General features: G+C 37.9%; 1 protein-coding gene and 2 long non-coding RNA genes across 3 annotated transcripts; 1 reads left to right on the top strand and 2 right to left on the bottom strand.

Annotated features, from left to right (window-relative positions):
- Positions 1–30,431: 30,431 nt before the first annotated feature.
- LOC107401537 (uncharacterized) lies at positions 30,432–36,937 on the bottom strand. Its single transcript, XR_001578391.3, has 2 exons — positions 36,801–36,937; positions 30,432–35,857 (listed from the first exon to the last, which is right to left on the bottom strand). It is a non-coding gene; the product is annotated as an uncharacterized LOC107401537 (long non-coding RNA).
- Positions 36,938–36,973: 36 nt separating this feature from the next.
- Vegfc (vascular endothelial growth factor C) lies at positions 36,974–140,564 on the top strand. Its single transcript, XM_006970908.3, has 7 exons — positions 36,974–37,120; positions 109,900–110,101; positions 112,439–112,629; positions 123,334–123,485; positions 134,663–134,769; positions 135,047–135,380; positions 140,055–140,564. The coding sequence occupies exons 1-7, from the start codon at positions 36,974–36,976 to the stop codon at positions 140,167–140,169; spliced, it is 1,248 nt and encodes a 415-aa protein (XP_006970970.1). The 3' UTR covers positions 140,170–140,564.
- LOC121823379 (uncharacterized) lies at positions 95,219–97,737 on the bottom strand. Its single transcript, XR_006064803.2, has 2 exons — positions 97,524–97,737; positions 95,219–95,358 (listed from the first exon to the last, which is right to left on the bottom strand). It is a non-coding gene; the product is annotated as an uncharacterized LOC121823379 (long non-coding RNA).
- Positions 140,565–144,179: the final 3,615 nt, after the last annotated feature.

The following is a 144,179-nucleotide window of genomic DNA, read 5'->3' as shown; positions in this document are numbered from 1 at the left end:
CGATTGTTATAAATGACTAACCAGTAATCTATGTTTCCTGATTATCCTATGTAGCTTATAATAATAGCTTTAAAAAACTAGAACTTCACCCTACATTTCCAAATGAACTGCATAGGCACAATACCTCAAACAAAAATAGAAACATACGTACAATGTGTTATAACAAAAAAAAACCTTAAATTTTTATCAATATACAAAAATCCTTTAAACAAAATTAGAAACATATATTCAGTTTAACAGAAACAATTTGCATCACTATTCTATATCCCTCTAAATTGTAACAGACATCCATAACCCACCAAATAACCAAAACTACCCCCACACCCCAACTTTTGGGAATGTAGGCATAGTTTTCTCTAAACTGGTTTCTGCTGGCTGTGGGCAAAGGCATCTTTAGGAGTCCCTGAGAAAACTTTGAGATAATGAGCAAGTCCTGAGGAGACCAGCAATAACCTTTGTTGATAGATATCACCTGTCAAGGTTCTGAGGCCTTCCCTGATCAAACCTGATCCACATTATTCCTGAAGGAATCTACAGCCTCTAGTTTCCTGTGGAAACAAAACTCCAAAGCAGTTTTTACTTCCATTTGACAAATATATTTTTTGGCTTTTTTAAAACTGAAAGCATTCCTAAAGTATATAGGCTGGTTTATTTCATCAGTCTCTCTTTCAATCCTGTATCTCCCAGAAGCTGCCTCTTGCCCACCAGCCATCCAACAACTCAAAATCAACACAATGCTATACTGGATCCAGACTCTGTGTGTTTTACATCTTAAGTGGCTTTTTCCTTTTATATTACTTTTACCCTCTCTTTAAAGACTTTATTTTCAATCTGTTTCTTTCTTTCTATGACTGTCTATACCCATATTCTTTCTTCTTTTTAAGCCTCCACACACTGTAAAATACACAGGAACCTGTTTAGAGAATTTTTGTTTTCCATCTGGACCTCTTTTACTGTGTATCTTTTAGCCTATTTTTACCGTGTGAGCAAACCTTTAAACTGATAACCTACACCTGGATCCTCTGTGTAGCTGGCTCTCTTGGCTGGCTCCACCCACTTCTCAGGTCATGAAAGAGAAGCCTATAAAGCATGTGGCCAGGTTGGAGGTTCATGACCAGACGAGATCGGGCGCGTTCAGGGTGGTATGGCCGTAGACTTTTTTTTTTTTTTTTAAGATTTATTTATTTATTATGTATACAATATTCTGTCTGCATATATTCCTACACCCCAGAAGAGGGCGCCAGATCTCATTACAGATGGTTGTGAGCCACCATGTGGTTGCTGGGAATTGAACTCAGGACCTCTGGAAGAGCTGCCACTGTTCTTAACCTCTGAGCCATCTCTCCCGCCCTAAATTCAACCTTCTTAGAGTTCTGTGGCAGGCAATTTTTACTTAGTTTTTTTTTCCTACTTAATGTGCTGGCTACTCAAGGGCTTGCCCTAATGCAGAGACTCTTAAAGGAGATGTATTCTCTCTCTCTCTCTCTCTCTCTCTCTCTCTCTCTCTCTCTCTCTCTCTCTCTCTCTCTCTCTCTAGCTTTCTCAGGTACTATGTAAATTTGAGTACCATCTTGGTATGCCAAAATAAGATTGACAATTTCATTTTTACTGAGCATAACTTAAAGAACATACAATGGGGGTTTAGAGTGATGGCTCGGTGTAAAGAATACTGGCTGTTCTCTCAGAGCACCCTATCCCATCCTTAGGACACATATGGCTGCTCACAAACCTCTGCAACTCCAGTCCCAAGGGATACTCCCTCTTCTGGCCTCAAAGGGAACTGCAAGCAGGTGGTGCCCCACCCATACCCAGGAAAAACACTCATACATACATTTACTAATAACTTTTTAAATTAAATATGTAATGGTAAATATTTATTGTAAATCCAATAACGTAAAACTAATTTGTGATTTATCATAGTAAAAAGCAGTCATTGTGATATTGATTCAGTTTACAGATATATCTCTGCGGATATGAATTTGTGAAGAAAAAATATCGACTTTGAGAATGCTGCAGGCCCATGCCATATATATTTGAGGTCAGTGTTTCAACAGAAGTATAAAAATTAGTAGGTTTCTGCCACTAACCTAGTACAATTGGTCAGGTGCTTTCTTTAGTAACTCTGAGCTTCTATGGAGTTTTGAGGTACCAGTGGAGCAAGATCTGAAACTGTTTCACAACAAAGGCTTTAGTTCTCTTTGGACATCATATGAAGAGCAATCAAAGCTAATAGAAGGAAACTATAGAAAAAGAAAACATGAATGTGTGGCTGTATAAAAGCAATGGTGGAGAGAGAAGTGCCCTCCCCAAATGACTGAATTATTTTATGAACAGTTCTTTTTAGGACCTAAAATCCCAATCTCTGCAGGTGGTATTCCCAAAATTCATATAATCTTCATATCTCATATCGCACAACACCTTTTCACTACAGGAAGCAACCAAATAATGTAGATGGAATGAAGTTTCCCCTAGGAAAATAAAACTCATGAGTACTTCCTAAAAGAGGCATGTATGAGTAGCGCAGGAGTCACTGGTAAGACTGAATTTCCAGGAGCATCAGGGTTGCAACTGAAGAATCAGTTTTGGGTAATGGTGGGAATGAATGGACAATGGAGAAAAATGTACAGCATGCTTAGAGAGAATAAAACCATGTACTTGAAATGAGAGTGCCATTGCACTTAGAAATAAATAATAGCAGATAAAAAGTCCATGTCTTCTCAAGCAAGTGAAGACCCTGGAGAACAAATATGTGGATCATTAGAGTTTAATGAGAAGCTATAGAAAAACAAACAGCCCTTGTCATTTGCTTACTATTAGACACTTAATTTAAGTGAAAATTACCTTTTGGATAAAAATGTTTTCCAAGAACAAAAAAAGAAAAAAGAAAAAAACCTCAGTGAGGCAGACCCTTGGAAAATTTTTCAATAATAAACACTGTGATTCAAAAGTTAGTAGATGATTTTTTTTCCAAGTGAAAGGACCTAGAGAGCTATAGAAGCTATTTCAAACTGTCTACAGGAAAAGCCACAAGATTAAAAGGCTATAAACTATTAGACACCTTATAACGGAAGAGAAGAAAAGAAGGACAGCCTGACTGATCCCCAGGAGAGATAACAAGACCAGAAAAGGATTCCCAGCAGGAAAGCAAAATTGGGGTCAGGAGTGGGGAGAGGCAGTAATAAGAGTGCCTGGGAAATGGGGAGGGGAGAGAGCTAAATATGTGTGAAAAAAAAATCTCCCTACTTTTGTCCATTCTTACCAAAGCCTAAGTTGATGTATCCAAGGAAGTTTTACACCTAATTAGACTTATATTTTAGCTTGATATATAACATCAACTCTAAGCTTTGCTTACAGCATATTCCCAAATGCTATCTTTTCAGTCAACCCAGAGAGTTGTATTTCTAAAGATTAGCTCGGCATTTTCCTTGGAGACACGTTTCCAGACAGCCTGTTTCTCATTAGCTGGAATAAACAGGAGTGTGTTTATAGCGCAGTGCCAGACTTGAAAGAACCTTTCCCGGGGAAACTGTTCAGGGAATTAGCAGGGTTGGAACGTAAAGAGGAGAGTTTCAGTGCCCAGCTGTGACATAAGGCAGAGTCCAGCTTCGTTAACACAGACTTGACAAACCAAACTCCTCCCTGAGACACAGTTTTGTTTGGAGTGCAGTTTTGAGCAGTTCTAATATGTGAAAATCTATTAGCATCAAGCAGATAGATTAGTTACAGAGTTATAACTTCTGTTCCACAAATATTGACTATATACTTTCAGTGATAATAAGAATAAAAAACAGGTAAGACATTCTTAAACAGTTGAAAGTCTAGTGGTTAGTTCAACTTATCCTAATACTTCACTCTTCAGTAGTAGAAAGTAATTAAAGATATTTATAAATAATTTTAGCACAATATTTGCACATTTGACTATTATAAAATACAATTCAAATATATTAGCTAGAAAAAATGAATAACCAAAAGCAAAGGAAATATTCAATCACATGTGTATAACCATATTGTATTATTTGATTTATCTTCTCTTTATGGGATAATTTTGCTGTCATAGTGACCTCAGCTTATCAAGACAATAAAGTAAAATGTAAGTAATGAGATTATATAGAATGTTCAGGTAAGTAATTGCGAGTATAGTATTCAATTAGAAGCCAGTGGGACATTATTCACTAATACATCTAGATGTGTTTGGGTTTATACGTAATAGCTTACCGTTGTATTCCTATGATCACAACTGTAAGGATAGAACATTGGAAATGTGTATGGAACACTACAGGACAGTGTGTTGGCTAATGCTCAAAGGCCCCCGTGTATGAAATGCAGCTTTTGAGTCCAGCCACTAGAGGATGACAAGATCCCACTGTCATTCCAGGGAAGAAGGTGTTCCTGGAGAATGCACAGGCGTGCTCACTTTGGGGTTGTTGTCAAGTGGAGTGCTTTGATCAGAAATTGGAGAAGGAGGGCTATGTGGATCGTTCACCAGGAGAAAGAAACCTTGAGGAAATTGTAGTATATAATAGCCAGTCTGGCAACCTTCACAAGAGCAGCTTAAATGGATTCAAATTTAGCAGATCATCATTTTCTGTGCACTTGACCAATAAAGTTCTACAATAACATATTTAGTTTAGTTCTGCTTCACTAAATACCTCAAATTGATTAAAACAAACTAAAAAACTTTGACCTCCATAGTTTTAAATAAAGACTTTTGGAAAGTAAATCTGCTTTCAAAAGTTGTTACAAGGAAAGTGCTATTGAGGAAAGAACTGAGGGGACCAAGGTTGTAGATGCCAAGATCTTTCTTCTACGCAGAATTCTGCTTAGAATATCTATCTATCTATCTATTATCTATCTATCTATCTATCTATCTATCTATCTATCTATCTATCTATCTATCTATCTATAGATATAGATACACACACATATGTGTATATATAGAATTATATATAGAATATATAATGTATATCAATATGTACATTGTATATATGTGTATATACATATATGTATATAAAAATATTTAACTTTTATTGATTCTTTGTGTATTTCACATCATTCCTTCCAATCCCACTTATCTCCCCATCCCCTGGCATCCACCCTCTCTGCCTTTTCAAACCCTCCCCCACAAACAAAGTAATTTAAAAGAAAAAAAACAAAACAAAACCAAGAAACAAAACAAAATACAAGCAGAGAGAGAGAGAGAGAGAGAGAGAGAGAGAGAGAGAGAGAGAGAGAGAGAGAGAGAGAGAGAGAGAAGAATCTTGTCATGGAAGCTGCAGTGTGGCCTGTTTGCTGAGTCAGTTTAGGCTGTTTATCTTCAGTCCATTCATCTTTACTTGCAAATGTTCACTGCCATTGGTTTGGTCTGGCTCAGGCTTCTGTTATGCTCCACCACCAATAATGGGCTCTCCCTGGGGCTTCTCTTGGATAGCCTGTTATTGTCCTGTGTTGGTGGTGGTGTCTAGTGCGCTGCCCAGGCAGGGTGCAAGGCCCACTCTCCTGTGTGCGGCAGCTGGTGAGAGGCCGGTCTAGTTCTCTCACTCTTGTGACCCTACGGTCAGCCAGCTCTCCTGACTGCTGCAGACAGCAAGGGGCAAAAGGGGGAGGGCATCTTTCCCTCACCCATGCCACCCCTTGGTAGACAAGGGTTGGGGGTCAGCTCTCCTGCTCTCTTACTCAGGGATAGGACACCTATGTCCCAGACAATCGGGTCAGCTCTAGTGTGCTGCCCAGGGAGCAGAATCTTCTCTCTTGTGCGCAGAATATACTTTAATGGAGATAAACTCATATAACCTAGACTAGAAAGATGGCTCAGATGATAAAAAAAAAAATGTTTGCAACTGAGTCTGATAAGCTGAGACTGATCCCAGAGAGCTCCATATGGTGAAAGGAGAGAGCCAACTCTTACAAGTTGTCCTCTGGCTTCCACAAGCACTCTATGATGTGCTTGCATGGGTGCGCGGGCCTGCGCGCGTGCGCACGCATGCGCGCGCGCGCACACACACACACACACACACACACACACACACTATAAATAAATGATAAATAAATAAATGTGATTTTAAGAACTCATACAACCTAAATGAGCACTTCAACAAAATGGTGTAATAAAGAATACCATTTCAGCGTAATTATAGTATAGTCAAAATATAGTACAGTCCACCAAACCATCATTCTCCATTACTCCTTCTCTTAGGTCGAGAATTATTTTGGGCTTTCTTACAGATTTTCTGGACTTGTCTGTTTTAAATAGGTCCTGTAAACAAAATTATACGCTACTCAAATGATCTTTTGTCTTCTTTTTCATGTACCACAAATAAAAGTTTTCAGTGTTCATCTATGTTACTCTAAATATTTCTGTATCGTTTAAGAAATTCCATTGCCATTTGTTGAGTATTTGGTTAGTTCTACCTATTAGTTATTATGAATTGTGCTCCACTGAATGTTCATATAAAGCATCTGTTTGAACACCTGCTTCTAGTTCTCTTGGATATATATCAAGGAGCAGTGTTGCTAGATTGAATAGTAACTCTATATTTGAGTTTTTAAAAAGCTGTCAAACTGTTTCCCACAGTGCTTGCCCTAGTTTATATTATGCTCCCACCCACAATGGATGGGGGTGTCAACTTCTCCACATCTTCAGCAATGCCTTTATTTCCTGCCAATAGTTTCGTTTGTGAAGTGGTAGCTAGTTAGAGTTTTTCTCTCATTGCAAACATAACCATTTTATGTTCTTAAATATGTCCTTGGTTAGACAAAGGTTATTAATTTGATGAGGTCTCATTTGTTTGTTTTTCATTCTGGCTCTTTGTACTTTTGGTGTCATATTAATGAAGCCTTTGCCCAACTCACACTAATCCAATGGCATAAAGATTCAGATTATTTTTTCTTTCAGTATTTTTTTGTTTTAAACTCTTAAATGTATATTTTAATCAGTTTTGGCTAGCTTTTGCATATGATGTGAGGTGGGGGTCATAATTTATTCTTTGACACAAGATTCCCTATTGTCCCAGTACAATTTCTTAAGAACTCTGTTCTTTCTTTCTTTCTTTCTTCCTTTCTTTCTTTCTTTCTTTCTTTCTTTCTTTCTTTCTTTCTTTCTTCCTTCCTTCCTTTCTTTCTTTCTTTTTGTTTTTTTTTTTTCAAGACAGGGTTTCGCTGTGTTGTTTTGTTGCCTGTCCTGGTAGCACTGTCAGTATTATTACCTGGTAGACCACTGTAAATATGAGGGCGTCTTCTGTATTGTCAACTCTATTGTATTATCGTTATATCTATCCTTATGCTAGCTATTAATGTAGATTTATTATTATTAAACTAGGGAGTATGAGTTTTCCTGCCTTATTCCTTATAAATATTTCATTGGCTTTTAGAGTATTTTTGAATTTATCATGAATTTTAAGACCAATTTGTGCATTTCTACTTAAACTTTATTGAAATTTTAATAGAGATTGACTTTAATCTTGAATCTGAAGGGGTTTGATCTTTTAATAACTTTTAGCCATCAATCTATCAACACAAGGCTTCTATTAAGTCTTGTAAGTTTCTCTCAACTGTTTTATAATTTGTGTCTAGAAAGCTGAAATGCTTCTATAAGCAAGCATTTTATTATTGGGGTACTACTGAAAATAATTGAAGATAGTACTTTCAATCTGTTAACTACTATCATGTAGAAATGCATTAAAATGTGTACGATCAATTCACATCATGCTAATTTGTTGAACTTGTATCTTTAGGTGTGTGAGTATGCGTGTGTGTGTGTGTGTGTGTGTGTGTGTGTGTGTGTGTGTGTGTGTTTTCTTCAGGCTATTCTGTATATATCAAGTGCAATTTAATTTCATTTCTCAGTTATACTGGTTAAAATTTTTAGCACTATGAAATGGCAAATGCGGACATTTTTGTTGGGTGTCTGTCTGCTCGTAGGGTAGATTTTCCAGTGTCAACACTGAATATTCTCTTCATAAACCTGTCATAGATCTGTTGCAGGACCCAGATACCCTTTTTCAAATTGAGGATATTTTCTCTCTTTTCAGTTTCCTGGGTATGCTTTTGTATAAGAGGTCAATGGATTTTTTAGCTACTCTTTTGTGTGTGAATATTTGGGTATCTACAGAGGTGAGTATGTATTTCTCTTTTGTTCAGGAATATTTTTCTTATGCCAAACCACATTTTTATTCATGAAGTAAATTTCACTTTTTCTTGATCTACATATAATTCTTTTAATATGCTGCTAGACTAAATTTACTAATATTTTGATGAGGAAAGGTTGCCAATTATTTGTATAGTATATAAGTCTTCCATGTTCCTTTCATCTTGTCTAATTTTGATATCTTTCCAGGGTTGTCTTTTTCTCTTTTCTCATTAAGTGTATGTAAAACTTTGTTGATCATTTTAAAAACTAATTCTTGTTTTGTTGATTTTTTTCTGTCATTTTTCTCTTCTCCATTTTGTGTCTTCACTATAATCTTCTTAAATTATCTTATTTTTGTTGGCATTGAATTTAGTTTATCCCTCCCTTTCTAATTTCACAAAACAGAAACAAATGAAATTCTTGACCTAAAGTCTTTATTCTTTTAAAACATAGTGGGCTATAGCTGTGGCTTTTCAGTTGAGCATAACTACTATGGTTTGTATATGGTTAATCTCCATCAAAACTCAGTTGATCCTTGGTTTCCCCAATGTAATAACGTTGAGAGGTAATGAGGTCGTTAGCAGGTATTTGATATCATGAAAAAAATGTCCTCATAAAGAGATTAATATAGTTTTCCATGGCTGAGCTGGGTTTTGTGGTGGGGGGGTTGCTATAAAGTAAGGTGTATTGATCTTCATTGTGAAATACAATACACAGTAGAACAACAATAGTAATAGTAAAAAGCTAAGTTTCTTGCACCATCTAGAGAACAACTATCCCATTCTCTATGACTCTAGCTTTTCTGTATATTTAAACCACCATTTGCTGTTGCTGCTAGTATTAGTTTTATATTTTTCTTCTAATGTATTTGGAGCAATCTGATCATAACCGATACAGGGAAAGCAACAGGAGTACATTTGTGTTGAATTAATAGAGAAGCACATGTAGGGGACAGAGAGCTTCAATGACTGTGTAGCACTTTGCTGTGTCAATCATTCTACCTATTTTCTAGTTTTTACCTTAGTTTTAGAGTCTCCCACAAAAAAAAATCATATTTAACAAAAGATAGTTATAGAAAACCATTAATATACATCTTTTAGAGTGAATTAATTTCTGTGGGAGCTCAGAGACTTTTAATTGGGTGGGACTGTGTAGGAGAAATTTGGCTGCTCTCTGTCTCCATTTGGAGAAGGCCTATAAGTCCTTGGACTTTCTCAGACAATTAGTGTGTCCTTGTTGTATGTAGTTTGGCCCTCTGATTTTGGATAACTACTCATGCTACTAAAGTGACACCATCAAGCATGTAATTAGATGGACAAAATACTTTGTTCTCTCTCTCTCTCTCTCTCTCTCTCTCTCTCTCTCTCTCTCTCTCTCTCTCACACACACACACACACACACACACACACACACACACACACACGCTCTCACTCTTTCTTTCATTTTTTGGGTCACAACATTTCATGTAACCCAGGCTGGAAATGAACTTACTTTGTAGCCAAGAATGACCTTGGATTCTGGATTCTACTTACATTTACCTCCAAGTGTTGGGGTTGTATCTATGCATTGCTGCATCCATACAAGGTACAGGTTTTATTCTAGGTGAAATCAGCCTAGTCTCCATGAAGGGGAGGAGGCTGGAGAATGAAGAACAAGTCTATTGCATTCACCAACTGTGCCTGTGCAATGGAGCCCCTACAAAATGATGGCACTGGGAATAAGTTGAGCTTCAGTGATTGCTGATATTGTGAGTACTACCACATATTAGGATAATAATATCTACAAATTCACAGAGTCCACAAGTTTTCAGACAATGGGAATTTTCACATTTGGGCCTCTCTTAGACCTTACCCTGTGAAATTTTCCATTTGGATGGTTCTGATTTCCTGTAGTCATAATAAAGCATAACCGTCAGTATAGCACTTTCTTAAGTTTTGGTGAGTCAGTCTAGCAAATCAAATTTGAAGTAGCAATGGGAACTCCCAAATTTGAAGCCAGCTGGCAAGGATAATGGTGGTTTGGAGAACCCAAACTAGCAGCCAGTGCATGGGGTGAAAGTTTTCTTGCAGAAGAGTGTATCCTTGAATTGTGAAGTTTGGTTCAATTCCAGGTAGCTGGTGTCAGAAGTCATTGAGAGGGCACGGGAAATGTAATTGTTCCTCTCTTCAATCCTTCCATGACATCAACTATGGGAGGCAGGGATTTTACACTGGGCTTGGATGTTAATTGCATCCTGTGGTTCAAACGGCCTAGCCATACCTGCACATTTATCTCTTCATCTCCTTGGCATCATGGAGTGAAACTGAAATTGAGAACTATAGAAAGTATCATAATTTTGAATTTTTGAGACTAAATAGGAAACACAGTAGTGGCTTAATTTGATTTGTGAATGTATTAGTTTTGTAACCAATGAAGGAAACAAACTTATTTTAAAGAGCAAACATCTAAAATAACAATGTGAAAGATCTTAAATTCAGACAAAATTATTCATTTTAAAATGTTACTTTTAATTTTTCAACATAATTCCTTACTCTCAAGAGTGGAATCTTAAATTACTTTGGAACAACATGACTACAGAATAAAATTTATAAAGAAGTAAGCTTTTATTTTTGGAGTAAATACATTTATGAATTACAAAGACTTCTCAGTTACTTTTGTGGATGCTTATTTTAATTACTTATAATTCCTTTATACATTTATGTACTTTTTCCTGAGATACATTCCCATGAGAACATTCTATAACTCTCAGAAAAATCAATGATTTATACAGTAGCTTGAAACATATTTATTAAATGAAGTACCCACTGAGTTTCCCAGCATATTTCTGTTCTATTTTGGGTATTCTCCCACTGGAAATTTTATTTGATTTTCAAGTATTTTCAAACATAATTATTATAAAATTCATTGGTCTGACAGAACCCTGGCAAATGTTAATATAGCTGTGTATTGACAAATTCCTTGTAGTTGGGGAATTAGTGTTGAGAGACAGACAAGGTCCATGTCCCTAATCTCAGGAATTTGAGGATTCTTTTCAAATTTTATCTTATACCATGGGTCATTGCCATGATTAGAGGTTAGAGGGTCCCTGATCTAACTAAGCTGCAGGAGGGGATGAGAAGCCTGAGCTGGTGAACTGTGTGTCAGGCCACAGCAGTTTCCATGGTAGCTGCTATAGAACTATGATGAAATTCTGCCTGCTATTATCCCAGACACAGACCTGGCCAATGGTAACCATGCAGTTTTGTGGATTCTTACACACTTCTCCTCACTATATATCAGTAACATTTCTGGGGCTGTGATGAGACACCCTGACAGCACAACTTAAGGAAAATAGGGTTTATTTTGGTTCAAATTACAGTAGAGAAGCCAAGGCTATAGGGGCTTAAAGCAAGTGGTCTTATTGCATTCTCAGCAATGAATGCTGGTGCTCAGCTCCACTTTCTTCTTTTCATATAGCCCAGAATACCAGTTTAGATGAATGTATCACCCCGTATAGACAGGTCTTCTCCCTCAATTAATCTAACAAGATAATGCTCCACAGACATTCCCAAAGGACCCTCTCCCAGGTGACTCTACACTTCATGGAGTTGACAGTTGAGATTAACCATCACAATTGTTTTTAACATAGTGTCACTTTGAATCTTACCCTAACCTAAATGTCTCACTGATCTGTTCATATATCACATATTGCTGACCCAGAACACTCTGCCCCACATTCAGAGCTCAGGACAACTGCTGTAGGATGTTCTGTATGCTGTGAACATGTTGCTCTGATTGGTTGATAAATAAAATGCTGATTGGCCAGTAGCCAGGCAGAAAGTATAGGCAGGATAAACAGACAAGGAGAATTCTGGGAAGTGGAAGGCTGAGTCAGTAGATGCCAGCCCACAGTCCAAGGAGCAGCATGTAACAGCACACAGGTGAAGCCACAAAACACGTGACAACATATAGATTAAAAGAAATGGGCTGAGTTTAAATGTAAGAGCTAGCAAGTGGTAGGCCTGAGCTAATAGCCAAACAGTTTTAATTAATATAAGCTTCTGAGTGATTATTTTATAAGCAGCTGCAGGGTTCATGGGGCTGGGCAGGACCAGAAAAAACTTTCAGCTACAGACAACCCATTCTAAACACTAATCTGATCTTAACCACTGGAAGTAATGTAGAATTAAATCTAAGTGGAATAATTGATATGCAAATCTACTCCTGGCATAATTTGTATATGTAATAATTTCTTATTTAACCCTTACAGAGCTCATTGTCCCAGGCACTACATTAAACATTCTACAATATTAATATGAAACAATCAAATTTAGTTCTATGACAATAATTTAGGTAGAAAACAATTGAAGTGCAAAAAAAAAAAAAGAAAGAAAACAGTTGAGGAACATATCCTTCCTTTGTCTAAGGCAACTGAGAGGCAAAATTTAACATCCAGCAGCTGACCCCAGATTGTTTAATTGGTTTGTTCTGTCCTATAATCACCCCATATCTTAATGTTTGATGGCCTCACTTTCTAAAGAGAAGAAACAATTCCATCTGTAGGAAACTGAGCTCTCATTCAGCTTGGGGGGTGTTTAATCCAAGCTACTGACCCTTGAAAGGGGATTTAATAGTCTCTTAAATCAGTCGCTGATTCTACTTTTGTCATTAAACTTTGCGAAGGCATTCATCAACAGGTGGATAGACACTTTCTCATAATTCCAGTACTTGGGAGATTGTGGTAAGAGGTGCAAGACTTGAATGAGCTAAACAATGAGGCCCATCTCAGAACAAAGAGACAAACAACAAGATAATCTCTATCTTTTGAGTTCACACGGAAAATGTTGCTAATTCATATTGTATAGAAAAATGCACAACTCTGAAGGAAGAACAATGGCCTTTCCTTTGCTCAATGAAGCATAAACTCTGTGTTATCTTGATGACTTTAAGGATGTCTGGTAGAACAGCCTTACCACTGGGAACCATGGCCAATAACTGAGGATCTAGAAACCCACCAGTCAGTAATGAGATTTATATCTCACAAAACCAATGAACAAAATTGAGCCAAGACTCAACTGTCCTGGGATATAGATAATAACATTAAATATTAAGACAACACAGTGTTTCTTATTATTATTCTGGATATATGCTTTTTCTCATATTTCCAATTACTGTTGCTGTGTTTTGATAGTACCTGTAAATAAATTGTGGGGAATTGGACACCAAAGTGTCCTTCCTTATGACTGTTAATGCCACATGGAAGAAAAGCCATTAGCTTTACAGTATTCCCCTTTTCTGAACAGCTAAGGCAATTATTGTGAGATAGGTACATTGTGGACCATTGTATTTTACCATTAAAGAGTCACTTTATACTATCATATCCCTTTTTAAAGAAACTCTCAAGCAAAACACAGAGGATAAAAGAGAGTTAAAGGTCTAAACGCAAGATTAGCCTGCCTTACTTGATCTTGGCTAAACAGAATTGAGCAGAGCATTCCATTTTTCTTTTTCCCTTGCAATCTCCAAGAACAAAGGCAACAGGGATTTGATTCTTTCTCTGCTTCCATTGTACTGCTACCCATGTGGGAAGTGACCTAGCCCGAGTGTGACTAACACAGATTGATCATGGCTCAGTAGAGAATGCCCTAGATTCCTTCCTAGAGCTACTGGATGACACATATGCTTGTAACCAGCTGCAGGTAACATTTTATACTTTTCCTCTGGGAACAGGGAAGTAAAATAGAGCAGCCATTTCAAAGGCAGGAATATTGCTCCTGTATTTGGCTGCTTAGCTGTATCGCACATAATGGGTCCTGAGGGCAGACATATGGTCTTTTTTGCTACAAGGACAATTAAGGGACAATATTAAAATTATATATGCATGAGAAGTACAGTGATTTTGTTTAAAGATGAGACAATTGATTCTGTAAAAGAGTCATTTTTATCAAGATAAGACTATCTTGTTTTAGAATATTTACTAAATAAATATACAAAAGTCTAAGTATTTTTTTCCTATTTCTTATGTTTTAACTCTGCAAACTACTTTTTTTGTAGTAATGGTGGATTAAGCTTAGGATCTTGCATGTTATAGACAAATGTTCTACCTATAATCTACATCCCTAGTCCTCAATGTAAAATTTAATATCCAATCTTTTTAATAGAAAAACATGCTTGTTTGTGTGTGTGTGTGTGTGTGTGTGTGTGTGTGTGTGTGTGTGTGTGTATAAACTAGTTTCTAAGCACATGATGAAAAAAATTAATCAGTTACATGTTAAGTAATATTGATAGCTGGCCTAGCATTCTGAAATTTTTATATCAGAAATTTTTCTAATTACAGATGTATTTATTCTTAAACTTGGTACAATTATTTTATTAAGTTGTATTTCTCAGTTGAAGTACTCAGATAGATTTAATTTGTTCAGGTAAGGGAGAAAGTATATCTAGCTACTTCTTCAGCATGTTCTGTGGAGGTAAAGCATGTTTTGCTTTTTAGAGTAGTCTGTAATAAACAGAAAGATCCTATACAATGATGAATCCTCTATGGAAACATGCATAGCCCTATGTGCTGCTCCATCCACTTAAGAAACCAAAATAATACATTTCTTTGGTTTTGATTCTCTGTATGTATTTGGTTTTGTTTTGACAATGGCTCTCATGTAGCCCAGGATAGACTTGCTATGTAGCTGAGGATGATCTTGAATTCATGATTCTTTCTTCTACCTCCCAAGTGTTGGTATAACAGTGTGTACCACCACATTAGCTAGTCTCTGCTCAGATACTCTCATTTACCTAGTGGTATTAAACACAGAGTGTGGATTTTATTGTTTTTGTATTAGAGGCATCATTACCATTAAAGGGTTCCAACTTGCTGGTGGACAATACCAATACTGCCTAGAGATTTTCTTTGGTTACTCTTGAGCAAGTGTCACCAAGCTGAAACATTTAGATGATCAGTGGGAAGTCTAGAACTATGGACACTACAAAAAGCACCAGAGAACTATCTTGAAGACAAGACTGTTAACAAATGCTGAGCCGGATGGCAATGGTGCATGCCTTTAATCCCAGATCTCGGGAGGCAGAGTCAGGTGGATCTCTGTGACTTCCAGGTCAGCCTGGTCTACAGAGCAAGGTCAGGACAGGCACCAAAACTACACAGAGAAACCCTGTCTTGAAAAACAAACAAATAAACAAACATACAAAAAATGCTATGAGTAGCACAACACTTGTTGCACAGACCTCAGAGAAGCTCATATGATCAAGAATCACCGCAGCATGGGAAGAGAGTAGATCTGATGCCTGTTCAGTTCTGTACAACCTGTCACTACTAATCTAGCAAAAGCTTTTAAAGGAAACTCTGAGAAGAGAAATATAAGTGGAGTTCCTGGCTCTTCCATTTCCACAGTTATAGTCAGAAATGCTTTCTCCATAGTTTTAGACACCCAGCTATCACTTTTATAATATGGGTACAAAGCACAAGTTAGGTCTTAAAATTGGACAAGCAGATCAGGGATTAAACAGAAGTGTTTGACTTCCATGTTGAGTCCTTCTCCACAGCAAGCTGGTCCCTGGCATTGTGTCTGGCTACTAGTGTCAATTCCTTCTTTTGCAGGATGACACAACCCCTGCCATGAGAAACTTGTAACCTTTGTTGCCTACTAATCTCTGTTGGTATTTCCTCAAAAGAGGAAACGGGATCCTGATTACTTCTTTCACAGGCAGTTTTTTTTTTGTTCGTTGTAAAATTTCCCAGCACTTTCATGGCACATCTTGAGTTTTTCTGTATCCTATGAAGGTGCAGGAGTCAGGCCGTCAACATCCTTTGTTAACTGCTAAATTTTGCTCCTTTGCACTAACTGATAAGAGTTACCAAAACAATAACTTTTCAGTTAGGAGTTTTTAACATTCAAGAGGAAATACTCAGTGGAAAATTCTCTTATTCAGAAAGTCTGCACTGTTTACACATCAATTTTTTTCAAGAACTTTACATGAGAAAAGAAATTTTTCTTTAAACAAATCTTTCATTTATATATTTTTCATTTTCTTAGATGTAATGGAAACGGTTAGCCAAGAGGAATTAACTGCATTGAGAAAATTAGTCCAAATTTTCAATACAATATAAATGTTGAAAAATTCAACCTTTATCATCTTACATCAAATGTATCTTCTTTATTTTTAGCTGCAACTTTCATTATTCATTGTTTCTCTCTCTTTTTTTTTGTTTGTGGAAAATGAGTTCTTCTAAATTCAATGTCTATTTTCACAATTGTTGAAGCCGTGTTTATAGTTCAGTCAGCAAGACAAAAGTCAACTCTTTCAGGAAAAAGAGCTTGGAAGATTGCGCTGACAGATATAATCACACTAACTTTTTTTTTTTTTTTATAAATCTGTGACTTGCCTTCTCTCCAGAAATTTGGAACAGCTGTTTATGAAAGTATTTTGAAAGAATAGCAGAATTTGAAAAAAAATCTCACATTATAAGAAGAGAAAATAATTTGTTTACCAAGAAAGAGAACTGAGAACTGAAAATAAGCAAGTTTACTATCACAGAAATAGGGTTCACAGTTCTTAATAGAAAAGCTGAAGGCAGAGTCAAGATTTCTCTGGCATCTGTACATCAGGGTAAAGAATATGCAGCTCTCTCTAATTCCAAGCCATTCACTCAGCAGCCATATTTTTTTCTCTTCTAAACCACAGATCATAGAATTCATAAAATATGCATTATTATTCAGAAAAACAGGCACATGCACCCTGCACTCAACTTATCAAATGTAGCCCCTTTCATTGGTCTAGGTTCCTATCTCTGACTTCTGTAGGAAGCATTTCCAAAAAATTTTTTTCTCCATAATAATGCATGGGGAAAATTCTAGTACAGGCAGAGAAGAGCTGAGAATATGTTACAAGAATCATTGTTATCTTAATAGTCTTCAAAGGAGGAAAGTAGTGAAAGATAAGTCATTTGCAATATAGACCCAGCATTGCCAAAACTGATGCTAATCTAAATGCCAGATGCTAAAGTGAACCATAATGAGCAGAAAGAACAAAGAAAGAATTCAAGAGCAATTTCTGCAGAAGAATGACTAGATTTTAATGACTAATTAAACAAGTGGTCTGGGGATGGACTAAAGGCTCCGTGGTTAAAGGGGCATACTGCTCTTGCAGATGGAAGCAGTGTTGGATTCCCAGCACTCATGTCAGATAGTTCACCACTAGCTATAACTTCAGTTCCAGGGGATCTGTTGCCTTCTTCTGTCCTCCATAGGCACTGCACTCACGTGACTATAGCCATACTAACACACACATACACATATACTCACAGTTTGTAAAAAATTAAATTAAGTTAAATAATAACTATGGACAAATGGAGGGATAGCATTGTTAGAAGAGGGCCCCGATTTTGTATTTGCTGAGTGTGATAGTACAGAAATTAATGTCATTCAATAGAATGGGAAAGGCAATAACAGCTAGAGAAAACAAATGAGGATAAGGAATGTGTGAGCTAAAGAGAAAGGAAATGACTGGAAATGTCAGTATTGGGGCTGACACTGTACCTTATCTAACATCATGGAAGTCGGTGAAACCCCTTGGGGGATGTGTACACAGGCACATGTGAATGTTGAAGTTTGAAACTAGCTGGACCTATTCCTATCATGCAGAATATCTTTGAAGTAGAACAGGTGAAGCACAAATATATTTCTGGAGAAACCAAAGAGAACGCTACACAACATGCCTTCTACAGGAGTGGCCTCGTGCCAGAGGCAATTTTAGTTCTGCGTGACTCTGGTGTCTTGGAGCATCTTCAGGCCTACCTCTACAAACCTTAGCCATCTGTTTTCAGTAAATAGATGAGGTTGGAAAAATTAAAGTGTCTTAAAAGAGATCCTAGTTTGCTTCAAGATAGCTGTGATGAAACACTAACTAATACAATCTAATGCAGAGTAGTCAGCCTTGAAACCATGTACACAGCAACAACAAAACATGAGCTCAGCAGGCTGTATTTGTATATTGTATATTCCAGATAAATACATATTTGTGTGTACACATACATTTATATTTGTAACAATAATAATCAAATAAAAAAGAGGCCATATTGGGTGGTGGTGGTACATGCCTTTAATTCAAGTTCTCAGAAGGCAGAGGCAGGCAGATTTCTGTGAGTTCGAGGCAAGCAAGTTCTACAAAGCAAGTTTCAAGACAGTCAGAACTATTACACAGAGAAACCCTGTCTCGAAAAACCAAAAGAGGAAAGAAAAAGAGGTCATCAATTTGAGAGAACTGGGTGAGAGACATGGGAAATATTAGAGGGAGGGTAGCTGGGATATAATTCTATCTCAATAACATATTAAAACAACAACTTGGGAATGAAAGGTTTTGCGTGACTTACAGGTTACAGCCCATCATCTAGGGAAGCCAAGACATGAACTCAAGATAAGAACTTGAGGCAGAAACCGAGGACAAACTGGATTACTGGCTTGTTTTTCATGGCTTGCACAGCTTGCTCTTTTATTCAACCCAGGATCATCTATCCACAGTGGGCTAGGGCCTCCCACATCAATCATTAAGCAAGAAAATGTCTCACATGTCCAGGGGACAAAATGACATGGGCAATTTCTCTGCTGAGGTTCCCTCTTCCCAAATTACTTTACTTTGTGTCAAGTTGACAAAAATTAACCAACAGACCTGAAGAAGCGTGAGTCTCAATTTGGCCAAAGAACAGAGGTCTAGGTAGGCCCTTTCTATCTCTCTCTGTCTTTTTCTTTCTTTCTTTCTTTCTTTCTTTCTTTCTTTCTTTCTTTCTTTCTTTCTTTCTTTCTTTCTTTCTTTCTTTCTTTCCTCTCTCTCTCTCTTTCTCTTTCTTTCTCTTCCTTCCTTCCTTCCTTCCTTCCTTTTTTTTTGAAATAAAAAACTATATTCTGAGTGAACCACTGGAGATATAATTTACACGTGAATATGAAGTCCATGGTATATTTCTAACAGAGAAGGGCTGAAAGCAGAGGCAAAATTCATTTGATTGGAGTAGATCAAAGTACTAAGAATCAAGAAGTGAACTGCTGATCTACCTAAACACTGGAATCAGGGACCTAATTCAGAATTGCAATGAAAGATACCGTGGCTATAAAAAGCTATCGGGTAACAGGGAATTCATTAAGAAGCCACATCTATCAGTCAGGAGAAAATTAACTATGGGTGGATAGTGTGGAGGGCACGTCTTAGGCAGAAAAATTATTGTCTAGAACTGTATTGTCTATGGTAGACATTTGGTTGTAATGGCTATCAAATACTTGAAATGTGGTGAATCTAAATTGAAATATTCTGTAACAGTAAAATATACCAGATATCAAAGAGTTAGCATAATATAAACGATTATAAAATATATTTAGCTAATAATCTTATCTTTATTTTGGGTTAAAGTGGAAATACTTTCAGATATATTGGGATACTTAATACATACATATATATGTATATATATATATGTAAAATTAAAATTATTTTCATGGATTTCTTTTATTTTTCATATATATAATTAAAAATATTTTCATGGATTTCTTTTATTTTTCATTGATAGCTACGATCATATTTAAAATTTAAAACTGCCTCATGACCTGCAGTTGTGGTTTGTATTTCTGTGAACAAGGTGGTAAAAAAATTGAATGATATCAGTTAATCTTTTTTTTTCTTCCTTTCATACGCTGAAGAAAAACTTTCATGGTTTTGAAAGAGAGCCTTACAATTTAAAAATAAAAATAAAATTCTTTACAGTAAAGGATTATAGGCTGGCATAAAATATTTGGAATAAATTAACCCCATGTCTTCCCAGATTATGGATTTGGAATGGAGTGAAATCACAACATTTTTTACTTAAACAATAACTTACATTATTCTGCTAACCTCAGTTCTAACCCCCAACCTCCTGAAACAATTTCTTATACCTTGCCCTGACCAGAAGTTAGCCTCAGGTGGTTAAAGACTCAAATATACAACATAAAATCATAAAATCCCTAGAGAAATAAAAACAGGGTAAAAGTTGCTTGATGTACACCTTGGCAATGATTATTCAGATATGGCACACAAACACAGGCAACAGGAAAAAATGGACAAAGGTGAATGCATTGACCTAAAATCTTAGGCACATCAAACTCTTAATTTAGTTGAAGAAATATTAAGTAATATAGGCCAAAATAACAAGCAAAAGTTAAAGCAAAGCATAGGAAAACTTCACAAAATAAGGATACATTTAAAGTGTAATTGATAAAAAGATTTATTTTGCTATAGTTTTTTGAGAGACAGTCTCACAAAGTCAAGCTAGCTTTAAGACCAAATCTTGAATTTCTGACCCTCTTGCTGCCATCTTTAAGTGCTGGGTTTATAAGCATAAGTCACCACACCTGCTTTAAAAAGTGCTGCATGTAATCTATGTGCTGAAAAGAGCTGGTAAAGCACTGGCTGAAAATGAAGACCCCATCAAGCTCTTGTTTTCTACAGAGAGCAGCACAAGATGAAATTTATATTGGACATTAGAAGGTTAGTTTAGACCAGTGGTTCTCAACCTTGCTGATGTTGCAACCCTTTAATACAGTTCCTTATCTTGTGGTGACCCCCAACCATAAAATTATGTTTATTGCTACTTCATAACAGTAATATTACTACTGTTATGAATCATAATGTAAATAACTGATATGCAGGAAGGTCTTCGGAGATACTTTGAAAGGTTCATTCAACTCCCTGAAAGGAATCACGACCCACAGTTTGAGAGCCCCTGCTATATATATATATATATGAAATACTTCTTTTCTGAACACTGGTGTTTAAAGCTTGGGGTTGCTTTCTGAGAAAAAATATTTGTAAGTCTTAATTCTAGAATGGCATTAATATCGACATTCTAAGAATCTGTACATACAACATCTATCTTTTTCTATATGGTTTGATGTTTGTCATAGCTAAGTGAATTTAGCATGTCATCACATTGGAAAAAGAACAGAGAAAGTCTATGTTAAAAACACAAATGCAAAGTTATGAAATTCATGAATAATTTAAAAATGTTAATATTAAGGAAATTTTCTTAACCAACTTATCTTTTACATAAATTATTCTAACAAAAAAATCAGAATTTTTAGTGCCTTCTTGTACATGACCATCATTTTGAAATACTATAATACTATGAATTTCCCTGAAAATAAATATTATTTTTACTAAACAGTGGATTGCCATAAGAATATAAGATAACTTGAATTATTCATTCATATTGTCAACTATAAATGACCTGTCCGTCATAAATAGCAAGTAATATTATCTATGATGTTTTATCTATGATATTGTATACAATGTTCTTTCTGTAAAAGAGGTACTTCCTATTATTTCTTTCAGTTTATCTGCATCCAAAACACAACAACTATTTATAAATTATTCTAGTTTTTAATCATAATTTATATGTATGCTATTTTGCTATAATAAAATTTCCATTAGAACTTTATTATAATACCCCCCAAATAACCATTTTTTAAAGGATTAAATGTATTCTGTCATGAACTTACAGTTGTATACATTGGGGAAGAGTTGAGGAAAGAGATAAATATATTCAAACCATGTATAAAACTCAAAGAACTGATAACAAATGAAAATAGTAGGAAAACATAAATGAGGAAGAGAGGGGGAAAAGTCCCATTAGCATTTGGGGATAATGAAACTTTGCAGGGTAGTTTTTGAGAAGAAAACAAAGCCAACACAAAACAATGACAAAGACCTGGGTTAGAGCAGAATGTTTTGCTGTTTTCTTATGTATCCTCATGCTGTTCAGAATTAGACTGCTCTCAGGCTCAAACATTTCTTCTGATTCCCTGTTTTCTCTTGTTGCAATCTCCTATATAATGTGTTATGAAAACATGACAATCTTTAGAAATGAACATAAGAATTTTCAAGGGTGTAAATTCAAATTTTGGCATTTTTTGCCCCATCTCCTCATGCATAAATAAAGAGCAACAATTACCACCCCCACCATCAGACAGCTGAGATGAACTAAGGTGATACACGTCAAAATTCTATCTCATACAGATTCAATAACTTAAAGCTATTCATTAGCATATTAGTTTAATGTAAGTTAAAACTTACATAATCAGTCTACAATCTTGCCACTTGTCTCCCAGATCGCATTAGGATAATTTTATTCTATTTCTTTACTTTTAATATTTTGTTTTGTTTTTTTTTTCCATCTCTTAACATGCCTCTATTTTTGAACTTTATCATGCTAAAATTCAACCTCCAGGGTATATGGGTTACTCTTCTCATTGTTGAGCCCAAATGTACCTGACATATATGTCACTTAAAGGAAGAAGGGCCATTTTTCAGCTCAGAGTGAGAGGAGATACCACTCCAATGGTGGTCACATTGCACCTAATGTCAGGAAGCAGAGGGAGAGAAATGATGTTGCTGGTTACGTGCTCTCTTTTTATCTGGACTGGGATTCCAGTCTATTGAAAGATGCCCTGCCCCCATTTCAGCCTTCTTCTTCCCACCTCAGTTAGCCAATCCAGAAGCTTTCTAAGAGAAATCTCCTACATAATTCGTAGGTGATTTTATATCCTGTCAAGCAACAGTATTAGCCATCACACACACACACACACACACACACACACACACACACACACACACACACACACACACCACATATTCTTTAATTGTCCCTTTGATGTTGAAACTAAATTGACTCTCAATCCTAAGTGTCTTTTCATTTTTGGCTATCTCTAACATCATCCTTTTACTCCAAAATGCCATCTTATGTTCCCCTACTTACATCTCTGTATTTTTACCCAGATCCACCATATTTAATTCCTTCCTTGTGTCTTCTCTCACTAACTCCATCATTTCAATATGTTTCTCTAGAATGCATAGAAGATTCTTTTCCCATGTCTTGCTTTTCCAATTTTCTGCTGCCTCTCCAAAGCTTCTTTATTGGTCTCTGTGATTATTTCCTTCTTGATTTCCTTTCATCTTGGTTAATTCCTGCAGAATCACTAGCTTTTAGTAAGTCATTGATCATTTAGTAATTTTTATACAGGTTAATAGTAATGAGTTTTTTATATGACAAAAATTTTACATACATTATTTTCTCAAAAGTTTATTAATAAAAAGTATGTACTATTTATAAAAGAAGATTCTAAGATGTAAGAATGCAAAAATATCACCCTCTATTCTACCTTCAAGAAATAAACTACCAATAATTTTGTTTTGTTTTTTATATAGTAAGTTGCTCAATTTAGGCGTGTGGAGTTCATTTGTGTCACTTGACCACAAGAAAACTTTTAAATAATAAACACATGCTTGTTTCAAATGGCTTGTTCACTTTAAATTGTGTGTATGTGTGTGCTATATGTACATGTGTGCGAGTATGTATTCATGTTCATGCATACATACACAAGTACATAGACGGCTAGAGATCAATGTCAGGTATGTCTCTTTAATACTTTGCATCTTTTATTGGGAACAGGCTCTCTCAGGTTTCTGTGTTAGCTAAGTCAGCTGACCAGGGCACTCCCAGGGTCTACCTGTCTTTGCCCCATAGCACTGGAGTAATAATAATGCATGCACTACTGCCTCCATCATTTGTGTGGGAGCTGGGGACCCAAACTTGAGTTCTCATGCTTGGGCAGCAAGCAATTTATCCATTAAGCTATCTCCCCAGCCCCACCTCTAATTACATTAATAAATTACTATGCTGCACTCTGTGAGGATGATATTGATGAGTAAAATCCAATCTCTGTACAATCACCTCTTTCATGTTAATCACAAAGATGAAGAGGATCGACATAAATATTTTGATCAGATTTTCACTTGTGGAGGGGAATGGAGGGAAAGGAACAAACCATAGAGTCTTCGCTGTTCAAACATTTGCAAAGCGCTACGCTTTGGATAGGTCTTAAGGATGTCCTTCATGGCTTCTTGCACTGAAATTCCATTCCTACTGTGAGCTCTTTTAAGAGTGGAAATTGAATCTACGATGTTTATTGAAAAGGCCTTTGGGAGGTGATTAAGCCTGGGTAAGGGCATTAAGGTGGAGCCTCCATGATTAATCGATCCTTAGCCTAAAGGTTTTATAAATAAATAATAAAAAGGCGGAGATACACAAAACAAACACGTGAATTACTTGCCTCTGGCTGTACCCTGTATAATATCAGGCTGGGACTGTGTCAGCATGAAGGTCATCACGAGCTGTGCTTCTCAGCCTTGGATCTCCAGAGTGCGGAGCCAAAATTAACATCTTTTCTTAAAAAAATAATCCAATCTGTAGTTTGTGCCATTGACAGCACCCCCGATGCCCTGAAAAATAGCCTGAATGGCATGTAATAGCTATTAATTCATAATTAGTATTAACACTTCACAAAAAGTTTACTGGGAGACTAGTAAATCCTAAGTAATTTTCGAGATGTTTACCAGGATTAGCTAATGTATTATTTGCATGACTCACATGTGGCCAATAGGGGTTCGCCAAAGGTCACACAGGAGAGAGCTGAGAGACAGTCAGTTACCACCATAGTAAGCTGCCTTTGTAAAGTTTGGAAATGTGAGGCAGGCAGGTCCCAAATTCAAACCATCTGTTTCTTGTTCCCTTTTCTCCATGAAAGTTTGTTTACAGATGTTATCTCTGACAGAGGGTCCTTGAGCTGCTTTCACTGGAGCCAGAAACTTTTTTTATAGGGGTTTTGATTTTTGGTTACCTGTCCTGTATGTCCTCTTGTTGAGAGAGAGAGAGAGAGAGAGAGAGAGAGAGAGAGAGAGAGAGAGAGAGAGAGAGAGAGAGAGAGAGAGAGAGAGGCAGACAGACAGAGACAGGGAGACAGAGACAGAGACACACAGAGAGACAGTGACAATGATTTAAAACAATTATAAATAAAGCTGACTATTTTACTACTGGAATGAGTATTTTACTATAGGAACTGGCTGGTAGCACTTGCAGAAAAAAAAACTTGCACAAATCAGAGCTTGGATGTGCATGCTGGTCAGAGCATGCACAGGCCTCGCAGTGTTTGAGTCAAGCAATGACTATAAATACAGAAAGCAACGCTAAAGACAGAGACATAGAACTTGTGCTGGCTGAAAAATGTCAATCACTGGCTAGCTACCCAGAACCTTTGAGTCTGTAGCAATAATGTATCTTAAGAGAGAAAGGAGAGCATGGGAGAGGAAAGAAGGAAGAGAAGAATGAGGAAAGAATGCCCACATTCCAGAATGGCCAACAGGCCGCAGTCTTTTGGGTACTACTAGTCCTTTGAGTGGTGTAGAGAAGGATCCCTGTCAAGCAGGGTCCCTCTAGAAACAGCATTGTGGTCGAGGCTTTCTCCTTCTGAAGACTGTTTGCTTCTGGAGAACTGTCAAGAATTCCAAACTTTAAATCTGCTCCTACGACCACAATCCTGTTGCCAGTAGGTAAAAATCTTATGCTTTATAGCTGGGAAATCTTAGTCCCAGTGTTTATAGGCTTGAGTTTTACTACAGTTCTAGTCAAAATTTCCTTCTCCTTCTTTCCAGTGTTGTTCCAGGGACTTTTCTATGCACTCTTGTTCTCAAGGACAAAGACTTTTTAATAAACGTCTTTGGAGGCAACTTGAGAGAATACAGAGGAAATGAAACTCATAACTGTTGATAAGACGAACCGTGCATGAGTATCTTGCAGTGCTCTGTCACAGCTATGCAAAGTAAGAAGGACCCCTCCCCCATTATAATATTAATGGCTGTACTAGAAGAGGAAGAGAGACTTGAGTCAGGCAGCTTTCTCTATCTATTCACGTGTTGCTCTCTGCCTTTTATGGTCTTGAGGACGTACCTTAAAAAAATGGGTGTACCATGCTCCTGGACTTGCCAGCCTCCAAAACCATAAGATAAATAAACCACTTTTCTTTATAAATTAACCAATCTGTGGTCTTCAGTTACAGCAATAGAAAATAAACTAAGACAGATCTTTAAATTTGAGGGGGAGAGAATATTCTGTTTGAGAGAGACCATGGTTTGGTGTTGTGGTTAGAGTACGTGAGTGATGATCTGAGGGATGTTGCTATGTGTTGTGCTCATGAATATGTGAGTGTGTGTGTGTGTGTGTGTGTGTGTGTGTGTGTGTGTGTGTGTGTGTGTGTGTGTGTAGGCCCAAAGTTGACATTAGGTCTTTCCCTTTATTGTTCTCTGGTTAATTTATTGAGGTAGAGTTTCCCATTGATCCTGGAGCTTGCCAATTACAGTGAGTTCAGGTAGCCAGCTCACACAGGAATCACCTGTCTTTGCTACTCAAATGGAGAAAATACATGTGACCACCATATCTACCCATCATTCTATGAGTTCTTGGCATCCTAACTCTCTGGTCCTCACATTTGTTTAAAAAAAAAGTGCTTTATCCATTGAACCATTTCCTCAGTCCCTGATTTTAGTTTTAATGTAATAATTTCTATACTTTTGCAGAAGATTGGGGGGGAGCAATAGCATATTGGAATTGCTAAGGTCTCAAATAATTGAGTCAATGCTGGGGACACAAGCTGGAAATCTCCATGTCAAGAGTTCAAAATCGTGAGACAGTTGATTGGCTTGATCAGTTTGGGAGGCATCTAGGCAGTGGGACCAAGTCCTGTGCTCATTCCATGAGTTGGCTGTTTGAAACCAGGAACTTATGCAGGGACACTTGGCTCAGTCTGGGAGGAAAGGACTGGACCTCCCTGGACTGAGTCTACCAAGTCGATCACAGTCCTCGGGGGAGGACTTGTCCTGGAGGAGGTGGGAATGGAGGGTGGGCTGGGGGTAAGGGGAGGGCGTGGGAGGGGGGAGAATAGGGGAACCCATGGCTGATATGTAGAACTGAATGGTATTGTAAAATAAAAAATATATATCACAAAAAAAATTAGCCTTTTTAATGGAAGGCAATGGGGTTCATGAGCCCCCACCCCCACTGAGGCACTATAGGCAGTTGATGGCTTCTGGGGGAGAGGCATTTGTTTCTTTAGAGTATGGCCCCTGGTGGTGTACCATGCACAAGTCTATGATCCCACACCTGGGAGTATATGAACAGCACAAATTGGACTAGATGAGTTATTTTTTTAAAAGGACACAAAATTGGGGGATGGGAGGTGGACTGGGAGGAGTTAGGGGCAGGGGTAGGAGTGCATATGATTAAAACACATTAAATTCTCAGAATTAATAAAAATATTTTAATTAAAAAGTTTCCTAATAACAACTGGATGAGAAATAAATTCAAATGTTAATCTCAAAAAAAAAAAAAAAAAAGAGTTCAAAATCAGGGAAGCTTTAATCTTGTTTGTCAGAATCACAATACTCTAGCAAACAAAAACTGTCATTCTACTTTGGTAACATGGCCTATAGATTTAAAATTTTCTGCAAAGAATCTCTAAGTCAAGCTCATGGCAAATGTACAAAATTCTCTCACATATGGGCTCCTGGTTCATGATTTACCTTTGTAGTTTACCACAAGCAGACTAATGCAGATGGGGCATGCCGTGGCAGACGTTCCCATAAACCGTATTAAAACTTACCGCCATGGGGAGTCAGCAGAGCCTGGCACACTGAGATGGGGATGTGGGGTGGCTAGGGAAGGAGAGCTGGAATGTAGGAGGAGGGAGGAGGGGGGAATCTGTGGGTGGTATGTAGAGTGAGTAGAAAATTTCTTAATAAGGAAAAATGAAAGAAATAAAAAGCAAAGCAAAGTTATAACAATTTGTTTCAGGGCCAATGGAATGGCTCAGCAGGTGCTTGCTACATAAGCCTGGGACCTAAGTTCAGTCCTCAGAATTGACAGTTTGGAGGGGAGAACCATCTCCACAAAACTGTCTTCTAATCACCACACACACACACACACACACACACACACACACACACACACACACACACACACACACATGATGTGGCCTCTGTGCCCTCCCCACAGTGTTAATAAGTGAATTTTTTAATAATACGTTTTCATGATTAAAAAAAAAACTTAACGCCACTCTTGGTTAAAGTAGAGGGATTATTTTGTTCTCTTTTGGTGGATCATGTCGTCTAAAATGTTTTTGCAAGGTTAAAGCTGAGGGGCTCTCGTGGTAGGTAGAAAACAGCCCTTGTGTAAACACCACTGTTGTTGTTGTTGTTACAATTACTGAGAAACTTGTACAGTGACACAAAAAAAGATTCCCTACCAAGGGTCTGAAGAGGGCAAGTCCAGGATGAAGGGGACAGCAGATGGACTACTGGGAGAAGAGTCATTCTCTGGAAGGAGTGACAGTGTTGAGGATTTGGGCTGATTTTCAGCGCCAGTATTGACAAAAACTTATCAGGCATTCTTTCAATATTCTGAGAGTCTCCATGGGAGTTCAAGGGGAAAAGGAAAATTGTTTTAACTCACCTGAAGCAGCGACACTGATCTTTTCACTTAGCTGTTTTTCCACTAGTCCATTCACCAAGAATTCTCAGAGGTCTGCAATTAGGGCTATTTCAATTATAGTTTTCAGTCATTTTTTTTTAGTTGATTAATTTTGTTCTTTAATAACTAACATGTATGTATTCATATTTTCTCTTTCTTCCCCATCACTCTCCCTTGTCTCTTTCTTTTTCCTATCGCCCTCACCCTGCATCCCTACCAGTGAATTCTAGTTTTCCTTTGAATTTTAAATCTGCTGTTTCTCTGAGTTACAAGCTATTGAGGTAACAGGAGGTGAGAGTCAAGTGATTTTTCCAAGTCTACAGCTGAATGCTTCTAGAGACGTGAGAGAGCCTCTTCCAGGTCTCCAGATGGCCTTCCTTTTGTTTGCTTTGGTTCACGAATTCCAAAATTTTTATCTTAAATTTCATACAATTTTTAATTCTTCTAGTTTTGCTATGAAGGTTGGATGTCTTTTGTTGTTACCTTTAAAAAAATTATAAACACACTTGAGACTAAAAAGAATTGTGTATTCATACCATTTTGTTGCAATTATTGGTAAAAAAAAAAAATGTTTTTGATAACCTTATGCCCTGGGCTCTCCAACAAATGACTACAGAATCCAAGGGCAAAACCAGTGAACCCATAGCTCTGAGAAGTGGAAAAAGCCTGGTGAGAAACAGTCAAATATCAGCATCTCATAGGCAAGACAATACTTCTGAAAGTCTTGTCAACTTTTGATAAAGCCTTTGACAAAGTCTGACCAATAAATGTCAGTCTGAGACAATGTCTGCACGTCAGATCCCCACGGCTGGTTTGGGGGAATTGATTTAACAAGGTTTACACTTAATCTCTTTCTCATGAACTTCCTGTTATTCACTCCCAAAGGAAAACAACAAAGAGAGCTGTGGTGTCAGAGACAATGTTGTTAAAAATGCAGCAGATTTCTACAAGGGATAAGTGTGATAAATACAAACAAATAATCAAAGCTTCCCTGAAAGGGACTCTTAGGAGACCAAGTCACTATGCATTTGGTAGCCTGGTAAAAAGTAATTGCTACTGAAATCTAGAGGGAGCTAGAAAAATCTCCAAGCAAGAACATTCAAGGCTATCAGGGGGTTGATGTATTTCTGAATTGGGGATTTTGGTTTGAGCAATGAAGGAGATATTATGAACTCAGTAGGATCTCCTGGCTATTGAGTTCCCCAAATAACAGCAGGCGCTGTCGCAGTAAACAAAAGTTGCATTTCTATAGGATTTACTGTCATGATGGAGAACCATAGGAAAAGAAGGAAGGGCCTCAGAGTCAGACCTCAAGAAGTTTTGAGATAGATCTTTAGAAGTGAGGAATTGAGGAGGATTGGGCAGACACCTAATTATACAATTCTTTAGGATTGGCTGGCACCAGAAAAGTTTTAGAAGTATCAACTGTTATTGATAAGCAGGCTGCCTGTCAGAATGAGGATATTATTTCCTTTAATATGTTAATTTGTTGGCAATGGTAAATTTGAAGCCAATGACAAATTTAAATTGTTTGCCTGCAATCTTGCCTTTATCAGACTAGAGTTTTCTGGAAAGATTAGTAAATCATGTTGACATGGTTACAATTTTATTCTTTCATAATTAACCTGGTGTTAATTTCTCCAAGCCTATGACTTTAAATGGTATTTCAAACTGAAGATTATATAATAGTAACAAAATAATAAAATCTACAGTCTGATATAGAAATAAAGACCAGTATAATTGAAGAGTTCTAAAATTTGTCCCCAATGTATGATTTTAACATTACTGAAGAAGCTCAAAATTCATTTCTAACAAATACAGCACACATACAATTAGCTGTGATAATCAATCTTTTAGGTATAAAGAAAATACTACTATATACATTATTTATAGTGTAACTACCTAGAGCAGAATTATAAAATAATAAAAATTCAACTTGCAAACTATAAAACACAAATCAGTTTTTATTTGAAGACAAATATAAAAAAATAATTTAAGCTACTGTGATGGTTAATTTTGCTTGTCAACTTGACTGTATCTAGAGTCAACTAAAACAGAAATTGTTGTACACTCCTGTGAGGGATTTTCTTGACCAGATTATGAAACAAGAAGGCCCACCCTAAGTGTGGGCAGTACTTTCTGGTGGAGGCCAGATAAAAAGACATGGAGGGAGAAAACTTTGCTCTATTAATTCTTAACCCTCACTTTCCTTGGCAAGTTCATCTCATCTCGCTTGCAGCTAGGAGTCCTGGGACACTCCTTCACAGATATTAGAACCAACTTCTTCACGAGTTCAGCATAGACTGAAGACCCGCAGCTCCCCGGGGCTCTTCCAGGCCTTCAGAATTGGGTTTTGTGAACTGAGCAGCTTGTGGCCTCTCCAGTGTGGGACAGCTACAGACTCTTCAGACCATATCCTGTAAGCCAATCTAATAAATCCCAACTATAATATATATGCGTGTGTGTGTGTGTGTGTGTGTGTGTGTGTGTGTGTGTGTGTGTGTGTGTATTTATTCTGTTAGTTTTGGTCCTTTACAGAACCCTTACTAATACAGATTTTGGAAACAAGAGTGGAGTAACTACTGTGCTGGATTCAACCATGTTGTTCTTTTTTGGAAGACTGTGAAATAATTTTGGGGCTTGGGGCTAGAGAAGGGCTATGAATGTGCAGAGCTTACTGAACTATTATAGGAGCTTGGAAGATAGGGACATTAAGAAACATGTCAACAATGGAGGGATGGATTGCAAAGTTTTTGAGGGGTGGAAATTCTCTCTTAGAGCCATTTGTCTGATATTTTAGATTTAGGATCTTTGGAAGCAAAACCTTTGCTTTACTGGACAATGGATGCTAGTTAGCTGGGGCTGAAGAATCAGCTGTGATTAATAAGAGCCCAGCATTATTGAGGTGATATCTTTGGGGGAGTGTTTCCTCAGAGTCAGCACACAGGAGCTGTGATCCAGAGGGAGCCAGGGCTTCATCTCAAGCTGGCAGCTGAAGTTGGTAATGTTGTCTACATGGTGCTGACATTAGAAACATGAAGAATGTGTGAGTGAATGGGTCATGAATTCTTCCTCCTTGGTTCCAGAGAGCCACTGAGGCCAGGCAGCACGTGGCAAAAGACTCCAGGTATGAAGGGGACCCTTAGAGGTCATTATGCAAAATTACAAAAATGAATCCTGGGTTTTCAGACCCAAAGATGTTATAAACACCAGATCCTTGAGACATCTGCATACAGGAGTGGAACCAGACCAAGAGAGATGCTTGTTGCATGTAGTAAAGCTGGAGGGGTGGAGCCACCTAACCCTTGTTGACACTGGACATGGTATGGCAAGATTTGAAGTCTGCCCTGCTAGGGTTTAGTTCTGCTCTGATCCAGGTTTCCCTCACTATTGCTTTATTACTCCCTGTTGGAATGGTATTGGATACTCTGTGCCTTTGTATGATGGAAGTATGTAACTCACAGGGTGCTACAGGAAAGAGACTGCATTGAGTCTCAGTAGGCACTTTGAACTTTTAAACTGTGTCACAACTATTAAAATTATGGGACTTCTGAGGTAAGATTAATGTAATTTGAATTATTAAGTGACCATGAGCCTTTGTGGGCAGGGGTGGACTGAGGTGGTTTGAATGACATTGTTTTCCATAGACTCAGGTATGGAAGCTTGTTTCCCTGTTGGTGGTGCTGTTGGGGAGGCTTGGGTGGAGCAGCCTTTCTGGAAGAAATGTGTCACCATGGTGAAGGGTAGGCTTTGAGAGTTCAGTGCCTTTTTCTACTTCCAGCTTGCTCTCTCTTCTTCATGCTTCTGTTAAAGATGTGATCTCACAGCTTCTGGTTACTGCAGCCATGATAAGCTCTTATTCCTCTCAAGTCGTAAGCCAAAATAAGTTCTTCCTTCTGTAAGTGGCCTTGGTCAAGGGGTTTTACATCACAGCAACAGAAAGGGTAACTATACTACAAAAGTACTTAAGCAAACTCAGAGATCCCCCTGCCTTTGCTTCCTGAGTGCTGCAATTAAAGATGTGCGCCATCATCACCCGGGCAAAAGCTATATTTTGAAGTTGTGTTCCTTAGAGACTAGAGCTATGAGAACCAAATGATTTGTCCAGTCAATCAGAAAAGTTCAAATTACAACCACAAAACAAAATGAAGGAAGCAAGAAAGTAACTGAAATGAGATACAGGTTAAACTAAAGGAAATGGGCAGAATCTGACATTTATTTGAGTATGCACGGTGTATCTAAGACACATAAAGGCTGCATTTGCTGAAAGCACCGTTTGGGCCTGAAGTTGTCTCTTCTGCTTGGGTCATATTCCTGCTGAAGTACTGTATAGAGAAGTGTTAAGTTCTTAAGACGTGCCAGTCTGAGCCGGGCGGTGGAGTTGCACGCCTTTAATCCCAGCACTCAGGAGGCAGAGGCAGGCGGATCTCTGTGAGTTCGAGGCCAGCCTGGGCTACAGAGTGAGTTCCAGGACAGGCACCAAAGCTACACAGAAAAATGTGCCAGTCTAAAAACTGGCAATGATATTGACCAGTCTTAAATATATCTAACCTCTCATCCCTTTTCAAGCATTAAAATACCAATACTTTCAAGATCCCCAAACAGTGAATCTTACAGTCCAGTTTGCTCAGTGCTCAGGGATGGGGGACAAACACTGACCCCACATGGGAACCATTACCCCACAGAGGAAATCAGGGGACCCCCAGCCTTAAGTAGACAGGAACCAGTGCAAACTGAAGTGGCTTCTCAAGCAGTAACGATTTTCACCTTGTCAGCAGACCCTCCAAGCGGAAATCAACCAAATGATAAGGAGCACACACCAGCTTGATTAAAAATTGCTCGACTGGACTTCTTGTGCCAGGCTTTGCTTCGTCTCCTGTGTAGGCTTGGAAATTCTTGTCCATTCCCCAGAACAGGGCCTACAGTCTTCCCAGTGTCGCCACACCGACAATTCCTTTCTTACATCACTACCACTTGACTCTGATGGACTCTCAAGGTGGCAGGTGACAGAACCTGGCCCCGAGGAGGCTAGCAAACTCTGATAAGATGCAGACATAGACATATTGTTATTTGCTATCAAACACGATCCGGAAAAAAAAAAAAAAAGGATTGGAAACCCAATAGCTCCACCAAACTGAAGGTGTTATCCAACTGCTGCCCAGTTCTCTCATCTCACTTTCTACTAACAAAGTAGTACTTTCTGGAAAACAAAACAAATAGTGAAATGTCCCCCCCACTCCTCCCCACACCTTCCTTTGGAAGCACATTTAAAATAACAGTCGCAGGATCTTAAAAGACCTTGGAGGAAGTCACTGATAGAAAAAGAAAATTCAAAACAAGAAAAAAGTAAAAAAAAGATCTTTTAAACTTCAAAATATGGGAAGGATTCATAAAATTTTTTAGGTGTTCAGTTGGGAAACTTTTGTTTCACTTTCTAAAACTTAGGTATTCTTTAAAAAATGGATGCTGTTAAATAATATTACTACTGCTGCTGTTGCTGCTGCTTTTAATCCCTAGGCTTCATGCATGATGGGTAAACATTCTAACATTGGGCTCTACTGCCAGCCCTACTGTATTTATTGTTTTTAAAGACTACCAATATTTCTTTTATTTAAACACCTTTGCTAGAATTTTATTTGCATCAAACCGAGATAGCAGTAGGAAGATAACTATATTTAAGTGGAAAAAGTATGTGCTAAGGATTTAAAAAAAAATCCTGTCACTAATACATTTTGATACATGTTGAGTTTGTCGATGTTATGGTATTCATACCATGCTACACCCTGAGGCTGTTGGAAATGTGTGAAGCTCTCAATGCGGGTTGCCTCTTGGAGGCATTCTGACATCCAAGCCTTTTCCCAGAATTTGGCAAATTCTGGTGGTGTGCCAAGCATCTGTTTTTACAGCCACCCTTTGTGATTCCAAGTGCAATAAAAGTTGAGGATCACTGCACTGGGACAAGATTACAAGGACACTCCATTTCTACTTGAGTCACAATCCAGCCTGTCCTTAGCTTTTCTCTTCCTATAACTTTATTAAGATGTGAAGATAAACATGACAAATTCTTTAAATACACGTACACCAGGACCGCAGGAAGAGGGGGAATACATATCGACAATGTCAAGATCCCAAGTTATCTCAACACATTGTAATGGGCTGACTGTGGCAAGGTAGAGCTTCCTCATGTTAAATAACAAAGCCCAAATTAGGGGCGCAGGAGGGCAACCCTCCCCCACATGCAGAGCACAGACGTGACCAAATGGCAGTATGCATGCAGATTTCTTGAGAAATCTGGTCAACTTTAAGTGTCCGTTGCCTCAAGAGTTGGTTTTGGCTGCCAGAAAATAAACTTGGTCCAAGGCTATGTCAACAAATGCTTTCTCTCCGGACAAGGAAGACCCTTTTCTTGCACGCTTCACTGGAGTATGTTAAGTATGGAGCCATGTTCTGAACAGCGTACTTTATGAACATAAACTTAGCATGAAGGATGAGGGTAATTGGAGCTGTCGGGTTTTGAAATCTTTCACTGGTAGGAAAAGTTAGCCCTGGGAGAATGTAACAGAAATTTCCAAAATATTCGAGGATCGCACATGTGGAACTTAGGTGAGATGAAGTGTGCAAAATGCCAAAGTCAAAAGCAATGGATAGACGGGAGGAAATGACAACAATGTTCAATAAAGGGGAGTGTTCCCTGTTTGCAAGGCTATTTAAGTGTTTGTCTAAATGTCGGGTAAGGAGACCTCCATATCCTAGGATTCGAATCACAAGGGAACGTCTTTCCTCCATCTATAATTTTATGAATTTTGTACATTATTAATGTACGTAATACAGTTTTTTTAAATAAATACGATCCTTCATGTTTTGCACACTGTTGAAACTGCTTAACTGCAACTTCTGCAATCTGTCCACCCGCCCCAAGGAGGAGAGCTGCTGATGTCTCTCCTAACACAGCAAAGTCCCTAGGTGTTTTTCCAAAGGCAAACTGCATCACAGCAGATCGCTCTTTCAGCATATAAACTGCCCATCCTTGCTGTCTTTCTCTTGTAAACCGAAGGTAGGTCTTGCAGAAACTTTTGGGGTGTGTCTCTTTCAGTGTCCTTGAAGATTCTGGGGCTCATCTCTCCATCTGCTGGAAGTGTAGAACTTCCTGAAGAGCACTAACCTAGCATCTATCTCAACAGACTGCCCTGTGTTCTGAGATGTCCCACACTCTTACTTCAAGAGATATGACAAAGAAAGCGGTGGAGGTGGTGGGTGGAGAGGAGGACACTTCTTATCCGATGGCCCCAAAGGTCTCTGCCATAAAGATAACTTTCTCTCCAAGGATGTTTTGAACTCTCAGGCTGATTCCAAACTTCATGAGGGCTCTAAGGACAAAGAATGCACGGAGTTAAGACTTGACCTTAAGGGACTGCCAGGGTCAAAGCATGCCTCTCCTCCTACCCACTGTACTGTCCTCCCCCTACCCCAACCCTCCCTCCCCTCAAAAAAAAAAAAAAATCCCTCCTTTTGAGCAGTTGAGGCCAATTATGTGGCCTCTGAAACTGGTCCTGAGGATAGAGCTCCAGTCCCCAGACTTAACTTGAGCCTCTGGTCGCCCCCCTCCCCTCACCCCCTCCCAGCCGAGTCCAGGGAGAAGGGGCGAGAAAGGGAAAGCAAAGGAGAGGATGGAGGTGGGTGGAGGAAAGCGTGGGGCTGGAGGGAGCGAGCGAGCTTCCGAGGGAGAGGGGAGGGAGGGCAGACGGGGCTCGGCACGCTCCCTCCCTCGGCCGCTTTCTCTCACATAAGCGCAGGCAGAGGGCGCATCAGTCATGCCCTGCCCCTGCGCCGGCCGCCGCCGCCACCACCACCACCACCAGCACCGCCACCGCCGCCGCTCGGCCCCGCGCGCGCAGGACGCTCGAGCGCCCGGGAGCTCGCCGGCCTCGCCGCCGCCGGGCGCCCCGCCGCCCTCCTCCCGCCCCCCGGCTCCGCCGCCGCCGCCGCCGCCACCGCCTCTCCCGCGGCTCCCGCGGCCCGGCTCCTTTCACTTCGGGCGAGGGGAGGGAGGAGGGGGACGAGGGACCCGCGGGCTCCTCGGGACGGAGTGGAACATCTCGGGGTGACTGCGCTCCACCAACCCTCCCAATCCACCACCACCACCAGCAGCAGCACCAGCAGCACCAGCAGCAACCCCCCTCCCTCCCCTTCTTTGCAAAACGCCAAAACAAAACCCGCGATCGGCGGAGCCGGCCCCCCGGCGCCCTCGCTTCACCTCGCGGGCCGCCACCGAGGGCAGCTCGGATGTCCGGTTTCCTGTGAGGCTCGTACCTGACACCCGGAGCCTCAACCCCGGCTCGGGGCTGCCATATCCGAGGGCCAAAGTTGGGGGGGGTCTCCCCGAAGGAAACCGCGGGACTGGGACGAGGACGGGAGCTCAGGCTCGCGCCCTCCAGCCTGCGCCTGCCACCGGACCGGCTTCCCCTGCTCCCGGTCCTTCCACCATGCACTTGCTGGGCTTCTTGTCTCTGGCGTGTTCCCTGCTCGCCGCTGCGCTGATCCCGGGTCCCCGCGAGGCGCCCGCCACCGCCGCCGCCTTCGAGTCGGGACTGGGCTTCTCGGAAGCGGAGCCCGACGGGGGCGAGGTCAAGGTAGGTGCGCGGACCCCGGCGGGGCTGGGCCGAGGATCCCCCGCAGCGCCCAGCCCTAGACTGTGGAGCTTGCCTTTGCTGGGTGTACAGAGAACCTGCACTGGAGAGTGTGCATAATTATTTATTTAACCTTTGGATCCAAAGTTAGAGATTGGTGCATGCCTCCTTGGAGCAAAGTTTCTCTTCTTTTTTTTCCCAGTGGAAAGCTGTTACTAGAAAGGAAAGCAACTTAGAGGAGAGAAGGGCCCAAAGAGGTGTCCGGTAGCACAGATGGAGCATTCTCCTTCAGAGTGGTCTCCTAGTGCCAACAGGGGAGCTTGCACCCTGCCCTGGTGGCGTGGCTCCAGAGAGAATTTCATTGCTGTAGGGAAATGTTCTTTTCTTTCCCTGGCTGGCTCTTTGAACTCCAAAGAGCTTCTGGGGTGTGCGACGAGACAACTTAGGTTTCTGCTCTTGGAGTGTTTAGAGCAGGAGCCCCGAGGCTCTGGGAACTAGTTTGGAAAAAGTGGAAGTAAATTTAGTGACTGGGCTTGAGGGTTTTAGATTTTTAGGATTAACTTGAACTTGCTCAAATCTCGGATATAACAGAGACTGGAAGCTTTTAAATCGTAGTCACGAGAGTCTTTTTTCCCAACTTTATCAACTGCGTTTCTGAACCCTGGCTGTGAGATAGCAAAAACTGAAGAGTGAATGTGTTTGTTTTATTTTGTTTGTAAGTTAAAACAAACAAACAAACATGTTAAGGTGCTTTTGAAGACATTCGGATTCTCAAAAGAAGCCATCTATCTTGTTCCTGTGTACTTCTCACTGGAACCTTCTAAAGGATATTTATAAATCTTTGGAACTCCTGAAAAAGTTTTGTATTTACCGCACTGAAGGCCCCCTGGCTGGAACCAGGCTGAAGTGGTTTACTCTATCTGCCTGCTAGTGGGGGAAAAAAGCAAGGGGTGTGTTCCTCTCAACTTTCGGTTGACTCTATTGGGGAACAAAAACTAAATGTACAGAGATTAAATCACCTTCCCTGGGTTTTGTCTGAGATACACTTTAACACGGACAAGACTACCCTCTCAAATACCAAACTACCAGTGTGTTCTCATTTGGGAAAAATAAAGACACCAGAATTTGTAGTTCACTATGAGAATTGTAACTTTCAGCGTAAACATGTCAACTCTAGGGAGAAAAATCATTGTCCCCTAAATGCCACAAAAATAAAGCTCTGAACCCAGTAATACTTCTTGTAACTGGAGCCCTTCAGGTTTGCCAGACCTGGTCCCTTTCTGACTCTTCAAATTCAAAGTGACATAGGTATGACTTACTCGGACACCATTCCCATTGCCTAGAACTGACTCTGATTTACTGTAGGAAAGTGTGAAGCATTGGGTAAAACAAGAAACATTCCCTGATAAGCCAATAGCTTACACAACAGTCAGTTACCACAGAGTCAGTCCTGAATCACTGTGCTGGAGCGTGAGTGTGCGTGCGTGCGTGCGTGCGTGCGTGCCTGTCTGTCTGTCTGTCGGAGCACTCAGGTGTGTATTGCAGCAGGGTAGAGACTTGCAGGATAAAAAAGTTCCTTCCTATTCAATTTTCAAGGCTATTGTCATTAAGTGTCTCCTTTTCTCTGGAAATCTACATATTTTGTTTGCAAAAGTCTCTTTTCATGGCTAACCATCTTTTAAATTCTGTATGTTGAACAAGAACTGATACTTGGCATGTGATAGGATTTTTTTTTTTTTTTAATCTGTAGGAGGAAACTTTATTTGTATCTCTGAGTTTCATGGGCAGTGTGCTTTGGCAGTACTCAGCTGTTCCCTGGTGGGTGAAGAGGACCTTGACAGCCTGTTTTACTGATGCCTCCAGTGAAACTGCTGTGTCCTTGCTCAGTGGCCCCAAACACTGGTGTGAAGACTCCATGTCTCTCCCTAGTGGCCTTTCAAAGCAGCTCAGTTCCCTTCAAGCAAAGGAGAACCAGAGGGAAACTAGTTATAAGTTTCCTAAAACCTCAAGAAGGCATTTCACAAGATACAAACAAGATGTCCATTATGCATAGCAGTAACTCATACAAAGTTTTATTAATCAATAGATACCCATGTCACTTTTTTAAATTCACAAATATAGAAGAGCCAATAAGCTATGAGAAAACTTGCCATCCAGTCTTCCCTGTGGAACCCAAGGCCATGCAGATAGTTGGAAGTGAATTTAGTAGGTTCCCCTTTCTGTTTTTTTTTTTCATGATTGTATGATTTAATGAAAAGTTCTAAAATATTTTCTGAAGGGTGTTAATGCAAACAGGCCACTGTCAGAAAGCTAAAGCAGCTGGATACTGTGGACATAAAAAGAAACATTCCAAACTTGCTATCAAACTAATGAATATTGCTGAGCTCAGAAAAGCACCTGATTGCTGTAGCTAATAATTTGCAGTCTGAGTCTGGGTAGAACACAATCTGGTGAGTTGGAATTGAAAAATTTAGTTTTAAGAAAGACATTGGTTGACTACAAAAAATAAATCAGAAGAAAGACTTACCTCATACAAATTATCGGTATCAAACTTTTTCCCTTTTATGAAAAGTATATTCTTTTCTCACCATAATATATCCAGATTACATCCCCCAACCCCAATTCCTGCCACTTCCATTTTCTGTCTCATTAAAAAAACAAAAAGACTTCTATGGGGGAGCCGGGTGGTGGTGGCAAATGCCTTTAATCCCAGCACTTGGGAGGCAGAGGCAGGTGGATCTCTGTGAGTTCGAGGCCAGCCTGGACTACCAAGTGAGTGCCAGGAAAAGGCACAAAGCTACACAGAGAAACCCTGTCTCGAAAAACCAAAAAAAAAAAAAAAAAAAAAAAAAAAAAAAAAAAGACCTCTATGGGATGATAGTAAAATGAAATATAATGAGATAAAACAAAAACGAACTCATCAGGAATTGGAAAAAAAAGAAACAGAAAGAGCCCAAGAGAAGGCACAAGAAACAGATAAAAATCAAAAAGAAAGGAAAAGAGAAAGGCCTGACAGGACATTATGAAACAAGGAGCCTCCAAAGATGCTGTTGAGTTCACTTTCTGTTAGCCATGTACTGCTGGGCATGCAGCCGCCCACCCTCGACTGTGGTTTGTTCCTTCTGGGTTAGGGATGGGGCCATGTGTCCATTTCTTCTTTCAGCTCTAGGCCCCCATCTAGTGCAGGCCCAGCAGACCCCGCCATGCTGCCTCAGCCTTTGAGCTCATGTATGTTTTGATCATGTTGATGTAGAGGGCCTTGCTTCCTTGGTGTCCTCCATTCCCTCTGGCTCTGATACTCTTTCTGCCTCTTCTGCAGGGTTCCCTGAACCCCGAGGGGAGGGATTGGATGGAGACATCCCATCGATGGCCAAGTGTTCGAAGGTTTCTCACTCTCTGCATAATATGTCTGGCTGTAGGTCTTTGTATCTCCTCCTGCAGAAAGAAGGTTCTCTGATAGTAGCTGATCAAGTCACTGATCATACTTCTAAATACTTTTTTAAACTCTTTAAATACAATATTTTAATTTTTCTTTGAGAATTTTATTTATGTATACAATGTATTTTGCTCATATCCACCATCCATTCTGCCCTTCCAACTCCTTCCAGAGCCCCCCATCTCCCAAATCTCATGTTTTCTCAATTTTCTCTTGAAAAAAGGTATGCAAATATGCAAGTCTTTACATAGTTTGGTTTACCATAGGCCAGATTTTCTTTATCCATTTTTTAATAAGTCTGTATTCTTCTGTGTGTTTTAGTTTGTTATTTATGCTGTCAACTAACTCCATGGCAGTGTTCTTCAAATTGCCATATGTTTGCCTGCACCAGAAGTCCCTAGAGGTCATTGTTTTCTCTTTTAACCTGATAGCAAGTAAATCTCTGGGCTTTGGTTGGGTGTATACATTTGAAATAATATCCCAAGTCATTTCTATTCACAATAAAAGTATTACTTGCTGCATATGAATGACTAAGTTCATTAGTTTTTATCATGGTCATCGTGTAGAATTGTTTAGTTTGTGAAATAATATGTCAGGCAGAGGTCATCTTGAAATACATGGCAGGTTTTTTAAGTAGTTTACCATAGAGTTGAAAAAGTCAAGATACATTTTTATCTTTCATTATGAAATTGAAATTATGAAATTTTTATCTATTATGAAATTTATCTATTATTATGAAATTAACATTGTGTATATTCTGATATTTGAGAGAGACTCATCCATGTGGCTGTTTGATCTGGGAATCTTTGATCTCTGAGAGGAGCTTTGGTTGTAATGGGGATGTGCATTTTTAATAGACGAATTCATCAACACCAGAACTATACTTACTGTCCAGGATAGCATGGGGATATGAGAAGGCATATAGAGCAGTTTGGAGCTGGGGTGTTATATAGGTAACAGTGAGTTCTCCTAAGTACCAATATGTTTAGATAGTTAGATTTCTGCTGGTTATTTCACCAGCCAGCTGTGGGTCATGGGGGAAGGATTAGTTATGATCTTAGCAAATAATAAGCAGAATATTGACATCAATAATAATATAAAGACTTTTACTTAGGGGTGGTTTAATTAACAAGTAAAAGAAATAATTTAGAGAGAGATTCATGTACAGCTTCAGCAGGGCAGAGACAGACATGATGAAGGAGCTGTCCCAGAGGATGGACCCATAAGTCTGGGGATTGATCATGGCGAAAGTTGGAGGAGAGGGAAAAGTTAACCCTGGCCTCAATGATTTAGTCACAGGACAATATTGTTTTCCACTTGTAGAATTAGGCTATTTCGTAAAAGAGGACGGGTAGCAGTATAATTCCATAGATCACTTAAGATACTAGTAGGAAGAAGACATATTTGGAAAAGCAAAATAAACCTCAAAACCCTTACACTAGTGGTTCTCAACTTTCCTAATGCTGTGACCCTTTAGTACAGTTCCTCCTGTTGTGAAGACCCCAACCATAAAAGTATTTCCTTGCTACTTCGTAACTGCAATTTTGCTACTGTTTTCAAGATATCTGATATGTGACCCCCAAAGGCATCGCACCCACCAGTTGGGAACCTCTGCCTTTATGGGAAGTAACTGTCTAGGTCTAGTAGGATTTAAGGCATGTAATAAACTTGTGACAGTTGTTACTACTATCTCTATGAAAAATTAAAAATATGGTATGCTAACCAGTATTCAACATATAAAAGTGTAATTTTATTTAAGTTAGATAGACAGTAAATATAGCAGCAATATGTCATCATTTAGTTGGAGCCTTGTCTGTGTTTCTGTGTTCTCCTATCTATGCCTCTTGGTAGGAAGCTCCCCCATTTCCACAACACCAGAATTCCGAGATTAGGAGTAAGATACTCTTACACTCTCCGGACTTCATCCCACATCAATTTCTGTTAGTGCCTGGCTTAGAGTTTGACTTCCCAAGAGCCTCCTCTGAGGAGGGCAGAGGTTTGTCTAAGGGAAGAATTGGGTTGTTGCCCCCCTTTCCTGAATTAGCTGCTATTAAGGACAGACATACAGTGCTACAGCTTGGTTTTTCTCCAAGTATAATATTGTGTTTTTCTCATTCTTCTCTCCAGTTTTTGCCATTAGTCTGTATGATGCTCTGTTTACTGCTGTGAAGATGGGGGTACCTGGGAGGATGGGACCAATGAGGCCGAATAAAGTCTCATGCAATAGACAACTTTATTCAGACAATTCATACTCTGAGGTTTAAGAGGAGGCACAAGAGTGGACAATTACCAGGGCAAGCCGTGCATGACAAAAACCAAGGTTTTCCACGCAGGCATTTAAACAAATAACAGCAGGCACTTGTAAGGAATAATCAGAAGTACACCCACTCCTATCCACTACACCTGGGAGGAGCAGGAGAACACATTCCAAGAAAAAAAATTATGTTTTTGATGCCACCGAGGTCACAAGACTCTTGTTTTCTCACAAGCACTCAGAAATCTCATATGACCCCATTCTTGGACTGTGTTCTGACAAAAAATAGATACATATGGATTTGTGTTCAAAAGGCCCAATTCACCTTTCTTTGGGTTCCACTTTTTTTTTTTTATTTCTTCTCAACTATGATTTCCCGACTGATAACCATTTGTCATGTCACACCATGAAAGCTGATTTAGGAAGCAGTCAATTACTGACTGTAGTGCTTCTTTGGGTCTGTAGTCTTTTTCCTGGTCCACTGATTTGAGAAAGCTTGGGATGGTAGATTTGGAGGCTATAGCTCTGGAGAGGGGCGTACAGTCACCTTGTTTACAGCCCGGATGTGTGGTTCACCTGTAACCAGGTACCTGAAGACGTGGGGGCCGGCATGTGGGGAACGCCAGCTCCTTGCAGTGCCAGAGCTGGTCATGCCTTCGCTGCTCCAAATGTACATCACCCTCTAGATATCAGCGATTCCTTAAGCATTGTGAGTAAAAGGGAATAATAATGGTCCTCGCCACCCTGAGAAACTTGTGTATCCTTTGCCTTGCTCTCCTCTCATAATCTGATGTCATTTTGATTTCACTTCATCTCCATAGATGGCTGCCATGTTATATCAAGGATGGTAAATATAAGACACAAAACACTGAACCAGCAATAAAAGCCATCTTTAGTCTTGGGGTATAGGGTGTTGTTGGTGTTGTATATATGTGTGCATGTGGGGGTGCAGGTGTATTTGCCTGTGTGTGCCCATACCCGTGGAGGCCAGAGGTCCGTCCACCTTGGCATCCTTTTGACTCAGTCTCTACTATTTTTTTGAAATGATGTTTCTCACTGAATTCAGAGCTGATCCGTTTGGCTAGGGTGTTTGTCTCAGTGTCCGGACCCCTCGCACCCGGGTTATAAGTGAACTCTGCTGTGCCTGGGTTAGTATGTGGGTCCTCTGGTTCAAAACCAGGTCCTTATGCCTTTACCACAGGTACTTTTATGAAAGCCATCTCCCCTCTTAAGAATAGCCTTTTGTTGTTGTTTTGTTTTTCCTTTTTTTTATATATATATAAAAAGGGAAACTTAGAAACATTCATCTAAAATAATGGTTTCACAAAGCTTTTAGGTTTGTGGAAGGCTCACGCTCTTATCTCTTTTGAGAATCTCTAACTCTTTTGCTCATTGTGTCAGTGTGCAAGAAGGCAGAGGAAAACATTACAGCCATTAGAGCCAACTAGTCACATTTACTTATGAATGAGCGGGAACCTTCTCTGGCCTTTACCATTGGCCACACTGTTGACTAAAACTAGATCCTAGATGGCCAATATTCATCTGTCTGCCTGCCTTTCTGTCTGTTGTCTGTCTGCTTGCCTGTCTGTCTGTCTGGCTCTCTGGGTCAGGGTTTCATGTAGCCTAGGTTGTTCAGGAACTCTCCGCATTCTGAGGTGATGATGAACTCTCTTTTACCTCTTGAGTGATGGAATTACAGGATTTTGCCACGATGCCTGGTACATAAATGCCCCTGGCTTACAGAAATATTGAAAGAACAACTGCTTAGCCAGGGCCCTTGCAAGAGTTTCTAATAGATTTTCTAAGTTTGCAATGTGATTTTGGGGTGGGGTGGGGGTGGGGGTGGCTTTTCATGATTTGAGAAGCCTTCACAAATCAGAGGGTTCAGGAAGAACAAATCAAATGGTGCCTGACAAGAGGCGCACCCCTTCTCCAACCACTGGTCAGGTGCTCTGTCATCTTTCAAAGATTGCATTACTGCTGGAGGATACACATTCCTGTTATTAGCTGAACTGACCTTTTGCCACGCAGCTGCAGGTTCATATTTATGTAAATTGAGAGTTAAGGTATTATTGATTTTTTTCAATTGAGAAAAACATTGGATGCAGCAAAAAGACTGAATAACAAGGGATGCTAATGAGTTTGGTCTATATTTAAGTTCTAAAGTTTACAACAAACACTTTAGGCTTGTAATGGTTTCTTCTGCGATGTAAATGTTCAGTTCCTATGGCTCATTCAGGATTTGTTTCAGAGTTTGTAGTTTATGAAAACACAGACTATGTCGAATTAGTTGGTTTTACTGAGTATTAATGGGCAAGTGTGTCTTAGAATATTTTTTTGTATGATGAAGTCTCACTGTTTCCTTGTACTGACACTGCCCTGGTAGCTTCGAAAGATGGAGTTTGTGTCTTCTACAGGTTTTAAGTAGGCTTTGTATTTGGTATTTATTTTACCTTATATCTTGATTTCCAATTGGCCTTTTTCCTTTCACATAAAGTATATGGTCTTAAGTGGTGAAGGCTGGATCCATGCTTGCTTTTCCTCCGCCTGCAGAACCCTTGTGCCTTGCTTTGAACTTCCAAGAACAGTGCCTAGAAGTCATCATCATTGTTCACAGCTTGTTGCAGGCACATGACAGCCCAGAGCAGAATCACTTGGACAAAGATTTAAGCAACAGAGAGGGATGTGGGCTCTGTGATACTTCCTGAATCCTTATTCTGGCTTTCCACGTTTACACCCCGCCAGTGCCTTGTACTCTCTGTAGGACAGCACAGGTTAGCTTCTTCACAAGAAAGGTGGAGGTAACAACACGATGTCACACTATATCACTGAGGCTTAAAGAGTAGATAGGTAAGTAATGGATGATAGAGGGATGGATTAACACTATGACAGGCATGTGGTTAGCTTTCTATAATGTAATGGTTTGGCTTCATGACTAAGGGGAAAAAAAATCAAAGCAGAGATTTTGTCATGGGCATATGGTGTAACTCTGATTATCCAGGACATTAAAAACAAATTTATTGCATATAATGTATTATAAATTATCCTAATTTCTAAGCGGTTATGTATGTAGAGAGTTAATTGTTCAGACTAAAGCCACACATGAAGTACTCATAACATGTTTTCATCTGTTGCTGAGTGCCTGGTTTTTGGAAGTGACAGCCCTGGCCTTTCAGGAAAATAGTTAAACATTTTAATATACTTTATTATTTTTTAATTATTCAATCCCCATGTATTTGTTTACTAGTTGTTTTGTTCATTCTTCTCTCATATTTTACATCTTGACCACAGTGTCCCCTTCCCCATCTCCTCCCCACCCCCCTCCCTCTCCCCCAGGTCCACTCCTTCTCCAGCTCCCTTCAGAAAAGAGCAGGCCTCCCAGGGATATCAACTAAATCTGGCATATCAAGTTACAATAAGACTAGGCACATCCCCGCATATCAAGGCTGAATGAGGCAACCCTGTAGGAGGAAAAGGGTCCCAAAACGAGACAAAAGAGTCAGAGACAGCTCCTGCTCCCACTGATAGGATTCCCACAAGAACACCATGATACATAACCATAACATAGATGCAGTGGACCACGGTCAGACCATGACCCTTCAGAACAAAACAAACCTAAAAAACACTCTTTAATACAATATGCTAATTATAAATATGCTAATATGGCATTTCAATGTGTAAACCTCTAAAATCTCAACAAAATTATCATGTATGGTGATAAATGGGTAAATCTAAAACTAAGTTAGTGTGTAATGCCTAAAATAGTAAAATGCATTTTCACTGAAGAAAGTATGAAGAAAACGCAATGAAAGTTGCACACAGCAGCTAAACCTCTGTGGATTTGCTAAGAAGAGTGAGTTTTCATTGCTCTTTTGGGATTGTCTTTCTGAATGGCAACTGGTACAGGGTGTCCCTTGCTTGCTGTCCATTAGATGAGTCATGAAATCGACACTTCTTAGAGGAGTCTCATTTGCCTGGGTGCATTAAATGTCCTCAATCTCCCATAGCTGGTTTCACTTGATCGTTCTATTAGGGCATCAGTCAATACTATGAACTGTACGATTCCCTTGCGTCCAATACGGTATGTTGCTGGGCACTGAGTGGTCAGGAAAAAGGAATTAAAAACAAAAGACATCAACTGGTTATCTCATGCCAAATGATCAGCCATGAAAACATATGCATGCAAGTAACATACAGACTAAGCAGGTCATATTTATTTATTTAGAAATATGTATGTAGATATACACACATATGTATGTAACAACAATTAAAGAAAAGGAGGCCATAAAAATAAGGGGAATACACAATTCTACACTTTAAATATTTTCTAGAACCTAGTCATTTTCTTAGGACCCCAGTACTGATGTTCATTGGAGTATTTTAGGACTTTAAATTAGATATCGGTTGTACTTCTAAACAGAAAATAGTAGCCACTCAGCATATAAATGAATACACACATAGACAATACGTTGTACATACATGTGTCTACATGCATACTGGTATCATCTTTTTAAAAATCTTATTTTAAATTTTGATTTAAAGATTAGAATTTCATCTAAGCACACAAATAAGCACTTATGTGTAAGTTTCACAGCATTCAGATTTAGATTTTTACATTAAATAATTTCTTGTACTGACTTCATTCATTTATACAGTGTTTTTCTTTCCTTAAATGCGGCTTCACTTTTATTTATTTGCATTTATTTTGGTTTTTTGATCAAATCATGATTGAAATGACTGCTGAATTAATATTCTGTTACATGCAGAGAACATTTTCATGCAATCGATAATATTTTTGAGTCTAGCTTGCGAAAATACTAGAAAAGGTAGAAAACAAAACAAAGTAATAGAGAGCAAAAATGTGCATGTGTGTGTGCCATGCAGGGACCAACAGCACATCTCCCTCATGGGAACTGAGGCATACAGGAACCTACTTCTTTGCTTCCTCAAACAAGCTGTGTGAAATGTTTACAACTTTTTCAGAAATGGCAAACATAGTTACCTTACTTTCAAAGGTGTGTGTGGGGCAGCCTGATCTGTAGCCTTTCATCAAGAAAATGGCTCCTTTTCTCATTTGTCTGTTTATGCATCAGTCAGGTCCATCCCCACCTCATGTCTCCCTCTGACCAAAACAAGAGTAGACACATTTGGCAAATTAAATCAGATTGGAATCTTAAATAAAATGTCTTGATTTTCTTTTAACTTGAGTGGCCGCACAGCTGCCTTTTGTCCTGTAATTGAATTCCTATAATCTGTAAAATGCATTGCTATTTCCGCTCACTCAAAAAGTTTCTTGCAAGTAGCCAGTTACTATCAAGGACCAGATGTGGGTCTGTTTGAAACCACCATGGTTTACTTTATTTACTACAGTATCATTGGCTAGATGGAATATTCTTAATTCTTTTTCTTTATTTGTGTCTGTTGTGCATATTTTGTGACTTTATTCTTTTGAAAGCCCTCTTCCAAGTTTCTGTTTTGAAAATGGAACACTTACTTAGATTCATGTTTGCTTATGGGTCATGACATTAATGACATCCTAGGAAAACAAACTAATCCTTTTGTCTTGGAGCCAAATTTTAGTTTTGAAAGGAGAGTGATTCATTGTTTGTTATCCTTGAGTCTCCTGACTTTCTTTAATTTTTTTTTATGTTTATCCACGCCAAATTCGAATATTGGGCCAAAATTATTAGTAAGTCATGACAATCACACTTGAAACTGGGGTGATTAAGTGAATAACCAAGTCATAGATTTTAATGTAAGATTTTTTTTCCGTCTCAACATTGCTACTAATGATATCTGATGTGGTGGAGATGAATTCTAATTTAGAAAAATACAGCTTTGAGATGTACCTCCATGAGTAGAGCATCACTACGTTACTGATTTATGGTGAAATGTGACAGTGAACTAGTAACAAGAAATTTACTGACGTATGACTGCCCGATTCCAAGCCCATATGACTGTTCAAGCTCTTAATTACTTTTCTGTTGCTATGATAAGCTCCATGACCAAGGCAACTTATAAAAGAAAGCATTTAATTTGGCTTATCATTTCAAAGATTAGAATCCATGATGACTGATGGAGTGAAGGAATGATTGAGACCTCACATCTTGATCCACAACCGCTGGGCAGAGAAGAGACACGGAGAATGGCAGGAGTCTTTTGAATCCTGAAAGCCTACCCTACTAGCACACCACCTCCAACAAGGCCATACCTCATAATTCTTCCCAAAGAGTTCCACCAACCAGGGACCAAATATTCAAATATACGAACCAATGAAGGCCATTCAAACCACCAAAACAGTCATAATGAAGTAGTGATGCTTCTGTGGCTGCCAATTTTTACACTGAAGTGACTTTGTTTTGATCTGTGTGCCCTTCTTCCTTCTTTCCTTCCATCATTTCTACCTCTATTCTTCCGAGTTTGTTTGCCAGCCTGTAGTGGATGCTGTTGGGAAGTGGTGAAACCTTCAGGATTTGGGGGTCTAATGAAAATGAATTAAGTTAGGTGAATGAGGCCATTCCCTTGGAGAGGTTAGAATCACCGCCCCCACCCTGCCTCTGTCTTCTAGCTCTCCATGAGGTTAGGACTCTATACTACCCACCGTGATATTCTATTTTTACCACATGCCAAAATGACAGAGCCAAGTGATCATGTACTGAAACCTGAAAGCCATGAGTCCAAATAAATCTTTTATGTATGAAGTGTTGAGTACATTGTCAGTGTGCAGAAAGCAGACTCACACAAGGCATGCTTCAAAAGCTCTTCAGTCCTACTTTAGCTGACAACCTCTGAAATTCAAGTTTGGTTCTCTTGTCCCATTTTTATCATTATTGAAGCTACTCTTGGTAGAGATTTTACTACGCCACTGTGAAATGTGTGCACTCTGCTGAGTATATGCCCAACGTGCCTCAGTTAATAGCTATACTTCTTGTGGGCTTGGACAGCTTCCTCTTTATAGAATCGTTTCAGACCAATACAAATTTAAATTGAGCAAATAAATAATTTAATTTCCAATGTGAGTTGAAATACCTTACCAGCTAAAGTTTTTTATGCACTCAAGTTAAATTTTTGATATTGAGATGAACTATACGTTTTATTGGATCTGTTATGTATTGTGTATAAAAAAGTAGATTTTTTTGCTTAGTGAATGGAATAGGTGAGTTTTAACAGCACAGTAAAATGCCAAGTGTCCAGTTGTCATTTGTCTCAGTTTTAATGAGTTCCACATAAAGGTGTACATGCTTAAAAATCTTTAATTCTTTAATAAAAGGTCATCAAGATTTCTTAAGTGTGGATTTTAATATAGTGACTATTGATTTCACTCCAAATCAATGGCTTACCTGTGACTGAATAGTCTTAACTTAGAACATTGAAGTTCTGTTTTCTGTAAAAGTTTAAGTTCAGTCTTTATAGAAGTGTTTGTCTGAGTCTAAGACACTATCACACACACATATTATATATTCTTTCTATCTATCTATCTATCTATCTATCTATATATATATATATATATATATTTGAGACCAGGTTTCTCTATGTAATAGCCTTAGTTGTTCTGGAACTCACCAGGCTGGCCTTGAACTCACAGAGATCCACCTGCTTCTGCCTCTCAAGAGTGCTGGGACTAAAGGCGTGTGCCACTACACCCAACATCTACTATCATTTTAATTGATTCCCCCCCCCCCCGATGTGGACTTTGTTACACTCTAGGTCCTATTATAATGCCAGGATAATTGTATGAAGGTTAAAACGAGTTTTACTTTAGGGCATATTGTTTGACCATGAAGTAAAGCATCCCATTGGACAATATGCTCTTTGATACTCACCAATGATATAGTAACTGTTTTCAATCAAAAGATTAGGCACATGGTAGGAAGTTTTCTTGTAGTACATTCTAACACTGCTTTTTCCATTATATTTAATTCTAGCATACTGTTTTTCAGTTAAATATTTAAGTAGGTTTCAAATTACTTTAAGAAAATCGAACGAGGGAGGGGGGTAGTGCAGGTGTACATATACCACAGCTTATGTGTGGAGGTTAGAGGACAATTCTTGGGAGTCAGTTCTCGGCTCCCAGCCTTGCTGAGGCAGTCTTTAGTCTACTGTTCAGTATGCTACAGACTAGCAGGGTGGTGAGCTTCAAGCCAGTTCTCCCGTGGTGTCTACCTTCCAGTTCTGGAGTTATAGATGCAAGCCACCCCATTACCCTATCAAGTGGTCTTGTTTGGTTGGTTTGGTTTTTAGTATGGCTTCTTGGAATTCTACTCAGTCATGAGGTTTCTTTACAGTGTGGTGGTCTGAATGAGAATGGCTCCCACCGGCCAGCTCACATATTTGAGTGCGTAGTCTTTAGTGTGAGGAACTGTTTAAGAAGGACTAGGAGGTGTGACCTTGTTGGAGGAGGTGTGTTACTATTCTTTGAGGTGTCAAAAGCCCATGCCGTTCCTAGTTAGTGTTCCTCCCTTTCTCTGCTTCCTGCTGTGGATCAGATGTAAGCCCTTTGCTCTAGCTCTGCTCTTGCCTGCCTGCTAACACCTGCCATGATGGTTACAGACTCACCCTCTGAAACTGTAAGCAAGGGCACAGTGAGCTGTCTTCTGTAAGTTGATTTGCTCATGAAGTCTCTTTACAGCAAATGAAAAGTAACTAAAACACAGTGTAAGTGCTCTTACCTGCCAGCTGTTTTCCTGTCCCCAAATGGCTTTTTCTCATTACAGAATAACTGTGTCCATCACTGCCAGGAATTTTTTTATTGCTTATGCACCTTCATATTACAATATATGTGTATCTTCATAAAATACATGGAAGTATATATTGAGTTTTTTTTTTATCAATTTGAGTTTGAACTTAAATTCTTTTAGAAGATGGGGCTTTTTATTATATTTTCATCACTAATTATACATCTTCCTATTATTTTGGCTTATAGTTGATACCATTTTTGAGGGTGGATTTGATTTTATTGTAATGTTAGCTGGTCTTATGACTTGAAATGTTTATTACATGTATAGTAACTATCAGTGTAGGACTATGTCTGTATAAAGTATGCACAAATAATATAAAGAAGCAGACATTTTCAACTCTGTGACATACTGTGGAGAAAGGCAGTCAGTCTATGATTGAATTTTGCCAATTTGAATTTCTGGCTGGTTATTGGAAAAATAGTTTATTTAGGACATGTTAAGGATCACTTTGTTTCAAATAGCATTCTTTTCTAGAGGAGGGTTCTACTTCCTTATTTGTTCTTTTCCTAAATGTGTTTTTTAAATTTATTTCTATTTTATTTTAGTTTCTCTGTATGTGTGTATCTCATATTTAATTTTGCTTCCTACAGAGGCCAAAAGAGTGTTCAAATTCCCTGGGGCTGGGATTTCAGACAACTGGGAGCTCCCACGTGGGCCCTCTGCAATAGCAGCCAGTCCCTGAGCCAGCCCTAGAAATATGTTTTTTCTTTCCCTTTGGCAAATAGCAATATAAATTCACTGAAACACAGTCGAGTCATAGAAGCTTCCAAACAATGCCAACTACAAGGACTCTGTACTTGTTACAGCTAGACCATCAGCATGCAAGTCACACTGTCCTCTGTTCTGTGTGTTACTATTTTATACTTATATTTGTTTTGATTAAGATACAATGTATTTGTGACTGTAATTGTGAGTAAAATAAAGCTTTATTTAAAAGTTATCCTAAGTTCTTAGATTTTAGGCCTTTAAAAAAAAGCAATTCAATATCAGTTCAAGTAAACAAAGGAACCAGATACTTAAGTACACAGGGCCTGTGAAGTAGATACCACCCATCCATACAAGAACAGCCTTGTATTTCTGTCAGTCACTTAATAACATCTGTCAGTGGATTCAGCATGTGGTTATTGCCCTTTTTGTTCTAGTGTTTAAGACTTAAAATCTGGAGGAACCATGCGATAAGATCCAAGAAAGCAAACTATTTCATGTATTAAAGAGTTTTAAGAGTTGAAACTTCCCATCTGCACATGTCAAATAATAAGCATCAAAGTAAGAAATACTAGACTAAGACTAACAAGGCTATCCATAACATAAAACACTGATGAAGAACATACACTTTAATAAATGTAAGTATTAAGACTAGGATGATATTTACTCTTGATATAGGTGAGTTGTTCATTCTGATATAAACAAGACACTGAAAACAAAAAACCCTAAAACTTGTGTAATACATTTTCCATTTTCTCCCAAATTCTTGGGCTACAACATCATCATAGAAAACTGCTCTTGAGCTCAGGTCTAGCCTTGGAGTGGGGAGGAGCCAGGGAGTGATGAGTCTTCTCTGTCCTTTCTGGTTCTCATTTTCCATTTTGCTTCAGCTCTCTTGTTAGGTTCCTCTGGGAAGCTTTGGCAACACCTTTGAAATATCTGAGGACATGAATATGTTGGGTTTTTATCTCCTCACAAATTTGATAAGTTGTGTCATAGGCCATTGCTCTGTCGGCTCTGATTCAATTTGTTTGTACAAGTCAATGAAATAATTGGAACTACTCATAGCTGAACTCAACTAACTAATTGAGGTCATGGAACTCAGCGTAACTTGTAGCTAGTACTGCCATAGGTTAGTTCTGGTTGATAAAATGTAGTAGGCGTTTATCCACTTTTTTTTTTTAAATCACTTTTCTGTTAAAGGAACTATTTTTCTTGTTTCCTTATTTTATTCCCTGAAAAACAGAGACTGTTTTATAATTTCAAATTGTAGTTCTGTGTGTCAAAAGATAATTTTTACATTTATGTGGACCAAGACTTTCATAGTTACTGCATAAGCCCTTGATGAAAGATTGCCTTTCTAAATTTACACTGTGGTGACCTGAATGTACTGACACTTAAAGCTACAATAATTTGTATCTTTTTAATTCAACTTCTATAGTCAGCTGATGGATCCTTTAAAAATATTATATTTCTGTTTTGTGTATGTTTTAAGATGACTTACTCAATAGTAGCTTTCAAATAAATAAAGGTATGTATTGGTAAGGCCATACTCTGCTCATTCTAACTGTTAAAAGTGTTCATAAAGAGAAGTTTCCTTGATGAGGAGAGAGGATTACATTTATCTATGTGTGTAAGGCTAAATGTTTAGCTTGTTAAGGATTATGCTGGTTAAGTAAGTTAGTGGTTGTAGATTCTCCTCCATTATTGTTACTTCACTAGTAATAAGTAATTAGGTAGGTTTCCAGTACCAGACATGATTTCCCTCTTGCTGAGCAAGTCTTAAGTCCAATTAGAGAGTTGTTGATTATCAAAAAGGTGAACATGCCACTACTACTGCACTCTTAGGCTTATTGTGCCATGCTGGTCATTGATATTATGACTCAGGAGTCATCACTGGGTAGGATTGTTGGTTGCCTCCATTCTTTGGAAGATTGCGTGGTCAAGAAATTTTCTCTTGCAGCAGATAGAGACTGCTACAGAAAACCATAGCCAAATATAATGCAGAGTTGTGGAGCCCAGTCCCAATGGATACATCTACAAAACATTCCCACACCTAAGATATGAGGGACATTGTGGAGAATGGATAGAAAGATTGCAAGAGCCAAGAGATTGTGGAATTTGTTGTGAAACAGTGTCTCCTAGTAATGCCAGAAGCTACACCCATAAAGTATCACTAACATAACTACCCCCAAAATGAGCTGAACAAGGACCATGCCAATAGACATGCCAAACTAGACAGGGACAAGCCCAGAGGCCTCAACCCTATACAAAGAACTTCAGGCCACTAAGGAAAGCTGAGAGTGGAGAAATCATCTTCCCCAGGGAAGAGCACACCACTTGGTTACCCAATACCACATGGTCAGTCCTGAAAACATGCCTAAGTAACATTATACTGATTAAGTAGCTTATATTTAGGAATATATATGTGTGTGAGTATAACATGCAATAAAAATTAATGCAAAAAAGACCACATATTTGAAAGAGAACAAGGAAGGATATCTGGTAGGGTTTGGATGAGGAAAGCAAAGGAGAAATGTAATTATATTATGATTTAAAAAATAATTGTAAAAGAAGCGTTTTTAGCCTGAAGATGAACCTCTGGCTAGCCCTAATTGTTTGGAAAACTAGACAGGATAGAGAGAGAAATTCTTGAAGGTTTTTTCAATTCTTCTTGAAGGGAAGAAATTCTTGAGAAAAAAATTGCTTCAGAAGTCTTGAAACTGACAAGGAACGAAGTTGAAGAAAATATTTTCTAAAATTTCCTTCAGATCAATGAATAATTAAAACACCTGGGCTCTTCAGAACTCTGATTGATTATGGGCCTTGGGAACCCTGGGTGTGTCATCTCTGTCATCAGATGGGATCTTAGGAAAGAATGCTCAGTGAAATGTAAAGCAGCTGGGAACACAGTTTATGACTTACAAGCTTATCACATCTGTCAACAACAGCCTGCAGATGTCACGTGAACTATTTTAACTGCAGTTCTGAAACTCAAAGAATGTCTAGAGGTGATAAAAAAGCATGTCTGGGTGACTTGCAGAGTCCTTTTCTTTGGAAGGGCTCTGTCCAACATACTTCCAAATGTGTACAAACTGTTCTACACTGATTGTTTCAGGTTAACATTATTTTTATGTAGAAAAAAATCAAACAATAAATAAAATATTATATATGTTAATATAATTTTTCTAATAGTTTACTTATAGACTTGGTACATTCCTTTCAATTAAATTCTTTTCTAAGTCATAAACTGGAGCTGGAGAACACAGACCAGGCAGCAATACATCTAAAATAATTCAAGATTTGAATCTTGATAAGCCTTCTCCCTCCAACTTACTCATTTCTCTTTGGGGCTAAGGATTTGTTCATTTGAACTCCTGGGCATGTTTCTAAAATCACTTCTGCCCAAACATGTCCCATTTGGTTGCCTGTTGGACTTCCTCTAAGGTGGCAGTATTTGTGCAGCATATTTCCTATGTTAGGGCACTTTGACTGTATCAGTTATTTAAATCAGATCAATTGCCCCATCGCTTGTCCTGGTCTGAAGCAGGAGCAATTGATTCTGAGGATATTCTTACTTAGCAGTCTACAGGATACAAATCAAGTCAGTTGTAGGAAGCAATGTTAGTTAAAACCTGTTCTGGTGTTTCCCTTTAAGACATAATCTAGATCACCAAATGACATTTCTACTGAGCTTTTATAGGGAAAGCAATCTTTTTTTTCTTTTCAAAAAAACTTCGAGACAGCATCTTCTGATATATCTCTGGCTCTCCTGGAACTTGCTCTATAGACCAGGCTGGCCTCAAATTCAGAGATCTACCTACCTCTGCCTCTACCTCCCAAGTGTTGGTATTCAAGGTGTGTGCCACCATGCTTGGCAAAATCTATCATTTTATTCTGATTCTTGATTGTTTGGTAAAGTTTTAGTTTCGCGTTCTTTTATTTTACATGGTGTTTGCTGTGAACATTTGACAAACTCCATTAATATGGACTAATTGCCCTAACCGTACACAGTTGCTGAAGGGCTGACAGGATGTCTTTTTCTCCTTTGGTGTCTAGGCTTCTGCAGTTATTAGCTACACCACACATTCCTTTTGATATTACTTAAAAACTGATGTATAAAATTAAAATTTAAAACTATTCTTGAGTTTCATAAGATAAAACATTCACCAGAACTTTAATTTTGTATTCACCCTATTGAAATCATTTGCAGTGATGTAAATTAGGTAGTTCTAGAGTGTTCATTATTTAAGAAGTACATAATATGTGTGGCATAAATCCACTTTATGATATGTATCATTGATGATTATGGTTTCTACTTTTTCTCCCCTAGAAATCTACTGAGGACATGTAAGTTTCACAAGCATGGAATATTAAATTGCCATTTATTTTTGTCTGAAATGAAGTTGTCTTTATAAGTGTATATCTGAGTTTCTGAAAATTAGCATTTTAAATGAATATTTATTGAGCATAACCCCATCTGAACGAATCAGCTGAAATCACAGAATCATTGCTGTTTTTCATTGATCAAGTGCTATCCTTCTCACGTTCCTCCTTGCCTTTATACAGTTTAACAGTTTGCTTTTAGTTTTCTTACTTAACTCTTCTTTCCCAGGCTTTCTTCTATATGCCTGTTCTTTGATACTAGAAAGAACTTTTAATAGTTACAGCAAAACCATGAAATAATTTTATTTCAGTCTCAAACGATTTAACCAAAAATTTTAGATGATCAGTTAAATTGAGATTTGGGTGTACGTAACAAAAGTTGCATTTCAGTCGTTAAAGAAAATGGGAGTTTATTTCTATACAATAACCAAACAACCTCAGTGGGTGGCTAAGATACGGTACAGCATAGATGGCCTCTCTGTCATATCTCATCAATGCTCTAGGGTTCAGTCTCTTTTTCACTTGTTCATTTTAGCATGAGTGTGGTTTTCTTTACTGTTTCCCCTTTCATGGTTGCAGGGACTCTTATGCCTCTGTAACAGTATAGCTGATTGCAAGGAAGGATTAAGGAAGCGGGGATGGGATGGGGGTGGGGGGTAGTACCCCAACCAAAAGACAAAAGCTTCTCGGTATTGATCAAAACTGTCTTTTTGTCATCATTAACATCAAGATAGGCTGAGAAGCAAAGGATGAGTGATTTCAAAGATGTTCAAATTTTCCTTGTCAGGAAGAAATGGAATGTAACAGGATATGGATAACATTTGTCGCATTTTGTTGCTCATTTCTAGATATTTCCCCCTTTTGTGGCTTATAATCTTGAAGCATTCTTTTTAGAATAACAGACAAGGTTAATGTTTTCGAAACACTGAGTTTTGAGTAAGATTAATATGACTATTCATGTGCAAAAGATTTCAGACCTAATTTGCAGAGAACATTTTTGCATGAAATATTCATACAGATGAGGATGTGAACTCACTAATTTTAATGTGTCAAAACTAGATGAGCAATAGAGAAAGGAAAATCTTGGGAAGGCGATTGTTCTCAAAAAGTACTGAAACAATGTAGGTTTCAGTCAAATAAAATCAAATTAGGTTATTGTTACATTATTTTCTGTAACAAAGAATATTCCACATTCTTTCACTTTCTTATTTTCTATGTACAAAGTTGAAAGCAGAAAACTTTCCAATATTAATTATGCCTATGGATTTCCTTCCATTGCCTACTGTATGAACCATGACTTAGCATGCTTCAGTCGGAATGCTCAGTTTTTACATGCTTTTGTATGAAAAGTACTGTGATTATGGCAAAAAAAGCCAAGTAATCAAGTTGGGTGTATGATTATATTTTTGACTGTGACACTCCAGGTACACATGCAATGCAGTCTCTAAGGAGGAAAGTAATGCTTCCTTTTCTCAAGTGGATTCTTTTTTTTTTTTTTTTTTTTTTTTTTTTGGTTTTTCGAGACAGGGTTTCTCTGTGTAGCTTTGCGCCTTTCCTGGAGCTCACTTGGTAGCCCAGGCTGGCCTCGAACTCACAGAGATCCGCCTGCCTCTGCCTCCCGAGTGCTGGGATTAAAGGCGTGCGCCACCACCGCCCGGCCTCTCAAGTGGATTCTTATACTGTTGGTTCCACTGGGGAACTCTGGAATTCTTCATGTGTTTTCAACAGTATGTACGTGTGTCCCTCTTGAACTCTATGATTTACCCACTAACAAAGGATATTAAGAAAGCCAGAAGCTCAAAAATGTATTTAGTGCATTTGTGATGTTAATGAAACATTGGAACACATTTCTCTATTTCCTTAGTATCCTTGATATTTAACTCTATTTATTTTATTATTCTAATTCTTAAAAAGTAGGTTTATTTATTTTTATGTGTATAAGTGTTTTTGTCCGCATGCATTACATATGTCTACCACACATCTGCCTGGTACCCACTGAGGTCAGAAGAAGATATCAGATCCCCTGGAACTAGAGTTTATATAGTTGCAAGCCACCATGTGGGTGCTGAAAACTGAACCCAGATACTCTTCAAGAATAAGTGCTCCTAACTATTGAGGCACCATCTCCCCAGCTTCTATTATTCTAATTCTTAGTCATCCATATGTAAAACACATTTTCACTAAGTGGACCACGTATCAAGGATAATGGGACTTGGACATGGAAAGCACTTAAACAACAGATGAAAACATCTATTTTTTCAAGAACGTTTCCAAATGGAACATTTTCCCACTTCATTTCCTTTCTAGGATTTGACTCGTTTACATTATTTGAATTTCATCTGCAATTGGATTATGTGACCTTAATGTTCTGAACTGTTTTACATAGTATGACTGTCAAAATGGACTGTTGGTGTCCACATTAGAATTTACATTTACTATTGATTCCTGTTTTAAAAGATGTTTAAATGATTGCTATAAGAGAGGCAATGTTTGCATAGTTATCACTTATTACTGCTGCGGGCCGCAGGAATATCATAAGAACTCAGCTGGTTATGGCAAAGTCACTACCTGGAGGAATCAGGGAATTCCTCCAGAGGAAGCCAAATCCCAAGGAGTTTTTGGTGTTACTTGGCTTGTTATATATCAGCTGTATTCTGTTATGAAAATCATGTGTGCCTTCATAGTTTTCCCAATTGATTTTTCCCTAAGAAGGGCTAACAATGTGGACTGACTAAAGGAGACATCACCCAGGTGGTCACCCAATTTCCGAGGATTAACAGTGATAACAACCCACAGGCGAGTCTCCTGACTTAAGGTAAATTCCACAAGGGGACACCGCCTAGGTCAGGTAGACATTAAGTAATAGCTTTACACAATTTAGCTCAGACCCCTCCTTTCTTGCAGCCTTGCTAACTTTATGGACCTCTAGCTACTTACCTGACCACTTCTGGGAATGTTTAGATAACCTTCTGTGCTGGCAGCTATGCTCAGCCAGAACTCCCAGTTCAAGCCTCCCTGTAATTATCATTATTGGTAGCATCCGGCCAGGTCCATCACCAGATGGAGGAAAGTACCTTATCAGAGATACCTCTGTACTCTCTGGGAACAGACTTAGGCATCCAGGTTACCTGTTTGAGAAGGCCTGGCGGATGTGGCAATTAAGCCTATTCTTATCACCCCTCCATTTGACCCTGGAAGCCTGGCTTTGCACTGCTAAGGAAATACTGCTTGTAAGTGTATATATACCAGAACTCCCAGGGCAGGAAAAGAAGAGAAGAGAGAAGAGAATGGAAGAACTAGATGGGTAAGAACTTGAGAGGAACAAACTGAGATGGGAGGGAAGTAGATTGAAGGGCTACAGCAGAGTACTAGAGGAACGAGATGGAAGATGAGGAAGAGCCAGATGAGAGAGAAGGAGACGGGAGAGGAAATGATATGGGAAGGAACAAGATGGATGAGAACCTAGAAGGGGCAGAACTAGACAAAGGAATTAAGATAGAACATAGAGGGGACAGTAGATAAATATAGAGAGAAATCAGGCAAGAAAGGAGCTAGACATGAGAACAGAACTGAAGCTGTGTATAAAGGATGTTATGCCAGAGGAATTAAAGCAAGTGGACTATAGAACTCGGTGTGCTGAGATTCAATTTACAGAAAATAGTCCTCGCCGTCAGTAGTTCTCTCTCCTGAGCCCCTGGGATGTATAATATTGAGGCTGGTCCCTCTATTATTATACAAGATATTACTACTTTTCATGTAGTGTGAAGTAAGAGGATGTTGTATGGTTCTCATGAGAACTTGTGAAGTCCAGTGAGAATGGCCACTCTGTGCACAAAAAGGTGCTCATCACACACACGTGACAAACCTCACTGTTCACCAGCCACAGTGCAGTTCTACAATTTTTATTAAACCTTAAACTGTAATCTTTTAGAATCACTGAACAGTGTGTTGGTTTCTAAAATAGTTCAGTTATTCTTTTTAGAGACAGGGCCCCAGAAGTAGATAATATCAAAGTTGAAACATGTTATGTGCTATTTTTATTTCCTGTCTGAGATGTCTACCTTGGGGCTTTATTTTGTTCTGTTGTCTTGGGGTAGTGCCCTTTGTGGTCACTGGAAATACCAGGTCACATTGTAAAAGAGACTTCATAGGCAGCCAAACAAACCTGCTAAATATATTTTAAATAATCATTGTGATGACTAATATCTTAAACTGGTTCCATAACAACAGTTTTAGTAATACTAGAATTTACTGTTTTTCATCCAAAATGACTTGCCAAATTCGAAATGAAAGTCTCTAAGTAGCCAAATATAATTGCCAGATATATTGTAAAATACTTTTTTTAAATAACAAAAGGTCTTTTTTAAAAGCACAGATTCCTATTTTTAAGCAATAATATTTACTGAGGCTACTCAGTTGCTTCAGAGAGAAGTGGACCTGGTTTTTGCTTGTATAACTCTTTTAGGTATTTTGAGGTCATTGCAATAAAAGGTATAGCAGCCAACTAACATCCAAGAGACTGAACATTTCCTCTATTTTAATTTTCATAATTGCTGTTTTATAGTCCTATTTAGTTGCCTGATACTTTGAAAATTGCCTGAAGACTTATTTTAATGAATAAGGATTTCTTCCCAAGCATTGTAAGAATATACTTTACTGAATTTATTTACTATGGGTTAGTAGGTAAATAATAATTTTATTAAGTACAGGGTCCTCGATTTGACTCCCAAATAATTCAAGTGTATTATCTTTAATCATTATATTTTGAACTATTAGTAGAGCACATAAGGTAGTTGAAATCACATGGACTTTGGAGTCAGATCTAGGTTTGAATTGAGCATCTTAGGAAATTTATGTTTTTCTGCCCATTAAGTCTGGGCTTCCTTGACTATAACCTGGAGAAACTATACAACTTTTTGTTTGTGGGAAAGCAAGACAATGCATGTTTTTCTCATTGTTGTCACAAAGTATCTGATGCAAACAGTGTAGGGGAGGAAAGGCCTACTTTTAGCTCATGATTTAATAGAAATCCCATGTTTCTGGACCCTTGGTGAAGAAGAGCATCCTGGCAGTGGAAACGTGGCAGGTTCTATTATACTTAACCTCATGGCAAATAGGAAGCAGAGACAAAGAGGGACAGAAAGTCTAGGCTCAAGATATCCCAATGACATTCCCTCAGTGACCAGCTGCCTCCATATAGGGCCTACCTCCTAAAGTTTACAAAACCTCCCAAAATAGTTCTACCATCTGGGGTGCATGTGGGGCATTTTATTCAAACTATTGCTCCTTAGCACTTTGCAAGGAAGTCCATTTAAAACAGTGGTTTAGGTTTGTGTTCAGTTCCAATAAAGCATTGGTTCCTTCTCCAATGCCTGCCAAATTGTTAAGTCCATAAGTATGAGTTACACTTCCGTCGTGGCTCACAGGAAAAAATGAAGCTCATCCCAGCACCTGTTTATTAATGCTGTCTGTGTTTGTTAACTTCACACTTAGGACCCATAGATAAAAATAACTCTTTTATAGGTATCAATGACCTTCATGGCACCAAGTCCAAAAAAAGGCATCAGGCTCTGTTTTTGTTACATCATTGTCAGTCACATAAGGACACAGAAATTGTTCCTTTCAGAAAAAGGAACAATTCAAGTGTTCTATGCTAATATATCTCAGACAGTGGTTCTCAAACTGTGGGTAGAAACCCCATTGGGGTAGAACAACCCTTTCACAAGGGTCCCATATCAGATATCCTGCATCTCAGATACTGACATTATGATTCATGACAGTAGCAAAATCACAGTTATGAAGTAGCAATGAAAATACTTTTATGGTTAGGGGTCATCGCCATATGAGGAACTATATTAAAGGGTTGCAGCATAAGGCAAGTTCAGAACCACTGGTCTAAGAGGAAGGATGGAGTGTATTCTATCCATACACGGTAACAGGATGTCTTACTCTGTTCAAGCCCCTGTAACAAAATACCTTAGGACTGAGACCTGGGTACAGCAGAAATTTATTATTCACAGTTCTAGTGGTCCAGGGTGGTCTAAGAAAGCAGTGTGAACAAGTCAAGAAGAGCAAACCAGTAAGCAGTACTCTTCCATGGGCCATTGTGGGTGGTTCAGGGGGTCTAAGAAAGGAGATTGAGCAAGACATGAGACCATGTCTCCAGTAAGAAGCATCTTCATCGGTTCCTGTCTGGTTCGTGCCCTTACTTCTCCTCATAATGGACTGTAATCTCAAAGCTGGAAAAACAAAACAAAACAAAACAAAAAAACAACCTTCCTTCCCAAGATGCTTTTGGTCATGATGTTTTATGACAGCCGTAGAAACCTTGATCAAGACCTGTATTTACCTAATACATGAGACTTCACCCTCAAGATCTAGTTAACTTCCAAAGTCCCTGAAGACCACTACTCTGAGGATTAGATTTCAATGTGAGTTTTATTTAAAAAAAAAAAAAAAAAAAAAACAAACAAACAAAAAAACCCAACTAGTTTTGTTAATTCCTAGACTGAAGAAAATGCTAAGAAAAGTTTTGTTCAGGTGCCAGAGATCAGGAGGGAAGGGAGAGTGAAGTCCACAGTCTTTATTGGCATTTCTATGGAAAAGGCAAGAGTAGGAGATTTAAATTGTTCGGGATTGACTAGTTCGAATAGTTTCAGTAGACCCTAGAGCTTAAGGTTGGCCATTGTTGATCAGCAGCTTTCAAAAGCAAGGTAGAGAAATACTGCTTCCTAGACAATTGGAGCAGGATAGAGGAGTTATGGCTCCAGGGAGAGATGAGTTAAGACTCTGTAACAACCCTCCCACTTTGTTTAATAACTTCTACAGATAATTGATTCTTCTTGTGCAGCTTTTGTATTTAGTGATAGTGTTTTATCTCACTAATCGCCTTTTCTCATTTTCCCTGCTGGCTCTCCCTGCATACATTCAAACAATTTTTTAGTTTTATTTTGTTGTTGCTTGTTTTATTTGCTGATTTTCTTTCTTTTGACATCTATTAGTGTGTGCATGTGCATGTGCGTGTGTGAATGCACACTATTGTGAAATCCAGAGATTAGTGTTCCATGCCTTCTTCAATCATTTTCACCTGTCTTTAGAGACAAAGTCTTTCACTGAACTTGAAGTTGGACAGTTTTCTAGGATAGGTGACTAGCAAGCCCTAGGTATCCTTTTGTGTCTTCCTTCCCAGCACTGAGGTGGAGTGTATATACCACCATGCCACATCTTTATCTGGGTACTGGGGATTGAACTCATCTCTTCACACTCGTGTGTCAAGCATCTCACTGGCTCAGTCATCTACCCACCCCCTTCACCTTATTAATATGGAAATATCTGTATTATATCCACTTTTATTATTAACTTGATTAGTTTGCTTAAATCTCTATTCGTTGTCAGTGATTTCTCTTGTTCTCACTTTACAAATTTTCCTGAATTCTCCATTGTTGTCTGAATCTACCTTCTTAACTTTATAATATCATCAGTTCTTTATTATATATTATCACTCTAACATGTTTAACACCTTCAGAAACAAGTTAATGGACTCCTCACTTCTTGGTCAAATTTGCTCTACACACAGCTTTCTCCAGCTCATTCAATTTCGGGAAATTAAATTGTTTTCAGTAGAACTCCATGTAGTTTTTCTTTATTTCATTTTTATTCTATGTTCAAACCATCAGATAATCTAGTCCTCTTGACTCAGTCTTGAAGGTATTTCCCAGGTGTTGCCACTTTCTCCCAAGTACTGGAGTCTCTGATCTGAGCCTCCAGGATCTGTTCAATGTCTAAAGGGGCCCGTGCTTTCCATCTCTAGAGAATATTCATCTCAAAACAGGAATAATGATCATTTTAGAATAAATAGAAATACAATATAATTTATTGTATTTCTAGTGTATTCTATGTGAGGCACTAGGTTTGTTCCCTGCTTAAAACAAGATGTTTAACGAATGTTGGCAATGAAGTTAAGAGCCAGAGTCTCTTAATTTTAATAGTTTTTTTCTTGTTTCCTTTGACTTTATGCCTTGCATTTATAAAAACAATCTGTGTGTGCCCAGTGTCCTGAAAACAGTTTTCTAGATGCCCGATTACTTTTCCTCTCACATTCATATTTATAGCTTCCCTATAGCATTTGTGTAGGGCAAAGGGAAGGGACTGAGATTAGTTTTTTTCATTTGCATATTCGGTGACATCAGCATCCCATCTCCTCACTGTCCACACTGTCACTCAAGTCATAAATTACACCTCCTTATAGCTTCCATTTGGGCTGTGCTTTGTTGTTTTGCCAACTGTATTTTGAATTAAGATGTGTTGCTTTCTTAAATTCCCTAATTTCTTATTTAATCTTAATGTATTATGGAGATATATCCATATGACATCTTTGAAACAAGTGTTTCATGATTATGTGAACTAACAGATTAAATCAAATAATTTCTACACAGGTCTAGTCTCTTCTATTCATCTAATAAATAAGGGTTCTTTATTCTGACAGTGCTGCACTCTAATACAATGTATATCTTTGGGATTTTGCTCCAGGAAGTTATCTTAGTTTCATGGGTATTTACAACTTTTTGATTCAGTTTTGCCTTTTGGTCTTTTCACTAGCTTTCTTCTTTAAGGTAGATAACTGGAATATAGTTTTTTAGCAGAAAGTCCTATTCCTTTCAGTGGGAAATTCTAAAAAGGCATTTAAATGTAATTCAAGATTAGTTGATTTATAAATGAGTGATTGCTACTCTGGTGTGTGTGAGTGTGTGTGTGTGTGTGTGTGTGTGTGTGTGTGTGTGTGTACATACGTACGTGCATGTGCATGTGCATGTGTCCATGCAGTTACGCATACCTCTGGAAGCCAGAAGCCAAAGGTTGGTACTGGGTACCTTCCTCAAAATGCTATCCACATTGTTTCTTGAGACTGGATATCTCAATGAACCAGGAGCTCACTGATTGGATAGATTGGCTGGCCAGTAAGCCTTAGTGTTCTTCCTCTGTCTTCTCCACACTCAGATTACAGGTATGGGCCATGCCCAGCTTTTCATATGGGTACTGGAGATCTGAATTCAGGTCCTCTGCTTGTGCCCCTAGTGCCTTCCTGACTGAATCATCGCCCCCTCCCCTTAGCTCTGTTACTATTGGCCGTGTTCAGGATGACATAAGCTCAGGAGTCCAGCACAGAGCTGAGCAAGTCTTAATTGAGGATGAATGCTTCGAAGAAGCCTGGTTCAGTTCTTTTTCTCTTTCTTTATTAGGAAATTTTTTTAAAAATTCATTTTACATACGAACCCCACATTCACCCTCCTCCCACTCTCTTCCCATCCTTCCCCCCCCCCAAGCCACCCCTCATTCCCTCCTCTGACAAGGTAAGGCCTCCCATGGGGAGTCAGTAAAGCCTGGTCCATTCAGCTGAGGCAGGTCCAAGCCCCTCCCCCTGTGTCACGGCTAGTTCGTTTCTAAGAATGATCATTTGATGGTGGCTATGTAGAAAAGGATTTGAACATGAGCCTGACAAGAGAAAAACATTTGACAACACAGGTAGCATTGAGGTCTGGTATTTAAATTCTACACAAAGTAAGAAGTGGCCATTACAGAAAGGGCTCTGTCTTTGCATATAAGTTATAAACTGTATACATAGACTAACAACCAGATTTGGGAGAGAAATGCATTTCCTGGAAATAAGTTACCCTGCCAAGCACAGCACCAAGTTCAGAATGATGTTAACTTGACAGATGCACCTTGTATCCTTCCCGACGAGGATCAAGATGGATAATCACATTTAGTTTAGTTTTTGTCAGGATGGACGTTTTCTAGTACCACCTGCCAAGACTAAAACTGTGCATGCCCTGATGCTCATGACTGTCTTCTGTGATTGATGCTTGGTACTTGTTCATCTAAATACAAGTTTAGTGCTGGGAAGCATGCTGAAACTTTGATGTTCAGTTGGTATAGCAGCAAGGCAATATGGTGCATCAGAATTCAGGATGATTAGAAAATAAAACCTACGAAGAAAATCAGAGACAGTTAAAAGATTTCTTCACCAAAATGAGCCTTCAGCTGTGTAGTCATTAATCACACACTTGTCCATTCACTACATTCCATTTGAGTGAGCGCTTTTTGTTTAGGTTGTTGTAATAAACAAGCATATGCTATTGAGTGGATGTTTACCATAAGAAAATGTTGAGATGTCGACTACATGGTTTCAGATTGTGAAACACAAAAAACTTTCAGTGAGGTTGTACATTCACCTCGATGGAAACAAAGGGAAAAAAGAGACAATCTTTTCCTAAAAGACATTGATTCTATAGACTTTCTGAATGTAAGTTGTCCTAACAAAGACTGCCAGGGTGCCAAATCATTAGGTTAGTGATAGTTTCGTGTTGTTTAAAGAGGCCTGCTGCCCATCAAAATTAAGAATAATCATATAGTAAGGAAATGTGAAAAAGTTTAGACTCTGAGGAAGCTATGAAGAAAGGCAGCAAAAGGTATATTCAGAAGAAGAGAGATCATTTAAAAACTGATCACAAGATGATGAGGAACAGGTATTATATGTGTAATGTGTGTGTTGAGGGTAGCATTTTGGGTTCATTAATCTCTCTAATGTGTACTTTAGAATTTACATTAGAATTCAGTTGCCTATGGTTGAACCAATATATATATTATTGATAGTGTAAGCATTGCTTTTGATTGTGCCTATTTGTCATAGTTGTTAACAGATCAAACTCTTAATGGAGTGCCTTGTAATATAAATAGTGTCTGTGTTCATATAATCACAGATTCAGGGATCTCACATCTTCTAATGTTCATAGTGACTATTACCTATTCAGTTCACAATTAACATGTACTACATTGAGGACTAGTGTCATATGTGTCACTTTTTATAGATTTTGTTTCTTTGTTTGTTTTGTTTTTCAAGACAGGCTTTCTCTGTGCAGCCCTGGTTGTCCTGGAATTTTTTCTGTAGGCCATGCTGGCCTCAGACTCCGAGATCTGCCTGGGTGTGTGCACCATCACCACACTGCTGGCTTTTTGTAGATTTAACATTAACAACCTACTTAGGCCGGTGGTGGTGGTGTACACCTTTAATCCCAGCACTGGGTGGGCAGAGGCAGGTGGATCTCAGTGAGTTCAAGGCCAGCCTGGTCTACAAAGTGAGTTCCAGGACAGCTAAGAATGTTACATAGAGAAAACTCTGTCTTCAAAAACAAAAACAAAAACAACAACAACAACAACAACAAAAAGAACCAACCTAGTTAGATGGACCTAGATTATGGATATCGTCATGGAGAAAAAAATATGTTAAGAAATAATTGTTTTATCTACTACCTTATTTTTTTCTTTCATTTTTCTTTATTATGAAATTTTCTACTCACTCCACATACTATCCACAATCCCCCTCCTCCCACCCACCCCCAGTACTCTTTCCAAAGCTACCCCCCATCCCCACATTCCCCAAATCAAGGTTTCCCATGGGGAATCAGCCGAACCCAGCACACTGAACCTAGGCAGGTCCAAGCCCCTTCCCACTGCACCAAGGCTGTGCAAGGTGTCACACAACAGGCACCAGGTTCCAGAAGCCTGCCCATGCATCAGGGACAGATCCCGACCCCCTTGCCTGGGTGCCCCCCAAACAGTTCAAGCCAAACAATGGTCTTCCGTATCCAGAGAGCCTAGTGCAGTCCCATGGGGGACTCCACAGCCACCAGTCCACAGTTCATGGGCTTCCACTAGCGTGGCTCTTCACCAGGCTGAGCTCCAGGAATCTAATTGATGAGAGAGAGGATAGATACTACAGGTGAGGGACGTTGAGATCATGAGGGGAGGGCATGCAGCGATGACCTTATTTTGTTGCCTATTAGTGTACACTCACCCTGTTTTCTCAGCTAACTGGTTTATATTTTAATTCTCTTTCTGTCCATACCTGGTTTCCATTTCATTTACTGGGTGCTTCCTAAATGCCAGGCATTGAGTGTGTGTGTATAATTAAAATGAATTTATGAAAACCGTTAGTTTTTTTGTTTAATATTATTGCCTGAAACCCTCGAGTAATCTATCAGTTAGTCAGCTTTTCTCTTTCTCTAAAATGTGTCTTAAATCCATGTATTTCATACATTTCAACTGTTGCTGTTCTTAGATTGGGATAGTATCATGCCCTGCCCTGCTCTCATGATTGCTGAAAAATCTAAGTGGTCATTTTTTCCCTCCCTTCATTCCTTTGCATATTCAAGTCAAATCTGTCCACAGAAGACAGAATTTTTCTCTAATTGTGAAGTAACACCAACCCTAGACATACGCTACCACCATGGAGAATACAACTCATCCTGCTTTGAGCACTAAGAACTTCTGTGAGTTTTATTCCCACCACGATGCCACATACACCATTTTCAGAAGAATGCTGCTTTTTCTCTGTCTCTTTTGTAATCGCATTCTTTTCTGAGAGTTTGGAATGTTCTTCCTTAGATGAGCATGGCTGGATCTGCCTTTTGTTGAGGTTCCAGCTTCAATGCCAATTCCTTGGGGGTGGGAGGCGGGTATACTTTCTTTTTCTCTTCCAAACTAACCACCAAGTTCCTATTACAGTCATCTGTTTGTTTCCAGAATCATTTTGATTATTTATTTATTTGCACATTCCCTAATTGATTTTGTCTCTCTCTATTTATAAAAAAAACCTTCAAAGCTTTTCTTTCTTATTCATAGCTGTGTATAGCTGAATGCTCGCAATATAGACTGAAATATATTTTTCTTCCTTCCCTTCTTCATATCATTTTCTCTTCTGAGACAGGGTCTTACTTTATAATTGAACTTGACCTGAAACTTCTTGTGTAACCTTGAAACCCTCCCAATTCTGTTAGGTTTACTGACACATGCCACTCACAGCTTAAAATGATTTCTGATGTTAACAGATCTCTAAACATTTAGTTATCTTTATTCAAAAGCAAACTTTTATAAGACCTTGGAATAACATTGTAACTTTAATGTCATTATTATGATTTAATAGATTGTAAAAATCAACAATTTACCTAGGTTAATATAATAAGTGTCATGTGACAGTCAGAATTTGATCTCAGCACTGTTGTTACACACTAAGGGATGATTAGCTCAGGTGAGTATTACGCCTGGAAGAGACTATTATGGTTCTCGAAGGCTGACTAAGTTTCCACAGGAACAGGCTGTACTTTAGCAGTGAGCCTGGTTCCTGTTCCTCACGCTTCCCCTTCCTATCTCTCCATTTGAACTCTTTGCCATGTTGATGCCATCTGCTGCATTGGGTGGCTTAGCCAGAAGGCCTTCACAAGACACCCCTTGGGACTATCTGATCTTTGTCTTTTAACCTTCAAAATTATATGCTAAATAAATGTCTGTTCTTTATAGATTAGCCACAGTCAAGTAGATTTCAATAACATTAAAAATGGACTAAGGCAATATGAATATCTGAGTAACATACTTGCCAGGCACATTTAAGTCCTTAGGTTCATGCTGAGCTCCACAAAAGAGCAGCTGCACATGGTTGCACATGCCAGTAATCTCAGCAGTGAAGAGGTGGAAGCAAAAGAGGGTCCCCAGACCAAGGCCAGCCTGGGTTTAAATAGTCAGACTGTGTCTCAAAACAACACACGCAAGCAAAGAACAGTAGAAGAAAATGAGGAAATCTGATCACATGTGCATGTATTACCATTTAGAAGTTGCATAGCATATCAGTCAGTCATAGAGTTATCTATAGATATTTGTGATTATCTTAGTTTAAATTTTTCCTGGAAGTAAACTTTGAGCCATATTTGAAGGAAGAGTTTTTGGGGGGGGGATTCCAGGGTATCTGGCAAGGAGATGACAAAGTGGGACAGAGTAGGAGAGGGTTTCCACTAAGAGAACCCGAGGCTTAATTTTGTGGGGGAATCTCTGGAAGATGGTGTGGAACATGTGCCTAGGTGAAATCCGGACTGAAAGTTCTGGGACTGAAGTGTTTAAATTTATTCACCAGTTCATGTTAGCCACTGGTTAAACAGCCAAGGGCTGTTTTACGGTCTTTAATCCCCAAAATGTCCATCCTGCATGAAACAGGCATCATGAACTTTGGCAGTAAGAGAGACACTCAAGCAACAAAATGCAGATGATGATGCTGGAAGTTGGAGCTTGCTGAAACTGGAAGGACATGAACATATTATCGGAGGCAGCTTCTTAACTTTTTAACTACCCATCTGTGTGGCAATCTGTATGCATCTGTGAGTGTTTACATCTGCATGGATTAGGAACAGCAGGTGAGAGTAGCTAATCATCAAATATAGGGTGATTAAATTAATTAAATTAATGTATTTAAATTCAACAGTAGCAATAGAATATAGTCAGTCTACTAAGTAAACTGGCTTTTATGTGAATGCATACATTAATGTCGATGATAAGACAATCTGTATTAAGAATTGTAGGAATACTATAAAAAGTTACACACACACACACACACATACACACACACTGTTTCACTATGTTACCTAAGGTGTTGTGGTACTCATAGTCTTCCAGGTTACTAAGTGCTTGTATCATAGGCACGTACCCCATACTTAGTTAGAGAAAGTCCTAACACACCTCTTCAGAATGTATCAGTAACACTAAACTTTTCTGTATTTCTCTACTTATTCACTCTCATCCCACACTGATAGATTTTTTTTATTTTTTATTTTTTTGAGACAGGGTGTCTCTACATAGCCCTGGCTGTCCTGGAACTCACCATGTAGACCAACCTGACTGGAACTCACAGAGATCTGCCTGCCTCTGTCTCTCCAGTGTTAGAATTAAAGGTGTGTACCACCACTCCTGGCTCACTTAGAGATTTCTGGTAACTCAAACCTACCTGTATAACTTCATGATGACCCATGAAGATGAGCATGTCCTATGACCTAGATAATGAACAATTTCCTACATGGCAATACTTCTCTGCATTAGCAGAGGGTGCTAAGCGAAGATTCTTGAGACGAGAAGACTGTGATCTGTGCCCTAGGTGCGTAATGGGATCTAATGAGTACTTTCTGGTATTTCCACATTTCTTTTGGTCTGGAACAAGAATGTGGATATATAGATAGTGGCGAAGAAAGACATTATTAGGAAAGAGAGCATTCCCAAGAAAGGAAATAGGTCAGAACTGGGAGAAAGATCAGAGGCTCAGTGGCTCCAAGCAGAGAGGGTTGTAATATTTTATGGCTCATTTGCTTAGTGCTGGCTTTTCTCACACATGCTCTGTCCTGTGCATGTTGGCTTGGTCAGAGGAGTTTCTAGTCTTTCTCCTTGACTAATGGTTTCTTTTATGGTTAATTTTGACCTTACTCTCTACTCTATTCTTCTGCTTCCTTTGGGTGGGCCCCATGTAATAATGTGGGTCCTTCTAAGTTCAATACATAAGGTAGAGAGTGCTTTGGAGTGTTGCAGTGGAGCAGACTTCCCTGATCTTGGCTGACCTTGGAGGCAGCAAGGCCACGAGCCAAGTCATGTGGACAGCTTCTTGACGTCGGAAAGGGAAGATGTGATCCTTCTGTAGACCCTCATCAGAGGCTCCATTGACACCTTGGCCCCAACAGAATCATTTTTAACGTCTTACCTCTACATTGTAACATAATGCATCTGTGTTGTTTTAAACAACTCTCCTTGTGTGATTTATTCTAGCAACACCAGGAAACTATTATTTTTCCTAATCAAACGCAGAGATACAAAGTCTTCTCTCCTCAAGTGAAAACAGCGTAAAGAACTGTAGTTTTAAAATTAAAGGAACACTTCAATTTTCTGTATATCTTCATGTAGTGATAAACGCTAAGCTACAAGAAGGGATTTGAATTGTAAGTTAGCAACAGTGGGTTGGGAATCTTCCTAGTTACTCTCCATTAGATCTTAGATAGTTTCACATTTCTCTTGGTTTTAAGTTCATCATCAGGAAGATGATGACAGCAATGCTTCTTTTGGAAGTTTGTTGTATTAATTTGCATAATTAATATATAAATACATTGCAGAGGGCAAAGCCGTGCATGCAATCTCGTTTGTCTCTCAATGATGGTTGCAGAAGTCGTCCCCAAAGTCAGACATTCAAAAGATAGAAACTAAGCTCTATAATTCTAATGAGGGTGTTTGTAAATCAGAATAGCTGTGTGGATTTACAGCGTGTAAAACCATCACAGTTTATGTGAGAATGAATGTAGTAACTTTAGATACAGAACCCTTTTTCACTTTGGAAGGATTAGAAGACGGGATTCTAGCTTTGCTTAAAAATGTTGGTGGAATTGTGGTGTGTGTTTTCTTCTCTTTTTCACATCTATCTTAAAATGAGCAAAGACTCCTTTGGGTCACAAAAAGAAGAAGAAGAAGAAGAGCCGATGGTCTCTGATGAAAGGGTCACCCTAGATTCCAGTGACCAAAAGAGTTGCCTGCTGACAACTTTGTAGCAGTCCTCCAGGCTGCCACAGAGTCATGGCTGAGGAATCCACACAGCTAATGAATTCCATAAGGTGTTTCTCTCTTCTGAAGCCCGAGGCATGCATGCAGCATTGCTGCTCATTGTTTTATAGCGCAGACTCTAGCTCATTCTTGACACCCACTGCCATTTCCTGTCCCTCCCCAAAGCACGCCCCAAACAGAACAGCAATACACAGCTTTCTATTTAATTTCAAACAGCATCACCAGCATTCAGCTGGTAGGAATAGAACTGCTGCAACCCAGAAGTATCTCACTGGGGTCAGGCTAGAAATACGAGCAACAGGAGTGGATAAGGTGAAGTTTCACCTTCTAAAGGACTTCGGTTCGCTGCTTGCAGTTCTAACAAACTGTCTTGGACCCATTTTCATGTATTTATTTCCATCAGTAAATTATATGTAAGCACCACTGAACAAAGAATGTGCCTTACATTGTACTTTTGTCCTTAAAATTGTATCAGGACATGGACATTGTTATCATTTTACAATCGAGGAAACATTTCTAACAGTGACCAACCTTGCAAGCAAATGGCATGGCTGATGGATTTGGAAGTTAAGTCTCTGTGGCATCCTTCTTCTCTTTTATTTCAATTCTGTGGGGGAAATGATTGCTTCTGAGTTAAGTGTGAGAAGAACCCTTGCTAGTCAGAGAAAATGTGCACATTTATATCTTCAGTTTGACATTTTTATTAGAGGAAGGGTTTTATTAGAGGTTTATTTCTAGTATCGAGAATAATAAAGTAGCCATTTCAAGGAAACTAGAGGTCAAGAATTTAAACACAATTTATATGAAATTTTAATCACATTACTAATATTTTAGTAGTGATTTTATATTATACATCACATGTTTTGTAGAAATATATGAAGTGTGTGTGATATTTCTCTCTTTGTTTTTCTTTTGTGACATATCCCAAATATAGAAAAGGGCAAAGACCCAAAATTTTCGTGGTCTCTATAATTCCTTACATCTTGCCTTATATTACCGTGTGTGTGTGTGTGTGTGTGTGTGTGTGTGTGTGTGTGTGTGTGTAAGTGCATGTCATATATATATATATGATAACATGAGGCCTACACATACGTGCATGCACTCATATACATACACACACATGTAAATACACATATATACATGCATATACACCACACACATACAAAAATAATTGTGTATTTACAACCCAGACTTGTAAAGAATATTCAGAACAGTATTGTTCATATATATGTGTGTATGTGTGTGTGTGTGTGTGTGTCTGTGTGTCTGTGTGTGTGTGTGTATTTTTTTTTTTTAAGAAAACCACATGGTAGCTATGAATGTACACTGCTGAACAGCTCTGTATAGATCTCATCCCCTTCCTTCACCATAGCCAGGATTCCAGATCCGGAGCTTTCACTCAAAGGATGTGCTTATAGTTTACCACATATGTTCAGGTCCTTCATCTTTCTGGATTTTTCTTATATCACATATACATTCTTCAATGTGGTGTGTGTGTGTGTGTGTGTGTGTGTGTGTGTGTGTGTGTGTGTGTGTGTGTCTCGAGGGGATGGTTAATGATTTACTTTAGAAACCAAACTTTTTTGACACCCAGAACTTTTCTGAATGTCTAGAAATCAGCTGTAAAATCCTGACTGAATGTTCTCTGGTAGACAGATATTCAGGTTGATTCAAACATTTCAACTATTCAATTATTGCAATAGTGAACATTTTTTTATATTTCCATATGAAACAATGCTTGTCTTTAAGGAATTCTTTAATCAGTTATGCATTAATGATTTGTAAATTATCTATTAAAATACCTTCTTTTCCTCTTTTTTTTTTCTGAGACAGAGTTTTTCTATATAACAGTCCTGGTCCTGGATGTCCTGGAACTTGCTCTGTAGACCAGGCTGGCCTTGAACTCATAAAGATTCATGTGCGTCTGCCTCCTGAGTGCTGGGATTAAAGATGTAAGCCACCATGCCCAGCTGAAATTTCTTAAATTTTACTTAAATTTTCTTTAAAAAAATAATTGGCTGTATATGTTTTCAAACATTCATTGTTTCATTGCCTTATGATTTTTACTACCCCCTCTATACATAATTAACTTTTTTCAATCCAAAAATTCTTCCTTTTTGAATTCTAATTCTGAGTTAATCTCATAGAAAACTATCTACTTTGCATTCTATTAAAAAATAGGTTATTTGGACCCTACGTTATATTTTTACTATTTTATGTTATTGTACCGATTAATAGCCTTCCTGTTTAAATACATTTTTATCATTTTTTCTAACTTGAGTTCAACTAAACTTTGTTTTCTGTCTCCTAGCTTTTAATAAATATCTTATGTTTTTCCATCTTAAACTTATTCTTAGACAATTTGAAACACTGACACTTTTATTGTAAAACTCTGGATTTTATTCCCTTCCTCCTTCTCTCTTCTTCATTTGGATGAAGATTTTCCCCCTATGATCCATGGTTACTTTTCTAAACATTTATAGAGGATGTTTTCCCCTTTTCTTTTTGTTTTTTTTTTTCTTTGTAGAAGATTTTACTTAGCTATTTCTGCCATAATTGTACTATGGTCAGATTTCTTGTTCCACAAATTATTGAATATTTAAAATAGTTTGAGACTTCATGAGCATTTGTGACAGGACATACCATTTGACTTGTATGCACAATCCTATACACAACACACATCTGTGAGAAAAATTTGTTAAATCTCTGGTGAACTTTCTCTATACTAGGATCTTACTAGAGGCTTGCTTCCTACAAAGGGTATATGCATACAGCTTCTTTCCTATTTTGAGACATTAAGGTAGGTTTGTAATTAAAATGACTTGTTCTGTAGTGTACCGAGGAATACATTGTGCATTTACATTATGAACTAAAATTTTTCTCGATGATATTAATAGTGTTATAATAACTTCCTAAATAGTTATTTTATATACAGTTTATCTTTATTAACTTGTATTTCAAAGTGAATGTAATTTTGTCTTATGTGTCATTCTTTATAATGCCGTTTATTTTAGAACAAATCCTGAATACCTTCGTCTCAATGTGTGAAAAATCCATTTCATTACTGATATTCTGGAGTAGTTTGTGAACATTCCCCTTCAGGCTTTATTTCAGTACTTAGGCTTAAATATGTACCTGCTTTATCATTGTGGCTTTCAATAAGGACTAATATATTTAAGGACATTATTTCTTTGTGTTCTTTGATTTGTTTATTTTTTTTTCTTCTGGGAAATACAATTATTTTTACATTTCATTTTTTTTCTCAAAACAGAAAATTCAATTTTAGAAATAAAGAACACCTAGTTCTGAGGTTGGTGAGATGGGTTACAGGTTTTTAAATGCTTGCTGTCCAAGCTTGGAGACATGAGTATGTTCAGGTCCCCAGCACCCACATGAAAAATGGGCATGGTGGATGGGTCTGTAACTCTAGCATTTGGGTTGTGGGGAAGATAGGGCCTGGTAGATCTCCAGAGCTTATTGGTCAGCCAGTCTGCCCAATCAGTGAGATCCTGGTTCTGTGAGAAGTGATCTTATCTCAGAAAGTAAGGTGGCGAACAACTGAGGAAGAACAGAGAGTTAAGCTATGGCCTTCCCATACACATTCATCCATGAGAATGCACTCTCCCCCACACACATGCATGCATATGAGCATGTCAGTATATGCATATCACACACACACACACACACACACACACACACACACACACAGTGTTTTTAATTTCTCAGTGGATATCTGCTGTTTACTGATCTATTGTCATTTTCCATAAGTTCTCATAAAATGTACTATTCAAAATTTTTGAAAAGACCTATTCAGTTGTTTTAAAGCAAAGAAGTATGTCTTGTCATGGAATATTTTTGATTAGTTAAGAGCTCTAAATTTTATTTCAGCCTGTCTTACTACTTAACTGCTACTATGTGTAAAAATCATTTAAAAGACTGACCTAAATTTAGTTTTACAGAGTGTATGTCACAGTTGGTCTTTCCTTTGCATTTATTTTCCAAGAGCTTCAATCTTTTAATGATCTTGCAAGGAGAAAAACTGTTCCAGGATTTCTGCTAATGTCCACCCCCTGTAATCTTCTTTGTCATCCAGGTGATTGGTTACATTCAGGCACATTGCATTCTTTCCTCTTTGATATCTCCAAAGTCTCCCCTGACTTCTATATACTCCTAGTCTTTAATGGGATCACAGAATTTAGATTATCACATGATGGCTTTGCATGATAAATGTTCTCTTTAAGAATAAAACGACCATTCATCTTCTTAGTTTTTATTAATAATCAATTTATTACTAATTTTTTTCTCAGCCTAATCACAGTTTCCTCTCCCTCCCTCCTCTCTTGCTAGTTCCTCCCTCCAGCCTCCCTCCCATCCACTCTGCTCATCTTTTTATATGATGGGCTTTCCCAGGTGCTCAGATCAGTATCTATTGTATATGTCTTCATTAATTACAGCCCATTTTCTCCAACATGTATTGCTTTCTCTTTTGAAAAGCTCCTATTCACTTGTCTTTTATTTTGGTGTTGTACCCTCTATCTCTTCAAGATTTGCTCATTGCCCTTCTGGGTTGGTTTGCTTTGCCATTCATTATGGTGATTATCCTTTACCTCCACAGTTGTTACTCATGACCTATTTATAAAGTACAGAAAGATTTTCTCTCACCTTAAAAGAAATGTTGTAGATGTCATCACAGGATAATGATGCCTAAAGTGTGGGGTCAATACAGAGCTAGTTTAATACAGTCTTGATAAATGGTAAAATTTTTAGGAATACTGATATGCACACTAAATGACCCTGTGCATATCTTAAATGGCTTTGCCAATCTCAGTTTATTTAATATATTGATTTTTATTTTTGTTGAAGACTTTGAAAATATTAGTGTAGCACTTACAGCTCTTGCAGAAGACCTGAGGTCAGTTCCCAGGACTGACACAGGGTGGCTCACAAGTGCCTACATCCTTAGTTCTGCGAGATCTGTCTGGCCTCTGCAGACACCTACATGTGGTGTACATAAATCCACATAGCTAGACATACAAACAAAAACCTTAAAAATATTAGTGTAAATTCAAGATTTATCGAAGCACATAATTATTGCTATGCCCAAACTGCTTCCTTCTAAAATCTGTTTAATGAAGCACACCTTGATTGTTACATATATGATATACTTATATACTTAAGGCATCTACTCTTTGCTTCTGACACTGGCTTTGCAATCACATTCTTTATCTTTTTGAATGAAGACTGATTGTGGTATTTCTTTAAAAATAATGTATTCATTTTTAGCTCATTTACTTTTGCCTTTATCATACTGTTTTTAATTATTCAAAAAAAACCCACCGACATCAGCAAATAATTCTAATCAATTCATTTTCTACACACAGCCCTACCAGAGGAGAGCATTTTTCAGTTTGTACCTTCAGTTTGCATCTATCATGATTTGTCTATAAGTGCGTCTCATTTCCCCATGCTTCTGTTTTCAATGCTTATATAAACCACATGGCTAAACCTTATGCATGATGTAACAGGATACGATCCCATGATCTATTTCCATGATGTCAAAGCGTTGCATTATGTAAATGGGAACATGAAGCAGAAGCCTGCCCCTTGTTCTGTATACACTGTCACGCGGCATCATGAATAGTCAAGTGAGGCCATTTAGCTATCTGCATTTTTATAAAGTGCATATCTCCATGGTATCTAAGCACTCAGGCAGTAAGTAAATTTCTGCATCTGGTTAATAAACTCAGAAAACAGGAGTTTATCAACATCTGGCATCTGCTTTCCTTTTGTGAGTCTCCATGAATAACTAATGCATGGGGTGACCTTTGATAATTTCTGGGATTGCTTAGAATTCCAGTGATGGTTCATGTTCTTTCTCTGATATTGGGAATTTTTAACATGACCAACCAGCTTCCCCATGGTTACTTACCGTACACTGGAATTCACGGGATTAAACACCCACATGTTATTGGGCTCTTGGGTTTTACACATATGCCATAACTAACTAGGACAACTTTCCAAAATGTAACGAACTCAAACAAGATAATGGAAGACTTATGAAGAGGAGGGTTACAATTTTGAAAGTATTTGGTAAGGACTATATCATGTACGATACAGTACAGGAAGCTAATAAAAACAACACAATCATCTGGGAGGCTCCTGGTGTTCTAGACCTAAGGCACAAAACCTTGCTTCTCTTCATCCCTTTTTGTCCTTCCTCACCTCTCCCTTCTCTTTCCCCCTCCTTTGCTTCTTACATCCCGGTATTAGTGTATCCTGTGTTTTTCTTAGTAAATAGTTTCCCAAAAGGCAGACATTATTATCCTGGCAGGGATTAATTTTCCCTCCCCCTAGATGGAGTATAGGCAGAGAATGGACAGCACAGGTTTATCTAAAGCAGGCAGAAGATATTTTTGTGCACCCTGCTTGTCACATTTAAATGGTGAAAAAAACAAAACTAAACAAAAAAAAAAGGCACTAATAAATAAAAACTCACCGGCCAGATACCTTCCTTACTGCCTCTCACAAGTTACTTACCTTCTGATATGTTGTTCTCACCCCTCCACCTTACATTCCTGAAAACTCCCAGATTAGAAAGCACTGCATCTCAGGAAACCATTTCTTACATTGAACCAATGTTTTGTCTTTGTACACTGTCTCTGATTGTATAAACTGAGTAATTGAAAACATGTCTTCTGCAGGTCATCACAGTGAGTGCATGCAAAATGATGTTACATCTTCTGTTTATGTTTTCTATGCTGCGTATGTATCCTCACAGTGCCATTAATAATACAGTAGACAGCCCGACTTGCTGCAATTGTTATCCCCTTGTCTTGAAACACAGCAATTGCAATTGGACACCATACTGTGTTTGTCAAGGGCCTAGGTCATACCCAAGTAGGCCATTGTTGTTGGAGGTTTTTGCTCAAATAAATCACATGCAAGTCTTATTCTTAATTATGAGTGCCTGGCTTTAGCTTGGCTTAGTTTTTTGCCAGCTTTCCTTAAATTATCCCATCTATCTTTTGTCTCTGGGATTTTCCCGTTCTCTTACTTCTGTAAATCTTACTCCATTGCTGGTTGTGTAGCTGGGTGGCTGACCTCTGATGTCCTCCTCCTTCTCTGGCTCCTCCTCTCTTGTTCCACATTTCTTCTTCTATATAGTCTCTCTACCTGCCAGCCCCGCCTATCCTTTCTCCTTCCTTGCTATTGGCCAGTTCTTTATTAGACTATCAGGTGTTTTAGACAGGCACAGTAACACAGCTTCACAGAGTTAAACAGATGCAACATAAGCAAAAGTAACACACCTTAAAATGATTCTACTACAGGCCATGACAGAGCTTTAGCAGGACCTCATATTTATGGCTTGTGATAAATTTGGAACTCTTTCCACTCTGTTTCCCGTGACTCCCTCCCTGATAAACAAAGTTATTTAGGTTGTGTGTACATTTATTGAGACTAGTTGACATGATTGTCCCTGGAACTAGATCTGACATTTCCCTAGGCTGGCAGCAGAGCCTACAAATAACCCACAGTTGTTGGCAGATTCCAGTAGAGCGCACTACATAGTGAATGTTGTCGAGACTCGTGTCACATGGAACGCTTGCCCACCAACCTGTCTAAGACTCATAAGTCAGAGTTAAAAGAGAGGGGCCCGAACTTATACTTTAAACAGCGTGTGTTTGTGATTGTGTGTGCTCACGTTTATCACAGGTTTTAGAGTAACTGTCAGGGTGAAGGTGGCAGCAGTGGTTCTGAAGACAAGTAGTTGGGCAACTGGATGACTCACAGCAGAAATGATAAAATGTCTTCAGTACTCAAGGAAGCAGTGACATTCAGACGTAAATGAGGATAAGTGGCTAGGGTATGACCCAGGGCCTTCTGTCACTGTCTTAATCTGTACTTTGTTTCATCAGGTGGGTGGAGGAAGCTTGTCAGAAACTGTCCACTCAGACAGAAGTTCTCCAGGGGCACACTGCAGCTCGAGATAAAAGGCCATTTCGGAATTGCGCCACTAACGTCAGAGAGCGTGGGTAGTTCAGGCTCCAGAGGAGAATCATCACGGAAGAGAGTCTGTGTTTTTCTCTACAGCTTAGTCACCGACTTAGAACATAACTTCTCTTTAAACTTCGACTTCATCTTATATATTCTGACATTTTCCAGCTTGAAGTGCATAAAATAATCATGTATTAATAGGCAGCCCTGACTCTAGTCAAGAAAAACAATAAAAAATATTCATATCTCTAAAGATGATAATTATGTTTGCCATGTTACGCTATGCCTGCTGACAGCTCAGCTGCTGAATGCTATAGCATGTCTGGAAGTCCTGAGGGCATTTTTCACTGAACTTTGCACTTAGAGTTATTAATTCTATTACCTCTCATTTGGACCTAGAGTTTCCAAAAGAACGAAGTCATTTATTTTTGTTTTAATTTAAGAGAAGAGTATTCTCATGTCATAATGAAATTTTAGTCATGAGCATTGCAGGATTTATAAGAAAATAAGGTACTTTCCTTTTTCAAATGTGTGCTAGCTGTCCAGGCTTCTGCAGACACTCAGATCAGCCTGTACCTTCTAGTACAAACTTCCTTGGTCAAAGGCCCCATGAACAATAAACTACATTTATGAAGTGGCAGCTGATAAACAAACAATGCAGTTGGCTTTGTTTTTCTGTTTTGTTTTTTGGCACTGGTGATTGAGCCCAGATCACTGCACGTGATAATGAGCCACAATCGCCTTCATAAAAATAATTTCATGGCCAGTGACTTCATGGTCAGCCAGCGGGTTTTCAAGAATCAGTGTGCAAGATTAACTGCAGTCAAACATGGTCAACACAAGGAGACATTTCATTCTCAGAATGGGCCTTTTCCCAGATTCAAGTTTTGTTAATGTTGTAAACATGAAAAGTTTTGAGTCGGGTGGAGCATTTGGGAATATATGACTATGGCCTTTGAAATACAGTAACAGACTGGGAATATGGTTTAGAATTATCATGTGCTTAGCATGAAACAAAGCCATGAGTTCAGCACCAAAGCCAAATCAACCCTGACATAGCCGAACCAAACAAACAGAACAGCACAGCTTCTATCAGTTACAATTCCATACCTGTGGCTAGTTTCCTTTTTTAGAAGGAAGACTAGAGCTTTTGGAAATCAGAACTTTGATACGTTTGTGTGAACTTCATTATAAACAAAATTAAGTGTAGGATGGAGATTTTGCGACCTTAGGTTAAATGGTATTTATCCCACATTTACTTTATTGGGGATATTGTGAAGAATTTGGAAAGGTTATATTTTTTAGCTTGTAGAATAAATGTTTTAAAATTCAATAAATAGCATACATCATTAAGTGCCTCAATATAGTCATAATTCTATGTGCAAAATAGGTAAACTAGCCTTGATTTTCACTGGGGACTTTTAAGCCAGTTATTTATAATCAATATCATCAGACATGTTTTTTGGTGTCTATCTATAAAAGCATTATTATATATACTGTTATATACATAGCACTTATATATGTGATTAAAATAGGCGTTCTTAACGTATATGATAAAACAGTTTTTACATTTTGCATATAATTTATATATAACAATCACGTAATTGTACATGAAGAACCATATCTTAAATCTGTTGTCATTACAAGAGTTTTAGTCACTTAACCATATTTTATGATTCTGTTGTACAATTTTTATTGGATATCGATTCTTATTAATGAGCAAAACACCCAATCTGAGGCCGCATACTTGAATAGGGATTTTCTTGTCCCCAATATTCTGACTGCTGTGTATTATCAACATAAAAGTGGATGTTTTGAAAATTAACTGCTCTGCCTTCATTCATTTCAAGGAGAACAGCAGACCCAGGGAATGCCACATTGGAATGTACAGGGAGGATCCCCCATGGTGCTCAGCAGAACTGCTCTGTCTACCTTTGCTGTTCCCTTCCACCCAGTCACTCCCCTGGCTCCCCTGGGTTTCTCTTCTTTTGCGGAGTATATCTGGCTTTCAGAGTCCAGTTCCTCCTGTGCCACTGAGCCAGCACTCACCGGGCCCCCCTCGGAGCTTGACTCATCTCGGTGGCCATCATGGTAATTCAGTATTGCTCCGGTCTCAAATTAGGAGATGCTATGCACCTGTTGTATTCATACTCTGGTTCAGTGCTAGGCAAGTAATTATTTCGTAACATGAGATTAATACTCGGCCTTTTGCATCATTGTGGGCAAATATTACATTGCAAATCTCAGAGAGATTTGCACAGAACTGACTGGGAGGAGAGTTGCTGTTCATAGTTTTACAACTTAAAAGTTATGCCTGAGTGAATGGGTGGCCGTAGTGATTCACCATTCTGAGTACCACGCGTTTCAGTCCTTAGCATTGCCCAAAAGATTTTTGTGGTGAGGCCCATTTAAATATGATAAAGCTGAGCTTTAAAATGATTGTTCATAGTATTTGAGCATAGATTTAAGACTGGTCTAAGACGTGGGGTCTGAATTAAGATGGATGTAATTCCAAACCCTTGATATTCCTCCCAAGTCATACACAGGTACCATGTAGAAGGAAGCAGAAGAGAAAGAAATGAGTAGAGGTAATTGTTTTAATGGTGTACCATTCAGTGTTTCTTTCTAAACATGGCAAATGCCAAGGCACTGCATAGCGTGGATAGATATAATTTGCTTTTCCTTCTTTTGAGTAAATCTTGGTTTCAGTCCAGAGTGTTTTCTTTCTAATGAACAATCCATTCAGCAATACTCAAAACAAACATTTTAATTTATGACATGCATTAAATGGCTTTCCAAGCAAAGGTTATACTTTATCTTTTTTTTATTAGCCACAGCATAATATATTGTAGATTGTATAGAACACTGTGTACTCTATTAGCTTTAAATTAGGAACTAAGAATCTGAGGTACCACATACACAGCATATTTCAGTAGCTTCTGGCAGTTTCCCAATGGCTATGATACTAAAGATAACCACAGCAGATAAATCAAGCCCCAAAGTGGACTCTCCAGCCCAGATTTCTCCAGCTTTAATGTGCCTGTGCCGTCTCCCAATACAATCTTCATCACAGCCGATTACACAGCTGCCACTGCCTGGGGCACGGAAGTGATTTACATAAGCCAAGCCATTATTCTGACAATTAAATCATTTGGAATTAGTGCAAGCACTTTTTTTTCTTGCTCCAATATTAGGCCTTAAAGTCAATTGAACGCAACTCTCCATATGTTACATAATGTTACTAGAAAACAATGGTTTAATAGAAAGACAAACAAACAAGCCAGAGCTCTTAATCTGAAAATAAGGACGTGGATATTCAGGTGACCAAGACGATAGATTGTGCAGGAAATACTGGATGATGACATTGCAAATTTAGAATGTAAAGCATCCTTTAGCTTGATTTCCCTTTTTTCATTATTTTTTTCCTTTTTCTTTCTTTAATCAGATTTGAACAATTCTTTTCAACCTCATCAATTGATAGGTTAATCACTAAAATACAAGCATGCATTTGTTGAGTACTTGCTATTTACCTTGATTGCCAAGACACTTGTTTCAACCCCTGAGTGTTAATTCAGTTCCAGTCTCACAAAAGAACTGCTTAATACACAATGAAAACTAAATGCCTGAGCTCTCGACGAAGATGATCTACCTTTGCTTAGGTAATTGGTGTATTCAGTTTTTTCTCTGTAGCAGTTATTTTGTTAGTCTGAAATGCCTGGATGATGCCATCTATACAGATAACCAGAATCATCTATAAATCTAATAAATATTTGTTTTATTCAGCAAGGCAGAGTTTTATCCAAGCGCCTATGTGAGAACAAATTGAAGGTTTTTTCTTCCATGTTCTCGAACAATCTTGAGCTCATGCTTTGGGCATGCTCCTAACCTGACTGACTTTACAGCCTCTGCCACAAAACTCCCAAAGAACCAAGTGGAGCATCAAGCGGACCTTCTTGGTTGTCCCCCTGTGTATGGAATGAGCTGGAGACTGACTTCTTGGGAAACTAGCCTTGCTGTATCAAGCTATAAATAAAAGATCAAGTGCCAAAGATAGGTGGAACCCGAAAAGACAGCACTTAAATGTTATATGATGTGTCTCAGAAGGTGATACTATGATTGACATTGTTCTTGGTTTTTATTTTTCTGTTTTTGTGGTTCTGGAGAGGAGACCCGGAGTCTTGTGCTCACTGGATGAGTACTCAGCCTCCAGATCTAATATTAAACTCTCCATACTTTCAATTTAGTTTAGTTTGAATTTTGACCCAGAGAAGGCTCCATACAGACTTCACTGTGGCCAACTTGTTCATTGCATATTTCCAGAATTTCAAAGTATAATTTCCCATTAGATTGGCATGAAGAAAGCGTCAACTGAGTAATTATTTTATTTCTTAAATGATTTCAAAATATTCCTGATGACAAGTTGTAGTTTATTGCTGTCTTTTGCCTGGCTTATTATATTAGCGCTTATGGCTGCTTTGGTTTGTTTGTTTTAAAATTTTGTCTTTTAAAGCCTGGTATTTGACTCTTTAGATAGAAGTAATTATTTTATGAATTCTTCGAGAAGTTTATACACTGTACTTTGATCGTATTTACTTCCATCCTCCTACACCTCATGGATCCACCTTCTTTTCCATACCTACCCAGCCTTCTAGCTTCACTCTAAAAACCCATCCAGTTCAATTAGTTCTGGCTGTGTACTCAGGTGTGTGGTCATGTATTGGAGTCTCTTCCATACCAGGGTCTGTGCCCTTAAAGAAAACTGACTCTGTCTCCCAGCGACTATCCATGGCCTAATGACTCATCAGCTGCAGGTCCTAAAGACCTTCTCCTCTTTCTGTTCTGGGATTTTATTTGGCTTGAGCTTGCACGGGTCTTGTGCATGCTGTCACAACTTCAAGTGTGCCACTTACCCTGTTGTTTCAGGAGAACAGCATTTCCTTCTAGTCAGTTACCACCTCTTGCTCTTTTTTTTTTTTTTTTTAATCTACTCTTTTATGATGATTTCTGAGTCTCGGTGTCTCATTTAGGGCTGAACCCTCCATAGTCAGTTATTCCATGCACTTCGATGAGTTGTGGGTCTCCCTGTTAAATGCCATCTGCTGAAAAAAGAAGCTTCTTTGATGAGGTATGAGGGCTATACTAATCTATGGGTATAAAGAGAAGTCATCAGGAGTACATTTAACACCGTGTCCTGTTAGCAGAGTAACAGTAATAGGTTCTCTCCTAGAGCCTATGACCTGCCTAGCCCCAGGTTCTTAGTCCAGATAATGGTGCCAGGCTCTTTGGGGAAGTGGACCTTAAGTATAATCAGGAAGTAGCTTGGTACCCTCCCTCACATTCACGTCACTGTTGTACCACTGGTCATATCTTGCCAAGCCTCTATTATTGCAGCTCCCAGAGTTCACAGCTGGAGACTATGGGTCACTTTTCTCCTCTGATAGTGTGTATTAACATCTCCCAGCACTTTGAAAGCTAGCCAGGAGGATGGAGTTCCCATTTCAACACCAGTTTGATTTATCCATGTTCTATGACTCAAGTAGAGTCTGGAGTGTAAGGAAGAGTAATAACAAGAGGCTGTACTATCTGGGGGTTGTTAGGGCCTCACTGGCCAATGACTCTAGTAGAGGCAGCCCATCTCCAGCATTGTGCATTTTATTTTGTAGTCTGTGGTGTCTAGTAGGGCATTGTTATCCACTGTAGGGTAAGTGAATTGAAACTCTTTTATATGTGTATGTTTATGTTTTAGGAAACTTCTGTGGTTTTTCAGAAACTTTTTAGTGTTATTCATCACTTCCCGTGTTCATCCCCTCCTCTACCAGGCCCTCTATCCCTTACACCATTTAACCCTTCCCTTTCCATTATTCCCCTTTAATCCTTTATATCACTGTGTTCCATCTTCCCCACCTTACCACCGTCCCCCAGGGGCTCCTCTGAGTTTCCTGACTACTGTGAGTCTTCACACGTATTTCCTTTTTGAAACAGTCTTTCTGTGAGGCCACACTGAACCTGAAAGTCACTATGTAGATCAGGCTAGCCTCAAACTTGTGAGTCTTCTCTTTTCACCCAAGATCTGAGTATGCTCCACTGGGCTTTGGCTGTATCCTAGCATTTTGAGCAGAAATCACATAGCATTGACTTTTTACTTGATACGTTGTTGACATGGTTGTAACCAAACAACCTTTATTCAGCCACACAAGAAAATGGCATAATGCCTCTTAAAGTTAGTAACACATAATTCTCCTCATTTATTGCGTTCTTCATTTACAACTTATAAAAAATAGAAATATATGTCAAAGCAAATTTAATAGTCATATAAATTGAAATTGAAACCATCTATAATTCTGAAGTAGCACTAAGGTTGAAACATGATAAAATTGAAAGCATGGATGTGGTTTTCTAATGCAGGTTTTATTTGACAAACTAAAACCCCATAAAGTCATGCAACTAGACTCTTCTTACAATGGGTCTGTTCAAAACATTAACTATTATTGAAATATGTATCCTTCATTTTAATCAATTAAAGATTTTTTTCAAATTTCTATGAACCCCCAAATAACTTTTTTATTTGAATAAATTCTGGGTTAAATCTAAACTTGCCTTTCAAATATAACTCTTTATGTGAATTGAATAATTATAAGATTTTTTTTGCACAAACTTATTATATAATCTCTGTTGTTTCAATTAACTAATTTTCTTAGTGGTTTACAATTGCCTTTAGAATGTTTACTACTTAATGAGCCCAAGTGGGTGGTCTCTTAAATTATTGTTACCATTCATTTTGTGAAGAGTTCCAGTTTTGCATAACCACTTAAAATAAATACGCATTAATACATTAGATATTTTGTTTAAGTATTCTTAAAATTGTGGAACCAGGAGATCGTTATTTTAAATGGCATCCTTAAACATAATATCAGACATGCTTCTCTGTGTAAGTAGCTCACTGATAAATATTTATTTTGCAGTTTTGTTTGTCTCTCTGTATTTGTTATTTGGTGAGCACATTTAGGAATATGAAAAGCATCTAAATGGTTATAAAATAGTAATTTTACAAAAGAAATATTTAAAATAAATATAATAAATATTTCCATTGAAATGAATGATTATATGCAAGTCTTTCATTCCATGTATGTGTATACATTTAAATTTTAAAATTCTTGGCAGACATTGGAGAGAAAATTATTTAATATTTACTTAATGCTTATTATGTGTCCCAAGGATTATACTAAATTCTACCAACACATCTTTTTAAATCATCACAGCAATTCATGAGGCAGTATTACAGACTCTTTAGAACAGAAGTAATCAGGGCACAAAGAACTAAATAACTTACTCAATTTCCACAGCTGTCAGTGAAAGATAAATTATATGCTCAGGCCAGTTCAACACTTGATGTTATCCAAATGGCCAAGAAACAATGGGTATATCTAAAGACTATTCTCTTTGCGTCTATTTTTAGTGCACAGAACAAATGTGATTTTTAATTGTAAGCCAAAGAAAACTGTTAAACTGAGCTGTAGATATCATTGGTGACATCATTATGTAAGTATGTGTAATTTGTGGGTGAACTCTGTAGTTTCAAAGCAGGGTAATTCAAAGTTGTTGTCCAAATCATTCAATCATTTAATTTTGTATTCTTGTATTAGGTATAGTTTTTGTTTTCTCTAAAATATTCTTATTATTAAATAAAAGCTTAGACTTGGAGCACTTGAAGAATTTTCTGCTAATAAAAATTAATGTGTTTATCTCCACAGACAAAAGATGCTTTCTCTCTAGCAGTAAGCAGTGACTATAAAACCATTTTTTTTTTTTTTGGTCTAATGATACCTCCATTTCAGTTAAGGTGGATTGGTTTCTAAAGCCTTTGGTGTTGTAGGTTTTATAACAAGGCTATGTATATGTGCCAATTTAATGAGACCCACTTTAAATATTTTTTCCACACCATACTAAAACAATTCCATGGTCTTTCTAAATGGTGAATTTGAAAACGCTCAGAGGCCAGGCATCTCTTTACAGTGGTATTTATTGGCTGCTGGTCCAATCTCTCCTCACACTGGAAAGTCAATACTAAGTCCCCTTGAACACAATGTAAACCACGCAGTTCCTGTAAAAAGATGCCATGTTCAGAGGCCTGTTTTTAAACTATTAAACTCGGGGCTTCATCATTTCCTTTCTATGCTGAACTCTTCCTATAATTCCAAATAAAGAAAAAAAAATAGGAATTTTATTTCTGGACAAATTTCTTCCAAAAGCCTCTGTCCAAAATACCAAGTGCTGAAAATTTTTTAAAGAAGTTCAGTGTAACATATGCTAATTTACACCTTTTTCCTCTTTTCTTCTGTTCTTCCTTTTTAGAAAAAATCATAAATGATAGAACAGTTAAATGACCCACATTCAAAATGTTGCACATATTTTTCTGTTCCAAATATAAATTACTCAATACTGTTGTTATTTTATTAACTGTACTCTGTGTATCTAAAATAAAACCATTTTTAATTGTAAAAAACATGCAATAACTAACACTGTGGTGAAGTAACCAGCAGGGATCCCATTTTTGATGCTAAAGGTGTTAATAAAAACGATGAAAGAGGAATGATGTTTAAAAATTCATAGCCATGTGATTGACTGAATTCAAGTTTTTATTTATGCTTAAATCCTGGTTTAGACAAATAATAATAAGAAGTAAGTGTTAGAAGAAAAATGTTTGGTTAGCTTTAAGGCTACAGAAAAGGCTCCATGAGAAGAGAGAACAGTATACAGGAAGGGGGAGAAAGTTCTCAACAGATTGAGAATAAGCAGATTCCAAGAATCATCAGGGTAAATTCAAAATACATACTATTTTAAAAATGACAGAAAGAAGAACATGAAGGAAAGGAAGATGCTGCCTGGGAGAGAACCAATATAAAATGGGCAAAATACAATGGGTACTTTAAAATGCAAGAGGGTTAAAACCAGATTTGCAAGGCTAGCCAAGTAAATAGTCAAGTAAATAAATGAATAGTTTAAAAGTAAAAGACAAGCCTTAAAAGGTACCTTTTCTCTTTCAAAGAAAGAACTGATTCCAGCCATAGATGACTTTTAAAAAATTAGATTGTTTGATTTCCTAATCGTTTAAAGTAAAACAAAAAAAGCATGGTTGAATATTTCAAAGTATATTTATTAAAAATTTTGCTTAATTGAAAAGTAAGTTATTATGATATTTAATTCTTTATTAAAATTATTATTATGAAATTATATGGCTAGATATTAGGTGACCATTTCTACATAGATATTTTATAAGTGATAATGAGTAGGTAATACATACTTGTAAACACACATAAATGTTCAAATACACTTTTCTGATACTTTTACACTTATTTAGATTGTTCCCATTTAATTTTTGCTCTTTTATCACTTTTTAAATCAAGTATTTGAATATAGTTTTGTTTAAACATCTGTTCAAGTATTCTATTTTTTAAACAAGGTTATTTGGAAAAATTCATATATTCACGAGAAATTCTTTATCAGATATATGATGCATAATTATTTTATTCATAATTTTAGTTTGTCTTGAATTGTCTTTAAATTTTTAGTATATTTATTCATTTATCGTGTGTGTGTGTGTGTGTGTGTGTGTGTGTGTGTGTGCACGCATTTGGGTGAGAGAGGGAGGCAGGGGCTCAGTTGTGCAAGTCAGGGAGATTTGTGGACCAGTTAGTTCTCTTCTTCTGTCATGTGCATTTCCATTACTGAACTTAGATCTTCGGGCTTGGAGGCAAGTGCCTATATTAGCTGAACTGCTTTGTTTTTCTTTTGTTTGTTGGTTGGATTGTTTTTGTTTTTCTTAATGTTTTCCATTGAGGACCAGAACTGTAATTTTGGTTAATCCAACTTATTCTTATTTTCAAAAGTTCTGCTTTTGATGTCATGTCAGAGTTTCATTGAGCCCAAAGTTCCAAAGAGGAGATTGCATTTGGTGCTGTAAGTGTTGTAGTTTCATCTCACGTATTTAAGCAGGACCTGAGTTTTGGCGTCCCCACAGAATGAATCTCTAGGTTCCAGGTAGGATTTGAAAACTGGGTTGGCTTGATGGGGTAACTCAGAAATATGAAAGCAACCTTTAACTAAACTTCAGTCGGTTCACCAATTCATTCTCTTATCTCATCACTTCCATTTTTGCAAAGCAGCTAGTGTATTAATAGATCTATATATGTGGAGTTTTAATCCCATGCTTCATATATTCGTTCTTATCAATAAGCACATCTGTTCAGCTTTTTCTCTCTGGGTAAGCCGTCTTAAAAAATTGTACTCTCTTACATGTGTCATGACTTCCTTTCTTTTTATCTCTGTGATTATGACATACTACTCCTATTTTAGTAGATTTGGAGCAAATCCAAGCTGTAAGCCTGCATTCAGCCTGCCATGTTTTATTAGATGCTGAGAGATTAATTTTCCACTTTCAGTTATTTGCTCACACATTTCATTTGCTTGTTTGTGTAGGTATAGGCACATGTGCTTGTGGTGCGCATGCGTGTGTGTGCAGTCATTTGTATGCCAGAAGTGACTTTCTGTGTTGCTCCCTATCTTACTGCCTTGACTCAGATCTCATGCGGAACCTCATTTTCATCCATATTTTGAAGCAATGTCTCCTAGAGAACCTGGCACTCATCAATTTGCCTAAGTGGGCTGGCCAGAATCCCCCCGCCACACACATACAGAAACAAAGACACACACACACACACACACACACACACACACACACACACACACACACACACACATCTTCCTGTTTCCATCCACTGACCAGCCCCTAGTCCTCAAATTATAAGCACATGCCAGTGCACCTATCATTTTACATGGGTTCTGAAGTATAAACTTGATCCCCATAATTGCATGGCAAGCCCCTAATTTCTCACTTATAATTCACCTGCTCTTAGCTCTTATCTTAGCTCATAGTGCAGCAAATGTTTTAAGACAATGACTAACTGATAGAGAACTATTACAAGATTTGAAGACATTGCATGACATCACTTTGTCTTTTTCAAGGCCTATGACTGTCATTGCTTATGTAAGACTTGCACAAGAGTCAACACATTAGAAAGAGTTCTGTCATTGATATTTTATCTCCACAAGGCAAACGCTATACAAATACAAATGACTCTTCACCAACACTGAGTTCAAAGCCCCCACTCCCAATTTTACCTTATGGTTTACTTTTTAAATTTGGTACCACTGTATTGGAGGATGTACTTGGATGTGGTACATGCTATAACTGTACTGGTCTGTGCAGCCTGGATATGCACATGCAGAGAACAAAACTATAGGTGTCTTTCTCTACTGCTTCCTTCCTTGACACAAGGTCTCTTACTGAACCTGCTCACAGTTTGAGCCTGGTTGTCTAGTTGAGGGAACTTTAAAGATCTGCCTGTTCATTTCCCTCCCAGTGCTGAGGTTACAAGCACACACAACTTTGCCATGCTTTTTTTTTTAATGTGGCTTCTGGGCATCAGAACTCAGGACCCCATGCCCTCGTGGCTGCAGAGCAAGCGTTCCTACCTCGGAACCCTTTCCACAGCCCTGTTTAGTAGATTTCCACACGAGGACTTTTGCAACCACCTTTATTCTTCCATGTGTGTCACCTTCATTTTCTCTTATACTAGGACTGTGATTCGGGTGAAATGGGGTTAGTTTCATATGAGTAGCAGTAGTCAGTTAGCCCGTAAGAGGCGTGGACCCGGCACGAATGACAATCCAGTAGGACCCTATATACAGCACGGGTATAGACAGGTGATCTCGTCATTGTCTCTGACTTGAGATTTCACGCCTTTTGGAAAGACATGAAATCAATATTTCTTGCATTATATTAAATGGCCCTTATAGAACTTCTTCTAACAGTCAACTATTCATATTACATTTTAGTTGACTTAAAAATTTGAAAAATCATATTAAAAAAACCATAAAACTTCTGTGTTTATTATCCTTTGCTTTGCTTCGCCTAGTTGGAGAGTTACAATGCTAACATGGTGAAGAACTTGGCTGAAACACACATATTCTTCCAATCCCCACTCTAAGAAGGAAATCCTGTTTATTTTCTTCATTCATGATTCAGACTAAAAAAGGAAAGCCTTCTAAATACCATTAGGGAAGCAGTCACTTTTGGAGCACCTTTAATGAAATTTGAAATAAATTACCTTTAGCTGCTTTTATAAGGTTTTGTGACAGTCACCACAATGTTATGTAATGACATGAAAAATGAAGAGAGACTGCTTATGTGCACCCCGTTGCATTGTGGGAGTGCTGCAAAGAAGAGGCACTCAGAAGCAACAAATCAGGTGTGGAGGGGAGTAAATGAGAACAAATAAGGAAAAGCATGAGTGAGGATGTTTTCATGGCGCCATGGATGGTTTGAAAGAAATAACGGGCTAAAATGGAAATTTGTGGCTCGGGATATAGAGTTACATCAGATGGAAGTCTGTAGTGATAATTTGACGTTTAAGTTGACCTTTGGTGAAGAGAAGGTACCAGCCATGTGTAGTGACAGGAGAATCTAGTTCTATGAAAGAAAAGAGATCTTTGACAAGGTTATTTGCTTAAAATAAGCTTAAAGATTGTAAAACACTAAAGTTCTAAAGCAGTGGTTCTCAGCCTTCCTAAAGTTGTGAACCTTTAATACAGTTCTTCAATGTTGTAGTGACCACCTGCCATGAAGTTATCTTCGTTGCTACTTCATAACTGTAATTTTGCTACTGTTAATGAATCATAATGTAAATATTATTTTTGGAGATAAAGGTTTGCTGAAGGGGTCCCGATGTACAGATTGAGAGCCACTGTTCTAAAGTGAGGTTTAGAGGGTGGTATAGGCAGTTGAGAAAAACTGAGGCCTCAATAGGAGCCAGACAATCCAAGTACTTAGTGTTGCCAGGTGGATTATATTTAAATATGATGGTGAGCTTCTTAAGCAGATGAGCTGGGTAAGTGGCTTCATTAAGTGAGCATTGGTAAGGACCCCTCTGATTTATGGAGTCAATTGCATAGATTTAGAAAGCAAGTGTTAAGACCAATTTTGAGGATGATGCTATGAATCGGGTAGAGGTGATGGTTGTGTTGACCAAGCATTGCAGAGCAAACAGGGATGACATTGTTACAATTTAGTAATTAAGCATTTAAGACTGGCTGGTAGATTTCATTTTTGAATAAGAGTGAACTAGTACATCTGATTTCCATACTCTTGAATTAGATACAGGTTAGTAAGTTCTGTGCATATGGGAAGAAGATTTTGAGGGGAAATTAGAGAATTCTAAGTTAGATGCTAGGAGTGGTGTCTTGAGAGGTCTAATGACAAGTTTAGGCTGAAGGCACACATCTCCATTTTCTCAGAAAAGGAAGTGAGATGATGGGAGGCAAAATAGTTCTGAACCTTTAGTACTCAAATTGGAGAGATTATGTATAGGAGAAATAAGCAAAGGTCCCGGCTAATAATAGACACTGATGGAGAGGAAATAGCAGAAAAATATGGTCTCCAGGAGGTGCAGACACACACATGGCTTTAATAGAAAAGCAGAGCAATGACCTATGGGGTAGTTCCAGTGGACTGCTGGGGAGAAGAGCCCAGATGGAATGCTGGCTGTGGGCTGACAAGGAAGAACCTGGCACATGAGCCCTTTCAAACTGTTAATTAAGTTCTGAGAGAGGAGAAGGATGGGGACTTCAAGATACTTTTATCTGCTTGATGTTTTCTTTGTATGCTTATATTTATTGTGTTTATTTATTTTTTAATTCATCAGAGCAGCAGGGTTGTATGCTGGGGAGAGAGAGAGAGAGAGAGAGAGAGAGAGAGAGAGAGAGAGAGAGAGAGAGAGAGAGAGAGAGAACTCTCAATAACAAGAACAGTTAAGTGTTGCTTCAACAAGATAAAAGTGATACACACATCTGTGGAGTTAATGGCTCTGGGGAGAATGAGAAGCATTTGATTAGTTTTCTTGAAAGGAGGAAGAAAGAAAGATTGGGAAATGGGATTCTTGCTCAAGGTCAGCCGAGGTGATCGGATATGATCCAGGAGATGCTGGGAAATGTACGATTTGATCAAATACCCAAGGTGATCACCTATGACAGGAGATGAGGTTCTCTCGAAACTGACTTAGTAGGGAAAAAATTTGTTTTAGTCAGATTTTCATCACAGCATCAAGTAAGTGGGGTAATTATAATGGAAAAAGGTTTATTTTGGTCTTACAGTTACGATGATTCCAGTCCATGAACACATGCTTCTAGGCCTATGTTTAGGGAGCACACCAAGACAGGAGTGGTTTATGAAGCCGAATTCTAAATCACCATGAGCCTGGAGGAAAGGAGAGCAAGGAGGGGTCAAGGTCACACAGTCTCCTTCAGCTGCATGTCCTCAGTAACCCAAAGAACCTCCCGCTGAACCCCACCACTTAAATGTTCTAACTAATGCCTCCTGTGGTTATCCTCCTAGGGCCTAATACCTTCACAGGGTCATGTGAGAGACTGTCAGCATCTAAGCTATGACATTTTGTTTCCTGAAGGAAATGTTGAGGAGACCCAGCACTGAGGCCAATTAGATAGGGCTCCATGGCTTGTTACAGTCACTCTAGGAAGAGTCATTGTCAGCATGAGTTAGTTACAGTTGAGATTATTAAAGCACTCGATACACTCAAATTGAAAAAAAAAATAAAACCCATTTTCAAAACAAATAAAAATAGATGACAGTAGTGCCATATTAGTTTTGTGGACATGGCTTTGGTGTACATGTTCTAGTTTCTCCTCTCTATTGGAGTTTTCTGTTGGGAAATGTTTCCCCCTCCAGAGACATAAGGAGCTCCCTTTCACCTAAATATCCAATACTATGAATTGTATTAATGAATGTATATAACAAATATGATTGACGTGCTTTTCTGCTAGATAGATAAGCTTGTTTCCTTCTCCCTTCTCACCCCCTCAACCCCCTTCTGTTCTCCCTCCTTCCTTCCTCCTCCCCCGCTCCTCTCCCTCCTTCTCCTTCTCCGGACTCCCAAGTCAAATAATATCTTGGGAACATAGTCTTACGGACAAGAGGAATAAATAAAGAATATTCATTTCAGTTATCTTAAAATCAAATCCAGTTCGGTAAATATACTGGTCATATAGAACTGTACCTGACAAATATTAGCAAATATTCAATTTGGAATTTTACCAGCTAAATCAAGTGAACTGAGCTCCATAATGTTTTGGTTGTATCTTGAAGGGTCAGGAAGCTAAATGCAGACAGGAGTAGAGAGTCCAGTGTTTGAAATTTTCTGGTTCAATTAAATGGATAGTTTCCTCTAGTGAAACGTTAAACATGAATTCTGCTTATTGGCACAGAGCACTGTAGAATGTAAATATTTAATTCTAAACTTGACCTTCACAGGTCAGATTTTTTTAAGCTGGAAATAAAATGTGGCCTACGATTATTCTTAAGCTAGTATCTCAGCTTTAAATTATGAATACTGGTTGCAAATTTCATTAGCACAATAGTTCTCTTCTCTTATTTAACAAAGACTTTGACTCATCTACTTACATTATCCTATAGAAAGGTAGAAATGTCCATCCGTGTTAAAGTTCAACTGAGTTTTTAACACCATACTCATTTGTCTAAATTCTAGTTTGTTAGAACTCGGAAAGTTACAGCAAATATTTATTACAACAGGGAATCTGTTTTTAAATGTTCATCTTCTGTTAGTAAGGAGTGCTTCATTCCTTAATATTCCTGTACAAATAGTCATATTTGCAAAGACACGCCTGCCGTCAGTCTTGTGAAATTCCAACCGCACAATGCATGAGGTGAAGAAGTGTACTGTGGGAAGACATTGCCTAAAGCAACCTTGACACTGAGTAATGGAACCGGCTTTAGTGATGTTCCTAAAGTAAGCGGTTAGGGATCTAGGGAATCCTGGGGTGATAAGGAAGTGTGTGTGGCTTGTCAAAGTAAGTGTTTCCCAGAGCTCACTAAGCGGACTGACCTCAGGCAAACTTAATGATGAATTAGGGATAGCGGTAATAGTTCCTTTTCCAGCTTCCTTAAAAAGTATGTAGCTTCAGCATATTCTAACCACTAACTGCTACGCCCCCCCTCTCTCTCCCTCCCTCCCTCCCTCCCTCCCTGTCTCTCCCTCTTTCTCTCCCCACTCCTTCCCTTCTTCTCCCTCCCTTGCCCCCTCTCTTACACACACACACACACACACACACACACACACACACACACACACACTTCCTAAACGCAAAATACAACTGTGGACTAAACAGTGTCATCATATAAGATGATGAGTTAATGGATTTTATTTGTTCATTCTTTCATTGATTGATTCATTCAGTTCATTCATTCATTTGTGTGTGTGTGTGTGTGTGTGTGTGTGTGTGTGTGCGCGCGCGCGCGCGCCACATGTGGGTAAATGCTATATTGGTGAAACTATTAAGGCCACTCCACATAGTTAAAAGGGAGGTTTATTTTGTGGGGTAACTCACAAGTGGAGGGATAGGCAACAGGGTCTGGGAAAGGTGTGGCACAGTCCGGCGGTGTTCTCTGGAGAACTCTGCTCAGTCTACCTCTAGTGTCCAGAGTCCAGGAACCAAGAGAGAGGGCGGCCCATCGGATCTCTGGTCTTCAGGGTCCTCTCTTGGCTCCACCTTGTAGGTGTGACAGTTACCGAAGCCTCAATGGGGGTTGGAACTTCCAGATCAAAGCTGGAATGGTTGCCCACTACATCACTATCAGGGTTAGAAGTGAGTATTGGAACCCTTTGAGCTATAGTTACAAGCATTAGTTTGCTACCCTGTGGGGAGAGTTGGGAACTGAACTTAGGTCCTCTGGGAGGACAGAGGTCTCTTGCAACCACTGAGCCATCTCTTCAGCTCTAGTAAAGAGATTTTTTAAAAGACAATTAAAAATTGATAGTCTGCCTCTCTGAAATAGGTTCTGAAGTAGGTTTTAGTCATAGAAAGTAATTTAACAACTCATGAGTTGGTGAGAGTGCAAAATGCAAGTTTCATGTTTTTAGATGCAGTACTTCTGGTTAAATAATTCAACTTTGTTTTCCTCAACATTGTTTCATAGCAACAAATTCCTCCCCCTGACACTTTAGTAACTAATCTGGAATCCTTTAGACACAAGCACATAAACTACAGAGAATTTGTCTGGAATGAATTGCCTTATACAAAACAGGTATGTCTTAAGATTTGCAAGTTCCTCAAAAAGCAGAAATTTTGGAAGCTGCTATTTAGGATTCATAGCTCTCAAAATAAACATATGTGATTTCTAGCTTAAACACTGCACTAAAGGAGAGACTTTGTTCCAGAATAACATGCCTAGAACATTCCTTGGCACACTGTAGTCATTCAGTAGAAAATGGTAACTTCATGATCTTTTCTCTTTGGTCGTTTATTTAAAATATTAAAGGTAGGGGCTGCCTAGTTAACATGTCTCAGTCCTCTTCTCTTTTCAAAGATATTGGTTAAGTACTAGAAATATAAGCTTCTCAAGGTATATCTCATGATATAATTTTTGTTTGTGGACAGATATAATTATTTTTGTTGTTATCTACACCTTAAAATGTATTAGGATTTCTAAATATCAGCTGAAGAGGCATTACAATATATATATAATATTATATATATAATTTTTAAGAAATTAAGTAACAGACCACAGTTCTGCTTCCGGATCTTCAGGAGTATACAGGATGCTTTAGAAGAGAAAACATGTGCCACCTTTAGTTTCACACAAATAAGTAAAGCATGGATCTCAAGCGTAGCCACAGTAGGGCTGGAAAAAAAGTGTGGGTATCTCCCAGTGTCCCTTACCACTGTCATTCACTTTAATCCTGGACATTTCTTATGTGGATTTTGCCTGCCTTTGAAGACAATTTTTCTTTTTGAGTAAGATGTGTTATGTTTCCATGTAAGCCCTGGTGTGTGTTACGGTTGTTTTGAGAAACGGGCATGCAAATCCTTGAATCCTCTGGATTATATGATGCTTAAGAGTGTCTCAGCTCTTTTCAGCTGACTCCTTGCTAAAATGGAACAGCCGGTGGAATCAAGGAAGCTGTTAAGAGTCGGTATCACTTCCACACCTTGCTTAAAAGTGTGGGCATCAAAGAACCATTTAAAAACCCACTAAAGATCCAGAGCTCCAGGCTAGGTTCTCATTCCTGAGACTTTTAAGCTGTCCTTAAATCCCATGAGCAGTTGCAATATTGTTCTTCTGGTCTGAGGTAATCATCACCTTTTCTTCTCCCCACTTTTCATCCTCATGGGATTAAATGGGCCCTGATTACCAATAAAGAAGCCCCTTTGTGGGGGTAATGATGCACCTTAGAACCTCTTCAGGGATTTCATCATTTTGAGCACATTTCACCTTTTGTGGAAAGGCTAAGCATGCCTTGCCACAGGGAGAAATAGGTGTCCTTAACTCCCCTACATACAGGATCATAAAGTGAAAAGAATAAAAATATTAATTAATGTTGCTTTGTGAATGGAAGCCTTGGACAAAGAAAACCAATCATCTATATGAAATTGATTGGCATAATAAATTCGGTTCAAGCTTAACCATAAAAGGAAACTAATAAAACATCATTAATATGGAAAGAAATTTTAAAGAAATTAGGAAACCATAAATAAGTGTCTGGCTGCTTACATACTTTATTTCACAGGATCACATTAAAATTTTATAGCTTCCTCATGTTTCACCTGAGGAAATGAACCCTAAAGATCATGCACACAGTAAATATGGTGGCTAAATTTACAAAACAAGTCCGTCTATCTACGCTGAACACGTTCTTCCTGTTGTGTTATGCTGTGAGCATGGGCTTTCTCAAAATATGATATGCTAGAAAACCCAGATCCTAGACAGATACTGTATTAAGCATGTGTCTTTGGGTAGGCAATGTGTATTTTTAAGTAACATGCACACATAACTGAGAAACGTGAGACTTCACGGAGTGCAGGTTGTAAGAAAAACTTGAGAATGAAGAGTGCTTTGAAGTAGACCTTGCTATATAAGAATGAATACTCCTAATATAGTGAGTGCTTAGATGTTTAGTGTTGTTACCAACGCTGTTAGCTATAATCATCCTTAGCACATACCATATGTGAATCACTGGGTGTTTCATTTGACCTGCTGATTCTTGCAATAAAGAACACAAAATCTTACTTTTTTCCAAAAAAAAAAAAAATGTAGTTGAAATTTGTGATAGAAGGAAAGAGAGGCTGGGCCGTGGTGGTGCACGCCTTTAATCCCAGCACTCGGGAGGCAGAGGCAGACAGATCTCTGTGAGTTTGAGACCAGCCTAGTCTCCAAAGCGAGTTCCAGGAAAGGTGCAAAGCTACACAGAGAAACCCTGTCTCGAAAAAAACCAAAAAAAAAAAAAAAAAAAAAGGGAGGAGAAAGGGGAAATAAAATTTCAATTCTTTTGGATATCAGTGCTGTTGTTGAAAATCAGAAAATCACATGTACAGCCTAAACAGTGTGTTTAATAAATGCCAAACTGCATTATAAAGCTTTTATAGGTGCTGGTGATGTTGGCTGCAGCGGAGTACTTACCTATCTGCACATACCTGCAAGATCCTGGCTTCAGTCACTAGCACCACAACACTTAATTAATTAAACAATTGTAGTTTTGAACTAGCATAGGGGTAGATAATTAAATAGATAGAGGAAAAGGGCATCAGTTTTATCCTATGCCAAAGTGATGGAGCTTTGAATAAATGATGCAGGATCAATTAGATATGAAAAATTAGAATTTTGCCACCTACCTCACACTATACTGAATAAATAATTCCAGATTCATAGTTGTCCCAAATGTGAATAAAAATTTTAGAAAATAATGTAGAATGACATTTTCATGACCCTAAGTTAAGTGTCTTTGTAAAGAATATACCAGTAACAACAACCTTGAAAAAAAAACAAACCTCAAATATCATTAGTATAAAAAAAAACTTTGTTCATCAGAAATCACTAATGAATGAATGGTTTCTCATTCACTAGGTTGTGGGCATTCTAAGAGAATGGCATCAACTACCTGGTAACAACAACCTGGAAACTCAAGTGCTTTTATTAAGTACAGAACAGGGAAAGGTGTAGGCGAAAGTTTTTCTCCTGCCTTCCTGTTCCCAAGAACCCAGCAGTCATTTCCCAAATAATTGACTCAGAGGCTTAATATTAATTCCAGTATATGTCTGTGATTTACATATCTATGGGAACAGAATGAAAAGAACACTTATCCAGAATACTTTTATAATTCTCACAAATAATAGCACCAAAGATGGCTAAAAGGAATGAATAAAGAGCTTTTAGTAGCTGCCTCTACAAACAGCTAAAGACATTAAACCACAATGAAATATTATTACATACATATTAAAGTGGCTGAAAATTTAAAAACAACTAATATTTGTTGGCAAAGACACAGAGCAAGGGAATTCATATGCAACCTTCAGAAGTGTAAATTGATACATTTATTTTGGCCTTCACTGGGAAGCTAATTATGTGATTAATTCATGAGCCTCAATTCTTTTTCTTATTATGTACCTCCCCAAATGCATACTGAATACACATAGACTAGAGAGATTGCAGTAGTTTGCAGAATGGAAAACCAGCAGCTTTCATATATGGTTCATTTTCACAAACACAAGGTTGAGAAAAGAAACCCAATACTGTGGATACATACAGCAGCATACTACCACTGTAAACTCAAAGCAAAGTAAAAGTTGAATTAAAGAACTCAGAATAATGTTAGCAGCATTTACCAGAGAATTATAATTAAAAAGCAAGATAAAGAAGGCTTCTAGAGTGTGCTTAGTGTTTGGGATTACAGAAGTTCAGTTTACAAAAGTCCACTCAAACTGTGTGGTCATGATCTAGTCACCTTCTAATGAAATATTATATGTTCATTAAAAATGTTAAAATTATGCTATTGATATCACAATCAGTAGTAAATAATGTCAGCATCGGTTGTTCCTTAGGCTACCAAAAAGACGTTACTAAAAATAAGTTTTTTAAAACCTATTACATGTTTTAATTTCAAGAGAAATTTCTAAATACCCATTTGTGTGTGTGTGTGTGTGTGTGTGTGTGTGTGTGTGTGTTTACAGCTGTGTGTGGAGGCACATGGATATGTGCTCTTGAGCGCAGAGACAGGAATTGACACTGCTGCTGTGTGCCCTGTCTATTGAGACAGGGTCTCTTACTTGAACCCAGAGCTTATCGATTCCCATCTCTGTCTCCGAAGCACGAGGGTTACAGGCAGTCGCCATACCTGGCCTGCATTTATGTGGGTCCTGTGGGTTCAAACTGGTCCTCATGTTTGTGTTCCCAGTGCTTACCCACGAAGCCAGCTCCCAAGCAGTTGGTTGCACATTTTTCAAAGACGGAAAGCTTGTTTTTGAAATTATAACCAATATAAGGGAAATAATTCATAAACATTTGGTATTTACTTAGGAATACTATATATGAATGAATACACTTTGCTGTTTGTTACGAGCCGAGGGAACACAGTTAAGAAATAACTTAATGTGAAAATGGAAAGCATGCTCCCATCACTGTGTGATACACATTAATCCAAGCACATAGTCGTATTTAAACCCGCTCACTCATTCATGCCAAATTCCAAGGGATTTTGTAGAGTGAAATTCATAAAAAATTTCCACCTTCCGGAATGTTCTTGAGAGCAGTACATGACGTTTGCATTACGTCATCTGATAAAGTTAAATTATCCCACCTAATGAAGCCCTCTGCTGCCCTCTGCCGTGTTTGACAGATGCAGCAGTGTTAAAGCGTCACCCTAAGACAATTCTGTAGGAGACTGGCCTGTGAGTGTATGGAGGTGTCTTGGCCACTATCTACTTAGTAGGAACACTCACACTGTTCTGAAAAAACAGATATTCTAGACCTGAGTTAGATGTTTCCAGATGTCTCTAGATGGACAAGAATCAAAGCTGCCGTAAACGCTTTTTCATTATCTGCTTAATGCTATTTGCAGTCACACCTGAGGAAAAAAAAAAAAAACAGAATAATTAGTATTTACGAGGTCATTTTGCCTTGGTTCAAGAAAGCGGAGTCAATGGGAATTTAATTCCAGAGAAAAAGGTCTCGCCGGTTGTTTTCAGTGCCCTGTGCCTTCCACGTGCCCTGTTTTCCATTGTGTTGACTGCGCAGAGCTGACTGGTGAAACAGAAAGTTGGCTTTGAAATAGCATAATTAGAAATGAATAAAGGGTTCTCCACAGTATCACTCTAATTTTGATAAGGAAATCTGATTTTTAAATTTTTCATTTCTATATGCAACCAATGAAAATGTGGCCTATTTAAAAACAGCTCACAGTTTCAATGATTGGTATAAATGGCATCTATTCTTTATTAGAGACTTATTTTCAACATCTACAATTGAGCATTCCAGACAAAACTGAGAAATTCAAACTTCTTAGAGAAAGCTTTGAACACTGAACTAGAATTGAAACAACCCTTTCCAGCTTTGTCCTCTGAGGCTTCAGATTTGTGTAGTCGTGGTTGGCAAGAGGCCTGAGTGTGAAATAAGCCCAACTCATCACTTTCTTTGAGACCTTCGGTAAAAGGACTTGATAAGGTTTTGTAAAACATTTACAAAATTCCTTTCCTTAGGATAGCATTTGAATTGCCTTGTATGGTTATGAGTTATCTCAGAGAATGCCTTAAAAGGTGAATATTATAACTGCATGTTGAAGTCTTCCTCAAATCTAAAAGCCTCATTTTCCTGTGGTGTGTGTGTGTGTGTGTGTCTGTGTGTGTGTGCTTTAAATAATTAGAATGTGATTTTAAGTTTTTATACATTTGCCCAAGAGAAAACTCCATGCGTTATGTAAATGCCATTGTTAAGTAGGACCAAACAACCAACGTGAAAACACGCTTCAGTTTTATTTATTTATTATTTATATTTATTTTATTATTATCTTAGTGGATGAGTAAGTGCAATAGCCATTTACTTTAGTGATTTGATCTGACCCCATTTCAAAGAAGGCAGTCAGCAATTCTGTCAGTTCCTGACCCTGTTAACTGAGGGAGGTGACATCTACTCTGGAAACTGTGGGAGGTGACATCTACTCTGGTAACTGAGGGATGTGACATCTACTCTGTTAACTGTGGGAGGTGACATCTACTCTGGAAACTGTGGGAGGTGACATCTACTCTGGAAACTGTGGGAGGTGACATCTACCCTGGAAACTGTGGGAGGTGACATCTACTCTGGAAACTGTGGGAGGTGACATCATCTACTCTGTTAACTGTGAGAGGTGACATCTACTCTGGAAACTGGGAGGTGACATCTACACTGTTAACTGTGGGAGGTGACATCTACTCTGTTAACTGTGGGAGGTGACATCTACTCTGGTAACTGTGAGAGGTGACATCATCTACTCTGTTAACTGTGGGAGGTGACATCTACTCTGGAAACTGTGGGAGGTGACATCTACTCTGGAAACTGTGGGAAGTGACATCTACCCTGGAAACTGGGAGGTGACATCTACCCTGGAAACTGTGGGAGGTGACATCTACTCTGGAAACTGGGAGGTGACATCTACTCTGGAAACTGGGAAGTGACATCTACTCTGGAAACTGTGGGAGGTGACATCTACTCTGGAAACTGGGAAGTGACATCTACTCTGGAAACTGGGAGGTGACATCTACTCTGGAAACTGGGAGGTGACATCTAGTCTGGAAACTGGGAGGTGACATCTACACTGTTAACTGTGGGAGGTGACATCTACCCTGGTAACTGTGGGAGGTGACATCTACTCTGGTAACTGTGGGAGGTGACATCTACTCTGTTAACTGTGGGAGGTGACATCTACCCTGTTAACTGTGAGAGGTGACATCATCTACTCTGTTAACTGTGGGAGGTGACACCTACCCTGGTAACTGTGGGAGGTGACACCTACCCTGGAAACTGTGGGAGGTGACATCTACACTGTTAACTGTGGGAGGTGACATCTACTCTGGAAACTGGGAGGTGACATCTACTCTGGAAACTGTGGGAGGTGACATCTACTCTGGAAACTGTGGGAGGTGACATCTACTCTGGAAACTGGGAGGTGACATCTATACTGTTAACTGTGGGAGGTGACATCTACTCTGGAAACTGTGGGAGGTGACATCTACTCTGGTAACTGGGAGGTGACATCTACTCTGGTAACTGTGGGAGGTGACATCTACTCTGGTAACTGTGGGAGGTGACATCTACTCTGGAAACTGTGGGAGGTGACATCTACTCTGTTAACTGTGGGAGGTGACATCTACTCTGGTAACTGTGGGAGGTGACATCTACTCTGGAAACTGTGGGAGGTGACATCTACCCTGGAAACTGTGGGAGGTGACAATCTACCCACAGAGTAGATTACTCTGGAAACTGTGGGAAGAGGTGATATCATCTACTAATAATTTGGTTTCTTAAGCTAGAGAGGTGCTCTGCATGACAAATAATACCAAAAATGTTTTCTGTTTGGTAGCTTAGTCAAATTATTTTCCTACTGAACCAATACTTTGACCATGGAATGTAAGATAAAATTATAAGGTAGAATCTGCTATCTTATAAATTGTTTACAGTAATACAAATCATTACTAATAATATACCATTAAAGATAATATATGGCAAACTTAAAAATACAAACATCTAATATTAAAGCTTATATAGTGCTATCTTTTTTTTACCCACTTCTAAAATACAGATATATTGGGTAAGCAATCAGATTTATATATGCACCTTTTGGGCTCTCATAAAAATATAATAGAGTGATAAACTCCTTTTCATTGACTCTTACCCATTATATCACTTCTGGTTATTATCATTTGGTAACAATATATAAATTTAAGAAAAAGAGAGTTTTCATAATAGCAGTATATGGATTTCCCCATGAGTTTCAACTCCATCCAGTTATTAATAAACATTCAGTTTATACATGCATACTATAATACTTGATAGTAGTTTGAAAAACTCTTAACATTTGTTTATAGACTTTTAAAAACAAATTTTTATTCCCAGAAAATTCATGATTCCTATTTATTATTGATCCTCTGGGATTTTTCAAGGAGTACATACATGCAATCGTGTCTTCTCCCTACTAGCCATCTGAACAAACTTTAATCAAACCAAGGCATCTGAATGAACATTAGTGTATGACATAAAGTTATCAGTTACACCTGGGAGCCCTCTTTCTTTAGGACTTTCTTGGCTTCTGTTATGGCTTTTCATAATGGAGAAGAAACATAGAATGCAGGTGAAAAGGCTTTTTCCCATTCTGTGATTCCAAGAAATAGACATTGGTGTAACACAAGTCATAAAAGGTCTTATTAATAGAAAACCCAGAGCCAGATATTGGGGTGAAAGCTGAAAGATCAGAGAAGCAAAACAGCCAGCCTTTAGCTCACCTCCACAAAATTCTCAGCCTCAAGAGAGTGAGTTCCTGTTTCCTCATGCCTTATATGCCTTTCTGGGTCCTGTCATATTACTTCCTGGGATTAAAGGCATGTGTCACTGCCTGGTTCTGTTTCTCTCCTGTAGCCCAGTGTGGCCTTGAACTTACAGAGATCCAAATGGATCTCTGCCTCCTGTTTGGTAGGATTAAAGGTGTGCCACCACTGTCTGACCTCTATGTCTAATCTTGTGGCTGGCTCTGTCCTCTGATCCTCAGGTAAGCTTTATTGGGGTACACTATATATCACCACAGATTGGTGTCATTGTTCTGCTAATGTTGACACTGAGGTGATTGTTTCTGTTGTCATTCTCTGCTAACCGCGTTGCTAACTTATCTTTGACTTTCTTTTCCCCTGAAAATGTTTCACTGGGTATCTTTGGGGTCATTATTTGCTAACACATCGATGCCAAAAAGACATCCAAGGACAACTACTAGTATCTTCTAGTTAATCAACCCATTTTTAACGTGCAAAATTATATTCAGTTGTAAATTGCATTGAATTTTTATTTCAAGTTATGTATCTATTGGTAAGATACTCTCTCTTTTAAACTGCAGGGAAATTCTGGAAAACAAACACCACACATATTCAAGCAAATCACCCGAGTGTTCTAGAAAATAGTGAACATAAAGATTCAAGAGCCTGTTAAGAAAAAACTTGACTTTCATGTAAATAGTTCTTCCCTTTGAAGGATTTTTGCATGTCACTTGCTCAGTTGAGAACTCAATGTAGATTGCTGAGGCCTCTTCATGTCTTCAAAAGTAAAATATAAATTGAATGCTTCACAATTAGATGGTCAAATGTAATCTTTTGGAGGAAATGTTCATTCGGAAGACCAAATGCAGTTCTTCCATATACTCTATTACTATTCCTTGGAATACTAACTGAGCACCTACCACTCCATCGACAACAGTGCTCAATTCCTAGCTTGCTAGTCACTTAGTGTGAAATTGCAGGGGTCTGATCAGAAGAAATTCTGCATCATACCTTTTGATTACAACAGTGTAAAGGCTTCATTTTAACTAAGGACAATCCGGTGACAGTTCCTCTGCTGTCTGCAGCAAGTACATTATCCTTTACGTTGTTTCCTTTGAATCATCACAAAAACTCCATGAAAAGACATTATTGCTATTTCGCAAAGTAAGATGATGCTCAAAGAGTTGAAGCTTCATATTAGACAATATAATAGGAGATTTCAATTCAAGATGGAGATCATCTGGGTCTTTCAATGTTAAAAGCTATCTTTCATACAAATGTAATACTGTAATGACCGTCTAGTGGGAAATAGGAAATGGGTAACTCAGCCTGTAATCCACTTTTATTCCATTTATTTGTTATAACCTCTGCTCTTTTCAGTGATTATTATAATTTAAATACTATATCAAAGGCACATTCTATGAAATTATAAGAGCTAATATGATAGCCTGCAATGTATTTACAGATGATTATTTTTATTCTGATTATTAAGTTATGCATATACATTACTTAAAACTTATAATACAAAGTGTATTAAAAACATAACTCACCCTAAGCATAATTAGTTTTTGCTGTATCTCATTTACTCAAAACAGTATACATTTATTCAATATGTAAATTTTGTTCAAAAAGTATATGTTTTGTTCTTGTGTGTGTTAATGTACACATTGTGTACTTTTTCCATGTTTCAATCACCATTTTGTAATGTGATTCTATTACTTTCTGTGATTTCTGTTGTTTTTTGCAACTTGTTTGACCAATTCTTTATTTTCTATATAACACTTGTTCACATTCATATATGGACAGACTTACAATGAGTTTGAATGTATACCTTGATAGAACAACAACAGTTATGCAAAGTGTAGTTCCAAAGTGAATTTGCTGTCTTCACAGAAAGTGTAAGGTCCCATCAGCTTGCAATACAGTATTTTCCTTGAGCAATTACAAATATATACTCCCACTGATACTCAAAAGAATTATTTTTCCCTCCGTGTGGTTATCATCCAGTGTATGTACCCATGGTCCATCTAATGTTCTGTGCATGTCCCCCATGTGGTAGAAATGTCCTGTTGGTGCTGCTCTTCTTCGTTCAGTGAACACATGACCTATTCTGCATTTCTATGCGATATGATAAGGTCAGAAGTTGACTGTAGTCTTCGCTGAGTTGTAGGGGAAGAGCTCTAGCAATCTTGCTGTCACACACAGACCCTCACTGTTCCTTGTTTTCTGAAGGCTGTTTAACAATTAGATGCTGATAGAAGCATTATGACATTTTATCATACTTGGCAGTTACCAAAAATATATCTGATCACTGTTTTATTCTCTAGTTTTATTAAGGATTGATTGGCAAACAATCACACACACACACACACACACACACACACACACACACACACACACACACAATGTATTAAATAAGCCTTGATACACATGTATCATCTCATGGAACAAGCTTCCTTCAGTCACTTTGCCTTCATAACTCTTCTCTCCATCAGTAAACATTTTAGATCTTTGAACTTTCGATTCTTGAGCTTTGTGTCATATGTGAGAGTATCCCCAAGCAAATATACCATATATATAAATTGGGAAGTTATGATATTGTATCATTTTTCAGTGATGTTAAGATCTCCTCCAAAGTTCAACTTCAAGTATGGATTTCATGCTGCCATAACTGGTCCAGCTTTTTCTCCTTTCTCTTAGTGCTAGGAATCAAGCCCAGGGCTTTGAGCATTCTAAGCAAGTGCTCTTTCATTAATACAGCCTTCAATCCAACTTTAAAAGTCTGTTACATAATTGTGTTTTAATTAAAATTAATATGTATCTATTTTAAAGACTATATGTTTAAAGGCTAGTTGTATAGATGCTGGTACATAACTTTAGAGGAAATTCGTGTCATTTTGCTTATGTATGGTGGGAGAGAAATAAATATGTGAATAAATTTTTAAGCCAACAAATTTGTCAATATGCAAAAAAGCTGTGACTACAGCAAAGAATTTTAAAATCGTTTTAAAAATTGTATCTCACTTTTTTGTCTTAAAAACAAATACAGCTTAACTGTGCTAATTCAGAGACATTAAGTATTAATATGAATTTAATTTTACCATAAGATTTTAAGCAAGTGAGTGTTTGTTAATAAGACTTGTAGTAGCAGATTCAGTGTCTGTCATGGTTTTTTTTTGTTTGTTTGTTTGTTTTTTGGTTTTTCGAGACAGGGTTTCACTGTAGCTTTGCGCCTTTCCTGAAACTCCCTTGGTAGCCCAGGCTGGCCTCAAACTCACAGAGAGCCGCCTGCCTCTGCCTCCTGAGTGCTGGGATTAAAGGTGTGCACCACCACCGCCCAGCTCAGTGTCTGTCATGTTAAACCAGAAGTGTTTTGAGTTTTTCTTCCTAAACTCTCAGTGTGGTGAAGCATTGATCTTGTATTTTTGTCTGACAGGCTTTCGCAGGCAAAGACCTGGAGGAGCAGTTACGGTCAGTGTCCAGTGTAGATGAGCTCATGTCTGTCCTGTACCCAGACTACTGGAAAATGTACAAGTGCCAGCTAAGGAAAGGTGGCTGGCAGCAGCCCACCCTCAACACCAGGACAGGGGACACTGTAAAATTTGCTGCTGCACATTATAACACAGAGATCCTGAAAAGTAAGTATGGGCAATGAAGTGTGTGAAGAGCCTCGGGTGTTCCACAGTGATGATGATGATGATGATGATGATGATGATGATGATGATGATGATGATGATGGTGTGGGCCTTTGCTTCCAGCTCAATATACCTTAAGTCCTCCCACAATAAAGAAAATAGAAGTGAGTCAAGTACTTTGAATAAAACACTTGGGGAGCCGGGCGGTGGTGGCGCACGCCTTTAATCCCAGCACTTGGGAGGCAGAGCCAGGCGGATCTCTGTGAGTTCGAGGCCAGCCTGGGCTACCAAGTGAGTTCCAGGAAAGGCGCAAAGCTACACAGAGAAACCCTGTCTCGAAAAACCAAAAAAAAAAAAAAAAAAAAAAAAAAAAAAAAAAAAAACACTTGGGGAATTCTTTTTACATAGTTAGATGATTTCTTGAAATTCATAGCTAGGAGACACATGCATATGAACACACATTTATTTTGAGAATTGAGACAATAGTCCACTGTAAACATTTGAAAACACTTAAATAAATTTTCTAGTACTGTGTTAATTTGTTTTAGCTACTTTGGTTAATTTAATTGTTTGTATCTCAAGAAAATGGATATTTTAAGAAAAACAGCATTGCATGAATTTTCTTTTTTTATTTCAATTTAAACATGCTCAATTTCACTGTTGTGCTAGAACATTTATTCATTGTGCATAAGATGTATAAAACTCTGGGCACTATTTTCATAAACAGGCAGACAGACAGACAAACACACACTTGAAAGTAATGAAAGAAAAATAGTTGCTCACCCACACCACCTTCCGAAAGCTACTTTCTGTCATGTTACCTCAGAGATAACTGACTCAGAATGGCCTTTTATGAAGTAGCTAAATAGCCACCATAACATTTCACAAAAAAATTATGATGTTATGTAAAATGATGTAACATGAGTGGACAGGCCAATTAAGAAAAACCTTTCTTTAGTTTTGAATATTTCTGTGTTTTAAAGTTTAACTTGGGTCCAGGTAGATGACTCAATAGGTAAGACGGCTTGCTCTGCAAGCACAAAGACCTGAGTTTGAATCCCCAGCATAGCTACAGGTGCCTATAGCCCCAGCATTGCAGAGAACAGACATCGGAAAGTCCTGTGAACTAGGTCGTCAGCCAGCTTAGTGTCTGGCTCACTGAGAAAACCTATCTCAAGACAAGATAGAGAATGATAGAGGAGCCGAGTCTTCTTCTAGCTCTGTGGCACCCCACCACACACACACACACACACACACACACACACACACACACACACACACACACAATATGATAGTGCAAGGTATGTTTAAAGCAAAACCAGACAAATTAACTGGAATCATGGTGGAATAACCCACAATTTATTATCCTTAAAAAGTGTTACTTTAGAGAAAATATGGAAGATGTAAACTACTGCACTTAGAAACTGCATCATTTTTAATATAGTAGAGTCAAGAGTATCACAGGTAAGCCAACAACTTATGGAAGCAAACATCCAAGAGAAAGCATGTGAAGGGAATAGTAAATTTGATTTTCCTGAAAAGAGTCAGTTTAGGTTACAAGTTGTAATAGGTGGAAAATAACCTTGTTTTGCACATAGCTACTGTCATGACATTATTCAAAAGTGTCGGACAGCTTGCTTAAAAACAAGTTTTGAATTGACTCCGAAACCATACTTTTCTTTTCATTTACTTGTCAGTTTAAAAAGAAAAGCAAAAACACGCTGTTTACTTTTGCTTCATTACCACAAAAATTGTACATGCCAGGCAAAGGGCATGGCTTTGTTTTTGCACATCTTGTAAACATCCATATATTAAATTTTCCTTTTTTTAAGCAAGAATAACCAAACATTTGTGTTAGGATAGTGGTGTAACTTTTTAAATCTTTAACTTAATTCTAATTTTTTTTGTTACCTCCTTGCAGAAACCATTTTAACAGGAAACTTTCTCAGCCATCCTGCTAAATCTTATTTTACATTCCCATACAGTCAGTGGTTTCTTGAATTTTTTTTATACTAAATCTTAAAGTCTCAAGTCAAATATGATTAACTCTTAAATTTTTTGGTTGTGAGCCTAGCCTTTAATGGCTGAGCCATCTCTCCAGGCAACAGGAAGTCAACAACGACTGTCCCACTGAAGGAAGCTTCAGAAAGAGTAAGCCTCAGTGGATTCATTTGGGAGCTGGGTGGCGGGCCTCTCAATGACTCAAAGAGCAAAGAATAAAAACAACCACCACCACCAACAACAACAACAAAAATATATGATGAACTTCCCGACGCTGTAGGCTTTGTTTCTCCCTTGGTGACTTCTGTGTAACTTACTGGCTTCCCTATGACTCGACAGGTATTGATCATGAGTGGAGAAAGACTCAATGCATGCCGCGTGAGGTGTGTATAGATGTGGGGAAGGAGTTTGGAGCGGCCACAAACACCTTCTTTAAACCTCCATGTGTGTCCGTCTACAGATGTGGGGGCTGCTGCAACAGTGAGGGGCTCCAGTGCATGAACTCCAGCACAGGTTACCTCAGCAAGACGGTAGGTATTTCAAAGCTCGTTCCTATGTGAGAGCCCTCTCTGTCATCCGGGGAATGGGAACGTAGACTTCCGATCCCATTACGGCGACTTACTTACTTCAAGGGGGAGGGTCTTACATTTTATTTGGGGAAGTAAGTGTTTCAATTAGCTTGTGTTTTGGAGGCTCCAGTTTCGCAAAGAAAGAAATGAATGCGTTATAAACTCTGCTCCTACAGTAGAGTAAAGTCTAGTCAAGGAAACAAATATGAACGACATAATACAATTGCATGTGTGTATACAGAGTTATACTATATATCATCTACAGCATATATAGAATATAGAATATATATGTCTACCTGCACTATGTATGCACTCATTTATAGCTGTGTTTGTGTTGAACTTTAACAATAACCATCATCAGTGACTAGAGAGAGAACTCAGTTGTTAACAGTGCTTTATTTGGAAGCGCAGGGTTCTGAGCTCAGTATCTAGTACCAATGTACTGCACAGTCATATGGGTTTATAATTCCTGTGCTAAGGAGTCAAAGACAGGCTCACTAGCCAGCCAGGCTCACTCAATAAACAAGCCCAGGTCTCAGTGGGAGACACTGTCTCCAGTACTCTAGTAACACAGTAGATGGCTTCTGGAATATATACCTGAGGTTGACCGCTGGCTATCATATGTACATGAACTTGTACTCCCTCACACATGGACACCACACACACACACACACACACACACACACACACACACACCAACCATTTTTCATTTAGCAACAAAGTGCTTATATAAACATTTAAGTTTAAATCCTCTGGCTTTAGAAATGTAGCAGAAATACACACTCAAAATATAAAGTTAAATAATCACACACTGTGGTGCAATGAAAAAAGGAAAAAAAAATTGAAACTGTGATTTAATTTGCACAGTGTAAAATTTTGTCAAATTGATTGTTTACTGCATACACATTTTAGCCGATCGACAATCTTTTATCAGCTAAACATTGTCTTATTTTGTTATAATGTCAATGACTGTGGAAACTAAGACTATCCCCTCAATTATTACTGGTCTATCCAGTAATCTTTAAGCCTAACTAAGAGGTATGTGTGATGGTACTAGGGCAGAGGGGAGTAAGTGATAACTAAGAATTGAAGAGAGCCAAGAAAACAGGATGTACAAGAAGGGTCAGACAATAGAATGTTAGGAGATACTGAAGGGTAAGTTACAGGGCAGTCGTCGGGCCTTGGTGAATACTATAATCTTATTCTACAGGCAGTGGGGCTCAGTAAACGGCCTTTAAGCTGAAGAATGACAATATTAGACATGTGTTGTTTACAGTAACATGCCAGTGTTAACATGAGAACAGGGGATAGACGTGGAAGAGAGGAAACTGAGGTGTGGAAAGCAGAAAGGATACCATCTCACTAACTGCGAAGAGCAGCAAAGGCACCTTGATGCACTATGACAGTGGAAACATGGGGATTTGAGAAACTTGCGGGACAGCTAACATTTGTCTGAAGACCCCTCTTATCCAATTGCACACTCATGGTCTCTCATCTACTATTGTGTTTGCTTTTCATAGTGATCCACTCCAAGTCCCTCCTGGTTTCCAAAATCCATACTTAAAATTGTGACTCAGCTTGCTTGCTCCTAGAAAGTCAGGCAGTATGCCTATGACTGCCTGAGAAGCAACCAAGTCAACCTCATTCTCCCCCATTTCCACTTTATTGTTACACTGTCATCAGTTTGCTCAAGCCAAATATTCTTTAAACTGAAAGTTCAATCAAGAATTCCACTAAATAAACGTAACTTCCAAGTATCTCTGGAGCGCAGATAATGTCTTCACTCTGACGTTGTCCACATTTATATCTGACTAGGACCATAAAACATGAATCTAAAAGCTACTGTCCCACATCCATACTTAGTTCCTTCCAACACATTTGCAACATTTTGTAGTGATGTAAACGCCTTCCAGTAGTACTGTATTCTTGAGTCTGGGCCAGCATTTATCCAGTGTACTGATAAGCTTGTGTTTGCCTGTTGGAATACCCAGAAAATCATGTCCCCTCATCCACAAAGACCGAAAGTTGAATACGCTTTATTGTTCCCTCCTTTAAGACGTGATTTCCCGGGCCCGCCATAATCCCTGACTCTCAGCTCCCATCTCTCATGGCTTTGACCCTCAAAAGCTGCTTTTCACTGCTCCTTAGATTCCGTTAACTCTTGGATCATGTAGCTGTTCACCTGCCCATCATTTTAGTGTTGTGCAGCCTGTCAGAAACATCACCTGATGTCTTCCTGCTTGGCCCCCAAGTCTCCGTTTACCCAGTGAGGCACTGCTCACCCTCAGGGTTACTTATACAAGCCATTTCTGCATTTCCATGACATCGTGCTGTGATTGTTCCATAACTACTTTTGTTACCCATCATTCGCCATCCTCACATCATCTGTCATGTTTTTATTTTTTTTCTTTATTCTTTTCCCTTAACTCCAAGAAAACAAAAGTTGTTCATTAACCGAGAGAATACAGTGCAATACTTGGCACGTGGCAAACACTTGGCCTGAGTAGAGTGAATACTCGAGCAAAAGGATATTACTTCAGGATCAGAGGTTGAGTTTGGCATATGCTGGTTTTTGAGTTTGAAAATACTAAAAGGTGCAGATATTAGAGTGATGTTGGACATAGAATTCTAGTGATGTGGCTGAATCTATTAAATTTTGATTTGAGAGAAAGCATCATGTTGCTAATTGTTATTTGAAGTGAAGTATAATGTGCTTATTAATAGCAAATTTATTTATCAGAAGAGAAAAAACAAATGCCAAAGTAAAATCAGCATTCATTATTTATTGTTATTCATGATTCATTATTTATCTCAGCCACTACTTTGCTTCATTTTGTAAAACCATGCTCTCCTCCTACCCACAGGATCCTCTTGCATGGTTTTATTTAGATTAAAAGAATTCATTTAACTTAAATTCAGTTAAATGAGTGGTATCTTATACTGTTTTACAGTAAGTTGTAACTTATACACCCTGTCCAAATAGGATTTAGTATGTGGCCACAATAATTGTATTTGGGGCTGGAGAGATCACTCAGAGGTTAGGAATGCTGATCTTATACAGGAACAGAGTTCAATTCCCAACACCAAGATCTGGTGGGTCACAAAGGCCCATAACTTCGGCTTGAGGGGATCCACCTTCTCTAAGGTACATATCCTCCACTTCTGCACATACATACACAAAATGAAAACTCAACTTATAAAATAAAATTAATATTCATCGTCATTAAAAGTAGTGTAGGTGTTATGATGAGGACTCCACCAGTTTATGGAAGTCTATTCAATGAACTTTATATCCCAAGTGGCTAAAGCATGAAACTCCCCAAGGCAGGAAGGAGTAGTCAGTTATGTTTTCTCTTTTTAATGCAGTTTGTTACATCTACTTGATAACTTTCTCCTAAGTTTATAAAAAAAAAACTTACTAATTTACATGTGAGAATGTGTGAAAATTTCTCTCCAATTAAAAAAAAATAACTTTCTTACTGCTAAATTTCTTTAAGGTAAAAAGAAAAACAAAAAACAAAACAAAACAAAAAAGAAAAACAAAAAAAACCCCAAACAAATATTTTAAAAAAAAACAAGAAGCTTTGTTTTGTTAAAGTTTCAGACACATATTTGAGCAATCAAAGTCACCAGTCTGAGTCATATAAACTTAAAGAACACCAGGACTTCAAGTGTTGTGTCTGGATTGTTGATTTTTTTTTCAAATGGAAACTTCATAGAAATGTTTTCTTGTGGGTCTCCGTGAAGGGCAGGTTATCAGAATGTGTGAGGAAGCCAGTTTCTAGTTGCAAAGTAAAACCACATGGGCTGAGCATTCCAAACTGAAGTAATCAATAACGATTGCTCGGAGGCATCCCCCTTGAACATCCAGAAACATCCAGATTGGATGCCATCTTCACTTCTCATGTAAACATGCCCTGAGTGTATTTTTTTCTGTGAAGTTGTATATTTAGGAGACAGAAACAGAAAGCTAAAGTGAATCTTGCAGAAAGTAAATTATTTGGTGGTGAAAGTGGAGGCAGGAGAAGACATCTTTGAAGCCACACGCCTGGTGTAAGAAGCTCTCGAATATTCCTTTTGACCCTAAATGCCATCCTAAAGATGAGAATAAGGGAAGAAAATTTACTAGGACCATGGATCTCACTGGAAGGCCTGAAGTTTGCTCTGAAGAAACTGGGCCCTTTTTGCATAATCATTAGCACCAGGCCAGAGCGGCCTGCCTAGTCTTCCTGAGCTAATTTTGAGCATTGTTTAAAATACTGTGTTTCCATTGCAAAAAGAATTCTCAATTTATGTTTCATTATTTTTTATAAAATCACATAAACATATGTATTCCCCAAATCATTCCTGTCTATATTTAAATAAAATGTGTCATAATCTCTTGTAGCATGATATATTTATGCCTCAGTTTAGACTGGAAACTTGTAGTAAAAGTGGGCATACTATTGCTTTGTACTATAGTTGGAAACGCTTCTTCCAAAACGCTGTGGTAGTGTGAAAGATTAATTTATTCCACTCATACTTATTCATATATTGGATAAATAGAATGTGATTTGTGTTGTATCTTTAGCAAGTTAATATTTGGCAAGTAAAGTCTAGAAAACAGATTTCATCTTGATGGGGAGAAAGAGCCCAGGAAGAGTTATCAGAAAGTTTTGCAATAGTCATATTTTCCTAAAGAGAGTAATAAAGGCATCTGTAAAACATGCTAATTTGGTCCAATAAAGATATTGATATGTTAAAATTCTATCAAGTACTCTGAAAACTCCTGATTTGGGGTTTTAACCTATTTGTAACACAGTGTATGAATTTCATGCATGACAGAATGTTAAAATTTAGTTCAGAGCTGAATGTCAAAACTGTCTTCTCTCTGCTTTTCATTCCAGATCCCATCTATGATCCACAGGCTTTGAACAGCTGCATGTGCAGCTGGAACACTAAGTTTGACAGCTAGCCTGAACTTTGAATTTTTGTCTTTTCCCATTTTAGAAATTATTAGTTTAAATGTTTGGTAGTTTTAAGTCTGATTTTGCTGGTATACCCTCTAGCCACAGCCTTTTATTTTTGTGTTAAACGTGCTCAAAGTTGGGATAGTTAGAGAAAACGTGAATTGTATTTTAGACATGAAGATGTTTTAAGTCTCAATTTTGATCATATTAGTATCCAAAAATATTCCCTCTGAATTTAGTAATAAACTGTAGACCAGTATATTCCCAACAAAGAAGTTCTGCCCCTTTTCTTGAACAGCTTGTAAGGTGTATGGAAATGGGAACTGCTGATCTGCAGCAGTTGCTATGCTGGGTAAACACTATTGTTTCAAAGTGTGCTTTATTTGAAATCCATTCTTGTTGGTGAGAATTGATCATTATATATTCTTATTAAAGAATGCCTGTAGATAACAACAGAGAACCTAAAGTCAGAAATATTTCCCATTTCTCTTTACTTGGCACACATAGACAGAATATAAAATCAGCTGTTTTTCAATTTTTCGACTTTAAAGAATGCCTTCTTTATATGCATGCCTTTTTAAATCTATCCACAAACCAAAACAAAGCATATAAACATATATAACACCTGTTCATAAGGAATATTTTTCCACTTAAATATTAGATCAAATATTAATTAATATTATGTGTTGTTCTGGAAGTACTTTCTTCATAGAACAATACTGTTTTAGTAAATATCAGGCTGTAATTGATTACATTTTTACATAGATTGTGCTATCTTTTAGTATCTACTGAACAGACACATTGGATATGGAACATTATTTAATTCTGTAAGCCATGCCTGAATTTTATACTTTGAACGTAAAGTGGATAAAAAACGCTACTCTGTATAGATTAAAACAGAAATTAGTCTAACAACAGTGTGAGGACAGTATTGAAACATGGTAGAATCCACTTGCTGTCTCAAGCATCAATATGTTTATATAGAATCCACTGACAGAAGATTGTAGTTAAGTTTTCAGATGTCACATAATGGCCAGAGAAGACATCACATGAAGGTTCACCGCAGTTTCCTGTTTACTAAGAGCATCTATTAGAAACTATGTGCTGCCTTAAAAATTCTCCCCTGGTATCTGTCACTGTGGTGTATTCATGTGTGTGCAACCACATGTACATGTGTGTGTGTGATCAGTACATACACACATGTGTGTTGCCATTCACTCTTATTGATTATACTATTAACCATGAGCTGCTTAAGGATAAACATCATTAATGACAGCTCTCGTGCTGGAATTCCAGCAGAGACCTTTGCTGTTTATAGATACTCAATAAATTATTGATGATATGAACAAGGAAAATAGCTTAAACAGTAACAAAAAATAAACATCAGAATCCATTTAACAAATATTTACATTAATCTTGGCAGCTGTGGTTGTGGCTAAAAAAAAAAGGAGTGGGGAGAAGGCAGAATCCAAACTCATCAGTAGTCAACACCATTATCGTATAGATAATGGATTGGAGGTTTAGGATTATGGTAACTGTTTCTAAACTACAGCTGTAATTGGTAATTCCGAGGCTCTACCCATTATCTGTTATTCTTTAAGACCTCCCACTCTTGGATCTTGTTTCATACTAGGGAACGACTAAGGACAAAAGCAACCAACTGTTTGAAGAGTATGTATATTTAGTTTGAAAGTGGCACGCGCCTTTTTAAAATGTACTTCCAGTGATTTATTATCGGCTTGTGCTTTAAAGTTTATGCTTTCCAAGCATATATCATCTGATTAGGAAAAGAGGCCTATGCACACATTCTAAGTAATATTGAATTTAGCATAGTTATTGAAAAATCACAAATTAACATGCAAATGAGCACATTTACAAAATTTAAAATATCAGACATATTTCCGTCGACATACACACACAGGGCAATACAAAAGGAAGTTGGAAATGAGAGAAGCCCCTTGAGTAGGCTGCAAAAGCTGACATAGGTGTAGTTAGCCTCAGTACACACACATAATTGGCAGTGTTTCCCAAGTTGATAGATGGATACAACCTAAGTATAAAGAATCCTACTTTTCACATTAATAAAAACTTCTGTGGATCCCTAACCTTTCCTCACTGACATCATCAACTACAGAATGAAGAAAGCTCCCTGAAAAAAAACTTGTCAAACGCTTTGCAAGGAAAGTCTCTTGTTTTCACCTTGTTTGTTCCTGTAGGTCACAGTAACTCAGTCCAGCTTCCCTATTGCCCACTTAGCCACAATGAAATGTGACAGCATTAGTTGTGATTTTGTTTTCCTTGCATTTGGTTAACTCTGAAGCACCACGGTAGCCGCTGTGATTATTAAAGCTCTCAGCATATGGCAGAAGCAGCTCTACACAGTGCTCTGACTTTAAGCCTCTTCACCTGCTCCATCATCCCTTTCCTTATTTATTCATGCACACACCTCTTCCTACCTTTGGATGCTCACAGCCGTGTTGATTTTTCTAAGAATATGCTTTATTAATACACAGTTTAACTGTCCTGCATCTGACCAGAACAATTCTTCAAAGCTCTTGCTGTTAAATACAACCCATCCATGGGTGAATATTATCTACGTGCTTGTAAGAATGGTTCCATGATCACTTAGGCTGCCCATTGTGGCCTTCTGGTCCCTTTTCCCCTTGGATAACTGGGTGGATGGAACTTGGAGTGAGTGGCGGCAACATTGTGGGTAGAGATGCTGCTGCCGAGGCTTGGGGGCGGAGCACTTCAACCGTTTGGCATAGGCATTATCTCCAAAACTGTCTTCTCTGTCACTGCTGGATTCTGTGCTCCTCATCATGTGAGGCAATGTCACCGGTGCAATGGGAAACCTGTAACAGCAGGTTACAATGGTCCGCCACCTGAGTCCTTTTCCAGTCATACTGATCTCTCTTCCTGCCCCCAGTTCACTTTGCTGCCCCCCTCCTAGAGATTTTGCCCATCCACCCCCTGCAGAGCTACTTGTGGTGTTCCTAGTCTCCACCCAGTCCCAACCATTAGGTAGGAGGCACTTGCCTGACACTGAACCAAAGTCACCACTTTCAAGTTCTTCTCTTTTTTCGGCTCAGCTTCCATTGCATATTCTCCGCGGGCTTTCCCCTGAGTAGTTTACCTTCTCACAAGATACTTGTTTCCTCCTGTCCCCCAGGTTTCTGTTATTACGTGTGTTCTCTTTTCATTCTCAATGATTTCACTGCACATCACAGCAATGCCCATGATTTTATTCACAACTTTGATACTGACAGCCCTTACAAAGCTCTCCTACAGCCCTAGATGCACATATTTATCTGTTTATTATTTAATCATTATCATACCTCTATTTACTGACCTATATGGTTTGCTATCATTGATTATATAATTTAAGATATGTTTATATATGCAAGTGAAATCATATAAAACTATAAAAATATTAAGAACTGGAGCACAGCTCAGCATTACATCAGATGCAAGAACCCAGATTCTGTCCCCAGTGCCACAAAAATTAAAGAATAATTTATAAATATATTAAAATTCCTCTTTTTATGCACAACCTATGTATTCTCTATACCACTTGCTGGTATTATAGGCTTAGCGCAAGTCCTAAAACAAAAGAAAAGTTGTAGCTTATGTAGACCTACAAGTTTTTTTCATAAAGCAGCTATCTATAGATAAGGAATGACTGCCATCAAATGAGAAGTTTCATGTCAGCAGCATAAACAAATGCATGCTCAGAAAAGAATTGCTCAAAATCATAATTCTGGCATGTTGAGATCATATATTTATAAAAATGTATAGTATTCTGGAAAACACATAGCCTTGAAAATCTATGCAAATAATAGCATCTCTATAACAAACTATATACATAATCATATTCATGTATACTATGTTATATAATTTTCATAACAATCCAAAGAAATAATACATCAGTTATTATCTTTAGTTAACTGATTATTAAAGAAAAAATATACCTTGGTAAAACTTAACCACTTTTCCAAACCCATATAGTTCTTAAATGTGGAAGCTAAAAAAACTATCCTTTTTGGGTATATATAATCTTATATCCATCTTTCATGAACATGTTATGTTTTGCTAGAAAGTAGTTGAATTGTTGAATGTTATCTAAGTACCCTTCAAATAAAGAAAATGTGCACCGTATAATTTAGATGGTCCTTTTTCATCAATGTAAGTTTATTTTGATACAGTAAAAACACAGAATTTCATATTGATTGTGCACTACATATTGTTTAAATATGTATACATTGTGTAATCAGGTTAAAAGCCTATCTTCTCAAATATTTATAAGTTATTTCTGCAAAAATACTGAATATACATCTGGCTTTTTGAGGTGTACAATACACAATCCCCGTAAGTGGTCCCCTCACTGTGAAATGGTAGCCCAGAGCTACTTATTACCTCCTAACTGCAGCATGGCCCATCTTTCCTCCCCAGTTTCTGGAAGCCAACATTTCTACTCTTAATTTTAATGACATCAGTTACTTTATTTTGCACATACATATGAGACCACATTGTACCTGTGTTTCTGGGCCTGGCTTATTTCACTTTACACGGTCTTAAAGTCCACCCACGATGTCATAAATAATTGTATTTCTTTCTTTAAAATTCAGCAGAAAAGGTCTTCCTGGTGTGTGACCAAAACTGTCAAATGTATTTTAACCCCTCACCATTGTCAGCAATTGTTAAGTGATGGCATGAGATTATGGACAGGGAGCAGGGAGTAGTTGCACAGCTCTGAGGCATTTCTCCCTTGGGAGCGCTTCTCAGATTGCTAGGGCAATACAGAGTAACACAGGGTTCAAGTGACATTTTTTTTTACTATAAATAGATCTTACAAACAAGCAGTTAATGGGTAAGGTTACCATTCTTTCTAGTAATAAGTTGGCTTGTGATCTTTAGAGATTGAAATCCACTTAGTCTGTAGGTTGCCCCTCCTGCCCTTTTTGAGACCTGTAATTCTGTGCAAACTAGAAAACACCTTAGTCACATCTCATCTTTAGACTCGAGTTCAACGGCGTGTAAAATGCCCCCACTTTATTTTCAGATCCTTTTTATAAGGTCTGTCAAGATTGCAATAACACAGCTTTGTTTGTTAAAATAACAGATCACTTGTTTTTATTTTAAATGTTGTAAATTCTTGAGATCTGAGATGTGTAAAACATTCAAGAAGAAATTTCATTTGGAATGAAAATTAGTTTTATAACTGTAATTTATGTTTATGGATTTGGCTTACATAAAATCGGACTTAACTAAGCATTTCTAGGCTGTGTCCAGTAGCTTTGCTCGTAAGTCAGGAAGATATTTACAACAGAAAATCTGTGTTGCATTTTAAATCCCTAGGCTTTTAAGACCTTGATACTGAGTAATCTGGGACTCTGAAATAATTCTTTTTCCTTGAACACACAGGTCTGTCACTGCTCTGTTCTATGTCATTAGTTGGTCATCATACTTATAATATAATCCATAGCTAGTGATATGATGTAAGCATCTGAAATATTTATTATTCTGATAGAAGGTACTATTTAGGAGCAAACCACTTTTTATTTTGTTATCATTTAAAAGCACTAATGCTCTGCCTATGTTACGCAAAACAAGTCATAACAAGCTAAGCTCATGCACTCTTTTGGACTCCAACATTTAGCATAGAAGTCCTCGGTAGCATCTATATAATATTTTTCTTCTTTTTGTCCCTTTGTAGTTGTTTGAAATTACAGTGCCTCTCTCTCAAGGCCCCAAACCAGTCACAATCAGTTTTGCCAATCATACTTCCTGCCGATGCATGTCTAAACTGGACGTTTACAGACAAGTTCATTCAATTATTAGACGTTCTCTGCCAGCAACATTATCACAGTGAGTATGAATTTAGTCTGTTCTTTTCTACATCTTCTCCTAACTTAAAATTATCTTCAAACAAACACAAGTTTATTAAAGGAAATTTTATAAAGATGTTAATATTTCTCATCAAATACAAAACATAAAATATTATACAATAATAGAATTATAAGTACTACCCATTGAATAAGCAGGGTAGTTCACCATATAAAAGGACATTCTATAGAATGGTGCACATCCCACCACTGTTCATACGACTAATGAAGTAGCCACATTGATTTAACATCTGTGAAGTAGAGTACTCACTTAGAAATTATACTAAAGTTTAAAAATGTAAGCCTTAGTGATTTAAGTTTAAAACAAATATCAACCATACATATTATGATGATACAGTAAAATATAGTTGAAATATAGCTTCCTATTTCTTGTTTCAGCAAGGATTGACTATTGAAATCATCCTTAATTACTTGAATTTTCTCTTCATATTACTTGAAATAACATTCAGACTATCATTTAACATTCAAGTTGTTCTTCTGTCGTTTTTTTTTTCCCCGTATAGCAAAGACTAGCATTTTTCAAAGGGAAGGGCAGAGCATCAGTTTGGACACTGTGAATAAGTTATATTGGAATAATTTTTATTGTCATTTGGGGCCTAGGAACTTTGAACCCCCAGACAGAGATGGAGCTTGCTGTTCTTTTTTATTCCTATGTAGTAGGATCATACATAATTCCAGCACTTATTATAACAGCATAAGTAGATGGACAATATGTAGTACAGAATATTAAAAAAAAAAAAAAAAAAAAAAAAAAACGCACTCACCATTGGGGCCTCGACAGAAAATGTACTGCACTAAGAGTGGTCTTCACATGGGATTTCTTCATGATGCTCAACTTAAGTTCTTCGGGACATTTTAGGGCAACTCAGTTATAGCCTGATATTAGCATGAATCCGTCCTCCTTGGGTTGAAGAAGAAAAAAACCTCACAGATATCTCTGAAGAAAACCATGGTAATATAAGAAGGAAAACCAACCATTTTAACTGAAGAGCAGGTTCTCCCTGTCATCTCATTTATGCAGCCCTCGGAGAGCTGGTCAGTTTCTAGACCCTATTTCCTTGGGCAAAGCATCCATTCTGAGAACTTTAGGTATCATCTTTGTGTTCATGGTTCCCCAAAATTTCATTTGAAGATCTGATCATATTCTTGCTTCCCATACAATTACATTTGCTACGTGTTAAACCTAAAAACTAGTTCAGTCCACTCTATTTCTCTGTTTGTCAAAGCACAAAGTTCTCATATTCTTTTGAGTCCTTGAAATTGCAGTTATCCTCAATTATTGCTTCTTTTATCCCACACAAGTATTATTCATGATTTGAGAGGAGAGGGAGATACCTCTTCCAACTTACACTCAATTCTCCTCACTTATATTCATCCACTTTATTCTGTGTGGATGTCGGATTTAGCATATCAGCGTCAAGTCCGTCTCTTGGTACCAGGTCTTACCCCCATTCCTGTCCACTGTTGTAAGCAAGCTTCAAAGGACATCATTTGATCTGTCCAAGCAAGAATGGTGCCGTCTATCGCTTAAAGAATTGAGCACAATTTTCTCACCACCATTTTTCATTGTCATCTTGTCATTATTCTCCACGTCCGTGTTTTACAAAATCTGATTCCCTGGTCACAAGGTCATTTCCTGCTCTGTGTCTTGTTTCTATTATGATTTTTAGCGTGAAGTAAGTTCTCTTTCTTTTCTTCCTTTCTAAGGCCACATCCTTTTCTTAGGACTCAGATGAAGGTTTTCCACTGCATTTGTCTCATCCAAATTCCACAGTCAGCACTGCTTCTGTGTTAAGATGGCAGCATTGCTTTTTGCTCTGGACATTATGCTTTAGAAATGTAACCATGTTATTACACGTACATCAAGTTGGTTTACTTCGCAGGTACTATATCCTATTAAACTGATAAGTGATTATGTTTCCAAGACAAATACGACAGGCAAATTAATGTACTACAAAATAGAAATAGAAGGGTGTAAACATAGAAGGGTAGAGGAATACACATACACACACACACACACACACACACACACACACACAATGAGGATGTTATATTATGTAAAGACACAAGTATCTTGTTTTTTTGTTTTTTTTTTTTTTTTCCAGATATGGTTTCTCTCTGTAGCTTTGTCCTGGAACTTACACTGTAGACCAGGCTAGCCTTGAACTCACAGAGATCTGCCTACCTCTGCTTCCTAAGTGCTGGGATTAAAGGTGTGAGCCACCACTGCCTGGCATGTATCTTAAAACTACTAGTGATGAATTTATTGGTTAATTGGTTGAATACTGCAATGTCCAATGAAGATGTAAGGAAATTGAACAGTCTAGTGGCAGTGATTAGGATGATTTAATTAGATTTTAGTCCATTAAATCAGTATGGTATTAAATAATGAAAAGACTAAGGCTGTGAATTTAAAGTAGTGAACATCAGCCTAGGAATCCTCATGTTTTTGTAAAAATATGAGGCTAGAATAGGAAGTTTAATAGATAGATAAGTGGCATGAGAAGGTTCAATGTGGTAAAAGCATCTTAAACTGTACTTAACACATCATAAAATGGCTGCAAATTATTATTTGAAACCAATTATGATACGATGTCAGTCTTTGAAGTAGTGTCAACTTGAAAAGAAAGATAAAGGGGGTTGTAAAATAGAAAATTCTAGCTCAGATTATAATTCATCTTTGACTTGTTTACTGAATTGTTATAAAATGTTGGCACTAAAATACCAAATAAAATGTGCTTGATAGTAAGAAGTTACATTTATTGGGATTTAAGGGGAGAGTTTCATTATTGTAAGGACTCATTTTTGCTGAGGAGGACAGAAGATACATAGTCCAGGCACCTTCTTATTTAAGACTTGAGAACTCAATGTCTTTAGTCCATTAATCTGTAATAGATCCTCAGTCCCATAGCTTAAAGGTTCAAAAGTCATGACATTTTCTTTTTCCAGCTTTAATTGCCCAGTTTTCCCTTTAAATTTGAAGATCATACATTAGTCTTGTTCTTTAAATATAAATAAACAGGTGAACATAAAAATAATTTACTAACATTTGTAAAAGAGTAGTGATAGGGTACTCCCATTAAATTAAGACATAAATTGAGACATAGTCTTAAACTATCTCATTAGAGAGAATTTTTCCTCAGCATTCACAAGAAGGCATTTTATGATGTTCTAGAAATACCCTCTTTACAAGTTTAAAATCTGAATGGACATACATCATTATTTTTTGAAATCTTAATGTATATGCCTGCTCATCATTTTCTACAATATTCTCTGTATACGTTTATAGAGAGATACAGAATATATACATATGTTTACATATAAATATACATGTATAGATTATATATGAATATATGCATATGTTTATTGATGCAGATATAGAATATATGTTTATATATTCTAACATTCTCATTTAGGAGTTCTTGGCATGAATGAATGTACCAGTAAAACTCAGCCAAGAGAAGCATTGTTTAAACCCTGCAGCATTATTTTTTTCTAACAAGATATTATGTAGGAGCCGCATGGTCTGCTTTATTGAAGATTGTCTTTGACATCACAACATTTCTGTGGTTGGCTGGTTCACTAGGAGAAGAAACAATAAAGTGTGAATAACAGAGTACTCTACCAGTTCTTCTTCTTCATTGACACCACGCCTGTGATTTTTCCCAGCCGACAACAAAATTAGAGTGATAAATTCAAAATACTAAGCTATGCTTTTAAACCATTAAACATCAGCCTAAGGATTCTTCTTTCTTTCTTTTTTTTTTTTTTTTGTTTTTGAAGTGTTGAGGTAGAGTAGAAAGTTTTGTGTACTGAAAAATGGGGAGACAAATTTCAGTATATCCAAAACATTTTATGTGTTTTAATGCTCATAAAATGGAAAAAAAATTATTATTTTAACCTGGTTGATATACTATATCAGTTCTTGTGAAGGGAAAGATACAAAGAAGATGGGATTTATTTCTTTTCATCGATGAGCTAGTATTATAATTAATAAAATTCCACAGGCTACATGAGAGTTCTCCTTGTAATACATTCTATAATTGGGCCAATGACTAATGTCATGTATCCACCATGATATTATTACACAGAAGAATTCCATTGCCCTTGAAATCCCATGTTACACCTATTCATTTCTCCTTCTCTTTTACTCCTGACATCAGAGAGTTATTTGAGGTTATGTAATTGTCATTTGGTTTGGGTTCTAGTTTCCTGCTCGTGAAGTATGGTTGTGACAGGGTACTAAGTCAAGAGACATTGACGGATATTTTTTACTGCATTTCTGATTATGTAACTTTATGCATTCTCTGGCTTAATTTAACTCATTTAAATTCAATAAGGAAATAAAATCTGACAAATTGATGTAGTAATTTTTATTAAAACCTCTGTAAAAACAAATAAAGTGGAGGTTTTGATACCTGCTCTGCATACCCTGTTCACCTGGATCACTCCTCTCCTAATCATTCAGTTTAAAACACCAGTACTCTGTGCTCAGCTAATCAGTCAGTGACCATACAGCATGACTGCTTCATATCTAGTGGTGGGCAGCCCTTTGTGACACAGTAATGCTTTAGAACAGTTGTTTGGAACTATAGAAAAAGGAAAAGAATTTGATAGTTTCAATTCACTTTTTAAACTATACTTTCTTATTATTTCAAATAATGCTTGTCAATTTTATGAAATGCATCTATTAGACTTATGCACCATCTTTTTCATTGACAACTGGACAAACCCTGCCTCCGTCCACTCTTCTTCCAGTCAGCAGACTAACAGAACACAGGCAAGCAACATCACAGACAAGGCAACAACTCATGGGAATCAACAAAATTCTACTCAAGACAAATATGCACATTGTTTAGATGTAGGAATATTGACTATAGGCCTTTATGTTTTAAACTTCCGAATCCTAAGATGCATTTCTTGCTATATTGGATGAAAGAAGTTACATGACAACATTGAATACAAGGCCACTTTGTGCAATGAGTCTTTCTCTATCCCGCTAACCAGATCCCAGATAATGACATGGAGACTTATTACTAATTATGAAAGCTTGGCCTTAGCTTAGGCTTGTCCCACAAGCTCTTATACCATTAATTAATCCATTTATATTAATCTATGTTTTAGCTTGTGGCCTTTTACCTTTTTTTCCCATTCTGTGTGTCTGACTCATTTTGAGTCTCTCTGGTGCCTCATTTATCTCCTCCTACTTCCTCTCTCTATGCTCAGAAGTCCCGCCCTCTACCACCTGCCTGGCTATTGGCTCTTCATCTTTTTATTACACCAATCACAGCAATATACCTTTACACAGTGTACAAATATCCCACAACCACTTTATTATATACATGTGGTATGAGTGTGTTTGTGTGTGTAGGAACTGAACTGTAGTAAAAATATATAGTAACAGACACACATGTAGTAACAAACACTCTACCATTCAGCTATGCCTCCAGAAGCTTTACTAATTTTTATTCGTTGTTAAGCAGTATAGAAGAGCTGTAACTGAATAAATGTCTATATAAACATAAAAGTGTATTCATGAGACTTGAATAATGAAGTTAAGCTTAAAAAAAAAAAAAGGAACGAAGCTAATGGAGGATTTTATCCAGAATTCTGTAGCCTTTACATCACCAGAATTCAGCTGTCCTTCCATTTACTACTCAGACAACAGTCTTTGAAAAAGTGTCTGGATCTATAGAATTGAAGTTCATCAATTGAAGTGACATCGACAGTTGACATTTAAGAAAGCAAATCTCTAGCTTGATATTTACCAAAATTGTTAATGTAGCTAGGATTCCCTTTAATTACTTTCTTGGCATATGCAGGGTTAGGCTTATACTCATATTAAAACATCATTTTGTAGCTAAAGAATATAAAATTTTGTCAATTGTGCTATAAAACTACAAATAAATTAAGGTGATTAATTTATAAAGTAAGTTATAAAGATTGTAGTTCTTTGAAAGAATCATAACATCTCAGTTCATTTCTGTCAAATGCCAAATAGAAGTAGTAGTGTGTTTTAGTTCATTTCATGTTGATTTGGGGAGTCAAGGATCTCTAAGTATGTAAAACCCCTGTGCCAAAATGTAGAGCAAATGAGTCACAAATATAACATGCATGAAGTAGCATGCCAAAATATTCAAACTGTAGGAGCTACTAATTATTACCCAACATTTAGAATTAGTCTACCCAGAATGCATACATCTTTCTAAATTTTCAGAAATGTAAATGGACTAATAAATTGACTTTATCATTGAACACATCATTTTCTCCCATTGAGAAATGTATAGAGCCTTGAATTCATGACCACTTATTTCAAACAGCAAAATCAATTGCTAGCAAATCTGTCAAGGAAGTTTTCAAATAATGAAATAATTCTTATAAAAGCAACTTTATCCTTCATAAAAGTTACAAATTCTGTTTAAAGGGGAAAGTGAGAAACTTTTATTTGCTTACATGGTTCCCAACATAAATCTACATGAAAAGTTATTCTATGCCTTGCAGAAAGTGTATGCTTCAAGTAATATGCTTTGCAAATGTAGCACATGAAATATATTATTTATAAAAATATATATGCATGTTAATCATTCATTACTTTTGAATATCAATTTCATGAAAATGCCTTGAAGATTGAAAACTAAGGCCTATAAGCACATTGTGCTGATCCTTCTATCTATTCTGACACTACTTCCTTTCATTACAATATAGGAACATTTAAAAATTTTGTTTCCACCTCATTTTTAGAATAGTATGCTATGAATCCTAAGATTTTGCTTCTTGCATATGAAGGAGGGAGTGTCATTTAGTAGTTATATAAATATATTTACCCCAATAGTGGTTTCTTCAATTCAATAATATCCAGCATAATTTCAGGTTTCAACATTAGTATGTTTATGATTAGTAATCTTTTCTTATTTGTGTGAAACTTCTCATATATTTTAGAAATTTAAATTGTGTTTCAAGATGATTAGAATCCAAAACAGTTAGTTCCCTTTAAGCTAACCATTACTAACTGCTCTGAAATGTGTGTTGTCAAGCATGTTGCAGGTATAACATAATGGAAAGTGTTGGCCAAAGCTTCTATTTTTGTTCCACATGAGCACAAAAAAGAAAAAGAGGTGGTACAGCCAGATCATGTGAACTTTACATTTACTACATAGGAAAATATGTATCTGGATGTTTGTATAACTTTCCCAAAGTAAATCTCTGCAATTGTGTCTACACATAAAGTTCATAAATTTATAGTTTTGAGAATGCTGTACCATAAAAAATGAAAACTCTGTGTAGAAGAAAGAAATTTGTTTTCTTTTCCTGCTTACTAAAGGTGGAGACCTGCCTGGGTGGACAGAACAAAGGCGTAAACCCTCCCAAGCTCACCTAAAAGGGGAGATCCTTATTGCCCCAATAACTGAGGGCTAGATGCTGAGAGGACTCCTGTAACTCTGCCATTTAAATAGCTTAGATCTTTGTTTTGTCAAAAATTTAGACTGAAAAAAAAATCACTGCAACCAAATATATACATACCACAAGTGGGAGAGGGGACCTGTGTCTGAGACTTTGTATGAACATATTAATGCATGTTTGTATCTATGTGTAACTGAAAAGAAAAAACTGTTGAAATTTATTTTTACTATGTCACTTTGCCATTCCATTGGGGACTATATGGCTTTGCCTTTATTTGGATTTTTTTTTTTTGAGAAGCTTTCTTACATAGGACAGACTAGCCTCAAACTTATTATATAGCCCAAGACGATGGCCTGGAACTCCTGATGCATCTTCCTTAGAATCTTGGGTGCTGGAATTAGTGCCATATGTCATCTGATTGGGCTTAAAATGTACATTTTGACTCTTCAATTAATTTCATGTTCCATGTTCCAGCTGTAACCAACATCTAGAAACACACCACATCAGACAAATGTAGGATAAATTACATATTGCCAAAATGAAAAAGAAGTGATTTCTACAGCCATCATAGCAATATGTGTCCACCTATAACCAATATGTGCTATCACTATATATAGACAGATAATAAAGATTATTTCATGGTAGGATACTAAAGTTTGGCTAGAACTTACATACTAAATTATTACTATTGGTTTGGAAAACTGATAAATACTGTTTAAAATTATCATGGACAATACACATTCATGACCAAACTATAAAATAAAATAATGACTGTATTAGTAACTTTCTATTGCTGTGATAAAATAACCAAGACAACAGCTTAAAAAGAAAAGAATTTATTTGAGGATTTATGGTGCCAAAGGGATAATAGTCCATTGCCATCTTCATGGGGGATCATGGAAGCATGGTTCTGGGGCAGTAGCTAAGATCTTGACCCACATGCATGAATTGGAAAGCTAACTCAAAATGGCATCAGTCTTTTGAAACTTCAGTATCTGCCCCCAATGACATTTCCTCTAGCATGCCAAAAACATCTTCCCCAAACATCTATCAAATGAAGACCAGGTATCCAGATATCTGGGACTTATGGGGAACCCCTCCTTCAAACCACCACAATGACAAAATAATGTCATGGACAGAGATTTTCCCTGAGAATTAACCGAATATTTTAGGATAGTATGACATGTTCCAGCAAATACTAAGTGGACAAAGTTTAAACATGTTGCCTTGTTGTTGACTTTTACTTTTGGTTGTCTTCCAAGAAGAAAGACTGAAATATATAAACAAAAGTAGTAAGAAAAGCGATAGCACACTGGGGATATGGACCAGAATGAACGTACATTTCTCATAGTCTTAGTTCATTATCACACAAGTAACTAGAGATGTTACATCTTTAAGATTAAAAACAAAAGGTATATAGCATACCCAGGATAAAACAAGCAACTATTTGTATAAAGATTCTTGGAGACCAAATATTTCACTGGAATTTGTTAGTATGAAGTGAAATATGTGTACTGAAAGTCCTAGCTATCCTATGTTGGTTTTGGAAATAGTTGATCTTCCTTTTGCCTAAAAATACATACATGTTTATCTTGCTTAAGATCACATGTTTATTCCTAAAAATATATGTGGCAAGCATGTTTAATTTCATTTTAAATGAAAAAATACAGTAATTGTAGTTAACCCTTAAGCATAGCTTATTTCTAATGAATTACCATAAATTACAGTGTCTGTATAAAAAAACTATTTTGATAGCATCTGTTATTTCTGCCATTAACATATACTTGCTTCAAGGTTATCACCTGGACTGTTTTCATGCTCTATGAGAGGCTGTAGTTGCCATGACATAGCAAATAACACAGGGAGAAAAAGTCAAACTTAAACTAAATCAAGAAAAGCTCCGTAATAGACTCTCTCACAAACCTAAAGGAACCATGACCCTTGGGAGAAGTAAAGAAAGTAAAAGTGAACCAAATTAAATTAGTCAGTGCCATTTGCCAAAGGTGATGGTGTGGCTGAAAAATATGGAGTGTTTTAGACAGGCTGCCATATTGAAAATAATGAATAGACCATTCCTTAGAATTCCTGTAAACTGCTGGAAAGGAAAACATTGATAAACCATCAGAGGTGATGTGTGTCTTTAATCCCAGCACTGGGGAGGCCAAGGATCACAAGTCCAAAGTCAGCTTACACTACATAGTGAGGGCCTGCTTCCAAACAAACACAATTCAGAGTTGCTTTTCCTGCCAAATAAAACCCCAAACAAGATCTTTGTATAGTTTCACAGTAGTTCTTAGGCTGTCATTGAAAGAGAGTGTTTTATCACATTGAGTAGTCTACGTAACTTGTCTTAGCAACGTCCAAAGCACATGGACTATTTGTTTGTCTTCAGTCTACTTTTTAGGATTTCTACAGATTATTTCTGTGTTGTAACATTTTGGAATTCATTCAGCATTCTTCCACCGCGTATTGTTGTTTATAATATTGCTTTAAAAATGAATGATGTGTGATATCTAAGTAAATATTTGCCCTTGTTGTCCACACCAGTGTCTGTTGACAAGTCAAGCAGTAAAGATCAATGCATGTTCTCCAAGTTAGAGTACGAAAAGCCAAGGAGCCTCCTGAATAGACATTCACCAGGAGAACAGGCTGCAGAATACATCTGCATTTGACTCAGAAGATCTAGGAGAAATTCAGTCTAATGGCACAGAACACGATTAATCCCAAATGATAGTTTCTAAATGTCATTTTCCAAAGTAGTAGTAGTAGTAGTGATGATGATGATTATGATGATGATGACGATGATGATGATATGCAATACTGTGGCTCTGTGAAAAATGGTTCACTCTAGGTAGAGGCAGTGAATAGCTGAGGTCTTTTACACTAAAGTGCCCAATGTTGTGGTCATTAATATAAATGGGCTTTTGTTAGTCAAAGGCAAGATAATTGGAACATCCAAAGAGTAATTTAAGTCCTTGACGGAAGACCATTTGTTCAATTTTTTTTCTAAAACAAATCATGACTATTGAAAGGAGGTAGGGAGGAAGGAAGGAATAGAGGATAAGAAGAAAGAAAAGAAGGAAGGAGATGGCTATGAAAACAAAAATACAAGAAAACATGCTCTTGGATATTTTTGGTGGAATGGAAAGTGGAAATTATGCTTGATCAAGAGATATTAGAGCTATGGGTTCTATGCTTCAGAAATAAGACAGTAAATGTATTTGTATGTGAATGTCACCATAACAAGTAGGATTTGTGAGGCAAAAGCTAAAAGCCACTTAAATTGTTATTATAAGAAATAATACATATTACAACTTTTCATGAAATTTTGCAGAGCCACTAAAAGTTACATAGAGAAAAACTATCCAATGACCTCTGGAGTTGCCTGAAATTTATATTTTATTTGGTAAAGGAAATTACAGGGTAATATAGAAGGCTTCATTGCATTTCTTAGTAAGATAAAACAATGTATAATTATACAAAGAAACCTGCTTGCCTTTAAAAAGGGTAAATCAGGAGTCCTTTTTGACCTCATAACTTACAAGGGTAAACTCAGATTAAAAGCTGGCAGCAGGTGGGGATACTTTGAGAGGAGACATTGATGGTTCATCTCCTCTGTTCTTATATATTTTCAAGCTTTCCTGTAAGCATGTTTTGTAACATGCACATGCAAAGAATTATACTTCTATCTGCCAGTTACACTGTTGTTTAGCTCCTGTTTAATTTGTTTCCCCAAAGGTGTCAAGCAGCCAACAAAACTTGTCCGGCCAACTATGTATGGAATCACCACATGTGCCGATGCTTGGCTCAGCAGGATTTTATCTATTATTCAAATGCTGAGGATGGTAAGTGAAAAAACACTTCTGTCTATATCTCATCTGGATTTTGATTATCATATTTTCATATTAAATCATCAGAATATTCTGCTCATCACTCATTGAGATGAGTATAAAGTAGGATATCAGCTGCTTCCTTTGCTCTTACTTTTAACTTTTATGTAAAGACATGTTTACATACATTCCTTTACTGAAAAACTAAAAGGGAGGATGTTATGAATGCGTGTATGTTATGTCACATCCTGAACCAAGTAAGGCCCAGTGAATATGTATGGTGTTTTCCTAGACGCAACCAATGGATTCCATGATGTCTGTGGACCCAACAAGGAGCTGGACGAAGATACCTGTCAATGTGTCTGTAAAGGGGGGCTTCGGCCATCCAGCTGTGGACCCCACAAAGAACTAGACAGAAACTCATGCCAGTGTGTCTGTAAAAACAAACTTTTGCCCACCTCATGTGGAGCCAACAGAGAATTTGATGAAAACACATGCCAGTGTGTATGTAAAAGAACCTGTCCTAGAAACCAACCCCTGAATCCCGGAAAATGTGCTTGTGAATGTACAGAAAACACACAGAAGTGCTTCCTAAAAGGGAAGAAATTCCACCATCCAACATGCAGGTAAGGAGTCTAGAAAAACAGCGCTAATTCCCTTCTAGAAAATGCAATGTTCTCAACCAGGAGCCTTTTTCTCAACCCACACTAGCAGCTGCTTATTAGAATGAAGGCATTAAATTATTTGAGAAAGAAATACAGTTATTTAAATCAATACTATTCTTCCTTGACAATAGACTTTTGTGAGATTTTTAGCTTCTTTTGCTATATAGCCGGGCTAACTCAGAATGTAGCACACTCCTGCCTTGGTATCATGAACTGGAGGGATTTCAGGATTACATGAGCACATTTGGTCTTTGAGACTTGCTTAACCCCAAAAGCAACCCTAGAACACAAAAGGTACAAAAACAAGCCTAGGTTATATTCAAAATTAAATCTTTGTCCTAGAGACTAATGTAGCAGATCCTATATAAGTTCTCTTAGAGAATGTATATATTATTTTAGAAATGCATTCAGCAGTCCAGGTCTGATGCTTCCAAAAATTATACTTCCAGGTATAATTTAGGACCACATGCTTCTGGTGCATCATTTTAATGCTTAAAAATAAAGCACAGCACCATTTCCTGCAGAATTTTATCAGAAAATGACATATTTGTACTAAATGCTTAATGAGAACTAGATAGATGTTCTAGCTTGCTATCTGTTGCTATGATAAAATATTTCATACCCGAAAGCCACTAGGGGAAAAAGGGCTTATTTGACTTCCAGGTAACAGTCTATCACTGAGGGAAGTCAAGAAAGAAGCTAGAGGAATTGAAGGAAACCTGGAGGAACACTTTATATTGTCTTGCTCCCAGACTTCCTTGCAGGGCCAAAGCCTTCCTGTCTAGGGATGGTACCATCCACAGTGGGCTGGTCCTACATCAGTTAGCATTTAAGAAAATGTCTCACAGACATGGGCATAGGCTAGTCAGTTCCTTCGTTGAGGTTCCCTCTTCTCAGATGCCTCTAGATTTCTGTCAGGTCGATTGATGAAGCTAACTATGACAATAAATTAAAATGTTGTTAAAAGTCACTTGAACAACCGGAGAGACGACTCAGTGGTTGAGAACACACGGTACTCCGTCAGAAAACCTGATGGCTTCCAGCATCCACTTCGTTCAGTTCACAACTGCCTTTAACTCCTGCTCCAGGGGATCCAACACCTTCTTCTGGCATCTATGGTCACCTGTACCCACATGGCATGTAACCAGAGACAAACCCAGACATAAATACATAATTAAAAATTAAAAGAGAAATCATTGGAAGTTACTCCAGATGCATTTTTTTGAAATTTTATTTTATTTTACCTGTATGGGTGTTTTGCCTGTCTGTGTGTCTGTGCACCATGTGTGTTCCTGGTGCCCACAGAGGACAGAAGAGGACACTGGATTCCTGGAACTGGAGTTAAGCAGTTGTAAGTCAGTGTCTGGGTTCTGGGTACTAATCCTGGGTCCTCTGAAGGAGCAGCAAGTACTTAACCACTGAGACATCTTTCCTGCACCATCAGTCATTTTTTTACAGCATGGTTTTGTTCTCTTTTTCATCAAGAAAAATAAATGAGGTTCATGGACACAAAGACTTTCCACTTTTATGTCTGAATTTATATCTCTTTTATCTCATGGGGAAAAAAGACAACTACTGTTTAATCTAGATCTTTGTTTTCAGTGGTTTTGCCATATTCCTTCAATGTTGGCCCAGCAGCCACACTTTTGCTTAAGATATCTCAGTATCCTCAGCTCTGTCTTCCTGCTCCCTCAGTTCATGAAGATTGCAGATTTCTTTTGTTTTATTGACCTCTTACTTTGATGCTGAGAACACGTCATGCTGTTTGTCAGAGTTGCTCCACTTCATATGGCTTTCTCCACTCTTCCATCTCCAATCTCAGCCGGGACTCTAGCCTGGCACAGGTCTCTCGGTTAAACTGTGTTTAAGCCTCTGAGTTCCTGGATCCAGTAAAGATCATCATATTTTATCTAGACCCGTGGTTCTCAACCTTCCTAACGCTGCAACCCTTTAATTCAGTTCCTCCTGTTGTGGTGACTCCCAACCATGAAATTGTTTTCATTGCTATATTGTAACTGTAGTTTTGCTACTGTTATGAATCATAATGTAAATATCTGATATGTGACCCCTGAGAAAGGATCATTCAACCCCCCCATGGGGGTCATGAACCATAGGCTGAGAACTACTGATTTAGAATGTCCTTAATGTTTCCATTTTTCTAGTTCTCTACTCAGAGTACATGAGATTCTAGTGTCCCGCTGTTCATTAACTTTTCTCTTTCATTGAATATCTTCTGCTGTCTACCATTTAAATACAGACAGACAGTACCCTTTCGAAGTCTAAAAAAAGCCATTATCTTTTGGTTTTTAATATTGTATCCTCATGACTGTTTATCATTTATCTTATACCTCAGTAAGTAGAGCCGGTCTTTTGATCTCAAGAGTTTGTGTTCTCATTTTAACTTATAATTCTGAAGATTTGTCATTTATAGTTACTGAATAATAGGGCACCACTAAATCCAGGTATTTCATTGACTATATTGTTTCTCCTGAGTTGTTGCAGACTTCCTTACAGGAAAATTAATACTTTTTTAAAAAAAACATGTTGAATAATACACATTTTCCAATTTTACTTGCATATTCATATGCTGCATAGCAAATGGTATTTCCAGAATACAATATTATATCCACAAAAATACAGCTGTAACATTTCAGCAAACCTGATTCATGTTCCACATTGAATCTTTTTTTTCAATGAATCTAGTACATATTGCCAAATTTAATTTTTTTGTGACTGTATATAAATTAGCCGGACATCATAATTTTCCACGGAGAACTGTCACTTTAGCTGAGTAGATCATATTTATATCTTTATATCTTTGCTTAACAAGTTTTTCATAAGATTCTGTCCTGCTTTTTTGGTATCAAAAGTTTAAGTTGGAGTGTCCTGAGCAAGTGGCCATGGAGCAATACTCCCAGCCCTGAACTATATCACTAGGCTAAGTCTTTACATTTACTGCAAGTCATAGGGTGCCCATTTTTATAAGGGTATAATTCCCGATGTTATGGTGTCAAATGGATGGAGCAAAATAAAAAATAGTTTATATATATATATATATATATATGTATATATATTATATATATTATATATTATAAAGTTGTAATATACACATGCACATGTCTCTTGATATATATTTCAATGAAGATTGGCAGTGTGTGTTTTCTTTTTCCTGCCTTAATCATCAGCTGTCATTGGCCACTGAGAACCTTATGCTTTTCTAATAAATAAATTGTATTCATTATGTAGTTATAAATATTTTTAAAGTTCTTAACGAGACTTTTATACCATCATCCTCTAAAGCTCAGACAACATTCCAGAAATAAGGACTGAAAGAATGTAAGAGTTAGGAAGATAGAGCAAAGAGTGGCAGACTGTCTTCTTCTAGGAAAGACACAGATGTCCCAATTATAAGCTCACTGTAGTTATAGATGCTCACATCTGGGTTATGCAGGAATAGATGTATGTGGGTCAAGGATGAAGGAGAGGCTAAACACAGTCCCTCATGGCTGAATTATTTGTTCCTGGTAATTCAGGGAGAGAGGGCTCGTTGCTCTCAGTTGTATACCCAATCATGACTCCCTCCCCAGGCTCTAGTGAATCCTTCCAATCCAGTGATCACTCAGCTGGCCATGATTAAAATGAACGGTTCATAAACCAAAATAAAGTCATGAATATGTGAAAGGGGCTGGTAGGGAAGAGAAGGAGTTGCTGGGATGGCAGGGAGATAAGAGAGAGTAAAAGGTGAGAGTAATCTGGAGGCATTATATATGCACATGAAATTGTCAATGATAAAATGAATAAAATTAACAATTTTAAATGTGTTTTAAAAGATCATTGGCTGTGCTTTCCTTTCTACATCAAATGAGGTGAAATGTGAATTGTTTAAGTGTCTCTCTAGTTTACCCTTTCTTTTCCTTTCTGGTCCATTACACAGCGAGGCATATTCCTCTTCCATGGCATTCATCAAAGCTAGAGTCAATTCACTATAGCAAACAGAACTTGCAAAAGTCAAATGATGAGTAATTTGTCCTTGCACCCACTCCCAGCAATTGGAAGTCTAGTGTAGATGGAGAAGGGCCCCTAACTGCTCATGTGTCCCCCTACCATCCGGAGTACAGGTGGAGAAAGACGAGTTATCCACCATCACCCAGCCAGCTGCGGGGTGGAAACACAAGAGTGTGGATGGGGCTGCTCGCTAAAGACTATGGTCCTGCCAAGATGGCTGGGTTTAATTGCCTGGAAGTCTGGGTCCCAGGCACATCCCAGACTTGTGTGAACATTGCCAGGCTTATGTGATCACAGGAAATCAGCAGACCTTAAATACTCACTTTCAAAATTTCTGTTTTATGTTACTTTCATCCACAAAGCAGAAAGCACTTCAAAAGAATTAATGCTTACAATAGCCCAGCTTTCCATTGCTATGTCAGCAAGAGAGACATGTTTTTAAAGGCTTTCCCACTCCTCTTCAGTTCCGTAAACCTAAACACACACTTAAACATTTATAAGCCTAGAAACACATTTATAATGAAATTAGTAATTTTTCCTGGTTCAAACTTAAGAAAACATAGAAGCTGATTTTTAGCATCATGACTTTCTACTTTGGTCTTCACGATGTGTTTCTCTCTGTTTTTCTAGTTGTTATAGACGACCATGTCCAAATCGACTGAAGCATTGTGATCCGGGACTGTCATTTAGTGAAGAAGTATGTCGCTGTGTCCCATCATATTGGAAAAGACCACATATGAACTAAGATATACCAATTTTCAGTTCATCATTTTACTGTCTTGAAAAACTGTTGCCACATTAGAACTGTTTATGCACAGAAAGACTCTGTGGGACCACGGTGACAGAGGCCCAAGTCTGTGTTTCCTGAACCATGTGGTTAGCTGCAGGAATGGACTGGCACTCATCTGAAAAGACCTCTTCAAAGAATGGTTTCCTACCGGTGACCAGACAGCTGAGGTTTTTCTCTTGTGATTTAAAAAAAAAGAAAAAGAAAAAAAGAATGACTATATAATTTATTTCCACTAAAAATATTGTTCCTGCATTCATTTTTATAGCAATAACAATTGGTAAAGCTCACTGTGATCAGTATTTTTATAACATGCAAACTATGTTTAAAATAAAGTGAAAATTGTATTATTAGCTGTGAAGTTCAGTCCATTGCCATCTTACATTATATTCCATTATATTATATATATTTTAGGAAATGAAATGTCAACTTCCAAAATTCACTCATCACAGATGTGTGAGTTGTCTTCCGTTTTTAAGTGAAGAGTACTCTGCAGACTGAAAGAAGATATCATGGGCACTGTGCATTCATTTACATTCTGGATACATTGGATAAGGCCTACATTTTTAATTTTGATGGAAAAAGGAAGAGAGGGAGAGAAAAAATCAAATTGACAACAGCAGAATGTTTTTTTTTTAAGCAAGTTCAACAGTGTTTAAAGAGAAAAATCATGAAAATCATAGTCAACCTCTTTGAATCCGGCAGGATAGCATGATTCATGTTCATCCAATGTTCTCCAACTTTGAAACTTACCTGAAATCCAAATCATTTTTCAACTCATTTCTTCTAAAAATGAAACAAAACATATTCTGTGTAAGTTACTATCCATTTGGTAAATCATTGTTAGATTTCATACATTGGGAATGTATTAATTATTTTAGCTATTTTAGCAAATAAAATCTTAGCTCCACTTGGTGAGCCTCCTGAGGCTTTGTAAAGGTTTGAACCCAATACAAGGACTGTTATGTATTAGCTTGAATATCAATCTAAACCTTGTGTTTCTTAAAATATATTGGCAAAGCAAAACAATGAAAAAAACCCACTAAACTAAAAATTAAAGCCAGAAGTATCCCAGAGACAAAAAAATTTATTTGTCCCTGGAGATGTAATAATTTTGATGGAAAAGCAAGAGTAGCGTAGACAAAGATAATACATTACCGGAGAAGCTTGCAATTTTATGTGGACCATAAAAATCCCACTTCAACACATTGTAATAAATGTGTGGGGTTTTTGTTTTGGTTTTTTTTTGTTTTTTTTTAACCATCAGTATAGATGGACTAGGGCTAAAGCTGAGCAGTTGTTTAGAATATCCACACATGTGATTTAACAAAAAGCTGAAAATTAGAGTGAGAATGCTCTTAAACTCTGCAAAGAATCCCAAGATACCATGACTGATCCAAAAGAGATAGAGCTGAGAAAACACTAGAAGCTTACAGCAACAGCTAATAGATCCAAAACTTGGAAAGTTTATGAACAACATTTCATGTCCAGAAATCTAATATTGTACACTCAGTTTAAAAGGCTGAAGGCAAAAAAAATGTTTTGCTAAGCAGTTGTGTAAGATTTAGCTTCCAGATTGCTTTTGAAGGAGGTTTTAATATTTACAAACTGTTTGAGTGAAACTGATTCCATTATTAGAATGTCTAAAAATACCTCCTTTCCTCCATATGTGCACCATTTAGAACAGAGTTGAACAGTGTGAATATAAGATTAAATTCCTCGGTGCATGGTATAAAAGATGGAGAAAGGGCCATGAACTTGCCTGGACTCAAGCTTTTCTTTGTGTACACCTTACCCCTGAAGGAATGTCACTGAGTGGTGGAGAGAAGAGTTAGATGCTCGAGGCAAGAGGATGCATGCACATAGAATAGCTTCACCACAGTGCTACCCTGAACTATGGTCTAAGTTTCAACCTAGAACATGCAGACAGGGCTGAAGGGAAATCTTCAGGTTCACACTTTTCTGTGTGACTCTGCTGTCTGCAAAGCATGAGCTTTAATTAGAAGATATTCCAAAAGATACTTTTTTGAGTTTATGAGTTCTAGAATGCTCTCAATTAGTATATCATTAATCCTTTAAAAAATTCACATATGATACCCAAATAACTATTTAATTAAATCAGTGACACATTTTAAAACACTACTTACAACTACTAGCTGATCTATCAGTGTGTTGAATTTCTGTTCTCGTCATTATTTTTTCCACTGGAAAGAGACTGTTGCTTATTTACAGGACCCGGGATCCTTTTCATTCCAGAGATGACAACTTATTGCTTTAAAGAGGCATGCTGTGGTAGGAGAATCCAATCTCCTTGGGCACTGAATTGCAAATCATGGACCATGATTAAATTCTGACTTACCCGTGTCCCTAAGAAAATCACCAAGTTCCCCGAGTCTCAGCATATTAGGCTTTGAAGGGAAAGAGCTGAATTAATGCTGTGATTAAAGCCCTGGCTCTAATGTCATAATTTGTTTTAACTATAGAGGGAAATCAAAGCCACAGCAACTGAGAACTTCATGGAAGTGTCATTTAAATGCTTCATATATGAAATTATAAATAAAACTCTACCTCCCTCATGTAGTCCTTCTAATTTGCTCTTTAATCCTGAGTAGTGTAGATCACTAGGAAGCACCATTTGTGCCGATCTCTTAAGACGAAAGGTGGCAATATATAGAAGCAGAAATTTTCCTTTGTAAATATCTTAAAAGTCAAAACCATGCAACTTTTGTAGAATGACATCAAGATTTCTGGTATTTTTCCAAACCTCAACCAAATGTACATAACTCACACTTAATCTAGAAAGGGTCTTTGAAACAGAAATTGACTTTGACCTATGGCTGTTGTCTGTCATTTTGACCATAGCATTTGTTTAGGCATTAAGCAGGACTTGGTGTACAAATTTGTAAGTAAAGGGGCCAAAATACTCAGAATGTTCGTTTGGTTGACTCATCAGTATTGATTATATAACAATACCAAGACAATGGGGTCCACAACAGATAATGATAAATGTTTGATTTCATGAAAGTCACTAGGACAAAATTAAAAGCTCATTTTTCAAAAATGTGAGTTATAACTGATTACCTGAGAAACAATCCATTCTATGTAGCTGCATACAGAATTTCATCCTTAATTTCAGTGATGAGACAGGAAATCAAGCCCATAATTTCACCCCACTTAGGAGGGTGAGACAGGAGGATTGCTGTTAGTTTGTACCCAATGGCCAATAATATAGAGCCAGTTCCAGGACAGCTTGAGATACATTGTGAGAACCTCTTTAGAAAACAAAAGATAAACGAAACCCATTACTTTTAATTTTATGTACTTGTTCATTCCTTTTGGAGACGGGATCTCGTGTAGTTGAGGCTGACATCGGACTTCTGGTCCTACTGCTCTTGCCTCCCGTGCTCTGGGTCACCAGGTTCAGCTTTGTCACAACTGACAGGAGAAAACGGTTCCTATAGGATTCCACACACACTGTATCTTGTAGCAATGTTTCGGGTGTGCTGCGGTGGCCGCTTTGTATTTTTAAAAACCTTTTTGAAAAAAAAAATCAATCTTTCTGACATGTAACACACAGACGTAGTTTCAGTAGAGTTTTATTGAATGATGACTATACCTACAAACTATGATGATATTACCGAGGGCATCTATCTCAACCCAATGGCATCGCTTTAAAGGCACCGGCATGGCAAAAGGGCTGAAGGCCGGGGTTCACTTTCTAGTTCATGCTTCATATTTCTTTTAAATTAGAATCTTTTAAGATGTGTGTGTGTGTGTGTGTGTGTGTGTGTGTGTGTGTGTGTGTGTGTACACCACATACAGGCAGAGGCCTGAAGGTGGTACTGGATTGAGGTACTAGGGGTTAGTCAGAGTCCATGCAGGCACACAGATATGGAAAGGGGACACAGGCAAGTAATGCAGATGTCAAACATCCAGCTTCTTCCTCACCTCCCAGACCTAATGACAAA

The sequence above is a fragment of the Peromyscus maniculatus genome, chromosome 17 (genome assembly GCF_049852395.1).
Source record: "Peromyscus maniculatus bairdii isolate BWxNUB_F1_BW_parent chromosome 17, HU_Pman_BW_mat_3.1, whole genome shotgun sequence".
Classification (NCBI taxonomy): Eukaryota; Metazoa; Chordata; class Mammalia; order Rodentia; family Cricetidae; genus Peromyscus; species Peromyscus maniculatus.
The sequence above is the reverse complement of the archived record's forward strand: the minus strand, read 5'-3'. Positions and strand labels throughout refer to the sequence as shown.

Excerpts from the sequence above, each read along its gene's own strand:
- Vegfc (XM_006970908.3), top strand. The coding sequence starts at position 36,974 with ATGCACTTGCTGGGCTTCTTGTCTCTGGCGTGTTCCCTGCTCGCCGCT. Across the intron at positions 112,630-123,333 it reads CAGGTTACCTCAGCAAGACG|TTGTTTGAAATTACAGTGCC; the intron begins GTAGGTATTTCA and ends GTCCCTTTGTAG. Across the intron at positions 134,770-135,046 it reads TTATTCAAATGCTGAGGATG|ACGCAACCAATGGATTCCAT; the intron begins GTAAGTGAAAAA and ends GTGTTTTCCTAG.